Raw genomic sequence first — 144,179 nt, forward strand, 5'->3', positions numbered from 1 at the left:
GTGCTTACAGCAGTGATCGATGGTTCTTCATTCTGATTCTTTGTTAAAAACAGTTTGTTCAGAGTTTTTCTTATATGCTGCAATACAGATTTTCAGAATCATTAAAATGATGTGGCAGTTACACCTTTAGAAGAGCATGACACATATGTACAAAGACTTACTGCCCAGCTGCCATGCCTTCTGCAGGTGGGCCCTGTTCCCTGTGGCTAAGCTCAGTGCTGCAGGCAGGGGGCGAGCCCTCTGGCCTTACTCTTTCCCCTGTGGAGACAAACAGCTGACTCAGCCCTGACCACGGGGGAGAACCGTCCCCCCAAAACACGTCAAGAAGCCTCTTTAGTCAACCCCACACCTTCTCTTCCTGAGCACAGGAAACACAGTTCCATCTCTCCTGTCCCTTCTAGCTGGTGTTTCCTAACCTCTGATTGTGTAGACACACTGAATGCGCCCCGTCCCTCAGCCTGCAGCTCCAGTCCTTGGGTTGAAGCTTCCGATGTAACCAAAGGAGGCCAGAGCCACTGGGAAGGACAGAGGCCACAAGGTGTTTCAGACTCTTCAAACAGGTGGAGAATTGAGATGAAACAGGGACACTCATGGGTGCTGGATCTTCTTTTAGGATGGCCCTCACTGGAAAATAAGCATTGCCCTGAAAGGCACTGATGAAACAGAATGCTTTGGGAAAAAAGCAAATAAAATAAGCCAAGCTCTGTCTTTTCAAAGTTAGAATCTAAGACCACAGGGTCTGGGATGATCGTACTCACAAAATAAGAGGATGCGACCAGCCAGGGTGACCAGCCCACAGGATGGAGGGTCCCATGCTGTGCTCTCTGGGCACCCACTGCTCATGTTCCCTCCCTCCTTTCCACCCCCTTGGCCGCACAAACCAAGCACATTGCTCTCCTTCCTAAAAACTATCGTGTCTCCCTAATTTCCAAGTCTTCAGGCCTTCGTTGGTTGTGTTAGTTATCTACTGATGTTTGATAGACTACCACAAAACTTCATGGCTTCAGACAGCAAACAGATACCATCTCACAGATTCTGTGGGTCAGGGATTTGACAGCATCTTAGCTGGGTGTTTTTGAAAATGTGAGTTTTATTATCCAAGTATGGTGAAGCCAACAGGTCAGGAGACAACTGCCATTGAAAGACACTTTGTTACTCATAGTTCCCAAGAGCAGGGGGCACACCACATCTTGGGGGGCCCATGGGGACACCCCAGGTCAGATGGGGCAGAGGGCACAAGGCAGGAGGGACATAACTAGGTTTCCTGTGCTCAGGAAGAGAGGGTGTGGGGTTGACTAAACAGGCTTCATGGCGTGTTTGGGGGGGCGGTTCTCCCCCTGTGGGCAGGGCTGAGTCAGCTGTTTGTCCCCACAGGAGAAACAGTAAGGCTGGAGGGCTCGCCCCCTGCCTGCAGCACTGAGCTTAGCAGCACAGAACAACAATCCTGCCTTTCTTGTGGTTTCTGCGGGAAAGGCAAGGTGAGGCGTCTAGGCAGACTTCGGGTTGTCTGGTGTGAGTAATTTCAATGAGCTCTGGGGGAAGGGGCTGTTAAGGCAGGTGGATAGTGGCCCAGGGCGCCAGAGCCCTGAAGGAGGCGGTTGAGGTGTGGCTCTGGTTGGTTTGCTCATGCAACATGCCAGAAGGTGAGTTGTATGCTGTCTAGGAATTAGCTAGCCCTGGAAGGGGCAGTCCCTCCTGGGTCACCAGGGATCCACAGGTCAAAACATCACAAAGTAAAAAGGCAGGATTGACACAGGTATTTCTGACTCTTAGTGTCTCACTAGGTTGCAATTCAGATGTTGGCCAGGGCTGCCGTCATCTGAAGGCTCAACTGGAGCCAGAGGATCATTGTCCCTGTCAGTCCTGCAGCTGTTGGTGGGAGGCCTCCAGTCCCACACTGTCACCTCCACCTGATTCTACTCAGTCCTCCCCCAACCCACAGCCTTCTCCCATCTCTCACTTTTTAGCCAGGGCTCACATCAAAATCACAAAGGGAGACTTTTCAAATCCAGACACCTGGGACCCGCCCACCTACAGCACGCAGAGGAAGGGACCTGCCAGGTGCCCTTGGGGAAAGTACCTCAGGTGATGCTGATGAACTCTCTGATTGTGGACCCGGTCCAGGGCCACGATTCAGTTTGACCACTGTCCACGTTTGTTGTGCTCCTGGCATCTCCGTGGACATCTCAGGCAGCTTTGTCCAGAATGCCCTTCCTTGTCATCTATCTGGGTAACACTCTTCTCATCTGCATCAATGCCACCTGCTATGAGAATCCTACTCAGGGCCCTCACCTGGCACAGTGAACTGCTCCTTATCAGTGTTCTCAAATCTCTCCAGACACAGCCTCATGAAGCCCAGAGCAGGTGGTGATTAACTCAGAGTTCACAAGCCCCTCCTGGGAGGCACCACACCATATTTACACTCGCATCCCAGCATCTGTCACTCGGGAGGGGGAGGAATTGCACTGGGTAAATGAATGACCACAGGAGCAATACATGGTCAGTCTCTGAGAGCATCTTCAAGAGATGTTTGGGGAAAAGGCAGGTTTCCTCCCTAAATGTTAGTCTATCTGCCAAACAAGTTCAACTTCCTATAATTGTTGCTGATATAAAGATTATATGAACTCTCCTTGGATTGCTTGTTCCCATTCATGGTCCCTCCATCTGCCACTCTCATTTCCCACAGCTCGGCCCCTTCTCTCCAGCTCAACTCAGACCTTCCAGGCCTGGGCTGGGCTCCTCCTCTGCAGGTAGCTTTTCCTGATGTTCTCCCGTCTCTGAGGCCCTGCTGGACTTTCTACCTTTCCTTGGATGATTTATCCTCTTTAGGTGCCACCTTCTGTTGCTCTCAGGTTGTCGTATGTGCTTTGTCTGATCTCTCAACTCTTTCATAAATTCCCGAGAGCAGTACTGATTTCATCTTCCTACGGCAGTGTTTGTTTTATACTAAGCATTTGGCCATGGTGTGTGAATTGCTTGATGGTTTCAGCAGGTTCACCTCTTACAGTAACACATTCTACCTGCTGTGTAAAGAGGTGATTTCAACTTTATAATGTCCCTGCCATTTTTAAGGAAAACTCCAGATAGATGGCGTTCTAAGTGCAATGTTCAGGTTGTGAGAGAGAATAATCTCACTGAATTCTGGACTGGCTGGCCCACTTCCAGCATAATGAGTTAAGTGATGAGTGCTGTTAGGAAAAGCGAAAGACCTTGGGATAGTTCAGGCAATTAATTCTCTTTTAACAAGGACAACATATTTTCATGGCCATTGTCCTGTTCCATCCTGGCGGGTGAGGCAGGCAGGCAGTACTCCTCCTCTGTTAACAAGTAAGTCGAGGCCCAGCCAGGCTGCACCTGGACTGTTCTAGTTCCTGTACTCCGCCCTGGCCTTGATTTGACCTGAAGACGAATATTCAATGGAAGACACTGGACCTGTCTGAGGCACTGGAAGGAGACCGTGGGGGACAGCGAGGAGTGGTACGTTCTGTGTTCTGTGGGGCAGGACCAGAGCCCACAAGGTGCAGGAAGGGCCAAGGCTGCAGAAGGAAAGCATTCTAAAACCCTGACTCCACTAATGGCGAATTGGACTGCCACGTACGGAAGGGAAATACTTCATAGTTGGGCGATGCTAGCTGCAGACCACCCATTGAAGACTGATATGAGATGCAATATAAGAAAACCAACTGGATCTGATCAAAATTTTCAAATTTGTGCAGATGACAGGGCACCTGGAATTCCAACAAGTTTCACCTTCCTTTATAGAATACCATGAAGAATTGAAATATTTTCTCCTTTATGTGACTTTCTTATGTGATTTGTACTAGCACAAACATAGACATATTTGCTAGCATATAAATTGCATATATACTTGTGGTAAGTAAAGTTGACTTCTTGAGTTTCATGTTTGTTCTCTATTCAGTTTTTTATTTTGTGGTGTGTTAGACAGAACAGACACTGAAGAAATAGGAGAAAATATTGGTGATTTTTTTGTAGTGGAAAACTTCCATTTCATTGTGTGTTGTGGGTGTTTGTTTTTTTCTGCCATCATTTGATATTGTCCCAGCTGAAGACAATATCTTCCTGGGATGAGCTGGAGAGCGCCCGGGCCAGGCACACACAGGCCTGCGGCCGACCATGGATCGTGGGCGCCTCCTGGAGGCTGGGAAGGCAAAGACACGATTCCGTTCTGGAGCCTCCAGGAGGAACGCAGCCCCACCCTGCCTGGTTTTAGCCCAGTGAGACCCCTGTCAGACTTCTAGCTTACAAAACTATCAGATAATACATCTGTGTGGTTTTACGCCATGAAGTTTATGGTAATGTGTTACAGCAGGAGTAGGAAATACTAGCATTATCCATGGGGAGTGCTTCTTGCTAAGGCCCTTGGTAGACAAGGAAGAAAACACAAGGACAACAGAACATAAATTTAACAGGATTACCTAAATGTTCTAAATAAAGAAAAGTGGATACACAGTGAATTAATTTCTTTGCATCCTATTCCTCTATTTCTGCCCTGGCTATCGAAGGCTGTATGTGTGTATGTGCCTGTGTGTGTGTGAGGGTATGTTCATGCACTCGCTCAATGAGCAAACTTTTGTTTAGAGTATTCCATGTGCACCAAACCGTAGTCAAAGTAAATTAGATAAAAACATAAGATTGACCCCCTCCTCAAGAAGTTCCTAGCACAGGGCAACAGGAAAGAAATGTGCCATGTGGGGTGAGTAGTACATATGTGATTGGAGCCTTCACACTCACAACACTATTTCCAGCTGAGCTTTCAACACCCCCAGAGGTTCAATTTCCAAACATCCCGAGAGTTAATTTCATGTTATCTTGGGCCTTTGACCTTCTGTCACCCCAGCACAGTCTCCATCATTCCCTAGGCAGTTCTTCAAGGGAAGAATTCTAAGGTGTTTTTCGTTTAGGGGTGCTGGGAGTAGAAGAGTTGTGCAGGAAAAGGGAAAAATAAAGGAGAGAAAAAATGCTTTTTTTGTATGAATATGAGTAAATGGTGATTTTTTTTATGAGAATTATCTAAATTTTAAAACATATTGTGCTGAAAGGGACAACTCCACCTAGGGCCATTGCTAGGAAATTTGGGGACTCCAGGAAAATCACACTAGTATTGCCTGCCTCCAACCACAACATATGTTTATTGAAGAGTCTGGCTCAAATGAAACATGAAGAAAAACAGCCACAAAAAGCCCCTTGTCAGGCCATAGTGAGCTGTCCTGCTGTGTCGTCTCCCCTCGGAGAACAGGCAGGGAATTTCAAACACTTGTGATCTTGTCCCACCAGGCTGGCCGCATGGTTCCCTGAACATTAAAGAAAATCTAGAGGAGTAGAGCTTGGAAAAAACCAAACAATTCATCATACACTAGGCTCAACCTTTCCTGCACCATTAAAATCACACCTTTCTCACGGTGAGAGGTACAGGCCCAGTAGCCCTTTACCATGACACTGTTATTGGGGGAGGAATCTTGACACATGGTGAGCCTCGGCACCCGGCAGATCCAGGAGAGAGCCCAGCCCCACCACCGACTACCGGCCAATCCCACGCTTGTGAGGGCAGATGAAAGTGGTCCTCACAGGGTCACTGGTGGTCCATGGGGGCAGCAGTCCAGGGACTGGGGGCTTTCCCTTCAATGTTCCAGATAAGGCAACTAATGCTAAAGTGGTTAAGTAACATATTTGGTTAAAAATTCAAGCAGATTCAAGGGAGGTGTGCTCACAAATGCTTAACAACTGGCTCTCCAGAAAAAGAAAAGCCCTAATAATGGAGCATTTGCCAAGTTCACAGTGAAAGTACTCTACTATGGCCAATTCCAAACCAGTGCAAGCCAGCTCCAGCACACCACTGATTGTGGATTTAAATGTAACTAATGAAACCATAATCGTTTCCAATGAAAACATGGGGAATTTCCTCCATAATCTTGCGGTAGAGGAGAATTTGCAAACTATTAATAATGAGTCAATATACAGAGACCATAAAAAATAAAAAATGAAAATCTTGAGTTTACATGAAAAATTCTACATACCAAAATGAAATATTAAATAAAATAATTGAAAAACACCAAAAGCAACATCAAGGACAAAGTTAACTAAAAATATTGACATGTAAGATTTTTATCACAGATCTTTTCAAGATGACTTTTAAGAAAGACTAACAACCCAATACAAATTATGCAAATAACATGAACAATAATTTCCAGAAAAAGAAAAATCAAGGAATCTTTTAATATATTACAAGATGCTCCGTTTCACTCCTAATAAGTGACACAAAAGAAGGTATTTTTGACCCATAAACATTTCTGTAGGTTTAATAGTACACTCTGTTGCTGAGGCTGAGGAGGAACAGTCATCTTCGAGTATTGCTGGTGGGAATATAAATTGATACTCTTTAGAGGGAAAATTTCTAACATCTATCAAAATATAAAATTCTGGTGCTCTTTGACCCAGCAATTAATGGGAAGTTACCCTACATATGTACTTGGGCAGGGTTATGTATGGCAGGATTTTTGGTAACAGTAAAATGTTAGAAAAATGACCCAAGAGTCCATACACAGGGGACTAGGTAAATAGAGCACCACACATGCATACGATGGAACGAGTGCAGCTCTAGGAAGAATGGAGCCGATTCTCTGTGTAGTGGTGTTTAAAGATCTCCAAGTAGATTAAATTAATAATAAAGCAATGTGCAGAAGTGTGCATATTACACATTCTCTCTAAAAAATCAAGAGGGAAGAATAAAAATGCATTATTTTATTTTATATGCATTAATATATAATAGAAGCTGGTAAACAATGACAGTGCTTTTGAGGGGTGGTGGGGAGGGCACACAAGGTAGAGGTGGGTAAAGGGAACAGGAGAGCTATTTCTCGATGTTTTCCTTTTCATGTTTTATATTTTAAACCATGTCAATATGTTACCTATTCACAAATACGTAAACATACATTTTTAAAAAATAACAGGTTAAACAAGTTTCTCTAGATCACAGCTGGTAGACTCCAGACCCTGAGTGGACCTACCCTGTGCCATGAAACCTCTCTGAAGATAGAACACTTTGTAGCTAAACGCTGGTTTGTCCCTGTTCCTTCCCTCAGGATGATAAAATAGTACAGAGAAGTATTGATGATAAGAGCTGCTGTCTGCAGATGTAAGGTGGTGTCTGCAGCACACACAGTGTATTCTGGGGACTGGGCCCAGCAGTTTGTGTCACGTCATAAACTCCACGACAGTATTATAATGCCTGTTTCACAGAGAAATCTGCAGAGGCAGAGAGAGGTGGAGAGACCACCCCACGCTCACACAGGCGGTGGTCACAGAGCTGGGGCTCACACCCAACTCCGCCTCACTCCAAGGCCAAGGCCTCCTGCAGGCTGTCATGATGCTACAGCAGAGCTCCACCATCCTCCAGGGCATGTGGTTGGCCCCAGGGATGACAAGCCAAGTTACAGGGAAACAGTTAATCCCACGGGTTTGCTGTGCTGTGTTGACAGTTTATCTGCAGAGCAGCTGGCATCAGACAGATGCTGGGGTTTGGAGATCCAGAATCAGCCATCAGCAAAGCTGCAAATGGAACCCAGCCCTCACTGTAGACCATCACCGCATCCCCACACCACGCACACATCTCCAAGGGTTCAGGGCAGAACTTGCTGTCCCCCTGCCAGCCCCCGACCCGGTGACCACCATGAGCCAAGCCAGCATGGTCTCCTGTCCTGCTTGGGGGAATTGGCCATCTCCTCCCCTAAGAGACAGACAGAATGCCCAGAGAACCACCAGGCCATTGGTTAAAACAGGCCAGTGTGGCTCTCAGCGACTTCCTCCCCTGGAGGACAGGGCTGGCCACTCTTCTCCCTGCCTGCAGTGTTTTCTCCATTCTCAGGTTTTGCTAGTGACTGCATCTGCATTAAAATGCTTCCCTTCCATTGACTTAAAATACTTATCCTTCAAGTCCCTGCAAATGACAGCAATTCCACAAACCTATTTTATTCTCATTTAAACCAAACAATGATCCTTTCAACCCAATACATTTTATTTATATCCTTTTTATCTCCTTCATCTCTTGGTATCTCACATTTGCCTTAACTTGCTCCCTTGAAAACTCCCCCAGGCACCCATATTTTAAGTCATCACTTTGCCCTAAACCATGGGTGCTGGAAAGTGAGTATCTGTCATTGGAAAGTTAATATGTGGATTGATAACATGCGTGTCCGACTGTGTCTTCGTGGGACATTTTCCGGGTTTGCCCTCTATTCAGGCTGAGCCGTGGCACAACAGTACGTGGGAGGGGAATAATTTTGAGTCCAAAGTACCTTGAAATATCCCTCATTACACCTCCAGAGTAGCAGCCTTCTAGCAGGGAGTGGAGGGTGAGTATTTTAAAGCATTTTTAGTTCATTTAATGGTATAATATAATCAACAAATAAACCACTATATCTTAACTTCTGTTCTGGATACTAGTCTAGTTTTCCGACAAAGGAAACCAAGGCGTGTAAGACCCTGATGGGTTTGTCCGGAAATGTGGAATCTGCTTGAGTGCCGCACGCACAGGCAACAAGGAATGGAAACAAGCCTCGTTCAACTCCAGGATCATCGTCCTGGTGAACAGCCTGAGCCTGGCTCAGAGGCAGGAGCGAGGACTTTACCAGAGCCAAGATTCCCGCCAGCGCTCAAAGGATTTGGCGGGGTGAGTGAGGAAGGGAAAGGGCGCTTCAGACAAGGAGGGTGTCTTGAGTCCAGGTAGAAAATGGGATGGAGGAGCTGTGTCTGGAAGAACCTACAGCTACCAGAGTGTGTTTCCAGAGCAGAAAGCTGAGCACAGCTGATCTGAGATGTCCTCTGGGGTGATTCTGCACAGAGACTTGGATGCCCAGCCCAGGACTGGGAGCTCTTCAGAGAGTGTGGGCAAGACCTATCTTAGATGAAAAAGCCCAATGCAGAGGACTGTGTCCAATAAGTTCTGAATAAATAGTAATAAGTTAGACATTTTCTGGTTGGAGTATCCCTTTCCTTTGCAAAACACCAAGGGATGGAAAATAATGTTAATATATATTTAGTATTTGCTTATCCATGGATAAAGGAACTATGGAGGGACATGCAAGAAATCCGTGAAGTCTGAGAAGGCACAGTGAAGGAGTTGGGGATTCTGCGGGTGGAGGGGCGAGGTCGGGGAGTCTCCCCACAGCTTTCTTGGTGATGTGTGTTTTTTGAATCAGGTGAATACATATTTCAAAAATAAAATTTCATGCAGTGAGCATGAGGAGGCCACAATGGCACATTAGTGAGTTCTGTGGGCTTCCTGGAAGGGAGCCGGTCATGGGAGGCTGGCACCAGGGGGGCAGGGGGCAAGGGTGACTGACAGAAAGTGCAGTTTCCAAGGTCGCCTGGCTTCAGCCTTTGCTCTGGACCCCCATAGGAATCCCCGCTGGAATTTAGAGTTATCTTGGCTCACTGTCTGCAAGAGAGATTGCAGGTGGGTGCATTAGCCTGGCTTCTATCCCATATCGTAGGTGGTGTTTTGAGGTTGTATTTGAAGGAATGTTAGCAGAATCCCATCCCAGAAAGGACACTTCCTCCTGAGTGGTCCATCCAGTCTGTGACTCACCTTCTGGGTGCATCTCATACGTACTTCACCTCCTTCTATCCCACGGTCCCTGTTCATCTGGCTCTCCCCGGCCATCACCTCTCCTTCCTCCCACCCTCTCCCATCCTCCTCCTCCTCTGCCCCAGCAGCTGTGGCAGCTCCTCCGAGATGGGCCTGCTCTTCCTCCTTGTGCAAAATGCAGCAACAATGTGCAAATGTGCTTGATGAACTGAAACTCCAAGAAGCTCCCTAAATCCATGTTATTTTCTCACTGCAGCTTCTGTGGCATGCAAATTCTACAGGAAGGAGCTGACTTTCTGACATCAAGGAAATCAACTCTATATTTAAGTACAACAAATTCTATATTTAAGTACAATTCTATAGTTAAGTGCAAATTCTATATTTAAGCAATTTCTATATTTAAGAATTTAACACAAATTATCTAAGCAAAACAGTTCTGTATTTAAATACGAATTCTATATTTACATAAAACTGTATTTGTAAATGAAGTTTTCCCTTTGTCCCCTCAATGACTCTAATAGGAAAGTCTGGAGACATCTACAAAACACAACAGGGAAAACGGCTGCCCGAGTGGACCTGTTGTGTGTGTGGATGCAGTTCAGCAAGATACCAAGCCAAGTGTAGTCGTGTAACTTTGTCCCTGAGATTATGCTGTGCCTGGGCAGGGAGTGGGACCCTCACAGCACAGCACCAGCCAGGCCTCCATCTCCATGAGGTTCACAGATAGTTTTATAAACAGCTTCTCTGTTCCTTTATGAAGTTCAGCATACTTTTAATGCGTGACCCAACAATTCCACGCCTACGTATTTACCTAAGATAAATGAAACGATATCCACAAGGCCAGGTGATTATTTAATCATAACAGCCCCAAACTGGAAACAACCTAAATGTTCATCACTAGGTGAATGGACAAATTGCAGTGTATTCATATTGGGAAGTATTACTCAGCATTAAAATGAACAGATTCCTTAAATACTTGACAACCTGGATGGGTCTGAGACACATGCAGAATGGATGAGGGACCTCCTCCTCTATAAAGTTCAGGGACAGGCCAAGCTGACTGGTAGTGACAGAAATCAGAGCAGTGGTGGCCTGGGTGTGGGTTTGGCATTGACAGAGAATGGGAATGAGAGAACTCTCTGGGTGATGGAAAAGTGCCCTATTTGTACATGATTTGGGTTCTATGGATGTACGCACTTACCCAAACTCATTTTAGCACTTAATGTCTGTAAATTATACCTCAACGCTTTGTTTAATCATTTTTTCATCATTTCCATCACATATTTCACAAACCTAAGGAATGGTATCTTTTGACAATCAGAAAACAAAACAAAACCACACGGCCAAAACTGTAGCAAATAGGCCAGGTGCCTTGTGCAGGGATACAAGCTGGGTGACGCTGAATAGCCTGCTGACCTCTCTGAGGCCAGCGTCTTTCTATGTCCAATGGTGACAGACTCTACTAGTCAGGGGGAGTGTAATCAGTAAAGGCGGCATCAGCGTCCTAGGGCTGCAGTAACAAAGTAACACAGATCAGGTGGCTTAGAACTACAGAAATTTGTTCTCTCATGGATCTGGAGGCTAGAAGTGCAAAACTACGGTGTCAGTAGGGCCACGCTCTGAGACTTTGGGTAGAAACTTCCTTGCCTCTTCCAGGTTCTCATGGTGGCCAGGGACCCCTGGTTCCCCCTGGCTTGTTGACACATCTCTGCAGTCTGTGCCACCATCTTCACGTGGTGTCCCCTGTGTGTCTCTGTCTTCACATGGTGTTTTCTTCTCTCTATAAGCAGTTGTACTGGATTAGAGCCCACCCTACTCCAGTGTGACCTCATCCTATCTAATGACATCTGCAATGACCCTATTTCCAGATGAGGTCCTATTCACAGTATCAGATTCAGCACTTGAACATGTATTTTTGGGAGACACAGTTCAGCCCAAAGACAATATAATCAGGGGCCTGGAAATTCAGTGTCAGTGAGACTGAGTCATCAAGTTATTATTTTGCTAATGTTTGTGATGCTAATTTTAAAGAATATATAAAATGGGTAAAGTATCTGATGGGAAGCCTTCTGTCATGCAATTGCTAAGACAAAAATTCTAATTTTCCCCACAAAAGTTGACAAGAACACCTGTTACCAGCCACATCAAATTGCCAGTCTAAAGCAGTTTAAAGGCTGGTGGCAGTGGTACTCGTCTGTAATCCCAGCAGTTTGGGAAACTGAAGTGGGAGAATCACTTGAGCCCAGGCTGTGCAACATAGCGAGACCCCATCTCTACAACAAAATTGTAAATAAATAAATAATATAAAGCAAGTTAACCTAAGCAAGCCATGGGGTTTAGGTGTGTCTGGGCGTGCCCTGCTCACGGTGGGACGGACTGACACAGCATACCTCTCCAGGGCTGCTGTGACTCCTGTGAGGCCTCGTTTTCTAAGGGCATAAACAGCCAAATGCAAACTGAACTGGTAACAAACACTCTGCAGGGAGCTGGCTGCCCACACCACTGGCCCTGGCCTGTGGGCACACAGCTGGGTCTCAGGAAAAAGAAAGCATAAGTGGAAACTGCAAGAGCTGTTCCAGCAAAGAGTTTGTAAAACCCAGGGACACAAAGCGCACTGCTTTGGAGTCCCCCTACCAGAGCAGAGCATGAAATGAAGGAGCACCACACTCAGCCAAGGACTATTTCAGGGTGGCCCCTGGGGCCTGGGGCTGTGCTGGAGGGAGTTGGGAATGGCTTTCTGTGGCTCACAGCCCACGCTGGCAGCCTCAGATTCTCTGACAAAGGGCTGCGATCTAAGGTCCACAGCTTCTACAGCTTTACCAGACCCCGCTCAGCAAGAGGGTGCCCATGACTCCCATAAATATCCAATCCTGCTTCCAGGAGAGCCCCTGTCCAAACGGGCAGTGGGAGGTGGGCTTCCTGTTGCCCATGGAAACCCAGGATTTGGAATCTCTCTGCCCACCTACAACAGCTCCACACGAGCCCCACAGCGCCACTCAGCCCTGAACCGCCAGAGCTCGCGGACCCCTCTCTCAGCAGCTGCTGCTGGCCCTTCCATTCCTCCCCAAAATTCTACATACCTGAGGAATTTCAGGTTTCTCCAGAAAAAAATATATAGTTTTTACAGGACACTTCTTAAGGGCTCAATGTTATTCATTTCCTTCTATCCTGTACCTCACCTAGACCCTGGGGATTTATAAGTATACAGAGTGTGGATGCAGAGACGGATGAAGGGTGACAGGGATGATGAGTGGATGGAGGGAACAGACGGAAGGAAGTAGAGAATGAGTGAAACCATGGATGGGTGAGTGCGGCCAAGTAGGATTTTCCTCTTTCTGTAAATTCCTCCCAGTCTATGATTCTGATTTGGAAGAATTACAAGTAAAAATGGCCTAATTTATGTAGATCTCTGAGAGGTTTTATACTTTGCCTAAGGTCACAAGTTTATAAGTGGCAGACTCAGAATCTGAACTCAGATTTGTCTAGTTTCATGAGTACAACAGAGTGGCCCCTGGGATCAGATATATATTAAAATCGTGTGCACATGGGTTCTTCAACATTAGAATAAAGCTTTACAAGGACAAAATCCTATCTCATTTGTGGAGCACCTGTTTTGCTCAGAAGTGGACACAACACCACGTAGCATAAGGAGATCGTCTGAATTCCAAGCAGAGTGATTGACAAAAACTAGCAGGAGAGAGTTCGCCAGAAATTTCAGGATTTACTGTCTAACTCTCCTGTAGGCAAATTTGTGAGATGTGTAATCACAGGCGCTACCTCCCAGGAAACTTTGAAAGCCAGTTTTGCACCGCAATTTTGCGCTTAATGGACTTTGCCTCCCATAATTCAGGAAAATGCCTTTTGTGTGCTGACTGCTATTGAGAATGTTTGTCTGACAAAAGGCCTCACGATTCAGGCAGCGCGGCCTGTCTCCCATGCTTCCCCCTCAAGAAGTGGCCGTAAGTACAGATTCATGGCTGGGTATCAAGGAGCGGTGAGGTCCACCCGTCTTGTTCAGGACTGTGCTAATCTGCTTAAACTGGTTTTCAAAAGCTGGGTTAATCACCCAAATGATGCTGTCAATTTGCCTTTAAAACCCCGTTTCAAAGAGGGAGATCAAATGACCAGGTCATGTCACCCCTCCATGGTTTAGAGGCACCATCAGTGGCCCGTGCAGCACTTCCTGCTTCAGTGGGGGCCGCCCTCCGCCCTCCTACAGCTGGTGTCAGCATGGGGTGTGGGAACTTCATTTGTCTACAACCTTGATGTTTTGCACCCACAGGGACCTGGTGAGCCCTTCCTCGGAGGCAGGTCAGCTGGGCTCGGTTCAGTCTGTTCCATGCAACCAGTGGGCCACCTGAGACACGCTCTTCTCCTGCAAAGGTCAGGAGAGCAGGAGAGGCAAAGAGAGTCATTTGGTGTCCTTACACCCTCGTGGACTGGGCCCTTGGTCACTTCTGTCCAGTGACGATGAGACCAGTCCAAGGAGGGAATGAGGACTTGGGGCCAGCCATCCTGTCCACCCCCAAGCCCAAACGCTAAACCCTTTACAACAGAAGTGCCCCAGGAGGGGCAGACTTAGTGTGTCAGAATGAAAGGTAGTGACATCCCAAACCGCTGCCGCAGTGACGAACCCTTGGAAGACTCTTCACTGAGGCAAGCACCAGCTTGTGAAAGCTGAGATTGCTGACACTTGATTCTGCATTATCAAACCACTCATAGAACCACTTCTTTGGTCCTCAAAACTTCTACTTTGGTCCCATTACCCGACTATACTACAGCCTTGAGACCCTGGGCCTGGTGACCTCATTCAAGACGTGACACCTACTGGGCAGCACCTGGTGCATCTCAGGCACTGTGCTCCGATGTGCTCAGAGCCCAGCCCTGCCTGCAGCACTCCAGAGCCCACAGTGCTGAGCTCTCCTTAGCAGGCACCCTGCGGCCTGATCCACTGACCCTGGCCCCATCCGTGCCTGGACCCCCTGTGACTCTTTGACACAAGAAGAAATCTCTTCTCCATCAGAAATGGAAACACCAATACCCGAGCTCAGCTGGAATCCATGGACACATAATAAAATGCTGCTTTGGCTATTCTCCCCAGTAATTTTGACAATTAAGCATAGAAACCACCAGAAAAGTAAATAGGGAGGGTGCACCTTCTTTTTTCTTTTCTTTTTTTTCTTTCTCCACAGAAGCATCTACTTGTTCAGACCAGTGGGTCACCAGGACAGGCAGGGGATGAGTCACATCTGACTTCACAAGCTCGGCTACCCCTTTAGAAAGTCTCCAGTTAAAACCAGCCGAGCAGTTTAGAAAGCCTTCTCACAGGAAGGTTTGTAACAAGGCTGGCAAGGAAGCGTGTGCTTAGACCCATCTCCCCGCCCAGCTCCCGGGGGCAGCCTCTCAGGGGTGGTGGCAGCTGCCAGCCCCGCATGTGAGCCTCACATCTTCTTTTGCCTTCAACAGGTCACCCCTGGAGGAGGGCAGGAGGCCCAGATGTTTGAGAATGATGGGGGGTGCATGGCAGCCGCACATTCTCCTTCTAATGAGAACAGCTCGCCAACACCTCTCCCGGGGGAAACCCAACTTTTCTAACATTCCTCCGGGCCCAGGCGCCCACCAGCCTCTTCTTTTCCCCAGAGCATTCAATCGCTGTCAACAGAACCAGACAGGAATGGAAACAGTATAGAGACTCTCTTTTGTTTGGCTGGGACACTTGAGCATATTCTCATGGATCTTTCAAAGGAATCCAATTATCCAATCATTCGTGGGAGCAATTAAAATGTGGAAGGCACATCCTGCCTGAAGCCCCAAGTCTGTCTTTCCAAATCACATAGGCAATCAATTTAGACATAAGCAAATGCCACATAACCCCCTAAAGGTGGGATATGCAGTTTAAAACCAATAGCACCAGGCACTAAGGTTTGAGCTGGTGATCAGCTTTGCTGGGATTGTACTCTTCTAAAGGAAATTTTTAAAAATGTATTCCTACTTGCAAGTTCAGGAGCAAGGGGTGCAAGCCTGCCCAGGGTTATGGTAGACTCTTGGGAGTGGAGCACAGCAGAGATGCTAAAACAACAGCTGAAGACTCATGGACCCCTAGAAGTGAGTGTCAGTTCCTATGATGGTTGGTGTTCCTGAATACCAAAGGTGATCTCACTCTGAGCTGCTCCTGGGGTCATGCGGGTCTCTCCAGTGTAGACAATCCCCTTCCTAAAATGGGAAAGATGGTTGTTTGCACAGAGAGAGCTGTAGACCCAATACTGTAAGTTGTCTGTCCCTCCAGGAAGCCCAGGAATAGGGCAGATTCTCCGCCTGAGCTGGAATTACCTTGGGCCTAAGACACAGAGATGGAAGGTGGAAGCCCCAGCACGGCCGGTTATTCTGGTGACCTCAGAACAATCACTCACCTCTCTGTAAAGGTGACACAGAGGACGCCATCTACTTCATCCGAGTGCTGCAAGGGTTAAATGAGACGGGACATACACAGCATTTAATATGCACCAGGCACACAGTAGGCCCTTAATAAGTGATAGTCACCAAGTGTATTGCATAAAACCTCAGTTTTCTTTTTTTTATTTTGTTTTTAATTGACATATAATAATTATACATATTTATGGGATACAGTATGATGTTTTGATACCTGTATACACCATGTAATGATCAAATTAGGGGATTTGGCATGTCCATCATCCCATACATTTGTTAATTTTTGAGATGAAAACATTAAAAATTCTCTCTTCTACCTATATTAAAATATAAATACCAACTATTAGTGAAAGTCAACCTACTGTGCATAGAACACTCTATTGTGCACTAGAACATATTCCATCCATCAAACTGTAATTTCGTACCTATTGAGCAATCTCTCCCCATGCCCCTCCCCTACCCTCACTAACATCTAGTAACCGCTATTATACTCTCTATTTCTATGAGATCAGCTTTTTTAGATTCCATATATGAGTGAGAGCATACAATATTTATCTTTTGGCGCTTGGCTATTTTATTTAACGTCATGCTCTCCAGGTTCATTCATATTGCTGCAATTAGTCAATTTATGGCTGAATAGTATTCCTTTGTGTTTAAATACCACATTTTCTTTATCCATTCGTCCACTGATGGACACTTAGGTTGCTTCCATTTCTTAACGATTATGAATAGTGCTGCAGTAAATATATGAGTGGAGATTTTTTCAACTTTATTAATTTCATTTCCTTTGGATATATACCCAGCATTGGGATTGCTGGATAATATGATAGTTCTACTTTTAATTTTTAGGGGAGCTTTCATACTGTTTTTACTAATAGCTGTAAAAATGTACATTCCCACCAACAGTGTAAAAAATTTCCCATTTATCCATATTCACACCACTTTTTTGTCCTATAGATTATAGCTATTCTAATTGGGGTAAGGTGATATTTCATTATGATTTTGGTTTGCATTTCCTTGATATTTTGTGATGTGTCTTGCAAAACTACCTTTTCAATTTGTGTGCTTTATTTTTCATTTCCATGCCTAATTTATTTGGCTATGACTTCCAGTACTATGCTGCATAGAAGTGTTAAAATCAGGCATCCTTGTTTTGTTCTTGATTTGATAGGAAAGGATTTCATTTTTTACCACTTTGTATGATTCTAGTTGTGGATTTTTCCATACGTGTTCTTTCTTAAGTTGAAGTAGTTCTTGTCTATGTCTAGTTGCTGCATGATTTTAACATGAAAGCATGTTAAATTTTGTCAAAATCTTTTTTCTATATCAATTGAGATCATCATGTCTGTTTTTTTCTCTGTTCAGTTAATGTGGTATATTTCATTGATAGGTTTTCATATTTTCAACCAACTTTGCATTTCAGTAATAAACCCTACTTAGTCAGAGTGTGTAATCCTTTTGATATCCTGCAGATTTTGGCTTTATAGCATGCTATTCAGGGTTTATTTATCATTATTCATAAGGGACATTGGTCTGTGGTTTCTTTCCTTGTAGTGACTTTATCCGGCATTGGTATCAGAGCAATGCTGACCTTAAGAAAATAAGTTAGGATGTGTTCAGTTCTATTCAACTTTTTCAAAGAATTTAAGAAAGATTGTTGTTAATTCTTTAAATGTTGGTAAAATTCAGCAGTAAATCCATCTGGTCCTGTGCTTTCCTTTGTCGGAGAAATTGAGTAATGATTCAGTCTGCTTACTAGTTAGTTACAGCTCTATTCTAATGTTCTGTTTCTCCATGATTGACACTGGGCAGGCAGTGTGTTTCTAGAAATTTTCCATTTTATTGAGGTCATCAAGGTGATTACTGTTCAGTTGTTCATAGTACTCTCTTGCAATCCTTTTTATTATTGTAAAATCGGTATTAATATATCTGTTTTTATTTCTGGTTTTAGTTATGTGCATCCTCTCTCCTTTTTTTTTTTTAATTCTCCCACTTTTCATTTATTTTGACATTACTGATATTTCCATAAACTTGCAAGTGGAAGATAGCTGTTTTCTTCTTCCTCTTCCTCTTCTTCTTCTTCTTCTTCTTCTTCTTCTTCTTCTTCTTCTTCTTCTTCTTCTTCTTCTTCTTCCTTCTTCCTCCTCTTCTTCTTCTTCTTCTTCTTCTTCTTCTTCTTCTTCTTCTTCTTCCTTTTCTTCCTCTTCCTCCTTTTCTTCTTCTTCTTCTTCTTCTTCCTCTTCTTCTTCTGCTTTTTTTTATTTACACTGGGCAGACTTCAGATCAGTTTTTTTTTTAATAAATATAATTCTAAAGTAGCTATCCCAACATTTCCTTTAAGCACCTGTCTTAACCTTCTGCTCTTGTTTCCTAGTCCTTTCCACACATACACACATAATCCTTTGCCTTTTAAAAGATCATGAAGAGTGTCATGACATTAGAAATTCTTTTCCAAACACATATTCTGTCATTTGCTGCAATAATGAAATTCTCATTTTGACCATAAATGCCTATTAGTTCTTCTAATACATGAAGAAAATAGATTGAGTAGCAGCAGTACCATAGGTAGAAAATAGAGTTCAACAGCTTAATTTCTACACCTGATTTATAGCTTGCCAATTAAGTTGCTATTATTAGTTTCTTTGACATCATTAGACTTTAGACAACAACTAAATAAGGGTTTTTTTGCAAGACGAGAGAACTGTGTATAACTAGCAATATGATTATTTACAGAAAGAAGCCTGAACATTTTTAAATTTAAAAACCTTAAATAGACCCAGCTTTAAGAAAATACAATAATGTATACTATGACAAATGTACATTATTCTTCTAACATAGTATGAATTATTTGGTTTCTTTTCTGAAATAAAATGCAGGAACGTCTTGTGTATCTTGGTTTAGTGATGGCTTCATTTCTAGTCAATTATTTATGTCTCAATTTTTATCAGTACCAAAAGAATCCATTACATGAACAGGTTTGTAAAATAATTTCTGTATATCACACCTGTAATCCTAGCACTCTGGGAGGCCGAGGCGGGTGGATTGTTTGAGCTCAGGTGTTCAAGAACAGCCTGAGCAAGAGCCAGACCCCATCTCTACTAAAAATAGAAAGAAATTAGCTGAACAACTAAAGTATATAGAAAAAATTAGCCGGGCATGGTGACGCATGCCTGTAATCCCAGCTACTCAGGAGGCTGAGGCAGGAGGATCACTTGAGCCCAGGAGTTTGAGGTTGCTGTGAGCTAGGCTGATGCCACGGCACTCTAGCCTTGGTAACAGAGTGAGACTCTGTCTCAAAAAATAAAAATAAAATAAAATAATTTCTGTATATTATATATATGAAGAGTAATGCAGTTTTTGACTGATGACATCACACTGTATTTGTGGTGAAGCACTAGACACAAGAATGTATGTATCAACTAGGCATTTTCAGGCTACTCAGTCTGTAAGATTATCGTTTAACTCTTGTCACTATATAATAAGTGGTATGCATGTTGGGACTTAAGTCATGAATTGTGGAGAATAAGAAGCAGTGTATTATATTAACAACATTTGTATCTAACAAATAATTGCAGTATCAAACAAATCTTTTCTATGAACTTTGTGATTTGTTTTACTGTTGGTCACTTGTAGTGGATCCTTGATTTGACTCTCCTGTATTCATGCTTTCCCCATCTGCACTCTCTAACATTTCTTCATCTTCCTCATCACCATGTAGGTCTTTTTAATTTAATTGTCTAGCTAATTTAATATGCAGACTTTCATTGTAGTGAAGCTTTGTTTTCACTTTGAATTGTCGCTTTATTTCCTCCTCCAAGTGAGAGGTCGCTGTCATCCTCTCCCCTGCTTTCTTGTTCTGGAACCCGATGCTTTGGGTCCCAGCCTTCAGCAGCAGCGCAGTTCTCAGCTAAGACATCTGGAGTCCTGGCTTCAGCGGTTTCTGAATCACTACGTGCACCTTCGTCATCACCTCTCACACCATGGTAAGGAGCGCTTGGTTCATCTATCTTCATTAAACCACAGTGTGTCTGCTGGACAGTATGTCACCAGGATGTTCATTCCATCCCACTTCTGAAATCCGTTATTATAAAGTTACTCAATGTAATCTCTGCCTTCAATGCTGCCTCCCTAACTCAATGTATCAAGTGATTATTTGTCTAGATTAAAAACTTCTAATATCAATTCCCAAATCTACCATTTCAATTTATAAAACACACAAGTTTCCATGCCTCACAGATTTCATTTTCCATATTTGTCTAATGTTAATATTGTTCACAAGCCTCATCTCTTTGTAAATTGCTTTACTTACATATTAATTAAATGATGAGTATAAAAACTTAAATGGTAATAATTTAGTTTTTACTCTACACTATTTTATCATGTACTAGTGTTTTATGTCCCATTGTTTAAGACATGATATGAGATTGTGTAATAGTTCTTGTAGTAGTTGCTGTTGTATCTTTGTTCCTGGCATAAGACAAAATGAGTCTTTCTGTGGCCATCCTAAAACAAAACCAATCTTGTAGTCTTTAAATCCAACTTAATCATGGTGCAGGTTCTTGGGATATTATATTGCCATCAGTGTATCTACATTTTATCTAAAATTTTAAAGGTTTATTCATAATTAATATTTATCATGGGAATACTTTTTTACACATTCATAGAAACTTGTTCAACCCAGCAATATAAAATTAAATATCCCCAATGTGAGATATAATGACAAGGTGTAAAATCAAAACTAAATATGTATCTAGACAATTGAAAGAATTCAGGTAGCTAGCTTTGAGAGTAGAGCATGGTGGGTAAAACCACTCCTTGATATCAGCCCAGACAGGATCCAGTTTCCACTTTACTCCTGTCCAGTGTCTGAATTTAGACAAAGCACTTGCCCTCTCTGTGCTTAAATCCTTCCCATCATTATAATGGCAGCACATGCCTCATACATTAGTGAAAACTAACAAAGTTACCACATGCCTGCCCTTGACGGCAATGCAAGTATACATTGCAAGTACACTTTAAATGGTACACACGTGCATACTGGAAACCTGTTAATACTAGAGAAAATTTAAGTAATATTTCTGAGTAGGCACTAATGGTCAGTGGAGAATATTGCATGTTAGTTGATATTTTAAATGTAGCCCATGCCTCTTGTTCCCCTGCAGGTCCTCTGGCTCTGAAGGCAAATATCAGGCTGTGGGACCTGAAGAATGGCTGTCAGGGATTTGACCATGGCAATGACCATCCTAACACAGGCCATCCTTGGAACCCTGGAAAATTTTTGTCTTTTTTACCATGTTTTTTTACTTCACTCAGTAAAGATTTACTTCACTCATTAAGATCCACAGACCTGATTATTAAGCACCTCATTAATATAGCCAAATCCTTGTTCTCTCTCTCTGGAGGAATTCTACTGACAATGGCAGCTTTCGGGTGCAAACATTCCCTCAGTGATTTTAGATAAAAACTACTTTTCTATGTTCACAGAGTGGGCAGGGGTGTGTTCACTAGTACCACCTTCCTCTTGAGTGTCTTCCAAGGAGTCACAGTCAGTCTGAGGAATTCCAGGTGGGAAGAGCTTACAGTGAAAACTACCAAGTATATTGGCTCCTCCATACTCCTGGGATGGATCCTCCAAATTCTGGTAAATATTATTTTTTCCATGTCTGTGACTGACAAAGGAAGTAACAGAAAATCACAAAGACAGAAGGTTTGGGATACTGTTCTGTTGTTCATCCTGGCAAAGCTGGAGACACTCCATGCAGCATTGTTATCCTTCCCTGGTGCTTTATGTTTGGGGACCATGCCCTGGGTGAGTGGCTCCATGATTTTTATGCTGTACAGGCAAAAGTAACAGGTCAAATTCATACATATGACTAATTTCTCCCCTAGATCCTTCTCTGAGTCCAGAGCTACTAAAACTTCTTCTGGTGAGCACTTTTGTATCATTTTGCACTCTCTCCTTCATCGCTCAAGTTTGTTTGGCTCTCTGTAATAATCCTGGTCAGTTGATGGTGCACATCTGCCTGATAACCAGTGAAGGTTTCCCAACTGTCAGCCGTTTGTTCTCAGAAGCAGGGACTCCAATGTATCGAAGCTTTGCATTGCCTGGGTAAGTAATACAAACCCCTGATCCTCTCAGGATTATGTGAATTCTGTGTGGTTTTTCAACGTTCAGTTGTTTATTCATTCATCTTCATAGAATTGTAAACACAACTATGAAATATTCTCATTTCAAGAAACTGACTGTACACACAGATAAATGCATTTGTGTAAGTGTAAATGTGTGTGTATATGAGTGTATGTATTTGCATGTGTTGGGGACAATCAGGTTCAAGCAATAACATTGGAAATTACACATGAAGAATGTGAAAGTAATACCAATTATAATAATGGCAAATGCTTTGCCATAAAGTCTATTACATTTGATAGTCCTATCACTGTGGTAAGTGATTAATTTTTAATTTATTTTTAAATTATCCAACTGAATACAGCCAAAGTATGTTGTCTTTAATAGGAATTATTAGTTTGTTTTTTGTTAAATATAATAATGAGTTTGTTTGGAGTGTGTTCTTCATGATAACCTGCTCTATTTTCTTATGTTTTATTATCTTAGTTAGAAACCTAGAAATTAAAGCTTTCTTTGAAACACTAATCACAGTGTCAAGTGACAATACCTATGCCCTATAAACAATATTACATTAATCTATTTACCTTTCTTCAACTTTTAAAAAATTCTCGAGGGTTTAACATTTTTAAAGGTAAATACACAGGTCATAAGTAGAAAGCACAATGAAATACTAAAACATCTCTGGCATAATTACATAAGAGGCTTTTTTTTTAAAGGACATTTTAGCCCACAGATATATTCTTATGATCTCAACTAGTCACTGTACTCAACAGTGAGCACTAGAGTGACATCTAATGGCAGATGTCACTTTTACTCCTTTTATACTTTATATAAATATTATGAAGCAGAAACTCTTTAGTATGTGACTGTTTAAATTGCATATGTTGTTTTAAGTTCATTTGTATTTTTGCATGTTGTTGTGGGTCATTTTTTAGCATTGAATTCCGTTGTGTAAATATCAGACAACTAACATAATTACTCCACTGCTGATGCACATGTGAGTGTGCTTCAGTTGGGGCTGTTAGGAACAGTGCCAGTACATAAATTCTAGAAAATATATTGGTGACACACATACAAGTTTCTGTTCGGAACATATGTAAAGTAAAATTTTTGTGTCATATGTTTACATCTCTTCATCTATAAATAATATGCCCAACAGTTTTCCAAAATGCTTGTATCACTTTTCACACTCACCAACAGTATATAAGTTTCCTGGTGTATCTACATGCTTGCTAACATGGTATTTTCTGTTATTTGTACTTTGTCTCCTGGTTGCTGTGTGATTATATCAAGCTTTATTTACATTTCCCTGATTACGAAAAATGTTGAATATTTTTTTACACTTCTTAAGATATTAAATTACTTCTTTTTGAAGGACTATGCTGTTTTATTTTAACCATCCTCCATTGTTTTAGCCATATGTTTTGTATGAGTTTGTAGGAGTATCTATATATGTTGGATAGGAGTCCTTTCTTTGCCCTCTCCCTTCTCTCGCTCTCTCCCTCTCCCGTCTCTCTCTCTCTCTCTCTCTCTCTCACTCAATGAGAAGTTCTAAAATTTAATACAGTCTGATTTGTTATTTCCCCCAGTATTAAATGCCTTTTCTTTCATTTAATGATTTTTCTTCTATTTTAAGATCATAGAGATGTTCTTATTTTAAAAGACATTTTAAAAATTGGTTTCACAACCCATTCAGAATTGATGTTGTATGGCTAGTTATTTAAGTTTTTCCAGTAGGATAATAAAATTCAGTTTATTCTTCAACTATTGTCTCATCATTATTTTTATTTGCTGTCACCTGTCATTGCCTCATCCAATTTAACCTCACCTCTCTCTTGGAGCTGGCTTTTCTATAACACTGATAGTATAACTTGTTGGCTTGCAAATAGGAAAAAATCTAAGAGCTTCACATTTTTGACAATTTTGGTGATGAGAGTGGATTTCTAAGATTATAAAGTATGAAATGTCTGATTTCCTTAAGTACTGAGTTTGATAGTTGACATCTCTGACATTTCACTTTGACACTCCTGGTTTTATTTTTATTATGAAGGTACATCTTCATTATTTCAAAGGTATAGTTTGGCTTGTGATTTTCTTTTAAAATTTTTTTGGAAGAATTTTTTGTGAAACCATGGATAAGTCAAAAATTTGTGTTATTTTCACATATGGGTTCTGTTGTGGAGCCAATGCAGTGCAGACAGCTCAAAATACCAACGAAGTGTTTGAGAAGGATGTGGCTAATGAATGCACAGTATGTTTATGGTTTGAGAAGTTCCATTCTGGTGACTTTAATCTTGAAAATGAGCCAAGTGGGCGACCTGAGACCAAGGTGGATAGGGATGAGCTGAAAGCTGCATGGAAGCGAATTCATCTCAACCCATATGTGAATTAGCAGCAAGGTTTGACATTACTATTCCAACAATATTGGACCACTTGAAACAAATCAGCAAGGTAAACATGATGGATAGATGGGTACCACATGAATTAAATGAACATCAGAAGAGCAATCATCTAAAAGCTTGCCTTTCTTTGCTGTCACAAGATAAAGGCAAACCATTTCTACACCATAATATTATGTGTGATGAAAAATGGGTACTTTTTGACAATCACAAGCATTTGGCACAATGGTTGGATAAAGATGAAGTGCCAAAACACAGTCTAAAACCAAATATTCATTAAGAAAAAGCTAATAGTGTCTGTTTGGTGGTCCAGCACTGATATAATCCACTACAGCTTCATGAAACCTGGTCAATCGATTACAGTGGATGTCTGCTGCAACCAACTGGATGAAATGATGAGGATGCTTGCAATTAAGCAGCTGAGATTGGTCAATAGATACAAGCCAATCGCCTTGCAAGACAATGCTTGACCACATGTCACACAAACAATGCTGCTCAAACTCTCTGTCATCCACTGTATTCCCCAGACCTTGCACCAACTCACTACCACATCTTCCAGGCTTTGGACCACTTGTTGCAGGAAAAATATTCAATTCTCAACAAGCTGTGGAAAACATCTTTTGTAATTTCCACCTTTCGTGATTTCCAGGCTTCTTTGCTGCTGGCATAAACAACCAGTAAAACAGGATGGCAAAACTGTGTTGATAGTTTAGGTGCATACTTTGATTAACTGTACTGCTTCTTGCATGAGATATAGTAAACTAAACTTTTAAGTCAAAACTAGACATTTCCTATTTAATGTAATATAACGTTGTGTAAATCAAGTAGAAAGATTCTTCAGAGGCATGCTTAGGGGATATGAGAAAGCTCCCTGGAACAAGTAGCAAAGTCTCTCACCCAAGTGAAAGTGAAGTGACAGTAACCCATCCACTCTCTGACCTGATATGAAGGCTGTGTCAGGGGGACGATTGAAACGAGCCACCTGAGCATGCTTCAGTTGTTGCTTATTCTCCTCCTGTCTGGAGGAGGAAAGGACAAAGAGTCCCCACAGCTGATATAGCACTTTGTGGAAATCAAAACTATTTTAAGTGTTGTGGTTTTGCTGACAGCAGTAAACTCTAAGGAAATGTGGCATTTGGTGTTTTGCCTACTAGCAGGGAGTCACCCTCTCCCTGTACCCACTGATCCCTCCCTCCATGCATGCTCCATTTTAGAAGCTTTATGGAAAAAGTTGAATCTAATTGGGAGGTTTTTTGGAGGGAGCAACTCAAAATTTTATAGTTCTGTTTCATACAAGTGCCCAAGTCACTGTCTTCTATGGTGCCCTGGGCAGGAACAGTAGGTAATAAAGCTGGGTGAAAATGCCAAGGACAGTGGGGTGAAGCATGGCTGCAAACATAGAAGCTTCTTGTCCTGAATGCTCTCCAAATATAGGAAGGTACAAAGGTAAGAGGAAAGCTCAGACTTTAAGGTGACAATCTTAAAGAGAATAACGCCTTCCTGTGTCCTGACCCTATCCCTCACACACACCTTATTGTACCCTCCTCTGGTACCTTGCATTCCCCTGTCTTAGAAATTGTGTAAACTCCTTATTCTGTGTTTCCATAGAGAAGAAAATAAACAAAAGCAAGCTCATAAATAAAAAAATCCAAAAGTCAACAGATCGGGTTTGGGTAGGATTCACATTGAACCCAGAGAATTGAATGATGCCATCTAAATGGATATTGAAGTGACTGAGGATGGTGGATTCAAGAATAAAACTTTGAGATAAGTGTGAAAGTTTTCACAGGAGATCATCCAGGAGCTCTGAAGGTGGCAGTACCAGGGAAACGGTGGTGGGTAGCATGAGCTTCCAAGCAGCAAGATACATTTTAACAGGAAGAGAGGAAAATGATCTTCAAGAAATCAGAAGGAGCAAGGAAAGTCTATAAACCACATTTCCACCTTAGTGCTTTAGAGTTTGAGAGAATGAGTTCTCTTTACTTGAGATACAAGGCAGCAATGTCTTCAAGGGAAATCCAGTAGATGGAAGAAACTGTCAATAAAGAAGTCTAACAAAATAGAGAAGTTTCCTAATCATGTAGCTTGATTTCCAGAGAATACAACAGAAAGTTCTGTGTCATATGGGAGGAGAAGGATGTTAGGTTAAGGGAGAAAAATCAGAATATTATAGTAATAATACAGGAGAGAATTTGGTACAAAAGGGGCTTATGATTTGGGTTGTGATCAAGGAAACCAGGAATGTTAAGCAGAGAGGGCTGCTACATGACACAAAAGAAAGGAGGAGAATGCAGTAGCCTCCTTCATCTTCTGACATGAAGTTAGGCATCTCAGGTAGTGAGCAAGAAGTTCAAATCTAATCATTACACACTCATTCATGTTACCAGCTTTGGCCTTATGTTTTTTGTTCCAATTCAAAGTAAAGCATCAACCTAAGACAACAGGGACCAAGAAGTAAGCTACAAAAAGTAAAATTTTGCTCTGGAGAATCCCCTACAGGATCTTGCCTGGAGGGATAGGAGGAGGAAATGCTTCTGGTCAGCACTTGGTGTCATTTTGCTCTCCTTTCTACCTGCTCCCTCCTTTTGACCCAAGTTTTAATCCTACCTGCTTTGTAACCCACTGCCTTTGAAGAACAGAAATTGATAGTAGGAAAATGTGTGCTCTCTTTGATTCTAACTGATGCTATTCGCTTCTGTGACTATGCTTGCTTTTAGTTGTTTAATAAATATAGTTAATCAGAATGAAAAACAGAGATAAGAACAAAGGTAACTCCATGATAGGCTAGGCTTCCTGGATGTGAGAAGCCTAGTTCTGCTTCTGTATATATGGCTTGCTGGCTTGGTGCTTAGCGTATGGCAGGCTTCACTAAAGTAAAGGAAAACAAAGCCCTGGGGAGGTAACTGCAAGTTATTTCCTGATAAAGGGCTGGAGAGTCCAGGTGCCTTCCAACCAACTAAGTAGATAAGAAGAGCAAGACGTGATCAGCGCATGAACGGCTTGTGCAGGGCGTGTGTTCCCAGTATCGCTTGTAACCAAAAACTAGAAGGTATGCAACAACAGCCCCCCTCCCCCGCCCCTGTCGGAGACCCTCCTCTTCCCCTGGATGACGTTAACTACAACTGGCGCCAGCGCGAAAAGCCCGAAGCTTAGAGTCAACAAACCAGAAGCCAACGCGATCAGCCACTTCTAAACAAAAGGAACAAATAAACTGAAGGGGGATGAAGTGCAGACTAGTGTGTCGTGTGCAGACTAACGTGTCGTGTACAGACTAACGTGTCATGTGCAGACTAACGTGTCATGTGAAAACTAGCATACAGAAAAGTATAAAAGCTTAACCTTTACCTCAGGGCGGGGTCCTAGTTCCTGGAGAGGCCACTGCCTTGGTGCTCTGGAATTTGGACCCTGGCCCGGGCTAGTTAATAAGCTCCTTTGCCTTTTTGCAGCCTCAGTGACTCTGCCTCTCTGTTCCTGGAGCCAAGGGGAACCGGATCTAACACCTTGCCTATAATAGATCCTCCTTGGGTCTTCAGTGTTTTTGCTGGTAAAGTTGATACAACATCTCTTCTCTAATTGTGCATATTTACAAATGATAATATGATGTGAAGGGCTCTGAAAAATGTAGTAAGTTGAAGAACTGGGCCACCTGCTTTCACCCATTTTTCCAATTGCTGCTTCAGAACCATTCCCATAGGCACCAAGCCCCTAACTCTCTTCTAGCCCTTTGCTCAACCTTTGCCTCATGAGGGGAAAAGCTACATGGTAGTCAAGGAAGAGAGACTAACATTATAGCCCCATTTCTTCTCACTGCTATTTACCATACTGCATTCTCTACATTTGTAACTGGCTTCTTGACAGAACTTAAACCTAGAAACTGCAACCATTTTCCTGGCTGTTGGGTCCTACTGACCAGACCTGAGGGAGGGAAACGTACATGTCCTAATGGGTGTTCAGTCATGGGATGACATGAGGGCTGGGTGTGAGAGAAATGCTGAAGTAAGTGTGAGCATATCCCATTACTCATTTTGACTCCTTTGGACAAGTGAGTAACTAGAGCTCATATTGGAAAAAAATAGCAAGAAAGCTACATTCTGCATCTCTTTCTCAACATTAGCATCTGCCTTATTCTGTTCTTTATGTTTTTATTACCCACCCCTCCTTCCTACCCTTTTGTCTCAATCTTCTGGCCTTTGGTCTAGCCTCCATATTTGTCCAACTTCTTCTGTTTTCTACCCTACCTGTTTACCTTCTCTGTCCTTCCTTCCCACTACCTTGAAGATCCCCCTGCCCAGTTATTCCCCTCTTTCTTCCAGATTATTGTCCATGGGATGCTGCCATGCTTTTCAGCCACTGCCTACCTCTTGCTTCATTATTTATGCCATTCTTCTCCTCCCAGCCCTGCTTTCTAGTCCACTTATTCCAGTCCCCACCCCCAATGACACCTGATGATTCACAAATCGCATCCTGGAGAGATGGTTTCCCTATGACAGGGACGGTTCTGGTGCTGTTCATAACAGCCAGGACTGCGGACTCCCAGCAGCCTGATCTGGTGGACACAAGAAATGCAAGATGATGGCAAACTAACATTAAGCCGCAGTGAGCTAGAGAACCCCTTTTCCATGACCACATCCTGGTTACCTTTCTACTGTCTATATTTTGCCTTCACCCCATGTTGTTCATCCCCTTTGGATGCTGGAGAAACTTTTAACAATTTACTTTTTCTAGATGGTCTGATCCTATCCTCTCATGTCTGATCAGCCAGCCTGCATCCTCTACATTTGTAACTGGCTTCTTGACAGAACTTGATCTGTAACCACAGAGAAAGCTGCAGGACCAGTAACAGAGAAGGTACAAGAGAATGAGAAGTAGAAAGCATCTATTTTATTGTCAAAGAGGGTAAGTCCTTTTGATTTGCCCTACATTAAAGTGATTTCAAGAGAAGGTGACCCCTGAGAACTCAGACATGGGGCACAAGGTCCCTACTGTAGATTATTGCGGGCTCGAGTTTGTTTTTGTTTGTTGGTTTTTGATGTGGTTCTTTGCAGACTTCTTTTATAAATCCTAGGTTTCCAGAAGCATGCCAGGAATTTTCCACTCTTGAGAGAGGTTGCCCCAAAAAAGGGTGGGGTCCCCCTACTCTACTGTCATTAAAGCTTTTAGGGTTGAGCCTATGAGCTGTTTTTACCCTAGAATAAAAAAAGTTAGCAAAGTCTGCAAGGCAAGAACATGTCCACATGCTACCAAGAAGATAGCATTTGATAAATATGTTTTTAAATGCTCTTGTCAAACTGTTGTCTAGATTGAAGAAATATCCATATTCAGGAGAGGACTTGCAAATGCAATGAATGTGGTAAAACTTTTAATCAGTCCCAATACCTACTCAACATCAGAGAATTCATATTGGAGAAAATTCATACAGATGTAATAAATGAGGAAAAGTCTTTAATCAGTCATCACGTCTACATAGACATAAGAAAATCTATACTGGAGAGAACTCATTCAAATGTAGACAATGTGGCAAAGCCTTTAACTAGTACCAAACCCTTATACATGTCATAAAATCCATACTGGTGAGAAACCCTACTAATGTAAAGAATGAGTGAAAGCCTTTCACTGGCACTCAAACCTCACACAACATAAGAGAATTTGTTTTAAATTTCAAGACTATGGCAAAGGCTTTAGGCAGTGCACACACCTTACACAACATCAGATAATCCATACTGGAGAGAAACCCTACCAGTGTAAAAAATGTGACAGACCCTTAATTTTGGATCAGACCCTACTAAGCACAAGAGAATTCATACCACTTACAAACCCTGCAAGTATAAAGAAAATGTCAAGACCCTTAAATGGTGCTCATACCTTACTCAACATCAAAGAATTAATACCAGATAGGAGCCCTATACATGTAATAATTTTGTAAAAGTCTTTGTCCAAAATATATACCTTAGATAACACCACAGTATTTATACTGGAGAAAAAAAAATTACAAATGTAAAGCAGATAGGAAAATCTTTAACTCTTGCTCATACCTTACTTGACAGATATTCCTATAGAAGAGAACACTTGAAAATGTTATAAATATGGAACAACCTTTGTACAAAATATACACCTAGGAAAACAACAGAGAGTTTATACTAGGAAGCAATTTTATAGGTGCAATATATGTGGGAACTTATTTAATAAAAAATCATGTCTAAATAAAAATCAAAGGAATCACCCTAGAAAGGACTGACACACTAACACTCTTACAAATTACTCTAAATTGGAATGCTTATTATAAAGAATAATCCAAAGTCAAAACAATTAGATAATTTAATTGTATGTGTCAAAGGAACAAAGAGATTGATGTTTCAGTGGGTATAACTATATTTAATGTATATTTTTTGTAATGACAGTATTTGAGATTTGAACAAATACTATTGATGTAATTAAATTTAATGCCATCCTTTCATTTCTACTATTTATGTAAAGGCATGTGGTTGATTGTTGATACCTCTGAGCTATGAGAAGTTATTCTATATTAGGTGGGCATCATTCACATCAACTCTCTCATGGAAGATTAAGAGCACTGAAACATAGGGTGTAAGATGAAAATCTGAATAGAGAAGCTGCTCTTTTTCTTTGACTTATCACAGAGCTATAAGTCATGCATAAGTGAGGTGTTCAGGGTATCATTCTTCTTCACTGAAGTATCAGATAGGAACACTGAGTTTTAGAAATAAATGCTTGTACCAATTATTCATTTAAAGGAAGAGTCTAGTCATTGCTTTAATATGTAGATATTAATATATATTTGTAGTAGCAATAATTAGAGGTAATAAGTATTTGTTGATATGGTAGCATTAAAGAAATCTTTACAAATGTCAGAAATAGGTACAGAAAACTCCTCTGGTTGGACATGGCGTTATTGTGAATCCAATTTTCTAAAAACTTAGCCTTAGTTTAAAAAATAAAGGAAGCACACTTTTCACATATATCATGGTATCAGGAGAACAAAAATGCTTCTTGAGCGTTTGTAATCTCTATACTAGCCATTGAAGATAACAATGCATTTTAAAATGCTTTCTTCAGTCTATGTGTAAACTGGGTTGTTATAATAAATAAAACTGAATGGTTTTTGATGTTTTAACACTATTGTATGTCGAATAACATATTATCTTGCCACAAATATTAGCCTGTTCCACCTTGTTCAAAGTTGTAGGTAGTATTACTATATGGCAATAATGTACTATTGGGTAATACAGTCCAATGACATTTCTAGCAATCCTTATTCCCAGTGGTATTAAACTCCAAATAATTTGGAGAACATTTATCTCATAAGTGTTTTTAATTATTTTACCTCTTTTGTAACTTATGTGGCATAGCGAAGGTTATAACACAAATTTTATGAGTGCAATAATAATTGGTATCTTTATTAATCAGGTATGACTATTTACAACATTTTATCCCATAATTTCCTTTCTGCATGCCAACCCTCTGGGCCTACAAAACACACACAGACTCTTGGTTTTGATTTACACTAACAAAATACAAATATATCAATCTAAGGATAAATTTTAGGAGTACAAGAACTATGGAGGAAATTATTGGTATGTGTGAATGTGTGTGTGAGAGAGAAAAAGAGAAAGAAAGAGAGGGAGAGAGAAATGGAGAGGGAGAGGGAGAAAAAGGGAGGAAAACCAAAATATTGAAACAAAACATATGATTTTAAAAGAGTTGATGGTATACTAGCAAACTAGAAACTAGAAACCTCACAGATCCTGAAAGAAAATATATTTTCTCTACACAGAATTCATTTCTCAAAAACATCATGGCTCCTTGTCTAGAATCTCCTACTGCAAATACTGTGTGTGTGTTTTTTACCTGTTACTCATTGCAAGAACTGTCATGATTTACTTGTTCCAGCATTCAGAAAGTATTGTTTCTATAACCTGCTCATGGCTTTTAATAATGCTTTTATAAAATTTAATGATATTCAGATATTAATTTAAAGATGTAATTCCACAGTGAGTGTATTAAGTTACATTTAATTTAATGGGTCCATTTCATTTTTTCTTCTCAATTAAAGAACACTATTTAAGCCACTTAAACATTGTCCTTTTCCCTTTTTATAAGTACCATCATCTGTTTGGACTGTACTCAGTTCATTTGAATGAAAAATGGGGAGGCCTTGCAAGGCAAGGGGTTGTTTTGACATTAAATACACAGGATAGTGCAGGGTGTGTAATATATGCTGTAAAATTAGGAGTAAAATATTTTTATTTTAGTGAGTTTGTACTTCTGGATAAAATAATGAAACATCCAAGGTGAGGCAAAATTAATTCTGCATGCAGGGAGAGTACTTTGCAGGCTTCACAACTGACTCTCTGACTTTAGGAAAAGAAATTCTTGTTTTATATCCTAAGAATCTCCTGTTCCTCACTTGCTCTTAACTTTCATCCCCAGCTACACATGCATCCCAGCTCTCCCCCTCCTCTGCCCGTGCTCTGTATGGCTGCAGCTTCCTCACTGCTCTCCCACCCCATGCTGCCTCGCACAATTCTATCGGTTCTGAGGAGTAGTTTGGAATTTTTTTAATGCAATGAAAAATAGTTTTTAAATGGAGCATTTGAGTCTGTTTTCAAGTTTTAAATGCAAAAGTCTGACCACTTAATTCAGACAAGAGGAAAGTCGTCCCATAGTCCAGACCATTAAGCCAGGCAGTCAGCACGGTGGCAGATGTGGGGACAGATAAGACACGATGGTGGGATCTTTCTTAGGTTGATGGGACGTGCTGAAAGAGAATATGGGAAACAATTTTGAAATGTGGGGAGAATATTGGGAATATGCCCACTTTAATGATTCTGAGGTCTTGAGTAACTACAGGTGGTGTCACTTTATAGACCAATGTGATGGAGATGAGACGGGGACTTGGGGAATGCAGTCTGAGCATCAGGGAAGGGGATGCTGTTTCTATAATATAGAGGAATTACCGGGCCATGGTGCAGAGCAGCTACTGTGGGGAGACAGAGATTGTTGTACTTTTCCAGGCCTAGGTTAGCGGCAGTGGGAAGGAGATGATGTTAAATGTCAGGTTGTCAGTCTAGATGTTTGAGATGAAGATGCCTTTGGGAGAGTGTACTAGGCAGAATCAGGGTGTGTGCTGTGGTCACCCACAGCCCCAGTATCTCAGGGATCAAACAAAAGTATATCCCCAATTTAGGTTACATCAACTGTAGATGGGTGTCCTTCCATGGAAGCTGAATCACAGGTGGCCGGGACCACCTTCACTTCCGCTCGCCCATTGGTCAGTCTTGTCATGTGGTTCTGGCTCTGTGAGAGGCACTGGGAAAGGTGACCCAGCAGTTTGCCAGCCAGAGGCAGTGAGCATTTCAATCTCAAAAGTTACACCCAGCTGTTAGTCTAGAAGTCTCTAAGTTCTTTCACAGCCCATGTTTTCTTTCTACCCAACCTGTTCAGAGTGGAAACTTGAGTGTCATTTGTGAAAATAAATACAATGAAGTCGGGTATTAGATTATGCTCACACATTTAACATTGGTGCCATTGAAATATAATATTGCATCCCATTCTGCAGCTATTAGTTTGCATTCAGGTATACTAAGAAAAGACTGCTGTATAGTATCAAAAGATAACGTATGTATTTTGTGTCATGAACATGATGGATATGTAGAAGCACAAAAGTGATGAAATTGTGCAGTGACCTTATGAGGTACCAGTTTGTTTCTATTTACTCTCTCTGATATCGTCTCTACTTAGGCACTTTGCTCATCTTGACTCCTTGTGGGCCACAAGCTGGCTGCCCCACCTCCAGGCATCAATCCACAGTCCAAACAGCAACAAGGAGAAAATGTGAATCTGATAGGACACACGGAATTGGATTGGAAGCCATTGGTTTTTACTTCAAAGAAAGCCATTCTCCCAGGCACTTCTAAGTCACATTGATCAGAATTCTACCCTACGGACACCCTATGCAAAAACATATATCTGAAGCATAGAAGAACACATGAGAACATGATTGGTGATGGCTGCTGTTACCTGAATTATTTTATAACATCTGACGTTTGTAACACCTTGTGCACTTGCTATTACCTTGTGCACTTGAATGGGGATTTATTAAAAACACCCCAAAGCCAGTTGTGGTGGTACATGACTGTAATCCCAGCTGCTCAGAAGGCTGAGATGGGAGGATTATTTGAATGCAGGAATTAGAGGCTGATGTGCACTGTGACTGTGCCTGATTGTGAATAGCCACTGCGCTCCAGCCAGGGACACATAGTGAGGCCCCATTCCAAAAAAATAAATAGATACCCCTGAAATTTAGAATATACCCATCCCTGATGCACAAGAATGTAATTGTGTATCCAAATGGAGTGCTTATTCTTTGGACAGATGCCTAAAGGGCTGTTTAATCATTTTCTTGTTAATTATAATTCTATGGTGAAATTTATCAAACACATATGATAGTGAGAATGTTATATTATTTTGTAATAATATTCAGTAATTCTCCAACAGAGAAAAACTCATGAAATATTCAAACAAGTTGAAATAGAAACAAATATTGACTAAAACTAAAAATGTGAAACCCATTAATAATTTCAAAAGTGTGATCAGATACAGGTTTAAGGGTGTATTTAGCGAATTTTACCCAATCCATAGGCAGTAAAGATTTTCATAACATATTTGTGAGGGTGTCAATTGAAAGAATTTGAAAGCTAGAAAGAATGGCAAAAATCACCTGAATATGATTCTGCTGTTTACAGAAACTGCAATCTGAGAAAGTTCACTTGGTGTAAGCAGCAGAGTCAAGAGAAATGAGGACCGTCTTGCACATCTGGGTGTAACGCCATCCCCTAAGTCTCCAGTGCTATTACCACCACCTTCCCCGCAACTTCTCCCTGTACTCCAATGGCAGCAGGAGGAATTCTGATTAATACTCCCTCAAAGGACCTTATTATTAAATTCTCTTTCCTCTTGGACTCTCAATGGTTCATCCAGGTGTATTCACATGTACCAGACCTCCAGGCCCTGAGACTTCACAGTTTAGATCCCAGACCAGGCTTAGACCAAAGAGAGTACTCAGGCTTCCAAGGTAAAATGACAGGAGAAATCCAACCCATATCTGACCCTCCTTTGACATTGGGATGACCAATGCCAGAGTCCACATGAAACGATTCACAGTTATCTATATATCTGACTGCACCCCCGGGGAGCAATGTCCTTACTAGAGAAAGCAATCTGAAATATGCACCAAGCCATTAGTTCTCCAATGGTTCTCCTACACAAAAAGCATTAGAAGCACTAGAATAGGTGAACTGTTACCTGGCACATTCCCTCAAGCCTCAGGTAAATCCCTGTGCCCCACAGGCCCCGTCCCCACTCACCAGAGGTCATCAACGCCGCCATGGGTAGCCACGCCTGTCCCCAGGGGGTCTCATGCCAGCTCAGATCCCAGGAGGAGGGATCACAATGTTTGCCTCTCACCCTGAGGCCGGCCCTCCACTGGGAGCTGGGATCCCAACCAGAGCTCAGTGCAAAGGGGTCCTGAGAAGAGGACGGGGAGGCTGTGTCCCCTGCCCCCATCATGGTGCCCGTTTGCTCCATCCCCCCATCCACCACCGCCCCCGTCGATCCCAAGGCCAAAGCCGCCAAGGCCTGCTGACAGCCTTGGCCTGGGAACCAGGCAGCCTTACAACCGCGCATGCGCAAGTCGCTGTCATTATGACAGCGGCCGTTACCTAGGGGCGCGTCCCTATGGCGGGAGCCCACTTCGGCCAGGATCGACCCGTCCTTTTCAGGCTCTGGCCTGTCCTCTCCAGGATGCCTGCCAGGGGATCGTCCGCGGTTCCAAGGAAAAGGAGGAGGAGGAAGGCTCAGCGGGCTGCAGAAGGCTCCATCGTCGCAGGATGCAGGAAGCAGCAGCAGGATCCCTGGACCGGTGCACCATCGCCACCTCACAGCCACTTGCTGGCTGTGTATGTGACTCTCCCCGAGAGTCCAGAGACTTCACGATCATGACTTGCAAGGCTCGAATACCCGCATGCCCATGTGTCCCTCTGTACTCAGCGGTCGTCCATCGCCGGTCACAGAGCCTGGCCCGGTCGGGACCTGCCTGAGTACCTGTGGCATCTGAAAGAGAGAGAGAGAGAGAGATTATATGTATGTGTGTTCGCCAGTGGGAGTCACTGGTCTGTGGTGTTCGCCGTTTGCCTCGGGGCTCCTTTAGGTCACCTGGCCGTGAACCCCTTGGTGCAGTTCCGCTCCGGCTAGGGGCCCGGTGCCATTCCTTTACCATGGGGTTCCTGCATGGGGGTGGGATGGTGTGCTTCCGTCCTGGTGAAGGGCGGGGGTGCCACCTGAGACCGGCAGGAGGAGGAACTTCCTCCCCACCAGGAGGTGAGCCAGTATTCCGACACGAAGAGGATGACAGCCACACTGACGACTACCACCACCTCCTCACCAGGAAATCTGGAGGCCAGAGAGGTGTGCAGGGAAGGCCAGGAAAGAGATTCTGCCTCCCTTGGGCCTCATGCCCTACCTAGGCTCACGCCTGCCTTCTCTGACGGAGGCCGGAGGGCAGAGAAGCAGAGACTCTGGAGGGACAACATCTGCCCTCCGCAGGGGCCTTTCTGGCTAGCTCAGCCATCCAAGGTGGCATCCCCGTGGCAGTTGGCGGTGCTTTCTCCTGCCGGGGTGCCAGCTTGTACCCCGACACCATGCCCCCACATCTTATCACTTCCTCCATGGTTTCCGAGGGCCGGGACCCTTCTTCATCTGGATGAACCGTGTGCGCCAGAAAACATTCCCACTCCATCAAGGTCAGCATTGGGGGCATCCACTGCGTGAGGCTTTGCTTCTCCACTGTGCCTTCTTAATGACTGGGTAGGCCTGAGGCCCGTGCCCATCCTCCCAGACATTTGTTTTGCCAGCAGGTTAGTCAAGTCTTGGTGTCAGTGCCCCATGGGTCGTTGCCCATGATTCGCATGGGCTGAGCAGCAGCACACCTTGCCTGGCCTTTGCCTTCTGAGGAAGAGGCTGTTCTCTTGGCGTCCGCTCGGCGTTTGTTCCTTTCTTGCAGGGAGATCTATACTTGCCTTCTTCTTGGGGAGGTTTGCGCAGGGGTGGGCCATGGCTGGCAGGGGCCATTGCCCAGCCTTGTTTTCCCTCAGGGGGTGGGAGAGCAGGAGGAGGGACAGGGTTTTGTGTGGCTGCAGGCTGGTGTGGCCCTGGTCCCCTTGGCTGAGGTTCGGGGACTGAGTGCACTGGTGGATAAGCGTTTTCTCTTCGGTCAAGAATGCCTAGTCTTGCCCAGGCCTGCAAAAACGGGCCTGTGCTTGTGGTCCTAGGTAGGCTCTGCTTTCCCCGAGCTCTCCTGGGGGCCTCTGGGCCCCTGGAAAGGGTGCCTTCTCCCCAAGGTTGGTCTTGGAGTGGGCCGGTCCCACTGGCAAAACACCCCTCCCTCCTTGCACCCTGCTGGGCTGTCAGGTCTTAGCCAGGCAGCCCTCTCTGGTCATACTTGCTGTCCCCTGGACTTGCCTGGCTGCGCCTCACCTCCTGCTCTGAAGAGCAGAGGGGACAGTCCGCAGGCCCTGGCAATGAAGACTGGGCCTGGCAGGCTGAAGGTGGCTCCATGGCGGCATCCAGGAAGCAGCAGCAGCATCCACGGACCGGTCCACCATCGCCACCTCACACTCACCTGCTGGCTGTTTATGTGAGTCTCCCCGAGAGTCCAAAGTCATCATGCCCCTTACTCGGGAGGCTGGACTGCCCGATGGCCGTGTGCCCCTTGTACTCACGGGTTTTTCTTTGCCCACCGTGGAGCCTGGCCCTGTCAGGAACTGCCAGAGTTCCTTAGGCTTTGGGGAGAGAGAGAGAGAGAGAGAGAGAGAGGTGATATGTATGTGTGTTGGCAGGTGGGAGCCACTGGTTTGCCTCAGGGCTCCTTTAAGTCACCTTTCCTCGTGTTGAGCCCCTTGGTGCAGTTCTGCTCGGGCTAGAAAGTCCAGTGCCATTCGTTTTCCGGGGGGTTCCTGCTAGGGAGTGGGATGGTCTGGTTCCGTCGCGGAGGGGGGGGCTCCACCTGACACTGGGAAGAGTAGGAACATCCTCGCCGCCAGGAGGTGAGCCAGCCTTCCCATCCGAAGCGGACGACAGCCAAGCCGATGACGAAGACCAGCACTTCAACAGGAATTCTGGATACCAGGGAGAGCTGTGCAGGGAAGGCCCAGAAGGAGATTCTGCCTCCCTTTTGGCCTCATGCCTTACCTAGGCTCATACCTACCTTCTCCGATGGAGGCCAGAGGGCACAGAAGCAGAGACTCTGGACGGAGAACATCTGTCCCTCCCACAGGCGCCTTTCTGGCTAGCTCAGCCATCCAAGGCAGCATCCCCGTGGCGGTTGGCAGCGCTTTCTCCTGCCGGGGTGCTAGCTTGTACCCCGACACCATGCCCCCATATCTTTTTTCTTCCTCCATGGTTTCCGAGGGCCTGGAACCTTCTTCATCTGCATGAACCGTGTGCGCCAGAAAACATTCCCATTCCATCAAGGTCAGCATTGGGGGCATCCACTGCGTGAGGCTTTCCTTCTCCACAGTGCCTTCTTAGTGACTGGGTAGGCCTGACGTCCGTGCCCCTCCGCCCAGCCATTTATTCTGCCAGCAAGGGAGTCAAGTCTTGGTGTCAGTGCCCCATTGCTCGTTCCCCATGATTCCCATGGGCTGAGCGGCAACACATTTTTCCTGGCCTTTGCCATCTGAGGAAGAGGCGGTTTCGCTTGGCATCTGCTCTCCCTTCGTTCCTTTCTTGCAGGGAGATCTGTGCTTGGCTTGTTCCTGGGGAGATTTGCGCAGGGGTGGGCAATGACTGGCAGGGGCCATCGCCCACCCTTGTTTTTCCTCAGGGGGTGGGAGAGCAGGAGGACGGACAGGGTTTTGTGTGTCTGCAGGGTGGTGGTGGCCCTGTTCCCCTTGGCTGAGGTTCGGGGGCTGAGCGCACTGGTGGATAAGCATTTTCTCTTAGGTCAAGAATGCCTAGTCTTGCCCAGGCCTGCAGAAACGGGCCTGTTCTTGTGGTCCTAGGTAGGCTCTGCTTTCCCTGAGCTCTCCTGGGTCCCTCTGGGCCCCTGGAAAGGGTGCCTTCTCCCCAAGGTTGGTCTTGAAGTGGTCCGTTCGTGCTCTTTTAAGACCCCTTCTCTCCTTGCACACTGCTTGGCTATCAGGTCTTACCCAGTCACCACTCTCTGCTCATACTTGCTGTAACTGAGACTTGCCTGGCTGTGCCTTTCCTCCTACCCTGAAGAGCAGAGCAGACAGGCTGTAGTCCCAGGCAATGAAGGTTCGGCCTAGCAGGGTTAAGAAGGCTCCATCACATTGTCCAGGAAGCTACAGCAGAATCCATGGACTTCTCAGCCATTGACGCCTTAGCCCGCCTGCTGACTGTGTATGAATAGTATTTAAAAAGAGACACAATTAAAGATCGAGAAGATATTAAGAAAATAAATTAGATTATAAACAAATATTTGCCAATGTCATCAAAAATAAAAAAAAGTTAGCAAATTCCTGGAAAAATATAAACCACCTCAATGACTCAATAAAAAATTGACAAATCTAAATCATTATAGAACTATTAAACATTTTCAATTAGTTGTGAACGTATTTTTCCAAATAGAATAAACCATTTCATGTTGGCTTTGTGAATAGATTCTAACAAGTATTTAATAAATCAACAATTGCACAGCCAGGCATGGTGGCTCTCCCCTTTAATCCTGGCCCTATGGGAGGCCGAGGTTGTGGATTGCTTAAGACCAGGAGTTCAAGACCAGCCTGAGCAAGATTGAGATCCTGTCTCTAAAAAAATAGAAAAATTAGCTGGTCATGGTACCATACACCTCTAGTCCCAGCTACTCTGGAGGCTGAGGCAAGCGGATCACTTGAGCCCAGGAGTTGTAGGCTACAGTGAGCTATGATGACGCCACTGCATTCTAGCCTGGGAAACAGAGCAAGACCCTGTCTCAAAAAAAAAAAAAAAAAAAAAAAAAATCCACCCTTACAGAAACTGTTTCAGAAGACAAGAAAGAAGAATCTCTCTCAAATCATTTTATGTTAGCAATATACCCTTAATACAAAACTAGACAAAATAATTTTAAAGAACATTGATATTGATAAAAACAAATAAAAATAGAAATATATCATATAATCACCCACGGGATATAAGAAAAAGCAGTACTAAGACAGAAGTTGATACCAATAAACCTCTACATCAAAAGAAGTAGAAAGACATCAAATAAACAATCTAACAATGCACTTTAAAAGACAAGAAAGGGAAAATAAGTGAAACCCAAAATTAGTAGACAGAAAGAAATAATAAAGTTTAGAGCATAGGTGAAATTGAGATGAAAACACCATAAAAAGATTAGCAAAACAAAAGGTTAGTTTTATGAAGAGATAAACAAAGTTGACTAAACTTTAGTTAGACCTGGAAATAAAAGACGATCCAAATAAATGAAATCAGAGATAAAGCAGGAGACATTATAATTATTACCCAAGAAATTCAAAGGAACATCAGAGACTACTACATAGTCTCTTATGATGCCAATAAATTGGGAAATGTAGAAGAAATGGTCAAATTCCTAGACATATACAGCCTACCAAGATTGAACCATGAAGAAATAGAAAACCTGAACAGACCAATAATGAGTAACAAGATAAAAACACTAATAAAAAGTCTCCAAAGAAAAGCCCAGAACCCGATAGTGTCACTGCACAATTCTATAAAATATTTAAAGAAAAACTAACACCAATTCTACTCAAACTATTCCAAAAACTTGAAGAAGAGGAAATACTTCCAAACTCCGTTCTACAGTCCAGCAATACTCTGATACCAAAACTAGACCAGGACACAGCAAAATAGAATAGTACAGGCCAATATTACTGATGAACATAGATGCAAAAGTCCCCAACAAAATACTTTCAAGCCAAATTCAGCCACATATTATAAAGATTATTCTCTATGATCAAATAGGAGTCATCCTAAGGATGCAAGGATCGTTCAACACCTGCAAATCAATAAGCATGATACATCACATTAAGGACAAAAACCATATGATCATTTCAATAGATGACAAAAACGGTATTCAATAAAATTCAACATCCCCCTTCATGATAAAAACTCTTAACAAATTGGTTATACAATGGGAACATATTCTAACTCAAAACAGTAAAGATCCTATATGACAAAATCACAGCTAGCATCATACTGAATGGGGAAAAATTGAAAGCCTTTCCTGTAAGTTCTGGAACAAAGACAAGTTGGCCACTTTCACTGATTTTATACAACAGAGTACTGAAAGTCCTAACCAGAATAATTAGACAAAGAAAAAAATAGAGGGCATCCAAAGTGAAAAGATGTCAAATTGTCCTTGTTTACAGATGATACTATCTTATATTTAGAAAAACCTAAAGATTCTGCCAAAAAACTTTTAGAAGTAACAAATGAATTCTGTAAGTTTTCAGGATACAAAACCAACATACAAAAATTAGTAGCAATCCTATATGCCAATAGTGAATGATGTGAAAATGAAATCAAGAAAGCAATCCCCTTTATAATAGCTATAAAAAAGTTAAAATAAAATACCTAGGAATAAACTTAACTAAAGAAGTGAAAGATCTTTATAATGAAAACTATAGAATGCTGGTGAAAAAATTGAAGAGGACACAAAAAATGAAAAAATATCCCATGTTCATGGATTGGAAGAATTAATATTGTTAAAATGTCTATAGTACCCAAAGTGATCTACAGATTCAATGCAATCCCTATCAAAATACCAATGAGATTTTTCACAAAAATAGGAAAAGCAATTCTAAAATTAACAGGGAATGACAAAAGACCCTGAATAGTTGAAGTAGTCCCAAGCAAAAAGAACAAAGCTGTAGGCATTCCATTACCTGATTTCAAAATATACTACAAAGCTATACTTACCAAAACAGCATGGTACTAACATAAAAAGAGGAACAGATCAACGAAACAGAATGGAGAACCCTAAAATAAATCCATGCATTTACAGCCAACTCACATTTTACAAAGGCACAAAGAATATACATTGGAGAAAGGACAGTCTCTTCAACAAATGGTGCTGGGAGAATTCAATATCCATACACAGAATAATTAAACAAGACCCCTATCTCTCACTATATACAAAAATCAAGTCACAGTGGATTAAGACTTAAATGTAAGACCTGAAACTATGAAACTACTAGAAAACATTTAGGAAATGCTTCAGTACATTGGTCTGGGCAAAGATTTCTCGAATAAGACCTTAAAAGCACAGGTAACCAAAGCAAAAGTTGACAAATGGCATTATATCAAGCTAAAATCTTTTGCACAGTAAATGATCAACAAAGTGAAAACCTATAGAATTGGAGAAAATATTTGCAAACTACTCATCCAACAAGGGATTAATAACCAGAGTGTATAAGCAACACAAACAAACCAATAGCAAAAAAATCCAAATAATCTGATTTAAAAAGGGGCAAAAGATCTGAATAGACATTTCTCAAAAGAAGACATACAAAACGCCAAAAGGTATATGCAAAAGTTCTCAACATCCGTAATCATTAGAAAAATGAAGATAAAAACCACAATGAGAGATCATCTCACCTCAGTTAAAATGCCTATTATCAAAAAAACAGGGCTGGGCGCGGTGGCTCACACCTGTAATCCTAGCACTCTGGGAGGCCGAGGCGGGAGGCTCGCTTGAGGTCAGGAGTTCGAGACCCCATCTCTACTAAAAATAGAAAGAAATGATCTGGACAGCTAAATATATATATAGAAAAATTTAGCCAGGCATGCTGGCACATGCCTGTAGTCCCAGCTACATGGGAGGCTGAGGCAGAAGGATTGCTTAAGCCCAGGAGTTTGAGGTTGCTGTGAGCTAGGCTGATGCCACGGCACTCTAGCCCGGGCAACAGAGTGAGACTCTGTCTCAAATAGAAAAAAAAAAAATGAAAGAAAAAAAAACACGGAAAAAAAAAAAACAGAAAATGAATGCTGACAAGGACTGAGAGAAAGGGGAACATTCATACACCATTGATCAGAAAGTAAACTAGTACAGGCACTACGGAAAACAGTATGGAGGTTCTCAAAAAACTAAAAGTAGAACCACTACCTGATCCAGCAATCCCACACCGGGTATACATCCAAAAGAAAGGAAATCACTATATTGAAGCAACATCTGCCCTCCCATGTTTATTGCAGCACTAGTCACAATAGCCAAGATGTGGAATCAACTTCAGTGTTCATCAGTGGATGAATGGATAAAAAAGTAGTGATACATATATGCAATGGAGTAGTATTCATCCATAAAGAAGAATTAAATTCTACATTTGCAGCAACATGGGTGGAACTGGAAGATATTATGTTAAATGGAATAAGCCAGGCACAGAAAGACAAATATGGCATGTTCTCAGTCGTATGTGGGAGCTAAAAAAAATATTGATGTAATGAAGGTAGAGAGTAGAATGATGGCTGGGAAAAGTAATGGGGATGGGGAAGAAGAGGGGTTAGTTAAAGAGAACAAAACTACAGTGAGATAGAAGGAATACGATCTAGCACAAGAGAGCAACTATGGTTAACAATATGTATATTTTAAAATAGCTAGAAGAGAAGAATTGGAATGCTCCCATCACAAAGAACTGATAAATGTTTGAGGAGATGGATATCTTAATTACCAGATTTGATCATTATACATCATATGCTTGTATTGAAACATCACATGTACCCTAAAAATATGTGCAACTAGTATGTATCAATAAAAATTAAAAATTAAAAAGAGAACAAAGGATGAGTGGGGAAAAAACCTACTAAACCAAATGTTAGCAATCCAATTCCACAATGCATGAAAAGATAATACTCATGTCCAGGTGGGCTTACGCTAGAAAGGCAAGATGAATTTCATATTAGGAAATTCGCTTAGATACTTTACCACTTTAATGTATTTTTAAAAATCTGTGTTATGATCTCAGTAAACGTGGAAAAAATTTCAGGAATATTTCACCGATGTCTCCTTCTACCCCTTCTATCTGACATTGTATTCTGACAATCCAAATAAGACAAGAAAAAGAAATAAAGGATTTAAGCTTTGGAAGTGAAAAAATTTAAAAATATCTTGGCCGGGCGTGGTGGCTCACGCCTGTAATCCTAGCACTCTCGGAGGCCGAGGTGGGCGGATCGTTTGAGCTCAGGAGTTCGAGACCAGCCTGAGCAAGAGCGAGACCCCATCTCTACTAAAAATAGAAAGAAATTATATGGACAGCTAAAAAAAATATATACATAGAAAAAATTAGCCGGGCATGGTGGTGCATGCCTGTAGTCCCAGTTACTCGGGAGGCTGAGACAGGAGGATTGCCTGAGCCCAGGAGTTTGAGGTTGCTGTGAGCTAGGCTGACGCCACAGCACTCACTCTAGCCTGGGCAACAGAGTGAGACTCTGTCTCAAAAAAAAAAAAAAATAAGTAAAAAAAATAAAAATAAAAATATCTTTTTTCACAAATGATGCTTTTCCCTAAAAGATAGATTATATAAAGCAATTATTAAAAATTAATAAGAGAGCCTGGCAAAGTTACATTGATATGCGATCAATTCACAAAAGTCCATTGCATTTGTGTACACCAGGAGCAAACTGAAATTCAATTCTTAAAACATACTATCTACAAGTGCAACAAAAAATAATGTTTCTAAGGATAAATGCAGCAAACATGTGCAAGACCGTAGTGTAAGAAATCCTAAAACTATGTTAAAAAACATTTTTTAAAAAACCTAATTAATGGAAACACATGTCAGATGTATAGTTGGGAAGACTCAATATTGGAATCACATCAACTCTCCCACAAATTAATTCATAGAATTAGTTAAATCCTAATTAAAATGCAAATTAATGTTTCATGGAATTCGACCATATGATTGCAAAGTGTATATGGAAGTTCAGGTTGCCAGTAGTTAAGACGCTTTTGAACAAGGAAAGCAAGGTGTTGGTACCTGTGTGACCCAATATCAAAACATATTAACACAACCCTGTGTAGTATCGGAGCAGGAATAGACAAACCGAGCAATGGGCCAAAAAGAGAGCGAACAAACTGACCTATGAGTATAGTACGGAAACCTGATTTACTGCTGTTTCTATGGAAAAATCTGGACTGTTCACTAATTTAAGTACTTCACTAAAGTTCACTAAGTTCACTAACTTAAGTACACTTCACACTATACACATACAAAAAAATCATTCCAGATAGACCGAAATTTTTAATGTCAAAGGCAAACTCTAAGACTTTGAAGAAGGGGAAACAAAAACACATATAGGCAACGCAACCTACAAAAAAAAACTTGGTTTCAGAGAGGCAGCTCTGGTCGGGTTAGGGGCTGTGGCCCTGGAGTTTTGCTGCCTCAGTTCCAATCCCTGCTTCATCACTTCCTAGATGAGAGATCTTGGGAAAATTACTGAATTTCCCCAAGCAAGTGTCTTCATCTGTAATAACGGGGTAATATTAACACCCCCTGCAGAGGTTTTTGCAAAGGTTCAGTGAGATCCTTTCTGTAAAGTGCCTAGCACAGGATCAGCACGTGGTAGAAGCTCAGGAATGCCGCCAGGACAATGACCTGGCCATTTGGACAACTGTGGGAGAATCCAGGGAGCCAGAGCCACATTTCCTGGAGAAAAGCAGGAAATTCAAGATTTGATGCCCTGGGGAGGGAGGCCAAGGATTTTGTGGTGTTCCAGGGGGAAGAGCTAGTTCTGAGGGAGACGGATGCCAGAATACAGAAGAAATGTTTAACCATTTAAAATGGACCAATGGCTGTTTACTCCAGCAGATTTTGCTGTAAGATGGGGCAACTACACAGCCCATTTCTCTTTAACCTGTTTTCTTTTTAATTTCATATGTTGCAGACATCTCATCATGTCAATATATGCAGATCTGCCACATTCTGGATTTGCATAAGATCCTGTAGTGCGGATATAATATGTAATTGATCCACTCTTGATGAACATTTAGATAGCTTCTCTTTTATGTTTTTTTACTTTAAAACCACAGGAAATAAATGAATCAATAGAAATGTAAAAACAAGCACACATATGTATCTACGTGTGTGCGTGTGTGGAGATAGATAAAGCATTTCAAATTGGAGTGGGGATGAAGAGACCCCATTCTCTACCAATTTCTCTGTAAGTGAAATCATAGAATCATTGAATGACAGGGTAGATGGGGCCTTAGAAATATCCAGTGGGATGACTTTAAGTTTATAGCGTTGTTTGTTGCAACACCATTCAAAGTAGCCAAAATATGGGATCAGCCAAAATGCCCATCAAAGGATAAACAGATAAATAAAATGTGCAGAGCACTAAACACAAATGGAAACATGTAATTGCTGAATATTATAAACTCCTACTCTAGGCTTGGCTGGAGGTATGTGCTCTGCACATGTCACTTCTCCTTACAACTCTCTTCTGAAGAAAGTACCGCTGGAGTGACCATGTGACAATAAGGAAAGTGAGGTTGTATTGTTAGCAAGTGGCGCACTTGGCAGTCCAACAAGTAAAACCTAGAAGCCTGAATTATTCTGGTGAAGCACGTGTGGGACTGCACAGGCCTACCCGACACGCTCTGCTCTGTACACACACCTGGCTTTTCCACTACCCCCGGAAGATTCCCAGACCCAATTGCAAAATCGGTTCTTTAAACTGAAGATGAGGCCCAGAGTCATTCGGGGATCCAGCCAGCAGTAGGTAGTGGCCAAGGACAGGGACACCATGGACCTGTGGCTCCTCGGCAGACTGCTGCCTACGCAGGGAGTAGCCAGGCGGGCCCTCTCTTGGGAGAAGGGGAGCTTTACCCGGGAGAAGCCAGAGCAGATGCTGATGAAATCCCCGAGGTTCTGTGATTCTCTGACAAGGGAGGCGAGGTCTTCACTTCCCTGCCTTTTCTTAATCCTCTTCAAATTGTAGCAGAGTGCAGACACTAAGACACATAATTTATCACCACCATATTCTTCTTCCTAAAATGTTCTCATCATCTAATCACATCACGACTCAAGAATGCAGAGGTGTCACTCTCAGCCTGCAGAAAGGCTGCTCCAGTTGCCCTAGGAGCCCTCTGCTTCCTCGGAGACAACCTGGGCATCACGGAAGAGGAGTGAAGGTTAGGGCACAGGTGACCAGGGAGATCTGGGTTCCCCTGCCCTCTGTTAAATTTGTATTTATTAATTTTTAAATTCCCATACAGTAAAATTCACTTGTTGGGTGCATAGTTCTAGATTTGACCAATGCAGGGGATTGGGTAACCACTATCACAGTCAAACACAGAGCGGCTCCATCACCCCCAGTGACCTGCGTGCCACCCTTGGCCCTTCCCTGCTCAGTGGTCCTAGGTCTTTTGGCCTTTTCCAGAATGTCAGGTAACTGAAACCACACAGAATGAAGTCTGTGAGTCCAGCTGCTTTCAGCGGTCATAAGACATCTGAAATTCATACATTCTGTTGCGTTAATCAACAGTGTGGTCCTTTTTACTGCCGAGAGGTATTCCATCGATGGATGAGCCACAGTTTGTTTATCCGTCCACCCACCAAGGACTTCGGGTTAATCAGTTTGCAGTTTGAGGCAATTATGAATAAAGCCACCATAAATATTTACACACTTTACAAATGTAAGCACAGTTTTCCTTGTTTATTTTTTTTAACTTGGGTATATTCCTAGCTGGGATTACTGATTTGGTAAATGAATGTTTACCTTTCTAAGAAACTGTCAAACTTTTTGAAAGTGGCTGCACCACTCTGCATTGCTGGCTGCGATGTACAAGTTTCAGTTCTACACACTCACCAGGACGTGGTATTTCCGATTTTTAACTTTATCTACTTGTAGCTACATCACCTTGTAACAGAATTGGCATTTCCCAATTCCTTGTAATGCTCAGCATCTTTTCACGTTCCTTTTGCCATCAGTATATCTTCTTTGATGAAGTGTCATTCAAGTCTTTTGCTCATTTATTTTTAGAGAGGTTTTAGATTCACAGCAAAATTGAGTGGAAGGTATAGAATTTCTCATATACCCCTTCCTCATATATCTAAAAATTTCAAAATTTTACATGTTATGCTTACCTCTATGATATGGTTTGCATTTATTTTTATATCTTTGCATACAGTTTTCTGATTATTCTAGCATCATTTTTGAAAGGATTATCCATTCTCCATTGATTTGTTTTTGCACCTTCCCCCAACCCCACATGGGAGCCTGCAGCCCACACCTCCTTCGGTCTGTAGCTCTCTTCATCATCCCATGGGAACTGATAAATCTTTTTGGTATATTCTCTCCCATTTCTCAATGAACATTCAACTACCCCCACTTATGGAGTATTCATCCCATTCTCTATCCTCCCCCATCCTAAGTGAAGGAGCCAGGGAAGGGCCTCATTGTTCCTTCCTCCCACTCATTAAGGTAGCTGATAGTCTGGATAGTTCACACCCAAATATTTGAGGATTTCTTCTTTAAATTTAAAATAGAAGTTGCCATAGGAGACTCTATATGGTATTCTTAATACAGGTTTTCTGTTGCCTTGATGAAAGCTTTTTTTTTTTTTCCTTCCAACTATAATTCAAACACAAAGAAAGAAATTTGGGGGCTGCTTAAAATAACTGAAAAGTGTGAAATGTTATTGCCAGAGCGGCAGAATTTTTTTTAAATATGAAGTAGTTTACCCATGAATTTGTGATTTCTTTAAAATTCTAACTTTGACACAGATATATCTTCAGTGACTTAAGACTTCATTTTCCTGCTCTAAAGGAGAGGTGGTGCAAAGGTTTGGGAGTTAAAATGCCAGACCCTGCCTGTGAAAGACTGTTTCCATGGCTCCCCTCCTCCGGCCCCCAGTAGAATCCTGTTCAAAGATAAGAATGTTGAGGTAAAAGTTCTTAAGACTCTAAACCACTGGGAGGAGGGAGATGGGAGGGGGAAAAGGAAGAAATATTTGAAGTTTTTTTTACTTTTCTTTAATTTCAGCATATTATGGGGGTACAAAAGTTCAGGTTATGTATATTGCCCATGCCACCCCCACCCCGCTGAAACAGAGCTTCAAGCATGTCCATTCACCAGACAGTGCACATCACACTCATTATATAGGTATACACCCATCCCCTCCCCGCCCCCACATCTGCCCGACACCCAATTAGTGTTATTACCAAATGTGTACTTGAGATTTTACTTCTAGAATTTTGAAAAGAGATGAATCTAGGTAAAAATAATTTAGGATAACAAGTTGGTTTGTGAATAAAAACTAAGTGCTTTGAAATAGAAAACATTGTATCACAAAGATGTTTACATGTGGCTGGCTTATGTTTTCATTTAAATGCCAGTGGCTTCATTGCTATAGAGGAAAAGCCTTAGAACTCTTCTACTGAAACTTTGGTTAGACTCTTAATTCACTTAAAAGTTAGAATAATTGAGCCTCATGACATGAGGGATGTGCCTTTGCAATTGGGAAGTGCTGTACTCACTTTTCAGAATATTCAAAAACTGCAAAAGAAGGAACAAATATATTATGTGAATTAATTGATTGTACCTTTATACACAAAGCATGTAAGTACTTGTGAAAATTTTTGCTCTGCTTGGTGGTTTAAAATAAGCCTGTGAGTGATTTTACAAAACAGTTAGTAGATGGGTAGCATAGGATGAGAGTCCAAAATGGTCTCATTACATCATTCTTTAGGATGTATAACACATTTTCATGTACATCTTATTTGGCCCTTCCAAATACAAATAAAGCCTGTGTCTATTCTCTCTATATTTCTGATGAAGAAACAAGGACTTAAAGATCTGAAATGACTGTGTAAGACAGCTACTGAACCACACAAAAGTTCTAAGTCCTCAGACTGGCATGGAGGTGGCAGATATGCCAAATTTGGTTCTTAAAAAACTTTAAAAGCTGAGGAATGCATCATATTAATATTTTACCCAGCTACTTTTTAAAAAAAATTTTAGAGATAGATTTTGCTATCTTGCTCCACCTGGCCATGAACTCCTAGCCTCAAGCAATCCTCCCTCTACAGCCTCGAAAAGTGATGGGATTACAGGTATGAACCACCATGCCTGGCTTGCATTGTTAGAAAGTACTTAAGTGTATAGCAATGGACTTGTAAAATAAACTGGTACATCCACACAAAGGAGTTCTATGAGCTATAAAAAAAATAATATCTCTCTTTGCTGCTATGGAGTCATCACTAGGATGTTATATGAAAAACCCACGGGGAGAACATACATTAACTTACATGAAAGAAAGCAGGGGGAATGTGTGTGTGTTTATTTAAAAAAAACCACACACACTGAAAGGAATTTTTGTGTGTGTGTGTGACTGTTTTTCTCTCAACTTTAGTAGGTTGCCAAAGTGAATATTTGCCCAAGATATTGTTTTGGTATGGGTTTTCCAATGAATGTCAAATATTTACTTTTTCCTTTTGAGTTAGTGAAACCTTTGTTTTTTAGTTTATTGTGCATTATATAGTATATATATTGCTCTTGCATTTCATTCACTCCTCACAATGTTTTGATTTAGGGAGTGGAAAAATTATACCTGTTTTATATACGAGAAGACAGGCTTTGAGAAGTATAAATTGAGTTTCCAAGATTTTAAATAAGACTTGGTAGATCAAGAATGTAATTTCCTAATAGAATCACTTATATGGGCCTCTTTGGATATTACATTTTTTCTCACCCTTTTTAGTGCACTAAAGTAATTAAGCTTTAGGGTTAAAACAGTAACATTAGATAATAAATGAAACAGAGGTACCAGTAACACAGAAATGTTCTTAAAAGTCTAAGAAATGGAGTTAAGTGCTCTTAAGGAATATATGAACGAAGAAAGGCATACTACAGTATATGAATTGTCACAGCTCAGTCACAGTCACTAAAACAAATTGAGGATTAAAAAAGTTAAGGCAAGACTGAGAGTTGATGCAGAGACAGATAAAAAATTGAGAGACTTAAAATATTTGTGTTATGGGCCATAAAACTAATACAATGTGCAGTATAGGGATGACAGAGCAGGTCAGTGAATGCAATGAGCCTTTACATAAATGGGTGCCCAGCAGTTGGCCCAGAAACTGCTTCTATTTAATTGGGATATGCTGCAATCAATGTTGAACTCAATCTCTTTCTCTGAAATGTACTGGTTCTTTGATTAATTTCTTGGTCACTGCCCTCTCCCTTTAATATTTTGCAAGGAAAATTATTTCTTGATAGTTTACAATTGTATAATTTTAACACTGTTAGCCTTTAATAATGCATTTCATTTATTCTAAGTTACATATATTTCTACATTTTAACATCTGTGCAATTGAGATGGATCTTACAACTAGTAGAATCTTAGAGGAAAAGCAGTATTCAACGTTAGTGAGGTGTCTTATGGACTTTTTCCTCTGAGGGATGTTTACCTTAATTAATTAGTTTATTGTTTCCTTTCATGACAACTTTTATTATCCCATATGATGGTAAAGTTTGTCTTATGGAAATTCAATAATCTGTTTTGTAGTCTCACTTAAATAGGAGATTATCCCACTTTGGTGACCTGCAGGCATAGATAGGATCAAAATTTTTTAGAAGCCGTTCTATGACCTGCTCCAGAAGATAATTTTGATGAATCCCCAAATTAACTATGCTGTGGGAAGAAAAACATGTGAGTTTAGCTTTGGATATTGAGGGAAAAATTAAAAACCTCACTTTCTGTTATGACAGTGTTCCTGTAGATTAGAAAATTAAACTTTTTATGCGGCCCTCTTAAATCTGCCATGATGAATATCCCAGATACATCACAGCTAAATAAATGAGTTCATTTATTGAATGTAGTTAAAATTAGCTTTTGATTATCAAAAGAATGCTTGCCAAAAGCCCCCCTGTTTATTTTAGTATATTTGATATATTGAGCTGGTGCCTGACAGTAATTGGCCACAGCATCACTTGCTATTTGAGACTGATCCTGAAATGTGCTAGTCATATCAGCATAGAGGAGGGTGAGAGTGTTCCTATTTGATAAGTACAAGGAGGAGGTCATGTAGATGATTCATCTACTAGTTGCATCAGATTATTCAGGTACAAGTTAAAAAAAAAAGAAGTCGCATAGCCTAGTTTTAGTCTACATGTATGGAAAGATTCAACCACGGTACATTTCCCAGTAGAATTTTTATATTGTTGCCACCATATTTCTTCATATTTATTACTACACACTTCTTTCAAGACTGCTAAAAGTGATTAAAATTAATTTGTACCTATTTTTTTAGACAAAATCTCACTCTATCATCCAGGCTGGAGTGCAGTGTTGTAATCATAGCTCACTGCAGCCTTGAACTTATGGGCTCAGATGATCCTCTTGTATCAGCCTCCAAAAGTGCTGGATTACAGGCATGAGCCTGTATGCCTGTAATCACAATGTGTAGCTGTTTTTAAAAGCATCTTTTTCATTCTCCTAAATTCTCACGTCTTTTTCCTCTACAGATTTAACTTTGGAATCAAATCCAGCTGACCATCCAAGGGCAGGAGCAATTTTTCTGAGCAAATCTAAAATGGATGGTAAGATAATATTTTCTGCCTCCGAGAAAAGACTAAAAACTGTTTCTGTTTTATGGAATGCCTTATAGAAAGTATTTACAAGAACTCATAATTACTTTAAAATTTTCAACTTTTCATTTGTTCACCTGTCATTTTGACATTTGATACACTTGCCTCTAGTTGTCACTGTTTCACTGAGAACACCTAGACTTTCTGTTTATACAATTTGCCACCTCTTTATGAACACAATAGGCCCCATGATTTACAAGTGGTCATAGATTTATCCCCATCTCTCCATATTTCTTTACCCTTCTTGCCCTGCTCCAAAGAACACACTTTAAAGATGAACGATCGGATTTAGCCTACAGTTAGGTTTTTATTTCAGCAAATGAAAAAAAAAAAACTCAGTTGTTTACTTGTGGGGATTGAAACTATGATTTTGGCCCCTTTTAATACAGTGATCTAACCAGATGATCCTGTCACATCCACATCTGTCCCGCTCAGACATTTAAGCTATTCGAAACCTTTTCATCCTAATGTAATATAAACATGCGCTGAGGTATTTCCCAGAGGTTGGCCTCAGCAAGTGAAACTACTGCCAATTTTCCAAGTCCTGCTTGTTTTAGGATGAGAATCAGAACCCTAGGATTGTTCTGCACTCCTGCTTATTTACCTTAATGTTATGTTAAATCTTAGTTTATTTGCTAAAAAGCCATCTACAATCAGGTTTTTCAGTTGATCTCAACAGCAAGAATACAAGAATGAGGGTTGTATTACATAAGGATATTAGAAGTCAGCCTCTCCCGCGGGTCATATGAGCTGCAGAGGCTCTAACGCAGACCGACCTGGCTCCGGCCTCCGCCGCTTTGGCCCCAGGCCCGGCGCCCCTGGTCCCGGCTCCCACAGCGCCGCCCACTGGTGCCGCCCCGCCGCAGAGAACAAGACCAGCCCCGCAGGGCCAGCAGGGGGACCCGGGGCTGGAGCTGCGGCTGGGGGCAGGGGGCCCTTGGCTGCCCGGGCAGGACCAGCCCAGCGGGGCGGCTCAGGTGTGGGCGGGCAGTGTGGGTTTACCTACTGTGGAGCGCAGCTGGTGGGGACGGGGAGCCTGCGGTGTCCAGCCCGCCTCTGCTGGACTTCTTAAGGCAGCGGGAGGGTTACTCGCGCAGGGTCCCTGATGCAGTGACTGGTTACTACCTGGACCCTGCTGGCTTTGAGGCCTCAGACCCACACATAATTCGGCTCATCTCCCTAGCTGCCCAGAAATTCATCCCAGATATTGCCAGCGATGCCCTACAGCACTGCAAAATGAAGGGCACAGCCTCGGGCAGCTCCCAGAGCAAGAGCAAGGACCGTAAGTCCACTCGAACCACGGAGGACCTGGCCCTGCCCTCAGCGAGTATGGCATCCATGCGAAGAAGCCCCACTACTTCACCTGGGCCACCTGACCTAAATGTGCTTGTCTGTCCCATGTCCCCTTACCGGCCTGTTTTCATAATAAACTGCATTGTGACAAAGAAAAAAAAGAATGCAGCACAGTAATACCCAGTGTGATGGGTAACTTTTGGTAGATCTTGAGCAGGGGAGTGAAGTGCCTTAATTTAAGAGGTTATGCTGACTGCTCAGGGGAGAGAAGACCATGGTTGGGAGTCAGAATGTAGCAGAGAAAAGGATTAGGAAGAAATTCTGGTGATAAAACTGAGCAGTGACAAATGGTGGCTCAGAATGAAAAGCGGACAGACTCCTGATGGAGGAATTGTTCACAGGTTGGAGCAGGGTAACTCCTGTAGGTATTTGCCCCAGCAACTGGTCAATGACAATGCCCTTTCCATTATTAGGACAGACTTGGGGAGTTGTGTGTTGGAAAAAGAGCTCTGCCTTAGAAGTGTGAAGACATGAGGGACCTTGGCAAGAGGAGTCTCAGGAGAGTGACAGCGACCGGGGGCAGATGGAGTGGGTTAAGAAGAGAGGAGATGAGAAGCTGGCACCAGAGCACGATTCTGTGAGCAAATGAGCAGAAACATCTTGGGAGTTGTGGGGAATGGGTTGGGAACAAAGGGGACACATTCATCTTGGGGAAAATCTCTGGCAGAGAGGGGGAAAGTCTTCAAAGAGAGGTAATTGTTGGAACAGTGATCTGCAGAAGTTGGATGGGATTGACTGCACTGATAGGAGAGTTAGCTTCAGTGAAAATAAAATACATCTCTGGGCTGTTTTCAACATGATCGTGATGAATGACCTTTTTCGTATGTTGAATTCAGTTTACTAATATTCTGTTGGGAATAATGCACCTATGTTTATCAGAGACATTGGCCTGTCATTGTTGTTGTATCTTTGTCTAATTTTGGTATCAGGTAATACTGGCCTCATAGGATGAGTTTGAAAGTATTCCTCTTCCTTGATTTTTTGAAATAGTTACAATAGAATTGTATTAATTTTTAAAAATCTTTTGTAGAATTCAGCAGTCAAACCATCAGGTTCTGGGCTTTTCTTTGATGGAAGATTTTTTATTACTACTTCTACAAGTATATTAAATACTTGTTAAATAGAAATTAAAATATATTTAATATATTATCATAAATACATGTATATTTTAATATGTTAAATACATTTAATCAATATAAAACATAAATATATATTATATATATTTTTATTGCACCCTTGAACAATCCAATCTTTTTGAATGTACATGGAAATTTTACCAAAATTGAGCATATGATGAATGGCAGAGTAAGCCTTAAAAAATTCCAAATGATTTAAATTGATTAGAGTGTGCTTTCTTTACCTTAATATAATTTACCTAGAAAATCAGTAACAAAAATACTAGAAATGCCAAATTTCTTTGAACTTAAGCTAATTGTTTTAAGGCTGTTAATATATTACAGACAATATCATATTTTAAATAAGAAAATATGTACATCAAGTAGTTCAAGAAACTCCAAGAGAATAAACACATATTCATACCAACGCACATGATCATCAAATTGTTGAAAGTCAGAATTTTGAAAGCAGCTAGACAGAAGAGAATCGTTCTATACGAATTATTCTCAATGAGATTAACAGCATATTTCTCATCAGAAACAAGGTCTGAAGGGAGTGAATATCATTTGTAAAGTGCTGAAATAAAAAAAAAATCAATATAGAATTTTATATCCAATAAAGCTTTTGTTTTTCATAAATGAAAAAAAGCTATTGAGATATTCAAAGATGGATAAAACTTAGGTGGTTCTTTGCTAGTAGACCTGCCCTACAAGGAATGCTGAAGGGAGTCCTCTGGCCAGGAATGAAAGGACACTAGACAGAAACTCAAAGTAATATGATGAACAGAGAAATAAACTACAAAGGTAAATATAATAGCCTATACTATTGAATTTTGGCCTATAACTAGTCTTTTTTTATTTCCTATATTATTTAAAAGACAAACATGAATATTTATAAATTCATGTTAATAGGCACACCGTGAATGACTATGTCACTTGTGCAACAATAACCTAAGGTGGATCTGTAAGAAGCAGAGCTTTTGGATGCTACCAATGCTAAGTTGGTATCTAACCAACCTAGATTTTTTTTTTTTTTTTTGAGACAGAGTCTCGCTCTGTTGCCCGGGCTAGAGTGAGTGCCGTGGCATCAGCTTAGCTCACAGCAACCTCAAACTCCTGGGCTTAAGCAATCCTTCTGCCTCAGCCTCCCGAGTAGCTGGGACTACAGGCATGCGCCACCATGCCTGGCTAATTTTTTTCTATACATATTTTTAGTTGGTCAGATAATTTCTTTCTATTTTTAGTAGAGACGGGGTCTCGCTCTTGCTCAGGCTGGTCTCGAACCCCTGAGCTCCAGTGATCCGCCCGCCTCGGCCTCCCAGAGTGCTAGGATTACAGGCGTGAGCCACCGCGCCCGGCCCTAACCTAGATTTTTTAAATCACATTTTGTCTTTATGTAAATAATAAACATTTCTAAAATTGCCTAAATTTACCATTCTGAGCCATTTCATTCCACCAGGAAGATACAGGCATTTTTTCCCCTCTCTTTAAAAAAGTTAAATACCAAAATAACTACATTTAAATAAATAACATTATGATAATGACACTAAAAATTCAAAATAAAGCTAACATCCTATTTGCACTGCTGATCTGTCCTAACCCCTAGAACACTCTGGAAAGGTCTGGAAAGGAGAATGGTTTTTTCCTATGGAGTCTGGGCTGAGGCTGGGGGTGGGGGGAGGTTGGAACTTCTCATGCTCTCACTTGTTTCCTTTCCTCTCCTTTTCAATTTTGGTAGGAGATAAGTCAGCCTTAGTTTTGAATTCAGTTCTGAAAGGTCAGGGAAGTCTCTTACTGCAAATCAGAAAACAACCTAAATGTTTCCAGTGCTTAATCACAGGGTGCTTGCTTAGACCCTAGAATTAACATTCAGCTCCCGCTCCATTGGCATGGCTGCTCCTGCCTGGAGTGGGGACAAGTGCAATATAACTGAGAAGACAGCTGGTCAGATGATGCCTTGAGCTGGCCACTAAACCTGCAATAACACACTATGGAGAAATCTGTGATCTTTGTTCGAAAATACTTATGATAAGAGAATGAGTCTTTTCCCCCAAATGTAGTGGTAATGGCTCTGTTGTTTTAAATACACAATACTTAAGAGACTAGTTTTACTTAGAATGGAAAATTTTGCCAGGGACAAATTTAACACAAAGAAATAAACAACAAAAAAACAGCAAGAAAGAGAACAGTTAAGTGCAGCTCAGATGAGACCGGGCAGTTCTTTCCCAGCACCAGCTTGTCCCTGAGTTCTCACGGTCACATGCAGCCTCAGCATTGGTCTTCTGTCCTATGCACTGAAATGGAGGTGGATTAAATTCACCAAGCAACTGCTCTAACATGGAAAATCTGCAAGTGTCATAAAGTAGCTCCACCTGAACAAGATAAAGAAATCTTTCCATAGGCTAAAAACAACAAAAACACAAAACTACTTTGTTTCTTTTCCCCAGATGAAATCCACATGAAAGGTCCTGTATGATTCACAAAATTTCCAGAGTAAAAATGGAGTGATGTGAAATGTCACAGACCTCATTATTGTGTAAAGAAAGTGCACTTTGAAATATTCTAATTGCACATGTGAACAACAAAATACTGTCTTGCCTGCCAGTACCAGCGGTGAGTACTGCGAGGGACATGATGGGGGGCGGATGGGAGGGTGGTCCTGCCTGGGCTCTGCAGGCGGCCGAGTCCCTGGAGGTCCGCTGGCACCTGCCCCTGACCGCTGACCACGCTGCATCATCCTCACACGGAGATGCCTGGTCCTCCAGGAAGGGCCGTGGTTTTTCACTGGGAGTTAAAAGCTTCACTCGAAGGCAGCAGCCCAGGGAGCGCTCAGCAGGAGAGACACTGTCTCAAGTACCAGGTTTTGTTGTGTGTGGTTTTTGTTCAAATGTGACTTCTGCCTGTAAATTAAGGAGCTTTCAGGCCACCTGGGTTTTGTATTTTCAGTACTGAGAGGTGAAGTCCAAACGCAGGGCCCTTTACCCACTGAGAGAGAGCGCACTCCTAGTATTGGTGAGAGGCAATGTCCCCTTTTGGCAACACAACATTGATATTTTAAAGTAAGAAAAACTTTCCCAGTCGCTAGTATTAGACACCCTTTTCCTCACAGCTGCCCGTGACTTGTCCATACTCAGGGTGATGACGACGCTCTGGCCATCTTCTGTTTTGATTCGCTTCAGCCCTGGCTGCCCAGGCTGGTTGCTGTCCTGGCAGATGCTGATGCGGGGATCTCCAACACGTGTAAAGGACTCCTCGTGGCATTGTTCCCCTGGCAGTGGACTGCAGTGGAGATTGGTACCACAAGAGTCCCGTTTTGCGTTACAGTTTTTACTGGTAGCTGGTGTTGACCTAGAGGTGTCTGTTGTACTGATAACGAAGATCCTCATCAATCTAACACTAACCTATTACCTGGCTTCTGTAATCACGCTCACCTATTGCATCAGCCTCCTGAGACCCCAACCCTCGGACCACCCCAACCTAATAAAAGTGGAAAAAAACCAGTAGACGGACTCAGAACTTGGTGGTAACTCTGCTCTGAGTCCACCAGCAAATAAACCTTGATTCTCTGACTCCCTGTGTGCTGCTTGGTTTGTCCTTGGAACCACACACTGTAACACTTGTTATAACACTCCTACAGTGACCTCTGGACAGAGGTGCTCTGTGACATCTGAATGATCTGGCTGGCAGCACCTAATGTGCCATGGCTAATTGCAGCAACAGGTTCTACTTTTACTTCCCCGTGATTTCTATTCTCTTGCAGCTGGGCCCTAGGAGAGGCCACCACAGCTGCCTGAGTGACTATGGCTTGTCCTGAGACAGTGTAGGTGTTTGCTGGGGCCAGTCCAGCCATGCTGGTGACTGACACTGCTGGTATCTGGTGGAGGACGTGAACTGTCTGCATGAAGGGTGGCTGGGAGGTCACTAGGTCACCACCTTGCAGTGGTCACTAGGGTGGCAGCAGAGTAGGCAGCAGGCTTAGCCACCTGTAGTAGCTGCCACTGAATGGTGATTAAGACCTGCTGGCTCGACAGAGGTGACTCTGGTGAGCTTTGGACAACCCAGGCTTCTTGGATGATGGCAGGTCTGGGGTGTGAGCTGCCAGGCTAAGGCTCCCGATGGGCTGGCAAGGCTTCCCTCCACAGGCTCTCAGGGCTCTGGGGCCACTGCAGGGAGCAGGCACTACTCCAGCCTGACTGGGAGAGGCTCCTAGAAGAGAGTGGTCACAGAGAGGTTCTAAAGCAAGGTACACTCCTAGGCTGCCTTTCCCTAAAATCCTGCTCTGTTAATTTGCTTTCAGAGGCAGGATCTCTACCTTCCAGAATCAGCCTTTGCCTGGTTCTTCCTGGGAATGTGGTGCTTGGATGAAATAACAATTCAGACAGAGATTGTTGGGAACTGAATTCTGCCACTCCTTGTCAGTCTTGCAGTATGGATAATTTTTAGTGATGTGCATATAAATTCCATTTAGGATGAGTTGTTTACCAGGAGCCATTGTAATTGCTTGTGCTATTGTGTATAGGAATAAAGTGGCTTTGAATCATCCTTTGGGCTTCCTCCACCGGAAACTTCCTTTTCATTTTCTGGGTGCGAGTTTTCAGCCACTAAATTGAGGTCAGATGGCATCAGTGGGCCCATTTTGAAACCTGAAGACTCCACTTCCCAGGGGCTGGATGGGCAGGAGTTGGCAGCACTGATAGTTCCCGCTGGGGAGGGAAGGGGGATGATGAGATGGGCCATGGTGTTTGGAATGTTGATGGTCAGAGGCGAGAGGTGCAGCTGCACAGCCTTCGCTGGGGACTCAGGCGCGTCTTGCTTCTTCCTCTGCTGGCCCGATAGGGAAGTGAAAGTTAGTTTGAAGTTTGTGCTTGGAAACCTGGTGCATGAAGCTTGGTAGCTGCAGCAGCGGCACCCGGTACCTCTGGAACACCTGTCCACAAACATGCTGTTCTGGCTAAGGCGATGCAACTGGAAATCTCCACTTTAGGCCTGGGCTGTGCAGGCGGTGGGTCCCAGGCTGTCCAGTCATGGCCAGCGCTGCCGCTCGGGGTCATCAAGATCTCGAGGTGACACTGGGAGATGAAGCCCAAGTGGCCCATGCTCACGTCCACTGAGCCCTGCAACGAGATGCACGTGATGGTCACCGAGTGGGTGGTAATAAGGTACTCGAACTCCTAGCCCTCCAGCTGCGCCACTTCCCCGCAGCCTGGCTGGGACCACCACCCCTGGCCCCACCACCCATGATGGGGCGCTGCTGAAGCCACTGCCATTGGCCTGAGTGCGAGTCCACCGCCACTCACTGGGAGCTAGGAACCAGAGCAGAGGCCTCCAGTTTGCCAGGGAGCAAGCCAATTAGCAGCGGCTAGTGGCCGCAATCTCGATTTAATAAATTTATAATTTTGTTTTTGTTGCTTAAAATTGCTTTTGCTATACAGGGTCTTCTTTGATTCCATACAAAGTGTATAATTATTTTCTCTATGTCTGTAAAGAATGATGTTGGTAATTTAATAGGGATTGCATTGAATCTGTAGATCACTTTGGGTAGTATAGACATTTTAACAATGTTGATTCTTCCAATCCACGAGCATGGTATATTTTTCCATCTATTTGCAAGTTCTGCTATTTCTTTTCTCAGTGTTTCATAGTTTTCCTTATAGAGGTCCTTTACCTCTTTAGTTAGGTATATACATTTGACCCAGCAATCCCATTACTGGGCATATACCCAAAGGAAAAAAGGTCATTCTGTAACAAAGACACATGTACCCGAATGTTTATAGCAGCACAATTCACAATAGCAAAGATGTGGAAACAACCCAAATGCCCATCAATACATGATTGGATTAGTAAGCTGTGGTATCTGTATACCATGGAATATTACTCAGCTATAGGGAATGATGAAGATACGACATCTCTATGGTTCTCCTGGAGAGAGTTGGAACCCATTATATTAAGTGAAGTATCCCAAGAATGGAAAAACAAGCATCACATGTACTCACCAGAAAATTGGTTTCCCTGATCATCACCTAAATACAAATCTGGGAACGACACCAATTGGACATCAGACTGAGGTGGGGGGTGGGGGAGGGGATGAGGGTATGCCTACACAATGAGTGCATTGCGCACCGTTTGGGGAGTGGTAACACTTGAAGGTGCTGACTCGGGAAAGGGGGGTGGGGAAAAAATATGAAACTGTTGTTTTTAACTTGCATTGTTCACTTAATAATTTATCATGAATAAAAAAAAATAAAAAAAATAAAAAAATAAATTTATAATGTTAAATTCAAGCACACATAAACCACTAAGAAGTTTCAACAGAATACAAATAAAAGTCAATGAGAAGGAAATCAAAATAGTACCCTACAAAACTTTATTGAATGCAAAGAAGGAATTGATGGAGGGAATAAAGAAAAAAAAGGTAAGAGGTACACAGGAAACAAATAGTAAAATAGCATAGATAAGTTCCTCCTTATCAGTAATTAATTAGGTGTAAACGTATGAAACTCTACAATGAAAGGAAGAAACTGGAGGAATACATTTTAAACAACAAGCAACAAAATGAACCAAGTATGTGTTATCTACAAAAGCTATATTTTATATTCAAAGATATATATGTATATATGTTGAAAGTGAAAGGATTGAAAAACATATTCCATGCAACATTAGGTGTCTATGTTATTATCAGACAAAATAAACTCTAAGCCAAAACCTTTTATAAAAGATACAGGCCATTATTTATTGAAAAAACAATTGTTTCATCAAAAAGATATAATTACAAACTTCTATGCACCAACAGAACACCAAAATATATGAGACAAGTATTGACAAAATGGAGAGATGAAATCATTCTACAATACAGGTTGGAAACTTTAATACCCCGTTTTCTTTAATGGATAGATGATCTGGACAGAAGGTCAGTAAGGAAAGGAAGATTTGAAAAATGCTATAAACCAGCCAAATAGAGCAGACATAACGAAATTCCTCCACAGATCATAATGCACATTTCTATCAAGCGCAGTTGGAAAATTCTCCAGGTTAGACCACATGTTAGAGCAGAAAACAAGTGACAATAAATGTAAAAAGACCGAAGTTATAAAAAAGTATCTTCTCTGATCACAATAGAATGAAGCCAGACATCAAAAATAGAAGGAAAAATGCAAACTTCATAAATAGGAAATTAAACAGCACAGTCATAAGCAATCAATGAAACAAAGAAGATAATACAGAAAAATTGGAAAATACTGAGAGGGACATAAAAATGAAAACACAATATAACAGAACATAGATTCAGTGAATGCAGTGCTTAGAGGGATGGTTAAAGCAGTGAATGCCTATATGAAACAAGAAGAAATGTCTCGAATATCCCTATATTACAATAGAAGGACTTAGAAAAATAAAGGCAAATGAAACTCAAGCCTAATAGAACAAAGGACTAATAAATATTACAGTGAAGACAAATAAAATTGAGAGGAGAAAAACATTAGAGAAAATGAACAAAACTAAAAGTTAGTTCTCCAGTAGGATTAACAAAATTGATGCATATATAGATACACTGACCAAGGAAATAGAAGAGAAGATATGAATATTTACAATCATAAATGAAAGTGGGGACACTAATAAATACCTTACAGAAATAAAATGGATTATAGAAGAATATTATCAGCTGTTGCACAAAGACATAACCTGAATAAAATGAACAAACTTCTACAAACACATACATTACTGAAAGTGACTGATGAGGAAACAGAAAATAGGAACAAACCTATAAAATATAAAGAGGCTGAATCAGAAAAAAAAATCAATCAAACATATTAAAGCAACTCCCAACAAAGAAAAACTCAGTACCAGATGGCTTCCCTGGTTAAGTCTACCAAATATTTCAGAATTTTTAAAAATCCTCCTCAGACTCTTACAAAAAATAGAAGAGGTAAGGTCATTTCCAAATATATTCTGTGGAGCCAGAATTGCCCTGATCTGAAATACAGATAAAGACACCAAAAGAAAATTAGAGGTCAATATTCCTTAGGGTCATAGATGCAAAAGAGCCTGAACAAAATACTAGCTAATTGAATCAAACAGTATATTTAAAGGATAATACACAAAAAGCAAGTGGAATTATTTCAGGAATGCAAGATTAATTCAATATAAGAAAATCAATTAATTTAATAACACAATAATAGAATTGAGGAGGAAAACACACACAGCAAATCAGCAAATGCAGAAAAAGCATTTAAATAACAACAAAATCTCTTAGCCAGTATGGTTGCACATACCTGTAGTCCCTGCTACTCAGGTGGCTGAGGCAGGAGGATTACTTGGGTCTAGGGGAGTTGAAGGCTGCAGTGCTCTCTACGTTGTGCCTGTGAAGCCACTGCATTCCAGCTGGGGCAACATAGTGAGAACTTCTCTCTAAAAATTAAAAAAAAAAAACTTTTTATTTTTTTTTCTATTGGCACCTGGCAAATCTACTTTGAATCCATTCTGTTATATGAAGAGGTGTATGTATATGTGTGTGTATATATACACATTTATTATTATTATTTCAGCATATTGTGAGGGTAGAAAAGTTTAGGTTACGTATATTGCCCTTGCCTCCCCACTCCACCCCGAGTCAGACCTTCAAACGTGTCCATCCCCTAGACAGTGTGCATCGCACTCAGTATGTATGTATACACCCATCCCCTCCCCCACCCACCCACATCTGCTCGACACCCGATCAATGTTATTCCTGAATGTGCTCTTAGGTGATGATCAGTGAAACCAATTTGATGGCGAGTACATGTGGTGTTTATTTTTCCATTCTTGGGATACTTCACTTAGTAGAATGGGTTCCCACTCTATTCAGGAAAATACAAGAGGTGCTATATCACCATTGTTTCTTATCGCTGAGTAGTACTCCATGGTATACAAAAAAACCATTTTTGATGAAAGCAGTCAACAAACTAGAAATAAGAAAAAGAGCATTTATTAAAAAAAAATTATCAAGTCAATGGGTAAAGGCTAAACTTTCTCCAAACCACCTAAGATTGGGAACAAGAGAAGGATGCTCATTTTTCTCCACTTTATTCAACAGTGCACTAGAAGACATAATCAGGGAAAATAATAAAACCTATTCAAATTGAGAAATAAAAAGTAAAATTCTTGCTATTTACATATGGCATGATACTGCCTTTAGAAAAACTCAAATAATCCATAAAAATTTATCAGAGCTAATGAACAATTCAGTAGAATTGGAGGACACAAAATTAACACACAAAGATCCATGATGTTTCTATATACCAGCAATACTCAACCTGAAGCAAAAATTAAGAAAACAATTCCACAAAATAGAAAATACTCTTTAACTATGGAATAATTTTAATCAAAGAGGTGAAATAATTGAATGCTGAAAAGTACAAAATATTTCTAAGAGTTAAAGAACAGCCTAACAAATGAAAATGTACCCAGTGTTCATGGATTAAAAAATTCAATTTTTAAGATGGCCATACTCCACAAAGTGATCTATATAGTCAATGTATTCCCTATTTTAAAAAGTGCCTGTCTTTTCAGAAGTGGGACAGTATATTCTCAAATGCATATGGAATTGCCCACCTAGTAGCAAAAAAAAAAAAAAAAAAAAAAATACTGAAAAATAGAAGTAGGAGAACTTACACTTTCCAGTTTTAAAATATATTACAAAACTGCAGAATCAAAACTGTGGTAATGGCAAATGGGTAGAAAAATAAATATATGGAATACAACAGAGAGTCCATAAATAAACCCATATAATTATTGTCAATTGATTTTTTTTTTATAGTCACACTTGCATTTGATTAAAGAAAATACAAAAATACTCACACATAGTTCCTGTATGAATTCTAATTAAGAAACATTACTTTCAGAATATTAATACTCGGTGATAATTTTCAGAAGACTCTAAGAGCTTCTTTACCATTTAAGGGGTACATAGGGTGCAGGTGTTTACGTGAATGTATTCTTAAATAAGAGACTACACCACTCTAATTTGCCTGGCTGTAGCTCTGTTCCAGGTTACTGACTGCTAGTTCATGTTCCAGAGTTTCTTTGCCAACAGGTTACTTACAAAAGAGGCACCTCCAAAGTCTTAGAGTGAATTGGGAAAGGGCTGGTTAAATGAGGGTACAGGCTATCATTCCCCTGTAAAAGTTCATCGTTTCCTTTCCCAATGTATTTTTTTATTGAGAACTTCTATTTTTTATCCTGTGTTCCTCCTCTGCCATCTCACTCTCTGGCTCTACCTGCTGTATTTTGGCCACCTGCACCTCATTCATTTGTATCAGTTGTAAGATGGAAATTGGTTGATGGGGTTCTTCCTCACGCATCTTTTTCCTGAGAGATTTTGCTCCTGCAGTTTTTATTGGAAGTTACTCTGACAGCTGAATAACAGGTGGAGCAGTCCCCTCACATACTGGGAAGCAACAAACTCATTCTCTTCGTTGCACAGTTCTCTATAAGCAGCAGCAAATGATTGTGGGCTGCAGCGTGGGGTGGTATTCGGCCTCTTCCTCCCCCCATCCCTGACTCTGCAGGAAGTAGAGCTGCTCAAGGGCATCCTGTTGGCAATCTTCTCCTTCCCCAGGATGTGGGTACTCACAAGTGGGCTGACACTGGGCTTCACTTTCTCGTTGCTTCACAGCCTGTAATTGTTTTGGTGCCAGGCTTGAAGTTCTCCAGCACTTCAGCTGTGTGGAAAACCGCCATGGTACGCTCCTTGCATTCAGCTAAGAGTTGCATGCTTGGCAAGCGCTGGCCAGGTGCATTGCTTGAGGGCAATATATCCTATACTCCATCACTTTTCTTACCTTCCAGCACATATTCGGAATTTTCTACTACAGCAAGCAATTGGCTCTTTTCCAATTTGTAGAGGTATTGGCAGGTTTTATAATTTTGTCCTTTTGGATTTTTCACTATATTCCGACTAGCTATCTGAGTCCCACTGAGGTGCGAAGAGACAGCAGCAACATCCAGCCACCAGAGCAAGGGTCACAGCGGTCCACTAGGGAGCCCGAGCTAACAATTGATTGTGAACAAGGGTGTAGATGCATTTCAGTGGGAGGGGGGAAGAGTTGTCAACAAATAGTGCTAGAAAACTTGGATATCAACCATGCAGAACGAATGAAGCTGGACTCCTAGCACAAACCTGTACAAAATTGACTCAAAACGAATCATTTACGCTCATGCAAATGTAAATGTATTTCTGTGTGTTCAACCCCACTTGTGTTTTAATTGGGTCCCCTATCACCTGTACTCTGACAAACATTTTCTGTCTGAAATGATCGTTGGGCATATTCCTGTCACTGGATGTTCAAGGCTTTGTTCCCAGAGGCTTTGCAGATGGTGGCATGAACATGATACATTTTATATAAAACACAACATAATTGACCTTTTAAGACAACGTAAGAATGGTACATGTTTCATCTGAAGACATTCTTAAAAATGGCTACGTAGAAAATTTGTTTAAACCATTAATCAGACCTTGATTTGGAGAACCTGCAAAGAGAAACTTTGTTCTCTTCCCCAGGTTAAGAACATACATTACTCACCAGGAAATACTTTGTGGTTAGAGTCTCAATGCGATGTCACAGACTTGTTTTATTCTGTGAAACACTTAAAAAATTTCATTAAGGAAAACTATGAAATACTGAGAAAAGAAATAGCAGAACTTGCAAATAGATGGAAAAATATACCATGCTTGTGGATCGGAAGAATTAACATTGTTAAAATGTCTATACTACCCAAAGTGATCTACAGATTCAATTCAATCCCTATTAAATTACCAACATCATTCTTCACAGATGTAGAGAAAATAATTATACACTTTGTATGGAATCATAGAAGACCCCGTATAGCAAAAGCAATTTTAAGCAACAAAAACAAAATGGGAGGTATTAATTTGCCAGACCTCAAACTATACTACAAGGCCGTGGTTCTTAAAACAGCCTGGTACTGGCACAAGTACAGGGACACAGACCAGTGGAAAACAACAGAAAATTCAAATATAGAACCATCCTCATATAGTCACCTAATTTTTGACAAAGCGGGAAAGAATATACTCTGGGGACAAGAATCCCTATTCAATAAATGGTGCTGGGAAAATTGGTTAGCCACTTGTAGAAGACTGAAACAGGACCCACAGCTTTCACTTCTCACAAAAATCAAATCACGGTGGATAACAGACTTAAACCTTAGGCGTGATACAATCAGAATTCTAGAAGAAAATGTAGGAAAGACTCTTACAGACATTGGCCTAGGCAAAGAATTTATGAGGAAGACCACCAAGGCAATCACAGCAGCAACAAAAATAAATGAATGGGACATGATTAAATTAAAAAGCTTCTGCACAGCCAAAGAAACAGTCCAGAGAATAAACAGACCACCTACAGAATGGGAAAAAATTTTTGCATACTACACATCAGATAAAGGACTGATAACAAGAATCTATTTAGAACTCAGGAAAATCAGCAAGAAAAAATCAAGCAACCCTCTCAAAAAGTGGGCAAATGACATGAATAGAAACTTCTCAAAAGAAGATATAAGAATGGCTAACATATGAAAAAATGCTCAACATCCCTAATCATCAGAGAAATGCAAATCAAAATCACAATGAGATATCACTTAACCCCAGTGAGAATGGCCTTTATCAAAAAAACCCAAAACAACACATGTTGGCGTGGGTGTGGAGAGACAGGAACACTCATACACTGCTGGTGGGACTGCAAACTAGTGCAACCCCTGTGGAAAGCATTATGGAGGTATCTTAAGCAGATTCAAGTAGACCTGCCATTTGACCCAGCAATCCCATTACTGGGCATATACCCAAAGGAAAAAAGGTCATTCTGTAACAAAGACACATGTACCCGAATGTTTATAGCAGCACAATTCGCAATAGCAAATATGTGGAAACAACCCAAATGCCCATCAGTACATGATTGGATTAGTAAGCTGTGGTATATGTATACCATGGAATATTACTCAGCTATAAGGAATAATGAAGATACAACATCTCTATGGTTCTCCTGGAGAGAGTTGGAACCCATTATATTAAGTGAAGTATCCCAAGAATGGAGAAACAAGCATCACATGTACTCACCAGAAAATTGGTTTCCCTGATTATCACCTAAATACACATCTGGGAACGACACCAATCAGATATCAGACTGAGATGGGGGGTGGGGGAGGGGATGGGTGTATGCCTACACAATGAGTGCATTGCGGACCGTTGGGGGAATGGTAACGCTTGAAGGTGCTGACTCGGGAAGGGGGGGTGGGGAAGGGAGGGATATATACCTACATGATGGGTGCAACGCGCACTATCTGGGGAACAGACACGCCTGGAGCTCTGACTTGGGGGGAAAGGCGGTACATGGGCAACGTATGTAACCTGTAATTCTGTATCCCCCATAAAAATAAGATGAAATAAAAAAAAATTTCATTAAGGGAGTAGGTCAAACTAGTAAGGAAATAGTTAATTTTTTGAAGCAAATAGCAAGTAGGCAGAATTCTTATCATATTTTTACAGTTGTATAAAAATAAAGCATGGCTGACGATTGTTTGATGCTGCCTCTACTGATTAACAATTCTTATTTTTTAAAGAAAACTTTACTTAACATCAACTTGAAAAACACACAGAACTTTGTACATAGAAGTTCCAGAAAGACAAGAACACCAATATTAAGGAAAAAAAAAATTGAAAAACAGTTTGTAGGTAGATACAGATATAATAAATAAAAATATTTTTATATTTTATAAAAATTTATTGAAATGTAATGAATCAATTTCACTTTTTAGTTTTTATCACTACCCTTTTGTCTTTTCCAATCACTTTAATATTTTTATACTAAAAGTGTATTATGTGGATGTGTGGGCATGAAAGTGTGTACAATTTATAAATATTTGAGAATAATAGTGTACAACGTTTTGACACACATTTTGAATGTGATTATGTAATGAAGTGTACCTAAATATTTCTCAAAGGTTTATAGATAACACTAGTTAATATTTTTAACATGCCAAATCTAATTTAGAAAATTGCTACAATCTTCAATCTCACAACTAAAATAATCCTTTTTAATTTTTGTAAGGAATATTGAATATTTTCTTATTTACAAATACCAGTAACAACAACAGGAAAAGTGTAAACCCTCTACTCTTACCAATTACAGAGGAAAACATTTTTAAAAATCCCTTTGAATATTTGTGGCATTCAGAAATATGCTATCCTCTCCTTATTGCTATCTTTCTTTCATTTCTATTTAATCTTTGTTTTATTTGTAACTCCACCTTACTGCTTGTACTAGGAAATTTTCAATAAATATCTGTCATGCCTTACACCTAAGATGGTTTTAGTTCCATAAGTCTCTCTAAATATTATGGTCAAAATTTTCAAGTCAGTATATTTTTATTTAAGAATATGCATGTTTATAAAGTAGTTATATTTTTATTTGTCAAAATTATTGGAGGTCCTATGTAAGAATTGGATGGTAATTTGCAAACTGGTTTTTACATATGACTTCAGTGTGTTGCTTTGTAACCTAGAGTTTCCCTGTAAGAATGATAGATGGAAAACAAAATCAAATAAACAAAAAAAGCAATTCCAAGTAGTAACTTGCTCATATAAACAAAAAAAATACATCAATTATGTTTAATTAATTCAAACTAGCTAGTGGACAATTTACTAAGTTCTATTAGTGAAACAAAAAACTTGTAGGTAGTTCAGTGTAAAAAAAGAAAATGTCTCCATAGCTCTATGCTACCATCCAGGTTTTAAAGACATATCTGACCTTTCTAAGTAATATTTTTGATAGAGTGAAAAGGCTTGCAGGGTTTTAAAAATATTTGCTTTTCTTGACACCCATTACTAACCAAAATTTTCACATTTATTTGTGTTCTTATATATTGTAGTATTTTCCCCCTCACAGAAAACAAGCAATTAAGAATAGTAATAATTTCCTTCTTCCACTAAAACCTCACTGTCAGGACAGCTTTTAGATGGTTGTGTGTAATCAGTAAATATCTTTTGAAAAATTAAGACTTTAGCCTGTACTTCTCACAAGGGATATGAGGTTTATTATTTCAAACCTACATTCAATATATTGATTTATGGAGATTGGGAAAGAACATATCTTATTTTGCACCTAGTCATTTGTAAATAAGTAGGATAAGGAAGAATTTTAGTGGCCATTCAGTTAAATTAAAATGCATTTCTTTATTAACTGTCACATGCATAGACATGTACTTGGCACTAAAAGTTAAAAAAAATAATATACAGTCAAAAATTCAAAGAATTTACACAAATGTGTGGGTGATAAACACATACAAAATTCCTGTAATTCCATGCAAAATTCAAATTTTAAACAAAATGTAGGTAGAAGAATAAATCTGAATTTATTAGGAAGGTTCAAAGCAAAAGCGGTATTTGAGTTGGATTTAAAGACTAGATAGGTAGTAAGGGAAGAGCATGATATTATGGGCAAAGAAGGAAAGTGGCACAGTCAGAGACCAGTTTAGGTTTATTTTGAGAATGAGGAGTGTACTCAGGTGAGGACTTCAGGTTTGTATAGAGAAGAATGAGAATTAGGGACAGAAAAATATATTGCATATAGATTTTGCAAGACAAAAATATTCTACTTTCATGAAATGTAACTTACAAACAACTTAGGCTGTCTACTCACACATACAGCCTTGTGGAACACATGCACTTTCAGAGATGATCTAGAAAGCTAATAAGAAAAGTGACTTTCCTGAGGGAGATGGTGGTTAATGTGAGAAGATGCTGAAGAGGAGAAAGGTTGGATAAGGTGGGGGATATAGCCATTTATGTCACTCACATGATTTAACTGGTAAGAGCTCTTTCAAAAGTGGTATGATCAGTAGTGCCAAAAATCTATTTTATTAATATCATTTGATATATAGATGATACCTTTAGGAAAAAGAAAATGTAATGAAAAGAATGGTCAGGTCTAAGAAAAACCATTCTATAGTCAAAAGAATCTTAAACTTTATGCAGATAAAAGCATGAAGTAAGAAACATGACAAGCAGAGCTTTAGGAAAACAAAACAAAACAAAAAAATAGAATCGATCCATGCTGGAGGCTTTTAAGGATTTTGTAATAATCTGCTGGAAAAGGCAAATAAATAAGTAAATGGAGTCTGGGCACATGGCTCACATCTGTAATCCTAGCACACTGGGAGGCCAAGGTGGGAGGATTCCTTGAGGTCAGGAGTTCGAGGCCAGCCTGAGCAAGAGTGAGACCCTGTCTCTACTAAAAGTAGAAAAAATTAGCCAGGCAACTAAAAATAGAAACAAAAAATTAGCCCGTTGTGGTGGCTCTTGCCTGTAGTCCCCGCTACTGGGGAGGCTGAGGCAGGAGGAATGCTTGAGCCCAGGAGTTTGAGGTTTCTGTGAGCTAGGCTGATGCCACAGCACTGATTCTAGCCAAGGCAATAAAGCAAGACTCTGTCTCAAAAAAATTTTAAAAAATTAAAAAAAAGTACGTGGAGATGACCTGGGCAGTGATGGACAGGGCAAGGGTCATCAAATATTAGTATTGAGAAGGATTCCAGTGGAATCATGGGAGGCAAATGTGGAGTTATGGAAAATGTTTTAAGCTATAAATAAGTCCGATTCAAGTGGAGCCCAAACTCTTAAACTTATACGGTTTTAAAATAGAAAAGCTTATTTTTGAGACTGGTTCTTCATTAGTAAATCATTCATGTTTGTGGAGATACTTAACTATTATAATGGTACAAGTTATTTCCTGTATAACAAACATATTAAATAGATGATAATGTGGATGACTAGCATTGGATATAATGATGCAGTGATGGTGACAACTGTGGTAGTCAGGGTACAGGAGAGAGGTTATGAAAACGCAGGTCTTTAAAGAATAGATAGTAAGAAGATAATTTCTTAGGGAGAAGTGGAAGTGAAAAATATAGGAGTTTCATTTTGCATGTGAAATTTTCAGATTACTACGCTGTATGTAAAAGGTAAATCTACATGTGGGATCAGTGTCAAAATTAGTAGTACTTTCAGATGTCAAAGCAATCATATAGGAAAATGAATACAATTTAAAATAATAGATAACAAGTATGGGAAAATGTCCCCAGTCATTTTATTATAACCATATGAGATTCAACTATATTAACTCTTGGTTGCTTAGAAGTGTACACAAAATATGTACAAATGTTTCATAGTCAAATTCAGTATTCACTTCCCCTTATGATCACAAGGATAACTTCTCTACCTATATTACTCTTTGACCACTGACACTTAAATTACCTATAGTGAAGGCCAGTTTTAACTTTCCTCCAAACTTTTCCTGAGTCCTTATTTTCAAAGATAACAGATAACTATAAAATGGTATTTTAAAATGACATGCAGAATATATGTGCATAGAGCACCCTTGACATAAGTGACTCCATCTTATTAAAGGTTGGTGCAAAAGTAATTGTGGTTTTAGCATTGTTGAAATTTGCTGTTTGATATTAGAATACATTCTTAAGTAAATGTGGATACGTTATACATCAGTTTAATGTGCATTTCTCACTTTATGTGTTTTTGTTAATGACTTATTACTCGTTTATTTGATATTTATTTTATTTTTATTTATTTATTTTTTCATATTTATTTTACACTATGGAAATGATGTTAGACAGAAAGCAAATTCGAGTCCAATATGGGTCATAAAACAGCGGAGACAATTGGCAACATCAACAATGCATTTGGCCCAGGAACTAGTAATGAACCTACAGTGCAGTGGTGGTTCAAGAAATTTTGCAAAGGAGCTGAGAGCCCTGAAGATAAAGAGCGCAGTGTCTGGCCATTGGAAGTTGACAACAACCGATTGAGAGCAACCATCAAAGATCCTCTTACAACTACAGAAGAAGTTGCCAAAGACCTCATCGTGGACCATTCTATGGTTGTTTTTGGCATTTGAAGCAAATTGGAAATGTGAAAAAGCTCAATAGGTGAGTCCCTCATGAGCTGACTGAAAATAAAAAATTGTCATTGTGAAGTGTCGTCTTCTCTTGTTGTATGTAATAACAGCGAACCATTTCTCGATCGGATTGTGATGTGAGAGGAAAAGTGGATTTTATACAACTGGCTACAAACATCTCAGTGGTTGGATAAAGAAGCTCCAAAGCCCTTCCCAAAGCCAAAGGTGCACCAAAAATGGTCATGGTCACTGTTTGGTGGTCTGCTTCCAGTCTGATCCACTGTAGCTTTATAAATCCCAGTGAAACCATTACATCTGAGTAGTATGCTCAGCAAATTGGTGACAGGCACCAAAAACTGCAATGCCTGCAGCCAGCACTGGTTAACAGAAAGGGCCCAATTCTTCTCCATGACAACACCCGACCACACTTGCACAACTAACACTTCAAAAGTTGAATGAATTGGGCTACAAAGTTTTGTCTCATCTGCCATATTCACCTAACTTCTTGCCAATCGACTACCACCTCTTCAAGCATTGCAACAACTTTTTGCAGGGAAAATGCTTCCACAACCAGCAGGATGCAGAAAATACTTTCCAAGAATTTGTGGAATCTCAAAGCACAGATTTTTACACTACAGGGAAAAACAAACTTATTCCTCATTGGCAAAAATGTATTGATTATAATGGTTACTATTTCGATTAATAAAGATGTGTTGTAATGATTTAAAATTCATGGTCCAAAACCGCAATTATTTTTGCACCAATCTAAGAAAAAGACTCGGTCTAGTATATCAAAGGGCATGATGTTGACAGGGACCAGATGTTCAGAGACTATGCCCAACCAGATAAGGACGTAACCCTTTACTGCTAGTCCTCACCAGAGGACTGAAGGGCCATAAAAAGAGCAGGGCTTCATCAGCTAGGTGAGGCCATCTCTATAGACACCATCTTGCTGTCACTCGTGGTCAGCACCTGGCATTTTCTGCCAAAGGCATGCCTAAGTCAAGGACTCTGCCTTGAAAGATGATGATCATGCAGATCAGCCCAAGATACTCTTCTTGTCCATGTTGCTCTCCTTGGACTGGTTCATTAACTCCTTTTCATGTCCTCTTTCTCTTGATGTTAAATGTTACTTTGTTGGATATGAAAATTTTAATCTATAACATTTACATATTGATTAAGTATACTACTATGTATGGTTTGCAATATTGACAGACTTGTGAATTCGCTTGTATCTGTGTACCAATGGCTCTGACTGCTGAGAGAGCTAGTTGTACTAAAGAGAATTTTCTGTTTGGAAACTCCATGTAGCTCACGGCTTTTATGATTAAAATAGCATCAGTAAAAGTCTGGACTTGTGGAAAGACACAAACATACATAGAGCTGGTTATGTCTGAACTTGTGCCACTCAAGACAATATGCTTTACGGATCTCATGCTTGGATGGTATGACATTGTCAAGTGTTATAAAGGTGTAGAAACTATTAATCTCAATATCTGCACATATCCGAAGAAGAGAAATGTTAGGACATGACTGCTGCTGATAACAACAGACCACCTAACGAAGGCAACTGTTAGATCTCTGCTACATATCAATATCCAGGCTGCAGGTGTTTCCACCTCCTAATAAAATTTAACTGTTACTGAAATTTACTGCCTTACAGGGATTTTACACATATCAAGGAATTCAATCTTCATTAAAACAATAAATATCATAGGCTGAATATGATAGAAGTCAGTGAATTACACTTCTGTAGGTCTTGCTCAGATAACTAATTGAAATACTTTATCCTTAGTAGTTTGATGTATTATCAACTCAGGTGTGGTTATGCAAATCAAAAGACCAATAGTACACCTATACACAGAAACCAATTGTGTAAGACAGAAATAAAAACTTTCAAGAAAATATATGAAGTGGATTTTATTTTATGTTTCCTACTTTTTATCTCTCTGCCTTCCCAGTCAACCAGAATTTCTAGTAAATGGTCAATTCCACCATGATTTCTCAGTTCCTCTTCGTGAGCTTTGCTAAAGGCTGGGAACTTAGGTTCTTGCACTCCATGCTATTCCTATGATGTACTTGGCAACCTGTTTGGGAATCTTTTCATCATCATTGTCACCCCATCATCCAGAACCTTCACAGGCCCATGTATTCCTGAGAAATTTGTGCATTATGAATATGTGCTATATTTCTATCACTGCCTCCAATGCCTGTGTTAACTCTGTCACTGAAAACAGGGCCCTCTCAGTGGATGGGCGTACAACTCAGATCTTCTTGGACATTTGTTGTGTGTATGTAGTTTCTTTTCCTCACCATCATGGCCCACAACCACTATGTGGCCATCTGCCAGCCCCTCCATTCCCCAGTCCTCATATACCACCACTTTTGTGTCTGAATAACACTGGCTTCCATACTCAGTGGTCTCTTCTATGCAGGCATGCACACTGTCAGCACCTTCCAGTGGCCCTTCTGTGGTTCATCAGTTCTCCTGTGATGTGTCCCCTCTGTTGAGGCTCTCATGCTGTGACCCCTTCAGCAATGTGCTCTTACTTCTTCCCTCTGCCATAGGAGTTTGTGGTGTCTGCTTTATCTTAATGCCCATGTTATATATTTGCACATTTTCTAATGTGCTCAAATTTCCAACCAGAAAGTGAAGAAAGCCCCTTTTTCACCCATGCCTCTTATATACTCACAGTGTCTGTTTTCCTCAGTTCTCTCATGTGTATGTACCTACAGGCCTGGGTAACTTCCGAAACAATTCAGGATATAATTCTTTCTGTATTTTATACTGTATAGCTTCCATTCTTGAACCCTATCATAGTTGTGTGAGAAGAAGAATAGAAAGGCTGGCACCACATCTAAATTTTTCTGTACTCATCTTTTTAGTACTCACCTTTTCTGGTATTATAAGGATTAAGTCACACAATGTAAAAGCTTCTTCCCAGTGAGGCATACCATTCTTAGGAGCACATAGTACATGCTCAGTAGACATTGCATTATGCTGGTCTTCATTTTGGAAAATAATATCTGTGTTGTGATGAGTGTTGGGTGTAAGGCACTCTGTATGCTGTGCTTGCTGTCTCTAGCTGTGTGCTACTAATAATGGATCTAGGTTGAGCAACATCAGCACTAAAAGGGGACTTGACAAAGAAGCCAATTAATGTAACCCTTCCACACCAGTAGATCACATTTCTTAGAGTGAGGCCCACAATACCATATGATTTATATTCACACTGATGGTTCAGAGACTATTTTTAAGTAATTGCCTCTCAGCCCAGCCTTTCAATTAGGATCCCCTGGCTAGCTTGAAAGAAACTCCATCACCTGTCTCTTGGGCTGGGTGGGAACATCCATGTGGTTTTAATTGTGCCCCAAATAATTCTAATTTGATACCAGGGTCAAGCATTAGAACTCCCAAATATATTCATGAGATTGAGTTTAGACTTTGTTCCAGAGAGAAGTCACAGGGCCTGCTGTTTTGGTTTGGTAGGGGCAGATAAGTGTCGTCCAGGTTCCCACTGCTGTAGCAGAAAGTCCTGGCACGTGTGGCAGGGGGAGGTCACCAAGGAAAAGACAGGAGAACCTCACATTTTAGTCTCCATGAGGAGACATCACACCTGACTGTTTCCTGTGACTAAGAACAAGTCAGTGTACACCTTTCTGCATTTTGTGGTCCTCTGGCTTGTGGATGCTGAGTAAACCGATTAAGACATTGTGCTGATTCCTTTCAGGGCATAGTCTCAAGATGTAATTCTGATTGTTCTACACAATCTCACCTGAAAAGAAATTTCAGAATAGGAGAAGGAGAAGGAGAAATGGCTGATTTTCAGGTAAGTGTGTCCCTGGTTAGGGGCTATGTCCACTATTCTTCCTGGAATGTCATGCAGAACTTCAATTTTTAGAACTCGTAAATGTTTACTTCTTTACTTCTGATGTTTATGCCTAATGAGTTTTTTTCCACTACATTTTTTTTTCATTTCTTCTTATGATAGTCAAGGAGCACTGGAAAATCCTTCCTCCCTATATAACAAAACCTGCTCTACATTCTCTCCACCAAAGCTTCTTAATAAAATAAACAAGTTTCATAATAAATGTGTGATATGTAATATTGAAAATGTTCCCATTGTGACAGGTCAACCTACAATAGTGTGGATATCTGAGATTCCTATTGGGGATAGGATAGGGTCTTTGTATTTGAGTGAAGAAGGGGAACATGTACTCTCAAGGTTTGATCTGGATGTTTTCATCAGCTCTATGTGAAATAGTATTTGGAAAATTCAGAAAGAGGATAGCATTGATTGCCTAGGATAACAAGAAAATTATGGAAAAATAAAAAATAGAAGACTTGCTCTATAATAATACAAAAGTATTTACATACAGTATTAAAGATTAGAAATCATGGGAAATATCTATAACTTGAACTTTGCATAAAACTGATGATTCTTCATGGTTACATATTGTTGGGCACTACCATCCCAGCAGTGATTTTTTTATCCTCTGTGCAATGGTGCCTAATACCAATTTGTCCTACTACAGTTGATGTTAATTTCATTCACTTGGTTAAGGTGCTCTCTGACAGATTCATCCAAAGTAAAGTTAATTGTTTTTTTTTCTTTATGATTAAATGTCTTTTGGAAATTTACTGACTGATGTGCATGAACCATCACATTTACACTGGAAGCTCCCTTTCTTTTTATAGCTTGCTTTGAAAAATGAAGGCTCTTATCTTTGTCTTCTGGTCAGATGAAGTGAGATAAATTGAAAGTCTACTCGGTGGCTCATGCCTGTAATCCTAGCACTCTGGGAGGCCGAGGTGGGCGGATCGTTTGAGCTCAGGAGTTCGAGACCAGCCTGAGCAAGAGCGAGACCCCACCTCTACTAAAAATAGAAAGAAATTATATGGACAGCTAAAAATATATATAGAAAAAATTAGCCGGGCATGGTGGCGCATGCCTGTAGTCCCAGCTACTCAGGAGGCTGAGACAGGAGGATCGCTTGAGCTCAGGAGTTTGAGGTTGCTGTGAGCTAGGCTGATGCCACGGCACTCACTCTAGCCTGGGCAACAGAGTGAGACTCTGTCTCAAAAAAAAAAAAAAAAAAAAAAAGAAAGTCTACCACTGACTGGATGTTGACAAAATACTGTCCTTAGGCCAGAAGCACTGGCTTCACTGGTTATATTCTGTGAAATGCAGAGACTCAGACCCCACCTGAGATCTCCTGAATGAGAATCTGTATTTTAACAAGATCTCCAGTTCATTACTATACACGTGAAAATTGTGTGATACCTTCTAACTCACTGTTTCTCTGTGTGAGAAATATGCACAACTTATTTCATATGATGTAAATATAGCACAAATTTATATTGCAGTGTTGAGGTCCTTAATTTTATATTAAATACTTTATCATGCAAAACAGTATCATATGCACCCTAATTTCACACATGTTATACGATCTTCATTCCTGAGAATTAGAGAATATGTTCAACAATATCACTATGCTAAAAAATATCTTATTGGATAATTCCAGTCACCCATATGTCAGAAACAGTTCTCATAACTTTCATTTTCCTTGTAGTCAAATTAAGAATTCTCTCCTTGGCAACTTGGGAAATATGTGTCTTTTTTCAGGAACTGGTGACATTCAAGGATGTGGCTATAGAATTCTCTCCAGAGGAGTGGGCATGCCTTGACAATGCTCAGCGCAATTTGTATAGGGATGTGATGTTAGAGAACTACGGAAACCTGGTCTCCCTTGGTGAGGATCACTTCAATACACAATTCCTATTCCACACTAAGGGCATTATTTTATTTTTTTAGATTGTTTCTTGGAAGTTTCTACTTTACATGAATGAATTTTATATCCCTGCTTTTAAGGAAAATTTGAAGGATTTTGGTGTAGAAAATAAAATCACTAAGACGTCTCATCTTATCATGAACCTTTTCCTTTCTTGAGCTGATCTGTATACTTCACTCTAGATTAGTGGTTCCTCTAGAAATCAGGGTATATAATTGTGGCCTGCACCTTAGAACACAATTTCCACCACTTATTTTTTATTTGGTGCTCTGGAGCCATAAATTTGAAATAATTTCTTATCGTTCTATAGGGTCTGTGAGAAAACCATATTTTGGAAAACAATTTTCTAGAATTTTCTATAATATTCTGTCTATAAGTATAGTACTTAAAAGATTAGTAATTGGAGAGTCTTCAGCAAAAGTCATGTGTATTCTTTCTAATAAAACAGGTCTTGCTGTCTCAAGGCCAGAGCTGATCACATGTCTGGAGCAAGAAATAGAGCCCTGGATTATGAATAAAGAGGAAACAACAGCTAAATATACAGGTAGGTGAGATTCAGTAAAGCAGATTAAAAATGTTAAAAAGCCAAAGCTCAAGAAGAAAGGCAGATATTAAAAAGTGGTTTGCAATGCTCTGCTCTTTGGAAATGTTTTTTGAGAAGCCTGTGTATGTTTCTCTTTCTCTCACACAAGGACATCTTCTGTCCCATCCTCTTAAACTCTCTAAGAACTGTACATCTGTAGTGATCTTCCTTAGAATTCAGTGAGAGCCAAACTTCTTGTCATGGCTTATAAGGGACTACATTATCTGTAAACACTTCTATTGTTCGGGGAGATATGGGAATATCTGTACATATTTTGAAGACCTCTACATTAAAGCATCTTTTGACAGCGTTTTGCTCTGCTGCCCCATCTGGAGTACAGTGGTTGATCGTAGCTCTCTGCAACCTGAAACTTCTGGGCTCCAGGGATCCCACTACCTCAATTTTCCAAGTACCTAGGACTATGGGCATGAGCCAACAGGGCCAGCTGATTTACTCCCATTATTATTATTTGTTAAAATTAAGTTTCTTTATGGTTCTGGGGCTGGTTTCAAGATCCTGACCTGAACTGATCCTCCTTCCTTGGCTTCCCAAATTGCTGAGATTATAGTTGTGATCCACAATGCCCAGCTCCATTTTTGAAGTTCCTTTTGTTGCTTCGTTTTTGAAATGTGTAAAAAGGAAGAGTGGAGATATTGTGATTTGCTTCAGTAATGCTAGAAACCCTAGGGACAGATTTTTCATATTTTCTACATCATGATTTTCAATTCTAAGGTTTCAGAGGCAATCCTATAGAAATTCAGACTCATTAATTTTATACAAATGCATAGCCTCTTCCTAAACCTAAGAACATCTAACATTATTTCACTTTGATATATCCTTTTCTCTTTTTTATGTATATTCTTTTTTCTAGTATAAAATAAGAGTAAAATTTCAACTTTATTGTACCCAAATTCCCAAACTGTATTATAGTTTATTTTCCCTACTCACCTCATAAAATCCTTAAATATACTCTCCCTTTGAGTGCTTCAAATTACTGAATATATTTATACTCCCAATTGATACATTGTATTTTGATACTTATATTCCATAATTTTCCCCTATTTAGTACTATCAGGAAATTGTCATTCACATATATGTGTGTATGTGTGTATATATATTTGTGTGTGTGTGTTTAACTGGTGAATTTTTCCACAAATAAGAATTGCATAACTGTACATATTTATTGTATACATTGTAAGTATTGCTGCAGTATACAAGGGGGTGCAGAATTTTCTTGAGATACTCATTTTACATCTTTGGTTATACTCAGAAGTAGAATTGATGAATGATAAGGCAGTTCTATTATTTACATTTTTAAACAAATCTCTATGATGACACGACCTGTTTACAAATCAATAACAGTGTACAGGGATTGCTTTTCTGCACACTTTGCCCACACTTGTTATGTCTCTTCTTTTGGACATTAGCCATTTTAACAGTTGTGAGGTGATACTTTATGATATTTTTGATTTGTGTTTGCATGATGTTTTGGTGATGCTGAGTTATTCTTCATGTTACCTTCATAAAAGAATTTTATGTCTCCCATTTAAATCTTTATTACATCTGGAGTTAGTTTTTGAATATCATGTAAGAAAAAAATAGTCTACTTTCATTCATTTGTTTGTGGGTATCCAGTTTTCCAGCACCAAGCATTGAAGAGACCATACTTTCTGCATTGCACATTGCTAGTGTCTTAGGTAAAGGTTAGTTGACCTTATATACTTCGGTTTATTTCTGAGCTCTCCATTCTGTTCCATTGTTTTTTGTGTTGGTTTTATGTGCATATTGCATTTTTATTAGTATCATGTTGAAATATAGTTTGAAATCAGAAAGTGTGATGTCAGAACCTTTTTGCTTCTTTCTCAATATTGTTCTGGCTCATAAAAGGTGCATGAGATATCACACAAATGTTAGGATTTGTTTGTTAATACTGTGAGTAATGCCCCTGGAATTTTGATAGGGAGTGCATTGAATCTATACATGGTTTTGGATAATATCTTTCTATTTACTCATGTCATCTTCAACTTCTTTTATTAATATCTTATAGTACTCAGTGTAAAGGTTGTTTTTTTTTTTTTTTACCACTTTGGTTAAATTTATTTCTTAGCATACTATTCTCTTGATGTTATTGTAAATGAGAGTGTTTTCCTTTTTTATTGGATAGTTTGTTAGTGTATAGAAAAACAACTGATGTTTGAATGTAAATTTTATATCCTGTGACTTAACTGAGTGGTTTTATTACTTCATAAAGGTTTTTTTCCTATTTTCTTTGTGGTTTTTGACATATAAGATAATGCCATCTGCGAACAGTGTTATTTGTACTTTTTCCTGTCAAATTAGAGTGGATTCTTGTCATGTTCTTGCCTAGTTTTTCTACTTAGGTCTTGTAGTAATATCATAAAATAGAAGCATTAAGAGTGGTTGCACATTATCCTTATATTGGAATCTGTGCATGTGAAGGATTAAATACCTTTTCCAGTGTTTATAAAGTGGTTTTGGAAGGTAAAGATGTTTCCTTTTGGGTACTTGGGCTAAAGGTATGTCCACTGGGTTTTCAATGAAGAGTTGCTGTAGCTAGGTCACAAGGCTGCTCCTTGCTCTGCAGTGGAGTCTGCATTTGGTGGGCCAGTTCTGAAGAGCTTGGGTAGTTTTCAATCCTCTCGTGTTTCTGGGTAAGCTGGTTGCCTTCAGGATTTTGATCTCTATGACACATACTAGGGTATGTTTGTGCAGTTGAGTCTGCACATGGTGGGGCTGACACCAGAAGTGTGGATGGGTGTGGCTCCCAATGAGTACCTTGGAAGTTTCCCTTCAGGTCACTGTATGGATCTATGCACTGAAAGAACTGGCCATGGACTGTAGTTTAGACAGCTGCAGCAGAGTCACAGGTCTGCTTTTCAGATGACAGTAAGACCAAATTATTGAGGTGTGCCTCCATAGCTACAGATAGGTGTGTCTCTCCCAAAGTCTCTGGATGAACAGCACCACAGCAACTTTGTCACAGGGAATAGTTAGAGACTGTGTGTATCCAAGTTCGTTGACCCATGATGTAGTCTGTAGTCAGGACAACGGGTCCTTAATTTTGGCACCTGAATGAGAGCCTGAATATTCAAAATCACTCTCCAAAGATCTATGGTTCCACTAGGGTTTAATGACCTTCTATTTAAGTCCCCAAATTCAGATAAGGGTAATTTTCTGTGGATGGCTGGCAAAGTTTTGTTGTCGTTTGGAAAAATACAAGTGGATCCTTCCCCTCCCACCATATTGCTGAGTTTAGTCTCCTTATATATTTTTTATTTCTAATTTGTTCTATTTCATTTTTTTAAATTTTTATTTATTTTTTTTAATTTTATAATTCAGCTCATTATGGGGGTACAAAAGTTCAGGTTATTTATATTACCCATGCCTCCCCATCCCCCTCAAGTCTGAGCTTCAAGTGTGTCCATTCCCGGCCGGGCGCGGTGGCTCACGCCTGTAATCCTAGCACTCTGGGAGGCCGAGGTGGGCGGATCGTTTGAGCTCAGGAGTTCGAGACCAGCCTGAGCAAGAGCGAGACCCCACCTCTACTAAAAAAAAAAATAGAAAGAAATTATATGGACAGCTAAAAATATATATAGAAAAAATTAGCCGGGCATGGTGGCGCATGCCTGTAGTCCCAGCTACTCGGGAGGCTGAGACAGGAGGATCGCTTGAGCTCAGGAGTTTGAGGTTGCTGTGAGCTAGGCTGACACCACGGCACTCACTCTAGCCTGGGCAACAGAGTGAGACTCTGTCTCAAAAAAAAAAAAAAGTGTGTCCATTCCCTAGACAGTGCACATCACACTCATCATGTAGGTATGCACCCATCCCCTCCCCCCACCCCCATCCCCCACCCCGTCAGAACTTCAAGTGAGTTCATTCCCCAGGCGGTGTGCATCGCACTCTTCAAGTAGGTATACACCCATCCCTTCCCCCCAGCCCACACCTCTGTCCGATACCCAATTGGTGTTATTCCTAAATGTGCACTCATGGAAACCAGTTTGCTGGTGAGTACATGTGGTGCTTATTTTTCCATTCTTGGGATACTTCACTTGGTAGAATGGGTTCCAACTCTTTTATATATCTCAAGATCAAGTATAATTGGAATGTTATAGACATTGCATTAAATTGGTATATCACTGTGTATACTGTTGACATCTCAACAATTTTAAATCATCTGACCATTGAGGATGAATACATTTAAGAGTGTTTTTAATTTTGACATATTTTTGTATTAGCCAGTTTATCTTTTGCTTTTGATTTCTAGGTCCACTTAATTTTTGCCAAAAAAAAATATGTTGTATGTTTTTAGACTTCTTCCAATTGATAAAACTTGAGTGTCCTAACAGCATTTGCCATGTCTGATTGAAACTATTGTGTATTGTGGTACTTTTCACTGAAGACCTCTTTAAATGTCTTTCACATCTAACTGATCTATAATGTTTTTCCTGTTTCTGTTTCTTATTGATCTTCTATCAAATTTTTGTATTCATTATTGAAAGTGAGGTCTTGCAGTCTCCTATAATTAGTGTGTTGCTAGGTGTTTCTTGCAACACTTCTGTCCACACTTTTGTTCCTATTTGCTTAATATATTTAGAAGTCCTGATGTATATAATATATACTTAAAATATCTATGATAAAATATGTGCATTGCATGTATATCATCTATGTGTATCCTGTGCTATAGATTTCTGCTAAATGACCCATTTTATCAGTATAACAGTCTTTGTCTCTTCTGATGGTTTTTGACTTAAAGAGTATTTCCTTTAATTATGGCCACAATATCCTCCTCTAATTACTTACATAATTTTTTTTTTACAATTACTTTCAACCAATTTGACTTTTCAGAGCTAAAGGAAGGCTTTCATAGGTGACATATTGTAGGGTGCTGTTTGTTTTTTAATCCATAAAGTCATCGTATTTTTCATTAGAGAGTTTAAACCACTTATATTTAAAGTAACTTCTAAAGGATATGAACTTACCATTGAAAATTTTTAATTCTTTCCCATGTGCCCTGTAGATACATTGTTCCTCATTGCCTGTCTTATTCTCTTTATTTTTATTTCCTTGATTTTGAAGTGACATGCTTTGATTGCTTTCCCATTTGCTTTTGCATACCTTCTACAGGCATTCTGTTTGTGACCACATTAGGAAATGGAGACTACCTAAATAATCTCTGTGTTATAACAATATATCTTAATCTCGTAACAGCTTCACTTCAAGTGAATAAAAAACCTACACGTCTTAAAGTGCCACATGTTCTTATTGATGTCACAAATTATGCCTTTTATATTGTATATGTGAGAACAGATTTTTGCACATTTATGCTTTCAGGTTTTTTTAATTCTATAGATTTATTATGAGGGTTTATGAACCATCATGATCAAATAGAATTCTATATCTGTTTATACATTTATCTTTAACAGAGAGCTTTATGTTTTTAACTGTTTATAATGCTACCCAAAATAATTTTATTTTTCATCACAGTGGACCCCCTTTACATTTCTTCTGGCCTATTCCCATGGTGCTGAACAGCATTGACTTTTGCTTAGCTTGGAAAATCTTTAATTTTTCTCTTGTTTTTGAAAAAAAATATTTCCCAGAGGATGCCTTCTTAGTTGGTAGTATTTTTTTTTTAATCACACTGGCATTTAGAAAATTATCAGCTGCCTTATTCTCCAAATAATCTTCTGCCATTTTCCCACTATATTCTTCTTCTAGGAATCTTTCTTAGATATATTGGTCTACCTGATTGTGCCCAATACATCCCATACTCCACCTTCAATTGTCTCCCTTTTAAAATTTTGCTTCCATGACTCAATATTTATAAATGAAATGTCTTCAACTTTCTGATTCTTCTGCTTCATTAAGTGTGCTTCTGTGCTTCTCTAGTGAATTTTTTGTCTCAGTTATTGTATTCTTCAGCTCTACAATTTGTGTTGGGTTCTTGTTATAGCTTTTATGTCTGTTAATATCTCAGTTTCTTCAGGCATAATTTTGCAGATTTTGTTGTCTGTGTTTTGTTTTTGCTTGTAGGGGATGTTTCACATGATTATTTTTAAGGTTTTTCAGATACTCCAAATATCTCCATTTCTTAAACATTGGTTCCTGGAGATTTATGTTTTTTTGTTGCTGTGGGACAGGTTTTGTGAATCCTCTGCATTCCTTGAAATCTTGTGATAAGTTCAGTTTATTTTGTCTTTGTTTTTACTTATACATTGTAATTTTGTGTGACAATATTCAACTCTGATCACTTCAACATAGTTTTATTTAATATTTAAATATGAATTAGCAATTTATCCATTGCTAAAATTATTCTGTATGTGTTTGCTTGCCTGTATAAGTAAAAATTATGTCTAGTTTGTTTTAAACTTACTTATTTGTTTTCTTGGTTTGTGGTCTATAATTCTTTTATCTTTATTGGGTGAACAGTCATAAAAATTATAATTTCAGTAGTTCTTTATTGCCAAATGTGTATTATATTGGTGTGAGAGACATAATCGTGTAAGGAGACTTCAAGATGGCTGATGAGAATCAAGGCTTTGTCAGAGCATTCAAGTAGAACAGTTGAGAATTTAACAGAGGGGAGTGGAGGATGATTCCTGATCAGCAGTGGACCATACAGTCTGAAACAAACGGAGTCCGGGACACTAACAGCAGGTACTGAGCAGCTGAGAAGAGAGAAGGATAAAAGGTAGGAACTGGCACAAACAAAATCACAGGACTTCTGGAGCTCGGGGAAAAAGTAAGGGGTTTGACCTCCCCCAGCCAGGTGCCTCAGGCCTGCAATAGGGTGCATGTCTCTCATCCCATGGGAGTGTGCTATGAGCAACAGGAGAGCCAGCATCACTGCACCTGGACACCCCCTCCTCTGTTCTTATACACTCCAGGCATCCCAGGAAGTAATTTTGGCTTAAGGTTCTCATAGCTGTGTGACCACACTCCCCCCATAGCAACTGCCAAAGCACCTTGCACTGAGTGACTAAGCCTGCCTTGGGCAATGGGTAGCACACTTCCAGCAAAAGCTGCACTGAGTGACTGAGCACGGGTTCGGCAATGGGGTGCAAACTACCAGCCAAGCCTGCCTTGGAAAGTGTATCTGGTGCTGCAACTCAGAGAGGAAGAGGGTGGCCGAGCACTCACTCTTCCTGAGAGTGTTACAGGAAGACCATGGCCCCTTATCGTCACCATAGCTGATGCTGGAATTCTCTGTGCTGAGATGCCCAGCTCTCAGTGCTATGGGTGCATTTTCACCTGGCTCAGCTTGTGATCTTCCCATTGACAGGCACTTGGTGCATGTGCCTGCTGACAGCACAGTCAACAGGATGAGAAGCATTTGGGAAGGGTTCCAGTTTCAAAATCAGGCAGTGAATGAAAGTTCATGTCCATTGGGAGCGTGTGGAGGAGAAAAGGAAAACAGTGGTCTATCAATGTTCCCCCACCAAACCTCCCCTGGAGAACTGCCATATTGGATTTTGCTGAATCAGGGAGAATCAATTTGCATGAGTACTGGTTCCCATGGTAAATAAATACATCTGGGGCCACTGTCTCAATTAGAGAAGCTACCCACAGCACCACTCACTTTTTTTTTGAATTCTATAAATTTGTTTTATTTCATTTTGTTAATGTAAATTTATAATATAAAAATATAATAAATTGTTACTATGAGTTTGGGGAAATAATCATTTTTTTTTTATTTCAGCTTATTATGGCAGTACAAAAGTTCAGGTTATACATATTGCCCATGTCCCGCCCATACCCCTGAGTCAGAGCTTCAAGCATGTCCATTCCCCAGACAGTGTGCATTGCATTCATCATGTAGTTATACCCGCACCCCATCATTAAGCTTAATGTCGTCAAGGTTTATCTCTACTGTGTATGTTATTAGATTATTTGTTTTTTTAAAGCTGAGAAATAATCCATTATTTCTAAATTTCAAATTGTATTTATCCTTTCATTTGGTAAGGGCAGTTTGGGTTTCTTTCATCTACTGGCCTTTGTGAATAATGATGAAATAAATATGAGTGTGAAGATACCTTTTTATTTTATAATATATGCAAGAGTTTATATTTGTGTTTCTTTCTGATTCATTGGTCCAGTTTTCTGTCTTTCTGCCAGTAGAAAACTTCATTGACTATTGTAGCTTTTTCGATGTTTTAAAATGGGGAAGTATGGTACCAATAGCATTGTTTCTCTTTTTGATGATTGTTCATATCTTTGTGGTCTCTTGAGATTCCATATTATTTTTGGGTTTGCTGTTTCTCTTTTTGAAAAAATTAAATTGAGCATTTGAAAGGAATTGCATTGAATCTGTAGACCACTATCGCCATCTTCACAGCATTAAGTCTTCTTCCCTTGAACAAGAACGTGTTCAAAAGTGTGTTATTTTCATATATTTGTGAATTTTTCTGTGTTTCTTGTGTTATTTATTTACAGTTTTATTCCATTCTGGTCAGAAATTAAAGTGTGTAAAATTTTAGTTTTCAAAAATTGGTTAAGACTTGTTTTGTGGCCAAACAGGTAGTTCTTTAGGAAGAATGTTTTATGAGGCATAAAGAAGATTGTATGTTCTATTATTATTCTGTAGAGTGTTCTCTATATATCTGTTAGGTCTAATTGCTCTACGGTGTTTTCAAATCTTCTGTTTTCTTATTATTAATTTGACTGGTTTTATTACTATTGAAAGTGGAATATTAAAGTATTCTATTATTTTGCTGTCCATTTCTTGCTTCAATTCTGTCAATGTTTTCTTTATATATTTGCAAACCTTGATGTGAGATAAAGATAGATATTATATATATGTATTATTTTCATGGGTTCTTGGTGAATGACCTCTTTTCATATTAAATGTCCTTGTTTGTCTCTTGTGACAGTTTTGGCCTAAAGTGTATTTTATAAACTATAACATTTTTCACTTCAAATGTAATATGCCTAATATAATTTTGAACTCCACTGCTGTTATATGCTTAAGGTTTTCATCGTATATCTTGTTATATCCTGCCAGTTTTAGTCTATTGTTTTCACAAAATATGACGTAAAGCCTCTTTAGAGAGAATATAGTTGGATTTTTTAATCCCTTTATTTAATGGTGTCTTCTGACTGGAAATACTAGTACATAAATATTTACATAATTTTCTCAAAGGGAAGGAGTTATAATTTCCCTAATATTAATTGTTTCATATAACTTTTGTCACTATTTTTTCTTTCTTTCCTCTTTTTTTCTTCTGTATTATGTGCAACTAATATTTAGGGACATATTTTGTTTCTTTGTCCACCTTCCTTTGTGTATCTCTATAAACATTTTCCTGATGTTCACAGTGAGAATTCCCTAAAATCCTTTGAAGTTGCAAAATACATTGAACTGATAAGTACTCAACTTCAATTGCATACAAAAATTTTTAATCTTTGTGTCTGCCCCCAAACTTCTGCTATTGATATCAATAATTATGTCTTTTTACATTGTATATCAATTAACATATGGTAATGTTCTTTTTTAATTTTGTCTTTCAAATTTTATAGCATAAATAAATGTTTTTGTACCATCATTATAATACTGTAGAATTTTATTTTTGATATGTACACACCTTTCCCAGAGAGTTATGTAGTTATCATAGAAGACAGAAACTACCTTTTGGAAAGGCCATAAAAAATGAGATGTATGGACATATGTGCCAATACTTTCATTCTCTTTTGAAAGGGTGTCCAGGAGATGGGATTTTACTACTAATGTGATTCCTCTATATCAGCGGTGAGGAAGGGCTTTGCTAGGTAAATGTAACAAACTTTCCTTCCAGTTCCATTTGGTTCTTGGTGTCATTCTCATCTGGGGTGCTATGAACTATTAGCAGTTATGATTGCTCAAAAAGTCATGTTTGTAAGTATACTTTTAAGGTCATACATCTGTGATGGAAGTAAGACCATGGTATTCTATTGTGATTTCTTCCTAATGTGCTTGGTATAGTTTTATATATTCAAATTGTGAAGTATATTCACCCCAGTCTAGTTAGTGAGACACTTTGTCATTTTCATTTATTTCAGAATTGTCTTCCCATTGCACCCGAGACCTATTGCCAGAGCAGGGCATACAAGACTCATTCCAGAAATCAATAATGAGACTATATGGAAGCTGTGGCCTTGAAAATGTACACTTAAGAGAAGACTGGGAGTGTGTGGGTGAGAGTAAGAGGCAGAAAGTATATTATGATGGTCTTATTCAATGTTTGTCAACTACCCATAGGAAAATCTTCAAACATAATAAATGTATAAAAGTCTTTACCAAATCTTCAAACCTAAATACACATAAGAAAAGACATACAGGAGAGGGAAGTTTCAAGCATAATAAATGTGGCAAAACTTTTAACCACATCTCAAAACTTTATGCACACAGGAAAATTCATACAGGAGAGAAACCCTACAAGTGTGAAGAATGTGGAAAAGCCTTTACCCAGTCCTCAATCCTTACTCTACATCAAAGAATTCATACTGGAGAGAAACCATACAAATGTGAAGAATGTGGCAAAGCCTTTAGATGGTGCACAGACCTCAGTCTACATAAAAGAATTCATGGCCGGGCGCGGTGGCTCACGCCTGTAATCCTAGCACTCTGGGAGGCCGAGGCGGGTGGATTGCTCAAGGTCAGGAGTTCGAGACCAGCCTGAGTGAGACCCCGTCTCTACTAAAAATAGAAAGACATTATATGGACAACTAAAAATCTATATAGAAAAAATTAGCCGGGCATAGTGGCGCATGCCTGTAGTCCCAGCTACTCGGGAGGCTGAGGCAGTAGGATCGCTTAAGCCGAGGAGTCTGAGGTTGCTGTGAGCTAAGCTGACGCCACGGCACTCACTCTAGCCTGGGCAACAAAGTGAGACTCTGTCTCAACAAAAAAAAAAAAAAAAAAAAAAAAAAAAAAAGAATTCATACAGGAGAGAAACCCTACAAGTGTGAAGAATGTGGCAAAGCCTTTAGACGGTGCACAGACCTCACTCTACATAAAAGAATTCATACAGGAGAGAAACCCTACAAGTGTGAAGAATGTGGCAAAGCCTTTACCCAGTGCTCACACCTTACTCTACATAAAAGACTTCATACAGGAGAGAAACCATAGAAATGTGAAGAATGTGGGAAAGCCTTTAGCAGGTGCACAGACCTCAATCTACATAAAAGAATTCATAGTGGCGAGAAACCCTACAAATGTGAAGAATGTGGAAAAGCCTTTACCCAGTGCAGAGACCTCATTCTACATAAAAGAATTGATACAGGAGGGAAACCATGCAAATGTAAAGAATGTGGTAGAGCCTCTACCCAGTCCTCAATCCTTACTGTGTGTTAAGTCATAGTGAAGGGAAACCATACAAACGTGAAGAATGTGTCTAAGCCTTTACCCAGTGCTCACACCTTATGGTACATAAAGAAAAGTCATACTGGAGAGAGATCATACAGATATGAAGAATGTGGCAAAACCATTACCCGGAACACATACCTTACTCTACGTAAAAGAATTCATACTGTACAGAAACCCTACAAATGTGAAGAATGTGGTAAAGCCTTCAATAACTGCTCACATCTTACTCAACATCAAAGGCATCATACTAGATAAAAGTGAGATAAATGTAATGACGATGGAAGTGCTTTCCCAAAGCATTAGCCTTAAAATGCACAATGGTACTTATTCTGAAAGTAAACAATAATAATGTACAGCACTGAACAGACCTTTACTTCTATCACAGATCTTATTGGACATGAGAGAACTTACACCGAAAGAAACCCTCCAATATTTTCTCAAGCATTGCTGAACATCAGAAAATTTTTAATAGATAGAAACCTTACAAATTTAATGAATGTGAAAAAAGATTTATTGAAAAGTTTTACCTTAGCGAAAAACACAGAATTGATACTTAAAACTACTTTACATATATAATAAATTTTGGAACAGATTTAATCAAAAATCAAGTCTAAATAGATATCAGAGGATTCACAGTACAATGCACTAAGGCACTAACACATTCACCCATTTCTTTAAACCAGGTTGTTGATTATAGAGAATAATCCAGTTAAAATAGTTAGATAATTTATTTGTATGTCAGTTTGAAAAAAGAGAGAGATTTTTTGAGAGTTATAATTACCTGTACATTATACTTTCTGGTCAGGGTGGGGTGAAAATGTAACAAAGTATAATTTTTGCATTTTTTGACAAGAAAATATTGATGTGATTCAACTCTCAAAGCAGTAGATGTTATGTTTTCATTCCTAGTATGTATGTGAATGTATGTGGTTAATGGTAGCTACATCACAGTTATTAGACGTCTTTCTGTCTTAAGTAGGCATCATTCATGTACTTTTCCATGGAAAATTGAAATCACTGAAATGTAACATGTATGAAATGGAGAGGTGCTTTGTGGTTGACTTTTAACAAACAGTATTTCAAGTGATGTATAATGTAGGTATACAGACTAATATTCTTCTCATTATAATCAGAAAGAAACAATTACAATATTAGAAATAAATTGTTTTACTAATTGCAAATTATGATGATGAAATAGAGTGAATTTTGAAATATTTTTAGATTGCATGTAAACTTAATTTGTTTTATTAAGTTAAAAAAGGTTTCTATTGTGTCAAACATGTTGTAGATTGAATGAAGTGTTATTTTGCCACTAATATTAACCTGTCTGATGTTACTCAGAGTTGGAGGTAATGGATTGTAAAAATCTACAATTGGTTACACACTAAAATGACATCATTTGTGATCCTTATTTTCAGTGGCTTTAAATTTCTAATACTTTGAAGAATAATGTTGCCAAAAGTTTTATTATTTTTTATTATTTTTGCAATTACATTGTTACTGGAATGCTTATAATAAAGATTGTCCATTTAATGAAAAGCCATCCATTTCTGAACACTGAATGACTACTTGTTACATTTTATTCTACATTTTTCTTTCAACATGCAACCTCTTTAGCCAGTGAAGCACAAATAAACACATTTTTTTATTTACATGGAATCAAACATACAAATACATCATGGTTAAGATGAACTTTAGTTGTAATAGATTTACAGAGTAAGTAATTATGTTTGTGTGAATGTGGATGTATACCTATTTTGAAAAGAAAAGAAGAAATATTGGAAAAAATAGGTAATTTCAAAAGTGTTGAGAATTTACTAGCAAACTAGAAACTTCAAAGATGCTAAAAGCAAATTTTTTTTTGCTTTATGTTGAATTAATTTGTTTAAAACCCTAAAGCTTCTGGTTCAGAACCTGCCCATGCCAGTCCTCTGTTCTTACATGCTTATTACACATACTAGGCCTGATGTATAATTTTATTATTTCAAAGTTCATTAAGTATTCTTTATATGACATGCTCTTCAATTATAAGAATGATTTTTATAAAATTTAATAGTGCTCATAAAATAATCTGAAGGTATGAGTAATTCTACAGTGTATCAATTTCATTTTATTTACTTAGCACATTCTATATTTTCCTTCTAATTTGGGGAGTGTATTGAAAGTACTTTTGGTCACTGTTTCTTTTACTTTTGGTCATTGACCTAATTGATTTATTGACTGTGTCAGCTGATCTGTTCAGGTAAACACTAAGAAGGATTTATAAATTATAGGGTTGTTTTGATATTTAAATAGAAGGAACAAGTACAGGACAGTGTTATGTATGTAATAGATGCAGTAATATTAGCAGTAAATATTTCTGTGGGAATGAATTTGTGGCTCTAGGAAAGAGATTGAAAATGTCCAGGGTGAAAAAATGAAACTGATTTTGCATGTTGAGAGAAGAGACCTACAGAACAACCAATGCTTGGAATTTATAAGTGGAAACTCTGCTTCTTTGATTTCATAATTTTCTCCAGTTTTTTTGCTATCTTTTTATCTTCATTCCCTGCTACAAATATATCTAAGCCATTCTTCTTTCTGCCTGTACTTGGGCTACAACTTTCTCACTGCTTACACACCCCCTGCCAGTTCACACAGTACTTTAAAAGTTCTGATGAGAAGTGCAGAATTTTTTAATTTGGTGAAAAAATAATTTAACTAGAGAGTTTGAGGCCATTTATAGGTTATACACGCAGCATTCTGATTACTTAAGATTAGAGAGATTCAGTGTCCTAAGCTACAAGTAAGAGCCTTAAAGTACAAAGAAAGATAAACAATTCTGAATGCCAGAGGATTAAATCAAGAACTCAGTATTGTTTGCTTTGTAAAAGCAAAATGTTATTAGATCTTAACATATAATGTCATAAATATGAAAATAATTAAAATAAGGAAAGCATTAATAAGTTTGTGATGCATATGGTAAGCACTATATAAAGAAACATCAGAACTTGGCCATTTTTAATAGAGAGTTTAGGTAAAGGAAGAAGTTTGAATTTAATTTTCTATCAATTACTTATACTACAACATATGTATCCATCTAGAATCTACTTATGAGTGTGTGTTTTCAGTGTATTTTTAGACTTTAATAGAATGATTTCTGTGGATTTAAAATTTGGAGTAATCTTTCTTTACCTGATATTTCAATCTTAGAGAATTTATTTTACATGACTTTATTTCAGTTGGTGCAGTGCACAGTACACAGTTTTCATTTTCAGTCATCTAACTGTGGCCAACAATTTGGTCATTCTCTCTAGAGGAATCTCGGATCATGGCAGCTTTTTGATTGAAAATTTCATCAGTGATTAGGCATGCAATCTTCTTTTCTGCGCTGACAGTGGCCAGAGGTGGGACAGTGAGCACCATATACCTCTTTAGTGTCTTCCATACCATAATCATCAACGCCAAGAAGTCCAGTTGTCGTTGGCTTAAAATAAAAGCATTAAAGCCCTTTTCATGTTCTGTGCTGGATTCTGAATCTGCTGGTAAATATCAGAGTTCCCTTGCTTATGATTGACAAATAGAATGACAAAAACAGCACTAAAGCTATATATTTTTGATACTGTTCAGTTAAGCTCATGACAAAGATCCAGGCTCAGCATTTAGAACAATGCTATACTTCAAAGATTTTTATTGATTTTTTTAATTGACTGATAACCTTATATGTATTTATCATGTAAAATGTCATGTTTTGAAATATATATACACACCCATTGTCTAATGCTTATTCTAGCTAATTAACAGATGCTTTAATTCTCATAGTTATCACCTTTGTGGTGAAGAACACTTATCATTGATTGTCTCAGCATATATATTTTTTTTAATTTTTATTTTTTTTATTCTTATTTCAGCATATTGTGGGGGTACAAAAGTTTAGGCTATGTATATTGCCCTTACCCCCCCCGAGTCAGAGCCTCAAACGTATCCATCCCCCAGACAGTGAGTGTCACACTCATTATGTATGTATACACCCATCCACTCCCCCACCCACGTCTGCCTGACACCCGATTAATGTTATTCCTCAGTGTGCTCTTAGGTGACGATCATTGAAACCAATTTGATGGTGAGTACATGTGGTGCTTTTTTTCCCATTCTTGTCATACTTCACTTAGTAGAATGGGTTCCAACTCTTTCTAAGAAAATACAAGAGGTGCTATATCCCCATTGTTTCTTATAGCTGAGTAGTACTTCATGGTATACATATACAAAATTTTATTAATCCACTCATGTATTGATGGATGGGCGCTTGGGTTGTTTCCACATCTCTGCAATTGTGAATTGTGCTGCTATAAACATTCGGGTGCAGATATCTTTGTTATAGAATATCTTTTGTTCTTTTGGATAGAGGCCCAGTAATGGGATTAATGGATCAAATGGTAGGTCTACTTGTATCTGTTTAAGGTATCTCCATATTGCTTTCCACATAGGTTGCACTAGTTTGCAGTCCCACCAGCAGTGTATGAGTGTTCCTGTCTCTCAGCATCCTTGCCAACATTTGTTGTTATGGGACTTTTTGATAAAGGCCATTTTCACTGGACTTAAGTGATATCTCAGTGTTGTTTTGATTTGCATTTCCCTGATGATTAGAGATGTTACGGATTTGTTTCATGTGTTTCTTGGCCATTCTTCTGTCTTTTTTTGAAAAATTTCTGTTCATGTCCTTTGTCCACTTTTTAATAGGTTGTTTGATTTTTTTCTTGCTGATTTTCCTGAGTTCTAAATAGATTCTAGTAATCAGTCCTTTGTCAGATGTGTAGCATGCAAAAACTTTTTTCCATTCTGTAGTTTGTCTATTTATGCTCGTGACAGTTTCTTTGGCTGTGCAGAAGCATTTTAATTTAATCAGGTCCCATTTATTTATTTTTATTGTTGCTATGATTGCCTTTGGGGTCTTCTTCATAAATTCTTTTCCTAGGCCAATGTCTATAAGAGTCTTTCCCACATTTTCTTCTAGAATTCTAATCGTTTCACACCTAAGGTTTAAGTCTGTTATCCACCGTGATTTGATTTTTGTGAGAGGTAAAATGGTGGGTCCTGTTTCAGTCTTCTACATGTGGCTATCCAGTTTTCCCAGAAGCATTTATTGAATAAGGATTCTTTTCCCCATCGTATGTTATTGTCTGCTTTGTCAAAGATTAGATGGCTACATGAGGATGGTTTTATATCTGGATTCTCGATTCTGTTCCACTGGTCAGTGTCCCTGTACTTGTGCCAGTACCAAGCTGTTTTAATAACCACAGCTTTGTAGTATAGTTTGAAGTCTGGTAAATTAATACCTCCCATTTTGTTCTTATTGCTTAAAATTGCTTTTGCTAAATGGGATCTTCTCTGGTTCCATACAAACCATAAAATTATTTTTTCTATATCTGTGAAAAATGATGTTGGTAATTTATAGGGATTGCATTGAATCTGTAGATCACTTTGGGTAGTATAGACATTTTAACAGTGTTGATTCTTCCGATCCATGAGGATGGTATGGTTTTGCACCTATTTACATGTTCTGCAATTTCCTTCCTCAGTGTTTGATAGTTCTCCCTGTAGAGGTCTTTTACCTCCTTAGTTAAATGTATTCCTATGTTTTTTACTTGCTTTGTTACTATTGTAAGGGGTATTGAGTCTTTGATTTGGTTCTCTGTTGACTGTTATTGGCATTTATGAATGCCTCTGATTTGTGTGTATTGATTTTGTATCCTGACACTCTGCTGAATTCATTTATCAGTTCCACGAGTCTCTTGGTTGAATCCTTGGGGTTTTCTAGATATAATATCATATAATGTGCAAAGAGTTAGAGTTTGATCTCTTCTGTCCCCATTTGAACACCCTTCATTCTGCTCTCTTGCCTGATTGCTCTCACAGGGACTTCCAGCACTATGCTGAATAGCAGTGGGGACAGTGGGCAACCTTGTCTGGTTCCAGTGCTGAGTTGGGAGGCTTTCAATTTTTCCCCATTCAGCATGATGTTGGCTGTGGGTTTTTCATATATGGCTTGTATTATTTTTAGGTAGGCTCTGTCTATGCCTATTTTGTTAAGCATTCTGATCATAAAAGGGTGTTGAATTTTTTTCAAATGCTTTTTCTGCGTCTATGGAGAGGATCATATGGTCTTTGTTTTTGCTTCTATTTATGTGGTGTATTACATGTATAGATTTGTGTATGTTGAACCATCCCTGCATCTCTGGGATGAAACCCACTTGGTCATGATGGATTATTTTGTTGATAATCACCTGGATTGGATTTGCTAGGATTTTATTGAGAATTTTTGCATCTATATTAATGAGGGATATTGGTCGGTGGTTTTGTATTTTTGTTGCATCCTTTCCTGATTTTGGTATTAGAGTTATGCTGGCTTCAGTTATACTGTGCATATTCTCAGATCACAATGCAAATGTAGTAACCAACCCTAACAGAAATTCTTGTTTCTACTCAAAGTCATGGAAGCTAAACAACCTTCTCCTGAATGATCATTTCATAAATGAGTAAATCAAGATGGAACTCAAAAGATTCTTTGAACTAAATGACAAAGGAGACACAAGTGATCAAAATCTGTGGGACACAGCTAAAGCAGTCCTGAGAGGAAAGTTTATTTCCATAAATGCCTCTATCAACAAGAGAGAAAATTTACAAATAGACAACCTAATGAATAGACTCAAAGAGATGGAGAAAGAAGAACAGACCGACCCCAAACTCAGCAGAAGGAGTGAAATTAATAAGATCAAATCAGAACTAAATGAAGTGAACAACAGGCAATTTTAAATTGATCAAAATAAAGTGATAAAAGATAAATGAAAATATCAAAATAACAAAATGGAACATAACCACAGAATGTGCAGTCATTTATAAGGTAATACTCCAATGTTACAATCACATTTTTGTCCTACATTTGAAAATTTACCTGAAATGGAAAAGTTGATGGAATAACCACCAAGAGAAAATATTTCAAACATAGTATCTTTAAACACAGACTAGTGAAATATATTCTAATGACACGATAATGGCAAAGATATATCAAACTACATTAAGTAGTTTTGTTTTGTACTACTGCTGGTATTATTTGGAGACACATAAGACAAATTGGTAAGTAATTATACTGATATTATCAAAAACAAGATTTTCAGGAAAAGATAAAATATTTTAAATAGATAGAAACAACTAATTTAGGTAAAAATTCTATAATTTTAATTTGAATTAGAAATATAAAATTATAGTTTATTTTTCTCTTTCTAGAAAAAGCATAGTTATTAACTCTCTGTTGCAAAAAACATAAAAGCCATGCTAACTAGTAGCAGTGAGAACCAGAGTTTCCCAAAAGTTGTCTTTAGATATAATTCTCAGGTAAATTAACTATGATTTCTAAAGAAATGCTAACAATAGTCCTAAAACATATTCTTCTTCAGAAAGCAAGAGAGATATCAAAGAGTAATGAGGTCAAGTGAAAAGGAAGCAAGAGTAGCTGAAGTAGTTCCACTGGGTAAAATTTGGACACTTTGAGCATCAAAAAATATAATAATTGAAGCAGATTGAAACATCCAGATTTGAAGAAACTTCTCATTTCCTAACAATCTCTCTTCCCATAAATAACATTATTCACCACTGGAGGAATACATATACTGCCTCTGTAATATGAACTTCATTAGTGTAACCAAAATTGTTACAAAAAGTTTTCGTTATAAAATGCAGAAGTAATAACAGAAATCACAATCACCATTTTTCCTTCCTTGAAGAAATCATGGATCCGGCCAAGGATCATCAGTGCCTCATAAATATTGGAGGTCGCCCTCGCCCCTGCTGGGGGCACTGGGATTGGGGAGATGACATAGGCAGACAGCAGACAGGACGGAGCACTTGAACTCGAACTCTGTGCTGGGAGCGGTCCCACACCTTGTTTTTCTATTTGTACTTGTTTTGTTTTGTTATTTATTATTATTATTATTATGAAGTTTCATACTTCAGCAAAAAGGAAAGCCAATAAACTTTTTGTGTTTATGAACAAAATATTCACAACAGGGCAGTTAAGATGTGATTAGAACAAAAAACCAAGCACTTTAACTTTTTTAGGTGTCAGGTGAGTTTGTCAAATGATTTTCCATATCTATAAAAATTATATAATTTTTATTCCTTCTGTTGATGTGTTCTGTCACATTTATTGATTTGCATTTGTGAAATCATCTTTGCATCTCTGGGATAGATCCCGCTTTGTTATAGTGTATGGATTTTTTAATGTGATTTTGAATTTGGTTTGCTAGTCTTTTATTGAGGATTTTTGCATCTGTGTTCAATAAAGATACTGGCTGTGGTAATGCTGGCCTCATAAAGTGAGTTTGGAAGTGGTCCCTCCTATTCAATTTTCAGAAGATTGAGGTTTGGCATTGATTCTTCTTTAAATATTTGGTGCAATTCACTAGTGAATCCATTTGGTCCTGGGTTCTTGCTGGGAGATTTTTTATTACTGATTTAATCTCTTCATGGAAGACAATTTTTCCACAGAAAGCCAGGGGCTGTGGAGCTCAGGCTATGATGCGTGGCACGGTTCTTAACAGGCCACACACTGGTTCTGGGCTGCCGCCTGGGGGTCAGGGACCGTAGCGCTGCAATATAATCGTTTTCATGTCTGTAAAATTAGTAATAATATCTCCTCTTTCATTTGTTATAGTACTAATTTGAATCTTTGAGTTCTCTCTCTCTCTCATCAATCTAGGGAAAAGTTAGTAAATTTTGTTGATCTTTTCAAAGAAACAACTTTTATGATATCAGATATCACAATTAAGTCTTTAATCCATTTGAGTTAATTTTTGTATATGGTGAGGGATAGTAGTTCAGTTTCATTTTTCTACATATGGTTCTCCAAGTTTCCCAGCACCATTTATTGAATAGGGCATCGTTTCTCAGTGTTTTTGTCTGCTTTATTGAAAATCAGTTGGTTGTAGCTATATGGCTTTTCTTCTGTATCTAAACATATCTAAACATAAAAAGATACAGCAAAAATGCAATAAAAAAGATTAAAAATGGTACACATATATAGGACACTTACTATGAATGGAGCTTGCAGGACTGGAAGTTGCTCTGGGTGAGTCAGTGAATGAGTGGTGAGTGAATGTGAAGGCCTAGGACGTTACTGTAAACTATTGTAGACTTCATCAAACTTAGAATATACCACTTAAGTACACTTAGGCTACACCCCTTAATTTATTTTTAAAAGTTGTTTTTTCCTTCAATAATGTTAGCCTTACCTTACTGTAGCTTTACTTTATAAACTTTTAATTTTTTTTTAACTTTTTGACTTTGTTTTAATAGCACTTAGCTTAAAATACAGACTGTATATCTGTATAATAATAGTTTCTTTCTTTATATCCTTCTTCCATAATCTTTGTTTTGTTTTATATCTTTTTTATTATTTTTTAAACTTTTTTTGTCAAAGACTAAGATAAAACACACACATTAGCCTAGGCCTACACAGGGTCAGGATTATCACTATTACTATCTTCCACCTCCACTTCTGTTCTACTGGAAAGCCTTCCTGGGCACTAACATGCCTAGAACTGCCCTCTTCTGTGATAGCAATGCCTTCTCTTGTAACACCTTCTGAAGGACCTGCCAGGTGTAGTTTTACAGTTGAATTTTATAAGTATTACATAGAAAGAGTAACTCTAAAGTAACAATAAAATGATAGTATAATAAATATATAAACCATTATGTATTTCCAAATATTATGTACTGTACATATGTGGGATACTTTTATATGACTGGCAGCACCTTAGGTGTATACACAAGCATCAACATAACCACACGAATAATGGATTGCACTACCATGTCTCTACGTGAGAAGAATTTTTCTGCTCTGTTTTAATCATATTTTTGGTCCATCGTTGACCAAAATGTCATTCTCCAGCACATGACTGTATTTGTACAATACATTTTTCTTTCTACACTGCTTTAGCCATGTCTCACAGATTTCAAAATCTTGTGCTTTCCTTTATATTCAATTTTATTTATTTTTAAATTTCACTTGAGTCATTGTCTTTGATTCAGTGATTATCTAGTCATATGTTGTTGAGTTTGGAGATTTTTCGAAATGTTTGAAGATTTTTCATGTCATCTTTTTGTCATTAATTTATAGATTGATTTTACTGTGATCTCAGAATACACTCTATGTGATTTGACTTCTTTTAAATGTGTTCAATTTTTAATGGATTTATCATATTTGGTATTTGTTAGACACTTGAAAAGAAAGTACATTCTATTGGTAGGTCGAGTTATCTATAAATTTCAATTAAATCAATGTCTTGGATGCTTGTATTTGTTTTCTAGGGCTGCCATAACAAAGTACTACAAACTGGGTGGCTCACCCTACAGCAATGCATTGTTTTGCAGTTCTAGAGGCTACACGTCTGAGATCAAGGTGTAGGACAGGGTTGATTCTTTTTCAAGTCTTTGAGGGAAAAATCTCTCCCATGTCTCTATTCCTCCTTCTGGTGGTTTGCTGAAAATATTTAGTTTTCCTTGACTTAAAATGTATCACTTCTCTATATATGGGATTCTCCCTGTGTCTGTCTCTATGTCTAGATTTTTCTTTTTTATAAGGACACCATCATATTAAATTAGGGCCCACCCGAATGACTTTATTTTAATTTATCATCTACAAAGAACCTATTTCCTATTAAGGTCACATTCACAGGTACTGTAGGACTTCAACATATTTTAAGGGGTATATTATTCAACCCAAAATAATCCTGTTGTTTAGCACTTCTTGTCCTTGCTGATTTTCTCTGTGTGGTTGTCTTATCCATGTTGGGAGATGGTTTTTGATACCCCAACTATGATTGTTGATTTATCTATTTCTCCAATAGTTCTAGAAGTTTTTGCTTCACATATTTTGCAGCTCTGTTTTTGATACATATACATGAAAGACTATGATGTTGGCTTAGTAAATTGATCATATGGATGTGACATCTCTCTCGGACTCTAGTTATTTGCTTTGCTCTAAAGTCTGGTTTATCTGATATTAATCTATCCCCTCTTATTTTCTTTTGATTAATGTTTGCATGTGTGTCTTTTTTTATCATTGACTTTTAGCCTGTGCATGTTTTTATGTTTGAACTGAGTTTATTGTAGACACATCTAGTTGTATCACTTTTTAAGTCCATTCTGCCAATCTTTATCATTTGATTAATGCATTTAAACTTAAATTTAATGTAATTAGCAATAATTTAGGGCATATGTCTGTCACTTTTGTTAGTTTTATGTTTGTTGCCCGTTTTCTTTTCCTGCCTTTCCTGCCTACTTGTTTAACTTGTTTTTGTATTGTAATTCCAATTTGAATCATCTATAATGTGTTGGACTATATCTCTTTGTATAGACTTTTTTAGTGATGTGTCCAGGTATTACACTATACATACATAACTTATCATAGTCCACCAGTGTTGATATTTACAAGTTTGAGCAAAGTAAAGAAACTTTATCTCCCTTTAAATCTTTTACCCTTTTTTATTTATAATAAAATAATGTTAAGCATTTCTTCTATATACATTGAGTACCACATTGAATAATGTTATAATTTATTTTTAAATGTTAAACGTAATTTAGAAAATTCAAGGGAAGAAGGAAAGTCTATTATTTTACACGTTTTATTCCCTCCTAATATTTCATGATTGCCTCTTTTTTATTTATTTTCTGTTCCAAGAACTTTTTAAAGTTATTTGTTTAGTTAGACCAGCTCATGGTAACTTCTCTGTTTTTCTTTATTCAAGATGTCTTTATTTTTTCTTCATTCTTGAAGAATATGTTCTCTGGATACAAAATTCTGGGTTGACAGTTCTGTTCTTTGAACACTTGAAAATGCTTTGCCAATTCCCTTTTGTTTTCATGATTTCCATAGTTTTCATGGTTTCCGTGAAAGCTGTCATTTGATTTTTCTCCTTATGTAAGGTGACTTTTTTTGTTGTTGTTGCCGCTTTCAAGATTTTATTTTGTCTTTAGTTTATCAGAAGTTGAATTGTGATGTGTTGTGGTATGGATAAGTCTGGGTTTTTCCTCTAGTTTTGTGGGTAGCTTATGGAATCTATTGGTGTGTGTATATATATATGTGTGTGTGTGTGTGTGTGTGTGTGTATTTTTTTTACTAAACTTGAGAAGTCCATAGTCACTTTCTTTGATCACTTTTTACTTTTTCAGCCTTCCCTATTTTTAACTCTCTTTTGGGAATTCTGATAATATGGATATTAGATCTTTTGTTTTAGTTCTATAGACCTCTGAGTCTCTGCTCATTTTTAAAAGTCCATTTTCTGTTTCTCTCTCTCTCTTTTTAGGTGGGTTAATGTCTATTGTTCTATCTTCATGTTCACTGATTCTTTCCTTTATACTATTTAGTTGTTTAGCCCATACAATGCTTATATATATATATATATATATATATATATATATAAATGTGTGTGTGTATATATATATATATATTAAGTTTTGTTAAAATTTTGGGTGTTGCATTTTACAGTTCTGATTTTTTTTGAGTCTTGCTCTGTCACCATGGCTAGAGTGCAGTGGCATCATCTTAGCTCACTGCAACCTCAAACTCCTGGGCTCAAGAAATCCTCTTGCCTCAGCCTCCCAAGTGAGTAGCTGTGAGTAGACTACAGGTGTGAACTACCATACCAGACCAATTCTGAAATTTTCATTTAACCCTTTCTATCTTCTATTTTGTTCTTGAGATTTTTAAAATTTCTTTGTTGAGGATTTCTTATTCTCATTTATTTCCACTGTGTTTGTAATTGATCATTGAATCAATTTTGTGATAGCTGCTTTAAGATTCTTGTCACATAAATCAAACGCTTGTGTTATGTCAGCATACACATCTGTTGCTCATGATTTTCAGGTTGTGATTTTCTTGTTTCCTTGTACTACATGTGATGTATAATTGTATCCTAAGTGTTTAGTTATTGTGTTTTGAAACATTGTATCCTATTAAAATCCTCTGTTTTACCAGATTTTCTCTGGTATCGCACCACTGGAGGAAGAACAGACTGTCCACAAAACAAGAGAAAATATTTGTGGCACATTATGTTTGACAAAATAATTTTGTCTAGCATACAAAGAAAATTTTTACAAATTTTGATATAGATACAAACAAAAACATTTTGGCCAAAGATATTGTGAAATAAAATAAAATCTTAAGCTCCTCTCCCAACTGAACAGACCCACTCTTGGCCAAAGGGATCACAGAAATATCTTAGAACTGATTTCTTGGCCATGAAGGGAAGGGAGGTAAAACACTCCTCAGATAATAAGACACTAAATTATTAAAAGAACCTAAGACCATGCAGGGCAAAGATTAAAATTGCCTGTAAGCCATAAATTTCTTTAACAGATCACTTGAATCAGTATAGCATGGCTGGTCTCCGATTAAGGAACTTCCTTATCTTAAATTAAAACATTTCAAACCTTCAGACAAAGCTTTATTTCTTTAACCAATTACAAATCAAAGAATCTTTGAACCCACCTGTAACCTGTAAGCTGCACCCCCTACCAAAGCAATACACACCTTCTATGTATTGAATTAGGATTTTACCTGCAGTATCTGTCTCGTATAAAGCCAAGCTGTAACCCGGCTGCCTGGCCACCTCAGACACATTTTCTCAGGACCTCTTGAGGCTCAGTCACACAGAGTTGTCTTGGAATAAACCTCTTTAAATTATTTTATGGAGTTTGTTTTTTTTCTATTAGCAATATAAAGATACCCCTCATAAAAGAACATATACCAATCATCAATAAACACCTAAGAATGTGTTGAAATTCATCATTCTCTAGTGAGTTTCAGATTTTGAAATGGTAATAGAGCTAGCTACATGCCACTAGAAGGGTTAAAATTAAAAATATTTGCAACACAAAATACAGGTGGTGATGAGGAATAATGAGAGCTCCCATACATTGCTGGTGGAGGGTACAATGTACAACTACCATGCTGGAAAACTATCTAGCAGTTTGACCTCCAATATAAGCTAGTTATAGGCTCACATAAAGTCAAAACATATTTCCAAAAGACTTGTATGGTAATGTATGTGGAGACTTTGTTCATATTGGTCATGATAAAAATAAATTAATTAATTGGAGGCCATTAGTCTGCGGTGGTTCCAGTGCCCTAGGTTCTTGTATAAGCAAACTGAAATGCAATTAGGTGTAAATGGTCATATTCTAGGCCATCAGAAACTATAAACTAAATCCTAACTAGGAACTTTCCACTAAGCTTAACAAACCAAAAACTACCAGCTAAACTCTAACTAGGAAATTTCACACAAGCAATTGCCCTAATTAACTAATGAAATATTTTCTTGCCTTGCTTCCACATTCACCTTATAAAATCCTCCCTCCCCCCATGTTCCTTTTTTGGAACTCCCAAACTTCTTGTAGTTTGGAGCTGCCCAATCATGAATCACTGAATGCTCAAGTAAACCCTTTAATATTATAATGTGTCTCATTGTACCTTTGAGCAGTTTGGATGTCAGAGAGAGACTCAAAAGAAAACCCTGATAATGACCCCTGGGAGCAATGTGGGACCTCAAAGGGTACCCATTGAGGCCCTTGTGTTCACTGCTTTCTCACTGCACATCTGAAAGTCTCTGCCAGTAGGATGCTCTTGGACCCAAGCTCCACAACTTTTTGCCAGAACTCTTTGCTTCTATTTGAGCATTTAAAAAATCTGGATTAGTTTCAGAGCTGGACTAGTTCAACAGAAACTGGACTGTGTCCATGAAGAGGCCTCAGGTAGGTAAAGTTTTGGGGAGACAGGGAATAATGGCTTCATCTGAATCCAAGGAGTCTAGGATTCTAATTGCGAATAACCAGACCCTGTGTTTTTTAGAAAAATGCGTGAACTTTACCAAAGACAACAGAATTACAGTGACTACCACGGGGAGATTTTAACCTAAACAAATTTATACACCAATAGGGCCCACTGGAAATCAAGAAATCCTGAACATGTCAGACACAATCTTCTTTTGTAAGGGTCCACTCTCTGCACCAGGAAAAGAGAAGGACTAAATAACTAAAAAATGGAGGCAGTATTGACTTACATCTACATGACAAAACTTAACCTTTGTTTAAGGTATTTTTTTAGTCTTCTTATACTAACAGGGCCCTTCCCTATACCTTTTGTTTTCTTTTGACAAATGACTATATTTAAGCTTGAAGTTTATGCTCTGTGAGTTTGAGATGTAAATTTTCCATCCTGTCCCCTCTAGAACCTGAGAGATATCTCTTTGATATGCAAATTTGAGAGAAGATGTCTCATCAGAAAAATAGAACAATTTGGAAATTGGGCAAATAAAAAATTGTAAAAGTCTTTTCCACAAATACTATTGAAAAGCTTTTGCCATCTGGGCAGGTAATTTCATCTTGATCCATCTGCCAGAAACACGATTCAGTTGCAAATATTCTTTTATAAATTGCTGCGTTCTTTATTACTCCACCTCAAATGTGGCTAAAAATTTAGAATGAAAACTCTAAGACCTGTTTCTGTTAGTGTGTTCATGTATGTCTATGTATGTATGTACGTATGAGGGCTGTCCGGAAAGTATCCAGCCAGTGTTAATATAATAAGAACATATTACATGGCTCTGGACAGCCCTTGTATGCACAACATTTTTTTAACCTATGGATAATATTGCCAAGATTAATTTTAATAGAGCTTTATTTAATTAGTTTAAAGAAAAGTAAGTGTTTATATAAATTAAATATTTATAAAACTCTTAGAAAAACAGAAACTAACTCTAATATTTTTCAAGTTTGCCTGATCTGAGTAATCTTTGGTCAATAAAAGCTGGTTTAAGTCTGGTAGTTTAATTAAAACAGGCATTCTTCAGAGTTTTCAGCATTAAATATAATGCAGATACACAGCATTTATTCTACCTGGGTTTACTAGTAAAATATGTTTATGTTATCTCAACTGGATGCTTAAGATTTATTATAAAACTATGATTTCATCCTAAGAACAAATGAGAGGCTATCCTAAAGGGGAGAATTTTTCTTTAAAGAAATAATAATTGGGAGGTCATTAGGCTGAGGTGGCTACAGTGCCTTTGTAACTGCAGGACCAACTCAAACTGGCCCTGCTCTTTTGATAATGGAATGTCAACTTATGGTGTAGGTATACCAGAGCCAAAACTGCAAGTCATGTTACCTGGGCATGTGCAACAGAGAAATCTTTGGCCTCTAATGATACCCAGAACCAAGGTTTCATCCCCACAGAGCAAAGAAGACCAGAATATGACTGGAACTTGAACTCTGGAACCCCTTCAGAAGTGAGGAGTCTGTTTGCCAGGAACATCTTATACTAAAATGTCTGCCTCAACATTCCTTACTGTAAATGGTCAAGTTTGAAGCTGTGCAATCAGAGCCTGCCAAGCCAAAATTCCTAGTACTATCCCTTGTTAAAACTTGTCCCAGACCCCAACTTGAGGAGACAGATTTGAGCTGTGCCTCCTATTTTCTCGATGGTCATCCTTACAATAAAGCTTGCCTTTTCTCAAAAGCAGGTGTCATAGTTATTGGCTTCTAAGCAAGGTGGGCTGTGACCTCATCACTGTATAACACCATGAGTTCCTATGTAAGCAAACTAGAACCCAGCTCAGTATAAATGGTCACATTCTAGGATTATACAAAATCACGAGCAAACCTCTAACTTGGGGCTTTCCCAAATAATGCAACTGAACCACTTTAACCAATCAAATATTTTCTTTGCTTTGATTTTATGTTCACCTTATAAAGCATTCCTCAGGCCTCTTTGTTTGAGCCCATTACCACTTGAAGTCTGGGGCTACCTGATTGATAAATTGTGAATGCTCAAGTAAACTCTTTAATATTTTAATGTGCCACAGTTTCTCTTTTAACAGTCAAACTTGTAAACCATTCAAGTGTACTTTAATAAGAGAAGAGATAAATACTATGGAACAGTCATACAATGGAGTACTACTCTGCAAAAAAGAATAATCAAAAGACACACTATATGCACATATCTTCTAAGATTGCATTTTGCAAAAGGAACTGGATGCTAAAAAGCACATATTGTGTGTATACATTTCATGTGTTCATGTGCTTCAAAGACAGATACATAGATAGCATCAAAAGACAAGATTATAACAAACTTAAAGATGCTTGGCTTTTGTTAGTGATTATAGAATTGAGCAATATCTCATGCTGTAATATAATGTAGAATGGGTGCTCCAATGAGCTAAGAAGTGGAGGTTGGGTTTTAGGCAGAAATTGGCTTTAAAAAGAGAAGAAACAAAGAAAACACAGATTGGTCATTTCAAAGTTTCTTTCCTTATAAGAGTAAAACAGAGGATACTTCTTCATCATGCTCTCTAAGGTAAACTGGGCCCCTTCTGCTTGGTTGCTATGAATTTCTGTTTGTTTGTTTGTTTGTTTGTTTAAACTGGACCATTTCAATGTGATGAGTGACTTCATTCTGATTTAGTCTGGTCTGTTGGGGCCTAGTGTAGGAATCTAGTCCATAGTGATGGTCCATCATAAATTTCATTTAACGGTATATACACATACGCATATATATACATGTTTCAAGAACAAGCAAATTAATTTATGATTGAAATAAGAATGATATTTTGGCCAGGTGCGGTGGCTCATGCCTGTAATCCTAGCACTCTTGGAGGCCGAGGCCGGTGGATCACTCAAGGTCAGGAGTTCGATACCAGCCTAAGCAACAGTGAGACCCTGTCTCTAATAAAAATAGAAAGAAATTAGCGGACCAACTAAAAATATATAGAAAAAATTAGCCAGACATGGTGGCACATGCCTGTATTCCCAGCTACTCAGGAGGCTGAGGCAGTAGGATTGCTTGAGCCCAGGAGTTTGAGGTTGCTGTGAGCGAGGCTGATGCCATGGCACTCTACCCAGGCAACAGAGTGAGACTCTGTCTCCAAAAAAAAAAAAAAAAAAAAAAAAAAAAGAATGATATTTCAATATTTTTTTAGTAGGGGTGAAGGTTTATCTGGAATGAGACAAAAGAAAATTTTCTGGGGTGATGGATAGATTCTATACCTTTATTAGATTGATAGCTACATGAGTATATAAATTTCTCAAAAGTTACTGAATTACATACTTTTGACTTGTAGATTTTATTATGTAAAATTGTTATATAAAAAATTACAGTGCTAAGAACTTACTTGCATTATCGATGTAATATAACCCAATGATAAATGTCTCTTTTTTTCTGAAAGTATACAATAAGACATTCAAATCATGTGAGTTATATGGAAAATATATGAAAAAACTTATAGGGTAGAAAAATACAATAACCCCATTAAAATTGAGCAAAATACATGAACAGAAGTTTTTCAAAAGAAGGTAGACAAATGGCCAACAAACATATGAAAAAAATGCTCAACATCACTAATCAGGGAATTGCAAATTAAAACCGCAATGAGATATCACCCTTGTTAAAAACGGTTTTTATTAAAAAGTCCCACCACAAAAAATAGATGCTGGCATGGATGCAGAGAGAAAGGAATGCTTATATGCTGTTGGTGGAACTGCAAATTAGTACAACCTCTATGGAAAACAATGTGGAGATTTCTCAAATAATTACAGGTAGACCTATCATTCTATCTAGTAATGCCACTACTGGGTAACTATCCAAAGGAACATAAGTCATTTTATCAAAAAATAAAAAAAAATAAAAAAAAAAACACCTGCACTCAAATTTTTATTGCAGCACAATTTGCAATTGCAAAGATGTGGAATCAACCCAAGTGCCCTTCGATGCATGAGTGGATTAACAAAATGTGCTGTATGTATACCATGGAGTACCATTCAGCCATAAAAAGGGTGAATTAATGCCTTCTGTAGCAATTTAGATGGAACTGGAGACCATTATCCTAAGTGAAGTATCTAAAGAATGGAAAAACAAATACCACATTAACTCTCACATAAATTGGAACTAATGGATGGGCACACATGTGCACAGAGAGAGGTAAAAGTCATTGGAACTCAAGCAGGGGAAGGGGCAAAAACCTACTTAATGGGTACAATGAACACTATTTGAGTGATAGGTACACTTATAGCCCCGACACAAGCAGTACCAAAGCTATCAATATAACAAAAATTTTGTATCTCCTTAATATTTCAAAATGAATGAATGAATGAATGAATGTAAAGAGGCTTGGCCCTGGGGGCAAGGTAATTTACTTTTCTATGGATTAGTTCACTCTCAAAAAAGAAAGAAACATTGCTGATCTTGGTTTGCCTAATTTGATCTTCAGAGTCTTGAAGAGACAATTAGAGGCTACTAAAAAAATATTATGTATTAAAATCACTTGGAAAAAATAGAGAAGTTTATGAAATTTATAAATATTACATAAGGAGATATATAGCCACAGTTTAAATGTATAAACATGCACTATTTATCAAATGAAATAACACATGATCATGAAGGTCTGATAAAACAATCCACGTTTTTCACTAAACAAATAGTAAAAGCCCTTTACAAAATATGTTTAAGGAAATGTTTTCTGTTTTTCTCTGTTATGGGTTCTAACTCTTCTGTTAGTTTTGATTGATCAAGTTCTGCATATGTAAGCCCATCTACTACATCATATGAATAAGGCTGTTCATTTCCATTATATTTGGACCTATTTGAAAACAATGTTATTTTCCTTGGTTGGCAAGTGGTTATTTTTTACTCTAAAGTGACATGATTTTATTACAGTATTGTTTATAAAAGTTATACTCTGGAATTCTTTGAAATGTGCTGGCTGTCTTTGTGCTTAATCACGGACAATGGCTCTTTTTTGATAAGTTTTATAACTCTGATGCAAATGCATGTTGCTCTCTTAGACTACATTCCTCTACAATTAGGGTAGAGGAAAGGGAACTTTGAAATAGGTCTTGCACTTAATGATAAAAGAAAGTAAGCACCACAAAACCAGTGCCTACCTCCAAAGTGAGGTATCACAAGAATGGAAGAATAGGCACCACATGTACTCGCCATCAAACTGACACTGATCAACACTAAGGTGCTCACACAGTAGTAATAGTCTTTGGGGGTAGGGGGTTTGGGGGTGGATAAACGCACAACTAATGGATGTAGTGAGCATTGTAGCAGGGAAGAGCACATCTCAAATCATGGTTGGGATGTGGCAAAGTCACAACATGTAACCAAGATATTTGTACCCCCATAATATCCTGAAATAAAAAAAACAGTGCCTAATGCAAAGACTGACAGAAAACCTAGAGAATCTAATGTATTCATGGATTTGTTAATATAATTCATACGCAGGAAATCTTCATATTAATGTAATGGGTGACATTTATACTCTTTAAAAGTAAAATTTACCATTGAAACAATATAGTCCATTGCATATCAATATTACATATGCTTATTTAATGCCAAATTGTAGTTTGTTTATGTTACATCTAAATTTGTTATTTAGTATCTTGATGCTTCCGTTATGAGGCCTTTGAAATGCTATGCATACTTTTCATATGATTGTCCTATTTTACATGTGATTTTTGGATATTAATTCACCTCAAACCTTATTTGGCAAAATAAGGGAGTAAAATAAGGTTATAAAGATGACATCGGAATGATATATTTTGGTAACTATATGAAGTCAACAGTCAAATGGCAATGGTAGCATACCATAAATGATTCAAGAAAAATTCAGAAGAAACTGTTTTCTACTATGGAAAAAAATATGAACTGCTGAAAATATATATTTTGAAGGCATAACTGACATAATTTACTAATAGGAAATGAAAGGAGACAAAAAGGTCTTCAATTTTTTGTGTTGCTATTCTTTGAGGTGGACAACACTAGGAAAAGAGTAGTTTCTGTTGTTGAATCTAGAGTTCTGTTTAAGCAAAATAGTGATTAAATAGTCTTTAAGTTAATAGAACTAAAGTGTCATAACATGAAAATGCAATGCATAAAACTTGTTGAGCTCTGAATACAAAAAAAAATACACAGACACAAAATAATATTTCTTTAGGAAAAGTAATAGGAATTAGGATATGTCCTGAGTTTTAGATTTTAACATAGTGATTATATTTCATAGCTATGATAATGTTATTGTGATTATATATATTATTGTATTTGTTTTTAGGAGACATCTACTGAGGAATTTAGAAATAAAGTGCTGTGATTTCTGCTAATTACTGTCAAATGCTTCAATGCAGTGAAAAAATGAATAAAACACAGTAAAATACTAAATTTAAGGGTTACAGGGAGGATATATTAGTGATTATTGAACTGTTTCTAACTCTGTATTAGTATTTTCATAATAAAGTACTGGAAAAAATTTACAAAGGCAAAAAATTGTTCAGATTGAGAATTATGAAGACATCCAATTGGAATGATCAAAGAAGTAGTTGGGCATAACTCTTAAAATAAGGAGAGAATTGGAGGACTCACACCTGTGACTTGGAAGTCATGAGGTATGGATGGTAGCTGAAGTTGTGGGGCTGCAGGAGATCACCACGGGAGTCGAGCACTGACCTAGGGTGTTGCAAACTTTAGAGTACACTTATTTGAAGAGAATTCATTAAGAAGATTACAAAGGAGAAATCAGTGACATAGGAGGGAGAGGAAGAAAAGTAGATAAGTGACCTAAAGGACAAATGAACAAATGTTTAAGGAAGACCAGGAGCCACCAACTGCATCAAATCCCAACAAAAAGGCTGTATATTGAAGGCTGAGAATTTGATCATTTGCTTAATGATATTTGGCCTATCAGTGACTTTACCAAGTGTAGTTTTCATAAAATTGACTTAAAGATATACTTGATTCACTTCGATTTATAAGAAATGTCTGAGTTGTGTGTACTTTTTCAACCCTGTCTTGAAGATTGGAGAAGCACATTTGATCAGGTTCTGACCAAGTGACTTGTAAGTGGTGCTGGTGTTGGGGGGATTTGGTGGTGGCTTTGAGGATAGTTTCTTTAAAGGGAGAAGATAGCACTAGGGCACTTTTGCCCATCTACTTTCTAGCTTACACTGGTCTGGAATGTGGAAGTGATGACAGAAGTTGCAATGGCCATTTTATAACCATGAAACAACTCTGCGATGAAAGCTGTGCGACAGAGATAGTAGAGAGAAAGTGTTTGTGAAATTGATGATGTTGCACATGTACCACTGCATCACAGGGCTGTTCACTCTGGACATCTCTTGTCTGAGACATTAACAAACCCTTGTCAAATTTAGATGATGTTGCTTCAAGTCTTTAGTATGGGGTGCTGAATACAATCTCTAACACATACACACACACTCACTCACTTTTGACATTGGGATATATACTTTACCATATGATGAAGAATGAGTTTGTCATGTTTGGAAACCTCTTGTATTTTTGTAGCAAAAATGATTTCTAAATTTTTTATATTATATGTATGTAAGTATATATTCATATATGTGAATTTACAGTCATTTTATATCATATTTGATGTAAAGTAGCCAGTATATCCTATGGATTTGTCAATAAATGTTTAGCTTTAGTCTCCCTCCTCTGAATATATGATATTTTTATTTACTCTAAATAGTTGACTGTCATTATTTAAAGTGATGTCAGAAAGTCTGTTGTTTGTAATTATTAATTATGGTTCTTTATCAAGGTAAGTATGCAAACATTCTGGATGTTTGGGAGGAAAGATAAAGATATAAAAATGTTTAGGAAATGTCAGAGAAAAAATAAACATGCTCTCCTCATGATTCTGGTTCAAATATACAAATAAAGTGGGTTTTTCAAAACATTTGATGAATTTTGTTCCTGGTTATTTAATAGTTTGGCTCTTAATTTTGGTGTAGTGATAGCTTCAGTGCAAGAAATAATAGCAGAATATACATAAATAAATACATGTTATATTGCTTTATTTAATTTTGTAACATTTGCTCTACAGCAAAGCTGAAGGGAAAGGAATGTGAATCAATTAGTGGCCATGTTTTGTTGCTTGAAGTCTAATTACCCTTTGCTAGCACTGATGTAGTGGCCAGGCTGTGTGATGTTCTGCAATTCTATTGTCCTTTCCCTTATGGCCCAACATGGCTGCTGCAGTCCCAGACATCATACCTTTGTTTCACATGAGAAAAATAGAACAAATAAATAGGCATAAAAATAAATACCACTTAACTGTTGCCTTTTCAAAGTTGCCCAAGAGTCTCAGCTGATGATCTTTTTCTATCTGAAGGAAGGAATGAAATATAAGGCTTTTTTTTCCACCAACATGAGTATATTTCTGTTGTATAAACATAGAAATTTTCTTAGGCAATTAGATGTGGAGAATGCATATGGAATGGACAAATAATCTTTGCCCCAATGTGCCTGAAAATATATGAAAATGGGATGCATGCTAAATAGTAAATATTTGGAGTTGGATATTTTTTGTACATTGAACAAATACCTGAAAAAGAGTCATTCAGCTCTCCATTACCAGTTTTCTTATTTGTAATATGAGAGTGAAACAGTTAATTTCCTGAAAGTTTTGTGCTGATATCTAAAATAAGAATATTAAAGTAAAGCAAAACAAAGCAAACCACCCAATAGATACTAGAAAATAGACTAAACAAATGTCACATGTGGTGGTGGTGATGATGATGATAATATGAGTGTTAGCATGATATTTAATGATCATTACAATGAGATGTTCATACTCTATGTTAGTAAATACACAACTGATCGATGTGCATGCTTGCTTGGAGATTCAGAAAACAAATACAGTTTTCGTGTCTTCCAATAAAGCTGCCTAAGAAAATAAATGATTACTTTAGAATTAACGTGCTAATTGTTAGGGTGGAAAGCTTAGTAGGTTCTCATGGCACAGGGAAGAAAGGATTCTCACACAGAGATCAGGATATAAAAGTATAAAATTTATTTTTAGAAGGAGAGAGAAAGAGTGAGAGTGAGAGAGTGGGAGAGAAAAAAGGGAAATAAAGGGAAAAAGAGAGAGGGGAGTTGCTTGGTGAGGCACTCAAAAGAGAAGGGAGGCACCTGGGTAGAGGCCAAGAGGCTGGTTGGTTTTTATAGGAGCAAGGAGAATGAAAAAAAAAATAGTGATTGCTGTGAGAAACTGCTTCATCCGCTCCTGTCTTTCTTCTCTGCAGCGAGATAACAGAAGCTGTGACAGGATGTCAAAGTCTAAGAGTTGGCTCTCCTGCCTTCCTTGCAGAAGACATTATTGCAGGAGATGTGACTCTGCCCTGGAGATGTGGCTGAAGCCTGGAGCCCCTATCCTGTCATTCCTTCAGGAACTCCAAGGCCGTAAAACAAATTCTAAAAAAGCGGTTTCTGGCAAATGTAAAGAGAAAGATTTACGTTTTCTTTCTGCCTGTTAGGGGGTTTTCAGATGTGAAAATGGAACTCCAGCAGGTTGGCTGTTAGAGAATTTAGAGGATTGATCTTCAGTTGTTACTAGGAAATTTTGGGATTAGATATTTTCCTGTTAATTTTGCAAGGCCTTTCACTAATGCTTTTCTATATAAATGTACGTACCAAGATTAAAGACAGTAATAGTTTCAGTTATTTCAACAATAAGAGACATATTCCTCTATCCCATTGATAATCACCATAGAGACCATTTAGATATTTTCTAACTAATTTAGAGGTTTATAGAGCTCAAGTTAAGGGGAGGGATAAGACCAAGGACTTTACAAAAACAGAAACTGAAATTAAAACTAAGATAAATGTCAAAAGATGATCAGGCCTGTAGAGTTTGGCCAGGGGAGGCAGGGCAGTGTCCACCATGGCCCGCAGCTGGGCAAGTCCTGGTGGGGGACAGAGCAGGGCTGAAGGGCAGTGGCTGCGTGGGGCAAGGTCACTGCTCATCCAGGTCCAAGACACCTTAGAGAGGCCTCAGCCGGGCATGGCTCCCTGGGAGAAGCCCTGGCTTCTGCACACCCACGTGGGACCCAGCGGGGTCACTGCATGTTGGCACCTGCAATGGGCCTCACCCCTCACCGTTGAAGGGGCATTTAGCCCCTGGACTGGCAACAGCCCCCGGTGAATCAGCACATTGTCCTTCTACAGCATCTGTTGAGCACCTGTTGTGTGCCCTTCTAGGCTTTGGAGATTGGCTGAGGAGCAGTCAAATAAGTGAAGTTTGTAGTGTGTCCGTCAGTGATTGTGTATATAAATAGAGCAGGGATGGTGACCGAGGGCTGGGGCAGGAGAGTGAGGCTGCCCATGGGGCCTTTTGTCTGAGGATGGGATGGCCCAAGAGGCCTGGGCTTCTCATGTGACAGAGAAAAGTGTGATGTAATTAGTCAGGATGGTCTATCAGAACAGGAGGGCAGGGCTTGGCTGTACTGGTTACAGAGGTGGACATCTGGCCAGGAGCTCATAGGGTTCCATCATCTTCGTTCCTGTACAGAGAGCAGTCGTTTGCGGCAGGGGCCAAGCACCCCCCGACCTCCCCCATCTGCTGGAGTGCATACACAGTGCCAGACCCTGAACGCAGCACTTCTCATTAATCATGCCGTATCATACTCATACCATCCATTTTACTGATGAGCAAACTGAGTCAAGAAAGATGAGATAACTTGTCTAAGATCAGGCAGGAGGTGGGAAAGCTGAGAAGGATACGGAGCCACCTGCCCAGTAACAGGAAGCCTTACCAGCTTCCTGGAGAGTCATGTTTATCTTCATCCTTATGGAGCATGCTGGCTCTCCAGCTGGGACTGCTGCCAGAGGCTCTCTGGAGGCAGCGACATTCTTCTCAGGCGCCATTCCCCCGCCCATGATGACTGCGGAGAGTTCGGGACAGATCATGTGAAGGTGGGCTCCCAACCCAGTTCGGGCAGCACCAAGTGTCTCAAGGCCTCCCTGCCCAGTGGGGGCCTCTCAGAGCCCCAGCCCCCAACAAACTTCTCCATGAGCGGCTGCCCCAACTGTGCTGGGTGGAGTACTCAGAGGGGCTGCTGCAGCGCTACAAGGATGGCCACGAACTGGCCCTGCCTTCCCTGGAGAAGCATGTGGTGGGCGAGAACATCAAGGCCATCCTCAGGATGGAGATCCTGCTCTGGATGAGGCGGAGAGCCTGAGCCAGCTGGCAGGCACACCCTCAGCCCGGACACAGAGTTCAACCCGGCAGCTTCTCAGGCCTGCTTCATTCATACCCGATATGGGCTCACTGTGTACAATGGGAAGAGGAGGAATTAGTTATTGACTTTACCTGAAAAAAAATAAATTCTCTGTGGTGCTTTAAAAAATAAATAAAATGATGATCAGAAGTGATACTATAAAATTTTAGAAGGAGAAATAGAAGAAAATATTTATGACTTGGGATTAGGCAAAGAATTATTAGACACAATAGCAAAGACATGAAAAAAAAATCCAAGAAAAAAATTAGAAGAAAAAAATTAAGAAAAAAAATCCAAGTTGTGCTTAATGAAAATTAAAAACTTCTTTTGTGACAGATTGGGAGAAAGTATTTGTAAATCACCTATCTGCCAAAGGACTTATGTAGAGAATCCATACATAACTCTCTAAATTCAGCAGTAAGTAAAAATAAAATCCAACCAAAATATGAGCAAAAGAGTTGAAAAATTTATGAAGAAAATATATGGATGTCAACATACTCAAATCACAAATCTGACAAAGATAAAATACAACTTCATACCTATTAGAATAAAAATATTGATAATACCAAGTCCTGTAGAGAATGCAAAGCAAATGGATCTCTCAAAAATTGTTGATGGGAATGAAAAATGGTACACCTATTCTGAAAAACAGTGAGTAGTGTTTTACACAGTTAAATTTATTATACAATCCTATGATTACACTGATTCATCTTACAATCCAGTGATCCTGGATATCTAATCTAGAAGAAAGACAACTTGCAGTCACACAAAAACCTGTACACAAATATTCATAGCAGCATTATTTGTAATAGCAAAACCTTTAAACAACACAAATGCCCTTCAGTGTAAATGTATAAACAAACTTCGGTACATTCATATATTAGAATACTACTCAGGAATAAAAAAAGAAGAAATATCCAAATGGCGACTTGATAATGTACTATGATTATTTAATATAGTATCATTGGGAGAAGCTGTGTGGAGGGTACACAAGAATTCTCTGTACTATACTTTGGCACGTCCTGTGACTCAAACACAAACAACAACAAAAAATTTAAATGCAAAAAGGTGGTATCAAAAAAACATAACAAAACCCAGTAAAATTTAAGATGTGATTTCCTCCTAAATTAAGCTAAATTCTTACTGAAATATCGCTCTCTCTATATATATTTATATATATTTAAAAAAACAGCAGTTTTTGTCTGTGAAATTACAAGCAGATTCTAAAGTTTCATCTGGAATGTAAAACAGGAAAACTTCAAACAGAAATAAAAAAAGAACAATACTGGATGCTTATCTTATATAAAAAATTTTTATAACATTACAGAAATTGACCCAATGGTATTTGTTCAAGCGCAGAAATTTAAACAAAGATAAAAATATAGGCAATCTGTTAATTGCCCCACATGGATACCTAATTAATAACAAGTCCTAATCTAGCTACCACTGAAGTCTTTTCAATATATAATGCTTGGACAATTTGGAATGGTCCTATAATATATAAGCAAAAAATAATTTGGAAGGAATTGTAGCACCAGGTAAGAATATTTTTAAGACTTGGGTCAGCAAAAATTTCCTAAACCAGACCAAAAGAAAAAACATGCAATAACAGATTGATGAATTGACCTTCATAAAACTAAAACTTTCTGCTCATGGAAAGGACTCCATTAAGAATGAAAATGCAGGCTTAGTGTCCAAAGTACCACAGCTATTAGGAGACAGAGCCAGTAGAGGCCAGAATGAGGAGCCTTCCAAGGGGCCCTTGACCCTAGAGCCAAGTGGAGATTTTCATTTTGCCTTTATGTGTTTACCTACGGAGTCCGATTCCTGAAAAAGACCCCCTGGTTGTGGAGTACAAGGCACTGCTGGTACAACTATCCCTATCAGCCACTCACAACTGGCCTTCACTATTATTACATCTTGGAGCTGTCATTTTATTGGTCTTTAATACTTTCCCAGTTCACTGATATCAAAAGAAAGGACTGTGGCATTACATTCCTGCACCACCTTGTTAACTGTTTTCTTGATTACCTTTTCATATGTCAACAATATGACCCAAGTAGGGACCCTGGTCCTTTGCCTTCATGATTTAGCTGATGTAGCTCTAGAGTTTCACCACCTTTGAAGCATTTACTGTTATTGTGAATATAGAATAGACATGCTCTCAAATAATGATCTGTTATTGCAATATAAGCAGAAATCTTATGCCATAAAATTGAATCTACTGTAAAGGCAATTAGTTAAGGTTTGAAGTGTATACAGTACTTTATTAAAAACTCTAGTCCTTTAATATTATAAAACAAAAATAGCTCTAGTGATCTAGATAAGTCAAATAACAATTTAACACTATGATCTTTAAGTGATTGAAGCAAAACTCTATTCAACATTTTTAAGGGGAAATATAATTAGTATAAGGGAACTCCCCTGGAAATCAGTTACCATTTGGTTTAACTATGCTTCGAAGTAAAAATCTCCACAGCAACTTACAGTTTGGAAATCAACCCTGTACAATCATGCAATTGTAATGCCTATGGAAAAAACTGGCTGGCATGGTGGTTGGTCATGACATGATTCAGAAAATTTTACTGAATTGTTGTCTACTATTTTTATCCTGAAAAGAAAAATAACCCAGAAATCCCAGTCATCCCAGTCATGTGGCTTAAAAACAAATGTTCTTCATCACCTGGATTCTATTTAACATTATAAAATAAATAATCCTTCAGAAATTCAATTAATGAGATATATCAACTGGCTACTCCTCAAAATGAGATCTATGGCCTAAACATTTCTGATAAATTGTTCTTTAATGTTTATGTACTGAATACTAGTGAATGAATGTAAAAGAAAAACTACATGGTTTACCCAGCCAGAAGAGGGAAGAAGGTGCTTTTTCTTTTAACATGATTCACAATGTTACACACAAAGTATTCACAAAACTAAAAGCTCATAATCCCTTTCCGTACGTCAGCCTTCTGCGTTATTCCAGAATGCTTCTTACTGGTTATAATTCTTTACCTGTGCTGTTTGTAAATGTTAGTGTGAAAATATCATTAGCATTTCTATGGACTTTAATATCAGATATCAAAAGTGACCCCAGGTGATTTTGTATGATAAAACAACTGGCACTTGGGAGCAAAAACATGGCAGAGGGGAGGTAACCTCCTGGATTCCTGCTCCCAGAGAGGGAGGCGTAGATCTTGGTCTGCTAAACATGAGTGGATCACTCCCCAACAAGAACAGCATTGTGAATTGGTAGACACAAAAAGCAGAAAAAAAGAAAAGATGAACAGGAGATAAGATCACAAAATCTGGAGAGTGCGAGACAAACAACAGAGAGTAGAGCATGGGATGGGTGCGCCTGCCTTGCCAGAAAGTGAAGTGGGATCAGTTCTACAAGAGAAGGGACAGGTCTGGGCTACCACTGGAGACAGTTAGGAGATAGATAAATTGGCTCTACCACTCAGTGGATCCAGATTGCTGGAGGTGAACACTAAATAAGGGAATCTAACCTGGAAACTGCCACATGCTAACAGGCCTGCTCAGAGTGGATCAGAAAGAGCGAGAGCTCCTGCTGGACAGGTGTGAGATTGTGGGAGGGTGACATAAAGGAGACAAGGGGGCATCCTGATGACTCAGCCCCCCGACCCGGCACCTGCCAACCCCTGAACAGTCATCCCCAGTGCTACTGCTCTGAGGGCTGGTTTTTGCCATTTTTGGGGTCCACAACCCAGCCTCTGTGGTGTGATATGGTGTCAAGTGGCTCCCTTTCCCCAGCCCAGGGACTCTCATGACAAGTTCTACCCTTACACGACCTACGGTAACCTAGCCAGACCCATTTTGATGTGTGAACTCTGAGTGCTTCCCTAGTCATGGGAGGCTAATGCCTGCATGACCTACAGGTGCTACAGCATAGGAGGCTAATGCCTGTGGGACTTACAGGCACTGGGTAAACTGTGGCACCACCCCCTCCCCCTAGTCAGCATCTTTCATGTAGAAAGTGGTAGGTGCCACCTCTGGAGGTAGGAAGAGACAAGAAAAGCCACTATCCCTCTGCAATTAGCTTGAATCCACAGGAACATGACAAAAATCAAAAGTTGACACCCTGATGACTTCACTAATCAGACTGGTTTTGGTCATCCGTTTGGATCAAAACTCTGGGGCTGGAGTCCTGCCTCTGGTTGGCTGCCAACAGTGGGATTTAAAACATGGATTGTAAGAAAACTCAATGAAATGCAAGAAAAAATGCATTATCAACACAAAGAAACTGCAAAAAGAAAATGCAGGACTTGGAAGAAAAATTCACTAAAGAAATCGAAATATTAAAGACAAATCAAACGGAACTCCTGGAAATGAAGAATTTATTCAGGTAACTACAGAACACACTGGAAAGCCTCAAGAATAGGGTAGATCAAACAGAGGAAAGAATCTCAGAGATTGAAGATAACAGCTTCCAATTAAATAAGTCAGTCACAGAGATAGAGCAAAGAAATAAGAGAAAAGAGCAAAGCCTGCAAGAAATGTGGGATTATGTGAAGAAGCCTAATGTGAGAGTTATGGGCATTCCTGAGGATGAAGAAGATAATATACAAGGGTTGGAAAAGCTATTTGAAGATATAATTGAGGAAAATTTCCCAGGCCTAGCTAAAACTCTAGATATACAGGTTCAAGAAGCTCAAAGAACCCCTGGGAGATTCATTGCAAATAGGAAGACACCATGTCACGCAGTCATCAGACTGACCAAAACATCCACTACACAGACACTTCGAGTTGTAAGGAGAAAGAAACAAGTAACATACAAAGGAAAGCCCATCCGAATTACACCAGGTTTCTCAACTGCAACCTTACAAGCAAGAAGAGACTGGGCCTCCTGTCTCACTCTTTTGAAACAGAATAGTTCCCAGCCTAGAATCCTGTATCCAGCTAAGCTAAGTTTTGTATATGAAGGAGAAATTAAGACATTCTCAGATAAACAAAGACTCAGGGAATTCACCAAGGCAAGACCAGCTCTCCAAGAAGTACTCAAAACAGAGTTACAAGCAGGACAGCACAAGAAGGACCCACAAATGTAAAACTACTCAACAGCTAAAGATCAAAAGCCAGTTACCAAAATGACTCAAGAGAGAAAACATAACAATGAAGTTCTACCCAAAAAGATGAACAGACATCTGTCTCACTTATCAGTTCTCTCAATAAATGTGAATGGCTTGAATTCTCCACTCAAGAGACATAGGCTGGCCCAGTGGATAAAAAACTACAAGCCAAGTATCTGCTCTCGCCAGGAAACTCATCTAACCTGCAAAGATGCATTTAGACTGAAAATACAGGGATGGAAATCAATATTTCAAGCAAACAGAAGTCAAAAGAAGGCTGGTTTGGCTGTTTTAATTTCAGATAACTTAGTTTTTAAATCAACAAAAGTGATGAAAGACAAAGATGGTCACTATATAATGCTGAAGGGTATAGTTCAACAAGAAGACATAACTATACTTAATATGTATGCACCCAACTTAGGTGCGCCCAGATTCATAAAGCAAACCCTACTTGATCTAAACCAAATGATAAACAGCAACACGATAATAGCTGGAGACTTCAAAACCCAGCTGACATAACAGGACAGATCCTCCAAACAGAAAATAAACAAAGAAATAATGGACTGAAACAGAACTCTAGAAAAAAATGGGCCTGACTGATATTTACAGGACATTTTACCCAAAAACCACTGAATATACGTTCTTCTCATCAGCTCATGGGACATTCTCTAAGATTGACCATATCGTAGGACACAAAGTATGTCTTAATAATTTTTTACAAGTAGAAATTATACCATGCATCTTCTCAGATCACAGCAAAATAAAATTAGAAATCAACCCTCACAGAAATTCTCATTTCTACTGAAAGTCATGAAAGCTAAATAACATTCTACAGAATGATCATTTCATAAATGAGGGAATCAAAAGATTCTTTGTACTAAATGACAAAGGAGACACAAGTTATCCAAATGTGTGGGATAAAGCTAAAGGAGTCCTGACAGGAAAGTTTATTTCCATAAATGTCAATATCCAAAAGACAGAAAATTTACAAATAGAAGACCTAATGCATAGACACAAAGAGCTGGAGAAAGAAGAACAGACTGACTCCAAACCCAGCAGAAGGAGTGAAATTAATAAGATCAAATCAGAGCTAAATGAAATGGGCAACAGGAAAACTATATGGAAGATTAATAAAACAAAAAGTTGGTTCTTTGAAAAGACAAACAAAATCAACACGCCTTTGGCTAGACTAACTAAGACCAGGAAAGAAAAATTTCTAATAACTTTCATCAGGAACATGAAAGGAGAAATAACAACTAATGCCACAGAGATACGACATATCATCTATGAATTCTACAAAAACCTTTATGCACACAAACTGAAAAATGTGGAGGAAATGGACACATTTTTAGAAACACACAACTTCCCTAGGCTCAACCAGGAAGAAATAGAATTCATGAGCAGACCAATATCAAGAACTGAAATCGAAACAGCAATAAAAACCCACCCCCAAAAGAAAAGCCCAGAATCAGATGGTTTCACACCTGAATTTTACCACACCTACAAAGGAGAACTGGCGCCTATCCTACAAAAGTTATTTCACAATATTGAGAAATATGGACTCCCCCCCAACACATTCTACGAACCAAACATATGTCTGATACCAAAACTAGGAAAGCAAGCAACAAAATTAGAAAACTACAGAACAATATCCCTTATGAAATATACGAGCAAAAATTCTCAATAAAATAGTAAGCAAATTGAATCCAGATGCTTATAAATAAAATAATCCATCACGACCAAGTGGGCTTCATCCCAGAGATGCAGGGATGGTTCAACATATGCAAATCTATAAATGTAATTCACCACATAAATAGAAGCAAAAACAAAGACCATAGTATCTTCTCAGTAGACATGGAAAAAGCATTTGACAATATGCAACGCCCTTTTTTGATAAGAATGCTTAACAAAATAGGCAAAGATGGGGCTTACCTAAAAATGATACAAGCCATATATGACAAACCCACAGCCAACATCATATTGAATGGGGATAAATTGAAAGCATTCCCACTCAGAACTGGAACCAGACAAGGCTGCCCACTGTCCCCACTCCTATTCAATATAGTATTGGCAGTCCTTGCGAGAGCAATCAGGCAAGAGAGCAGAATCAAGAGTGTCCAAATGGGGACAGAAGAGATCAAACTCTCACTCTTTGCTGATGATATGATATTATATCTCAAAAACCCAAGGATTGAATCAAGAGACTACTGGAAGTGACAAATGAATTCAGTAGAGTCTCAGGATACAAAATCAATACACACAAAGCAGAGTCATTCGTATAGGCCAATAACAGTCAAACTGAGAACCAAATCAAAGACTCATTACACTTCACAATAGCAACAAAGAAAATAAAGTACCTAGGAATATATTTAACTAAAAAGGTAAAAGACCTCTACAGGGAGAACTATGAAACCCTGAAGAAGGAAATTGCAGAGCACATAAACAGGTGGAAAACCATACCATGCTCGTGAATCACAAGAATCAACATTGTTAAAATGTCTATGCTACCGAAAGTGATCTACAGATTCAATGCAATCCCTATTAAATTACCAACATCATTTTTCACGGGTAGAGAAAAAATAATTTTACACTTTGTATGGAACCAGAGAAGATCACATTTAGCAAAAGCAATTTTAGGCAATAAGAACAAATTGGGAGCTATTAATTTACCAGACTTCAAACCATACTACAAAGCTATGGTTATTAAAACAGTGTGGTATTGGCACAAGAACAGGGATATAGACGAGTGGAACAGAATGTAGAATCCAGATATAAAACCATCCACATATAGCCATCTAATCTTTGACAAAGTAGACAAAAACATATTCTGGGGGAAAGAATCCTTATTCAGTAAATGGTGCTGGTAAAACTTGATAGTCACATGTAGAAGACTAAAACAGGACACACAGCTTTCACCTCTCACAAAAATCAAATCACGGTGGATAACAGACTTAAACCTTAGGTGTGAAATGATTAAAATTCTAGAAGAAAATGTGGGAAAGACTCTTATAGACATTGGCCTAGGGAAAGAATTTATGAAGAAGACCCCAAAGGCAATCACAGCAACAACAAAAATAAATGAATGGGACTTGATTAAATTAAAAAGCTTCTGCATGGCCAAAAAACTGTCATGAGCATAAATAGGCAAACCACAGAATGGAAAAAAGTTTTTTGCATGCTACACATCTGACAAAGAACTGATAACTAGAATCTATTTAGAACTCAGGAAAATTAGCAAGAAAAAATGAAACAACCCTATGAAACAGTGGACAAAGGACATGAACAGAAAATTTTCAAAAGAAGACAGAAGAGTGGCCAGCAAACATATGAAAAAATGCTCAACATCTCTAATCATCAGAGAAATGCAAATCAAAACCACAATGAGATATCACATAACTACAGTGAGAATGGCCTTTATCAAGAAGTCCAATAACAATAAATGTTGACATGTATGTAGAGATACAGGAACACTCACACACTGCTGGTTGGACTGCAAACTAGTGCAAGCTCTGTGGAAAGCAATATGGAGATACCTTAAACAGATACAAGTAGACCTATCATTTGATCCAGCAATCACATTATTGGGCATCTACCCAGAAAAACAAAAGACATTGTATAAAAAAGACATCTTCACCCAAATGTTTATAGCAGCACAATTCACAATTGCAAATATGTGTAAACAAACCTAGTGCCCATCATACATGTGGATTAATAAAATGTGGTATAGGTATACCAAGGAGTATTACTCAGCTATAAGAAATAACAGGCTATAGAATCTCTTATGTTCTCCTGGATAGAGTTGGAATCCATTCTGCTAAGTGAAGTATCCCAAGAGTGGAAAAATATGTACCATGTGTACCCACAATCTAATTGGTTTCACTGATCATCACCTAAGAGCACATTCAGGAATAACATTAATCGGGTATCGGGCAGATGTGGGCATTGGAGGGGATGGGTGTATACATACATAAACAGGGTGATGCGCACTGTCTAGGGGATGGACACGTTTGAAGCCACTTGGGTGATGGGAGAGTAAGGGCAATACACGTAACCTAGACTCTTGTACCCCCACAATATGCTGAAATAATAATAAAAAATAAAATACAAACAAATAAACAAAACAAACTTCCAAATCCTCCAAGCACTGAGGAAGGAGAGAAATAGGAGTCAGTGATCAGAGAGGGGTAGAATAGATCATCATAGCCATTCCAGGGCCAGAACACAGAAAAGAATCTGAACAAAGTCATGGAAACTAAACAACCTTCTGCTGAATGATTACTGTTTAACGGAAGAAATTAAGATGGAAATCAATAGATTCTTTGAATTAAATGATAAAGAGGACTCAAGTTATCAAAATCTGGGACACAGCTAAAGCAGTCCTGAGAGGAAAATTTATAGCTATAAATGCCTACATACAAAAGACAGAAAGATTACAAATCAACAATCTAATGAATCATCTCAAAGAACTGGAAAAGGATGAGCAAGCCAATGTCAAAACCAGCAATAGAAAAGAAATAACCAAGATCAGAGCAGAATTAAATTAAATCAATAATAATAAAACTATATGGAAGATTAATAAACTCAAAAGTCAGTTCCTTAAAAAAATAAACAAAATTGACACACTTCTCACTAGATTAACCAGAACCAGAAAAGAAAGGATTCTAATTGCCTCAAGCAGGAATGAAAATGGAAAAATTACAACTGATACTATGGAAATACAAAATATCATCCACGAATACTATAAACATCTCTATGCACATAAACTTGAAAACATGAAGGAAATGGAGAAATTCTTAGAAACACACAACCTCCCTAGGCTTAATCAGGAAGAAATAGAATTCCTGAACAGACTGATATCAAATACTGAAATTGAAGCAGCAATAAAAAGCCTTACAAAAAAAAAAAAAAAGGCCCAGACCAGACGGTTTCACACCCCAATTTTACCAGACCTATAAATGAGAACTGAAATTTATTCTAAATGGAGCAGATACCGCACAGAAAAAAATACTTTTAAAGTACTAACTTCCACCACATCCACTTGGCTAGTCAATTGGAGTGAAGTCTGGGTAAATTTATCAAAGTGTGCCAAAATGGAAACCTATATCACAGCCACTATCTTCAAAGAATCACATGGTGAGCCCCTAAAAACAGCCATTTATTTTCCTTTAAATTTCAGTTTTAATTCTTGTAGAGATATTGAACTCGAAGTGTCTCTAAGGAACCATAATTATTTGCATCTGTAATCATTCTTCTGGCATATTGTTCTGAATCATAGTAGGAGAAGTAAACAATAACAAGACATTGCTTTTATTTTATTTTTAATTGACAGATAATAATTATATATATTTATGATATAATATGATGTTTGATATGTTTGAGATGTAGAATGATTAAATCAGGCTAATTAACAAATGCATCACCTCATATGTTTTGTGGTGAAAATGTTTAAAATCTACCTTTAGTATTTTAATAGGTATTGTATTGAATCTATAGATAACTTTAGGTAGTATAGATATTTTAACAATGTTGATTCTGCCAATTCATGAGCATGATATGGTTTTCCATCTGTTTACATCCTCTGTTATTTCCTCCCTCATTGTTTCATAGTTCTCTTTATATTGGTCATTCACCTCTTAAGTTAAATATATTTCTAGGTATTTTATGTTCTTTGTTGCTATTGTGAATGGTATTGAAACTTTGATTTGGGTCTCAGTTTGACTGTTGTTGGTGTATATGAATGCTACTGATTTGTGTACATTGATTTTGTAACCTGAGACTTTGCTGAACTTGTTTATCAATTACAATGGCCTCATGGCAGAATCTTCAGATTTTTCTAGATGTAAGATCATATTGTCAGCAAAGAGCGATAGTTTGACCTCTTCTGTCCCCATTTGACATGCCCTTTGCTCTTATCTGATTGCTCTGGCTCGGGCTTCCAGTACTATGTTGAATAGAACTAGTGATAGAGGGCAGCCTTGTCTGGTTCCAGTTCTAAGCAGGAATGCTTTCAATTTTTCCCCCTTCAGTATGATGTTGGCTGTGTGTTTGTTGTATATGGCTTTTATCATTTTGAGATAAGTCCCATCTATGCCTAATTTTTTTAAATGTCCTTATAAAAGGGTGCTGAATTTTGTCAACTGCTTTTTCTGTGTCTATTCAGAGGATCATATGGTCTGTTTTTGCTACTATTTATGGGATGAATTACATTTGTAGATTTGTGTATGTCGAACCATCCCTGCATCTCTGGGGTGAAGCCCACTTGGTCGTGATGGATTACTTTTTTGATGAGCACTTGAATTTGGTTTACCAGGATTTTTATTGAGACTTTTTGCATCTAATTCATAACGGATATTGGTCTGTAGTTTTCTTTTTTTGTTACCGCTGAGTCCTTTCCTGGTTTTGTATCAGGATGATGTTGGCTTCATAAAACATGCTGGGGAGGATTTCTTCCTTCCTGATGTTGTTGAATCATTTCTGAAGGATAGACACCACTTCTTCTTCGTAAGTCTGGTAAAATTCAGGTGCGAAACCATCTGGTCTGGGCCCTTTTTTTTTTTTTTTTTCTTTTTTTGTTCTTTTGGAAGGATTTTTGTTGCTGCTTCAAATTCAATACTTAATATCAGTCTGTTCAGGAATTCTATTTCTTCCTGACTGAGCCTAGGGAGGTTGTGTGTTTCTAAGAATTTGTCCATTTCCTCCACATTTTCAAGTTTATGTACATAGAGATTTTTATAGTATTCATAGATGATATTGTGTATTTCTGTGGTATCAGTTGTAATTTTTCCATTTTCATTCCTGATTGAACTTATTAGAATCCTTCCTTTTCTGGTTCTGGTTAATCTAGTGAGAAGTGTATCAATTTTGTTTATTTTTTCAAGGAACTGACTTTTTATTTTATTAATCTTCCATACAGTTTTATTTTTATTGATTTCATTTAGTTGTGCTCTGATCTTGGTTATTGACAGGGGACACCCACCAGGGCAGGCTCATCCAAACAGGCCTCAACTGTAATTCCATCTGGGCAGCCTCACATTCCTACCCATTATCATGTGTTAGGAAAGGAAGAGATATGGGGGCCATTCCTGGACAAGAGCAAGTGGCCAGGTGTTGGAAGACATGGGGGTCTGACAGGTTTATACCCCAGAAAGGGAGATGAGTGTTAGGCACCAAGTGTGTCTGCTCAGATTTGAATTACAAGATTTCAAGCTGTCATCTGGTTTCCTTCCTGGCTGGATGTCTATGTAGATCTCCTATGTTTCTGATTGGGGGAACAGAATTTCCAATGGTAGTGTTCCCCTCTGGGGCTAGCCACATAGGCCATCAATGCCTCTTGGCCCAGCTGCCATGCACTCTCTTTGCAGAGCTCCACTCCAAAGATCAGTGAGAATCTGTTTGATAGGTCCAAATCCTTCATCTCCTCAGATGAAGAGCAAGTGTACCAGGCCACCAACCATAGCCAGTGCTAAACAGGCTGTGAGCCAGCACAGAGAGGTCTCCACAGCTAGGGACCCAAGAAGACCAGGATGGGTTAAGGACCTGAACCTGAAAAGGAAGACTCCCTTGGCTCCATCCTACAGTTTTCTGACTTGAGTGACTGAAAGTCCCCTCCCAAGGGAATCTGGCCTCCATTAGTCCCCAGTGGAAACTTGGTTAAGTGTACAGTTCCTTTCCACATACTGATAGCAATATCAGGGGAAAAAAACAACACTTCTGTGTTGTTTTCAGTTTAGACTAGACTATGAGTATGTTTGCATGTTGCTACTGCTTTCGTGTTTAGCTACCCACCCCAGGTATCCCCAGTAGTAGGCAGCACCACTGCCCTGCCAGACCTACTTTAAGATTTATATATCAACACTCTTACTAGGGAACTTTTTACACAAAAGGGGTATTAAACTGTTCTATACATTTGTCTGCAATGTATCATCTCACAGTACTCATCCCTGTAGCCTCACCAGGGCAGGAGCTGTTCCCTCACATCTCTGCATTGTATTCCATGAGGGAGGTCAATTCCCACCAAATTTCAGCCATTCAAATCTGGTAGAGCCTGACATAAAATTCTATTTCCATGTGAGCTGTGCTGCAGGGAACATCCTGTGTGTGTCCTAATAGGCTGTGACAGTTTGTGATGGCTGCCATAACACAGCACCAGAGAATGAAGGGCTTTAACAACAGAAATTTAGTTTCACACAACTCAGTAGTCTAGATATCTCACATCAAGCTGTTGTTCTGAGGTGTTTTCTGAGGCCTCACTCCTTGGCTTTTAGACGTCCTGCTCCTGTCTTGATGTTCCCAGGGTCATCGTTTGTGCTTCTGTGTCCTTACTGCCACTACTCATAAAATGTCCAGTCCTTTTAGATGAGTGAGTGCCCAACTCAATGAACTCACTTAACCTTAATTACCTCTTTCAGGAACATATGTCCAAATACAATCACATTCTGAGGCACTTGGTGTTTGAACATTATTATATGAATTTGGGGAGGGTACAAAATTTATCACATAAAGTATACTAATCCCCTACAGAAGACAGACTCCCAGGAAAGGGACTACTAAGAGAAATGATATGAATATGTACAATTTTAATGGGTACAGCCAAATTACTTTCAAAAAGTGCTGTGACCAGTACATTGTCACCTGCAATTTCTGAATGTAGCTGCTTCTCCACATCCAGACTCCCCTGGATGTTAACACTCTGTTAATTTTTTGCCAATCTGATGTCCCTGTGTCATCATGTCCCTCCTTAAACCCAAGATGGCTGCCACAGACAAAACTATGCTGAGAACTACCTCAATTTGTGTCACCAATTCTTGGTACTGGAGCCTGGCAAGAAGCCAGTCTTTTAAGTATAATTCCACCCTAATTCTCCATTATTTTAAAAGGCAGAGCCCCTTTTGCCAGTTAGCATAAGAATGAATAGCTGGAGGGGGTGTTTTTGTGTGGGGTGGTGGGACGGCAGGGGCAGGCCCTCTGTCAATCCGGTGGTTTGTTTTTATTATCCCCGTAGAGGAGCAGTGGGCATATGTTTGGCAGGTGAAAAGTGTGTATCCTGTTTCAGTCTTAGACTCAAACAGGATCCGCACTTTTCAACCCCTTTCTTTAGGAATCATTTAATTCTTCAGCTGGGCATCCACCATGATTCCATAGACCACTGTATGCGTGGGCCCAGGTAACTAGCTAGTTCCAAGAAGTATGCTGTAGAGTTTTTTAAATAATCATTACCTTAAGAATTATTTGCCAGTTGTTGCAGCACCTTTCACCATATTTGTGATAAGGTTCGTCTCTGCCACCTTAAACCCAAGATGGCTGCCACGGAGAAAACTGTTGAGGCCTAGCTAAATTGGTGTTGCTGATACTTGATACTGGAGCCTGACATGCAGCTATTCTTTTAAGGATCATTCCACATTTCTCCATTATTTTAAAAGGCAGAAGACCTTTCGCCAGTTAGCATGAGAATGACTTGCTGGAGGGGATGTTATTGTGTGGGGTCGGGGGGCTGGGGGTGCAGGCTCTCTGTCAGTCCGGTGGTTTGTTTTACTATACCCAGAGAAGAGAACTGGGCATGTGTGTGGCAGATGAAAAGTGCGGATCCTGTTTCAGTCTAAGACTTTTCAGCCTGTTCCTGTAAGAATCCTTTGATTCATCAGCTGTGAATCCACCAAGGTTCTCTAGGCACCTCTAAGCATGGGCTCAGCTAACTGGCTAGTTCCAAGAAGTATGGCGCACAGTTTTGAAATACCTACTACGTTGAGAATTATTTGCCAGTTTTTGCAGGACGTTTCACCAAAACTGTGATAAGGTTTGCCTGTGCCTACTTAAGCCCATGATGGCTGTCACAGACAAAACTATGGTGAGGCCTACCTCACTTGGTGTTGCTGATACTTGTTACTGGAGCCTGACAAGAAGCCATTCTTTTAAGTATCATTACACCATTCTTTCTCCATTATTTGAAAACGCAGTTCACCTTTTGGCAGTTAGCATAAGAATGCGTCATTGGAGGGGACTTTTATTGGAGTCGGGGGGGAGGGGGGGCAGGACCTCTCTCAGTGTGGTGGTTTGTTTTTATGATCCCCAGAGAGGAGAAGTGGGCATGTGTGGGCAGGTGAAAAGTCTGGATCCTGTTTCAGATTTAGACTGAAACGAGAACCTCAGTTTTCAGCCCGTTCCTTTAAGAATCCTTTGATTTATCAGCTGGAAATCCACCATGGTTCTCTAGACCCCTCTATGCGTGGGCCCAGGTAACTGGCTAGTTCCAAGAAGTATGCCACCAGGATTTTGAAATAACCACTAAGTTGAGAATTATTTGCCAGTTTTTTTTAGCACCTTTCACCATAATTGTGATAAGGTTCATCTGTGCCTCCTTAAACCCAAGATGGCTGCTGCGGACAAAACTATGCTGAGGCCTAGCTCAATTGGTGTTGCTGATCCTTGGTACTGGAGCCTTGTAAGAAGCCATTCTTTTAAGTATCATTCCACCATCCTTTCTCCATTATTTTAAAAGGCAGAGCACCTTTCGCCAGTTAGCATAAGGATGAGTCACTGGAGAGGACGTTTTTGTGTGGGGTGTCGGTTGGGGTCGGGGTACAGGCCCTCTGTCAATCCGCTGGTTTGTTTTTATTACCCCATGGTTGGAAATGGGCATGTGTGTGGCAGGTGAAAAGTGCAGATCCTGTTTCAGTCTTAGACTGTAAGAGGATCCGAACTCTTCAGCCCGTTCCCTTAAGAATCATTTGATCCAGCAACTGGGAATCCACCATGGTTCACTAGACCCCTCTATGCGTGGGCCCAGGTAACTGGCTAATTCCAAGTAGTATGCCGCAGAGCTTTTGAAATAACCACTACGTTGAGAATTATTTGCCAGTTTTTGCAGCACCTTTCACCATAATTGTGATAAGGTTCGTCTGTGCCTCCTTAAACCCAAGATGGCTGCCACGGCAAAATTATGCAAAGGCCTACCTCGCTTGATTTTGACGATACTTGTTACTGGATCCTGGTAAGAAGCCATTCTTTTACGTATCAATCCACCATCCTTTCTCCATTATTTTAAAAGGCTGAGCAACTTTCGTCCTTTAGCTTAAGGATGAGTCAATGGAGGGGACGTTTTTGTGTGGCGTGTTGGGGGTTAGGGGGCAGGCCCTCTGTCAATATGGTGGTTTGTTTTTATTATTCCCAGAGAGGAGAAGTGGGCACGTGTGTGGCAGGTGAAAAGTGCGGATCCTGTTTCAGTCTTAGACTGAAACAGGATCCGCACTTTTCAGCCCATTCCTTTAAGAATACTTTGATTCATCAGGTGGGAATCGACCATGGTTCTCTAGACTTCTCTATGCGTGGGACCAGGTAACTGGCTAGTTCCAAGAGGTATGCCACAGAGCTTTTGAAATAAACACTAACTTGAGAATTATTTGCCAGTTTTTGCAGCACGTTTCACCAAAATTGTGATAAGGTTCGTCTCTGCTTCCTTACACCCAAGATGGATGCCACAGACAAAACTATGCTAAGGCCTAGCTCACTTGGTGCTGCCGATACTTGATACTGGAGCCTGGCAAGAAGCCATTCTTTTAAGTATCATTCCACCATCCTTTCTCCATTATTTTCAAAGGCAGAGCACCTTTCGCCAGTTAGCATAGGAATAAGTCACTGGAGGGGACGTTTTTGTGTGTGGTCAGAGGGGGTGGAAGGGCAGGCCCTCTGTCAGGCCAGTGGTTTGTTTTTATTATCCCCAGAGAGGAGAAGTGGGCATGTGTGTGGCAGGTGAAAAGTGCGGATCCTGTTTCAGTCAAGGACTGAAACAGGATCCGCACTTTTCAGGCTGTTCCTTTAGGAATCCTTTGCTTCATCAGCTGGGAATCCACCATGGTTCTCTAGACCCCTTTATGCATGGGCCTAGGTAACTGTGTAGTTCCAAGAAGTATGCCGCAGAGCTTTTGAAATAACCACTACTTTGAGAATTATCTGCCAGTTTTTGCAGCACCTTTCACCATAATTGTGATAACGTTCGCCTCTGCCTCCTTAAACCAAAGATGACTACCACGGACAAAACTATACTGAGGCCTAGCTCACTTGGTTTTCCAATACTTGGTTCTGGAACCTGGCTATAAGCCAGGCTTTTAAGTATCCTTCCACCATCCTTTCTCCATTATTTTGACAGGAAGAGCACTTTGGCAAGTTAGCATAAGAATGAGTTGCTGGAGGGAACGTTTTTGTGTGGGAGGGTGGGTGGGGCCGGGGGCAGACCCTCTGTCAATCTGTTGGTTTGTTTTTATTATCCACAGAGAGGAGAAGTGGGCATGTGTGTGGCAGGTACAAAGTGCAGATCCTGTTTCAGTCTTAGACTGAAACAGGATCCGCACTTTTCAGCCCGTTCCTTTAAGAATCCTTTGATTCATCAGCTGGGAATGAACCATGGTTCTCTAGACTCCTCTATGCGTGCACCCAGGTAACTGGCTAGTTCAAACATGTATGCCGTGAAGCTTTTGAAATAATCACTACATTGAGAATTATTTACCACTTTTTGCAGCAACTTTCATCATAATTTCATAAGGTTCGTCTCTGCCTCCTTCAACCCAAGATGGCTGCTGCAGACAAAACTATGCTGATGCCTAGCTCACTTGGTGTTTCCAATACTTGGTACTGGAGCCAGGAAGAAGCCATTCTTTTAAGTATCATTCCACCATCCTTTTTCCATTATGGTAAAAGGCAGAGCACCTTTCGCCATTTAGCATAAGGATGAGTCGCTTAAGGTGACGTTATTGTTTGGGGTGGTGGGGAAGCGGGGGCAGGCCTTCTGTCAATCTGGTGGTTTGTTTTCACTGTCCCCAGAGAGGAGAAGTGGGCATGTGTGTGTTATGTGAAAAGTACGGATCAAGTTTCAGTCTTCGACTGAAACGGGATCCGCACTTCTCAGCCTGTTCCTTTAAGAATCCTTTGATTCATCAGCTGGGAATCCACTATGGTTCTCTAGACCTCCATGTGCATGGGTCCAGGTAACTGATTAGTTCCAAGAAGAATGCCGCAGTGCTTTTGAAATAACCACTATGTTGAGAATAATTTGCCAGTTTTTGTAGCCCTTTTCACAATTATTGTGATAAAGTTCATCTGTGCCTCCTGAAACCCATGCTGACTTCCACAGAAAAAACTATGCTGAGGTCTAGCTCCCTTGGTGTTGCCGATAATTGGTACTGGAGCCTGGCAAGAAACCAGAATTCTATGTATCATTCCACCCTCCTTTCTCAATTATTTTAAAACGCAGAGCACCTTTCACCAGTAAGCATAAGAATGAGTCACTGGAGGGGAGGTTTTGTGTGGCTTATTGGTTGTTGGGTGGGCAGGCCCTCTGTCAGTCCAGTGGTTTGTTTTTATTATCCCCAGAAAGTAGAAGTGGACATGTGTGGCAGGTGATAAGTTCGGATCCTGTTTCAGTCTTAGACTGAAAGAGGAACCGCACTTTTCAGCCCGTTCCTTAAGAATCCTTTGATTCATCAGCTGGGAATCCACCATGGTTCTCTAGACCCCTCTATGCGTGGGCTCAGGTAACTGGCTAGGTCCATGAAGTATGCTGCAGAGCTGTTGAAATAACCACTATGTTGTGAATTATTTGCCAGTTTTTCCAACACCTTTCTCGATAATTGTGATAAGGTTCCTCTGTGACTCCTTAAACGCAAGATGGCTGCCACGGAAAAAAAACTATGTTGAGGCCTAGCTCACTTGATGTTGCTGATACTTGTTAGTGGATCCTGGCAAGAAGCCATTCTTTTAAGTATCATTCCACCATTCTTTAGCCATTACTTTAAAAGGCAGAGCACCTTTCAGCAGTTAGCATAACAAGGAGTGGCTGGAGGGCATGTTTTTGTGTGGGGTCGGGTGGGCTGGGGGGGCAGTCCCTCGGTCAGTTCGGTGGTTTGTTTTTATTATCCTCAGAGAGTAGAAGTGGGCCTGTGCGTGGCAGGTGAAAAGTGCGGACCCTGGTTCAGTCTTAGACTGAAACAAGATCCGCACTTTTCAGCCTGCTCCTTTAAGAATCATTTCATTCATCAGGTGGAATCCACAATGGTTCTCTAGACACTTCTATGCGTGGGGCCAGGTAACAGGCTAGTTCCAAGAAGTATGCCACAGAGCTTTTGAAATAACCACTACATTAGGAATTTTTTGCCAGTTTTTGCATCACCATTCACCATAACCATGACAAGGTTCATCTCTGCCTCCTTAAACTCAAGATGGCTGCCATGGACAAAACTACGCTTAGGCCTACCTCACTTGGTGTTGCCGATACTTGGTACTGGAGCCTGGAAAGAAGCCATTTTTTAAGTATCATTGCACCATCCTTTCTCCATTATTTTAAAAGGCAGAGCATCTTTCGGCATTTAGCATAAGAATGAGTCACTGGAGGGGACGTTTTTGTGTGTATTGGGGGGCCTGGGGATACATGCCCTCTGTCAGTTTAGTGGTTTGCATTTATTGTCCCCAGAGAAGAGGAAGGGCATGTGTGTGGCAGTTGAAAAGTGCGGACCTTGTTTCAGTCTTAGACTGCAACAGGATCCGCACATTTCAGCCCGTTCCTTTAAGAATCTTTTGATTCGTCAGCTGGGAATCCACCATGGTTCTCTAAACCCCTCTATGCGTGGGACCAGGTACCTGCATAGTTCCAAGAAGTATGCCGCAGAGCTTTTTAAATAACCACTACGTTCAGAATTATTTGCATGTTTTTGCAGCACCTTACACAATAATAATGATAAGGTTCGTTTATGCCTCCTTAAACCCAAGATGGCTGCCATGGACAAAACTATGCTGAGGCGTAAATCACTTGGTGTTGCTGATACTTTGTACTGGAGCCTTGCAAGAAGCCAATCTTCTAAGCATAATTCCACCATCCTTTCTCCATTATTTTACAATGCAGAGCACCCTTCACCAGTTAGCATAAAAATGAGTTGCTTGAGGGGACGATTTTGTGTGGGGTTGGGGGGGTTGGGGGGGGAGGCCATCTGTCAGTCCGGTGGTTTGTTTTTATTATCCCAAGAAAGGAGAAGTGGGCATGTGTGTGGCAGGTGAAAACTGCGGATCCTGTTTCAGTCTTAGACTTAAACAGGATCAGTAATTTTCAGCCCGTTCCTTTAAAAATCCCTTGATTCAGCAGTTGGGATTCCACAATGGTTCTCTAGACACTTCTATGCATGGGCCCAGGTAACTGGTTAGTTCCAAGAAGTATGCCCCAGAGCTTTTGAATAACCAATACGTTGAGGATTATTTGCTAGTTTTTGCAACAACTTTCACCGTAATTGTGATAAGGTTCGTCTAGACCCCTCTATGTGTGGGACCAGGTAACTGGCTAGTTGCAAGTAGTATGTCACAGAGATTTCGAAATAACCACTACGATGTGAATCATTTGCCAGTTTTTGCAGCACCTTTCACCATAATTGTGATAAGGCTTGTCTGTGCCTCCTTAAACGCAAGATGGCTGCTGTGGACAAAACTGTTCTGAAGCCGAGCTCAATTGGTGTTGCCGATTCTTGGTACTGGAGCCTGGAAGGATGCCATTCTTTTAAGTACCATTCCACCATCCTTTCTCCATTGTTTTAAAAGTCAGAGCACCCTTTGCCAGTTAGGATAATAATGAGTCGCTTGAGGGGACGTTTTTGTGTGGGTTCAGGGTGGGGGTAGCCAGGCAGGGCATTTGTCAGTCTGGTGGCTTGTTTTTATTATCCCCAGAGAGGACAAGTGGGATGTGTGTGGCAGTGGAAAAGTGCAGATCCTGTTTGAGTCTTAGATTGAAACCAGATCTGCACTTTTCAGCCCATTCCTTTAAGAATCCTTTGATTCATCAGCTGGAAATCCACCATGGTTCTCTAGACCCCTCTAGGCATGGGCCCAGGTAACTGGCTAGTTCCAAGAAGTATGCCGCCGAGCTTTTGAAATAAGCACTAAGTTGAGAATCCTTTGCCAGTTTTTGCAGCAACTTTCACCATAATTGTGATAAGGTTCATCTCTGCCTCATTAAACCCAAGATGGCTGCCACAGTGAAAAGTATGCTGACGCCTAGCTTATGCTGTTGCCGATACTTGGCAATGGATCCTGGCAAGAAGTCTGTCTTTTAAGTGTCATTCCACCTTCCTTTCTCCATCATTTTAAAATTCAGAGCACCTTTTGCCATTTAGCATAACAATGAGTCGCTGGAGGGGACGTGTTTGTGTGAGGTAGGGTGTGGTGTGAGGGGGAAGGCCCTGTGTTATTCCAGTGGTTTGTTTTGTTATGCCCAGAGAGAAGATGTGGGCATGTGTGTGGCATGTGAAAAGTGTGGATCCTGTTTCAGTCTTAGACTGAAACAGGATTCACACTTTTTAGCCCGTTCCTTTAAGAATACTTTGGTTCATCAGCTAGGAATCCACCAAGGTTCTCGAGACCTCTCTATGCGTGGGCCCTGGTAACTGGCTACTTCCAAGAAGTATGCCCCAGAGCTTTTGAAAAAACCACTACCTTGATAATTATTCGCCAGTGTTTGCAGCATCTTTCAACATAATTGTGATAAGGTCCGTCATTGCCTCCTTAAATCCAAGATGGCAGCCACTGAGAAAATTATGCTGAGCCCTAGCTGAATTGGTGTTGCTGATACTTGGTACTGGAGCCTGGCAAGAATCCATTCTTTTAAGTATCATTCGACAATTCTCTCTTAATTATTTTCAAAGGCAGAGCACCTTTCACAGTTAGCACAGGAATGAGTCACTGGAGGGGACTTTTTTTGTGGGGTCAGGGAGGGTGGAGGGGCAGGCCCTCTCTCAGTCTGCTGGTTTGTTTTTATTATCCCCAGAGAGGAGAAGTGGGCATGTGTTTGGCAGGTGAAAAGTCCAGATACTGTTTCAGTCTTAGCTTGAAAGAGTGTCTGCACTTTTCAGTCCATTCCATTAAGTATTCTGTGATTCATCAGCTGGGAATCCACCATGGTTCTCTAGATCCCTCTATGCGTGGGCTCAGGTAACTGCCTAGTTCCAAGAAGTATGCTGCAGAGCTTTTGAAATAAAGACTACGTAGAAAATTATTTGCCAGTTTTTCCAGCACCTTTCATCATAATTGTGATAAGGTTCATCTGTGCCTCCTTAAACCAAGCTGGCGGCCACGGACAAAACTATGCTTAGGCCCAGCTCACTGGTGTTGACAATACTTGATACTGGAGCCTGGCAAGAAGCCATTCTTTTAAGTATCATTCCACAATCCTTTCTCCATTATTTTAAAAGGCAGAGCACCTTTCGGCAGCTAGCATAAGAATGAGTCGCTAGAAGGGACGTTTTTGTGTGGGGTCTGCGGGGTGAGGAGGCAGGGCCTCTGTCAAACTGGTGGTTTGTTTTTATTATCCCCAGAGAGGGGAAGTGGGCATGTGTGTGGCAGGTGAAAATAGTGGATCTTATTTCAGTCTTAGACTGAAACAGTATCCGCACTTTTCCGCCCATTCCTTTAAGAATACTTTGGTTCATCACCTCACAATCCACCATGGTTCTCTACACCCCTCTATGCGTGGGCCCAGGTAACTGGCTAGCTCCAAGAAGTATGCTGCAGAGCTGTTGAAATAACCACTACGTTGAGAATTATTTGCCAGTTTTTGCAGCACCTTTCACCATAAATTTGATAAGGGTTGCCTGGTCCTACTTATACCCAAGATGGCTGCCATGGACAAAACTGTACTGAGTCCTAGCTCACTTGGTGTTGCCAATACTTGGTATTGGAGCATGGCAAGAAGCCATTCTTTTAAGTATCATTCCACCACCCTTTCTCCATTATTTTTAAAGGCAGAGCACCTTTCGGCAGTTAGCATAAGAATGAGTCGCTCGAGGGAACTTTTTTGTGGGGGGTCAGGGGTGGGGTGGGGGGGAAGGCCCTCTGTTACTCCGGTGGTTTGTTTTTATTATCCTCAGAGAGGAGAAGTGGGAATGTGTGTGGCAGGTGAAAAGTGCTGATCCTCTTTCAATCTTAGACTGAAACAGGATCCGCACTTTTTAGCCCATTAAGTTAAGAATCCTGGGATTCATCAGCTGGGAATCCACCATGGTTCTCTAGACCCCTCGATGTGAGGGCTCCTTTAACTGGCTAGTTCCAAAAAGTATGTCGCAGAGCTTTGAAATAACCACAAGTTTGAGAATTATTTGTCAGTTTTTGTAGCACCTTTCACTATAATTGTGATAAGGTTCTTCTGTGCCTCCTTAAACCCAAGAAGGCTGCCATGGACAAAACTATGCTGAGGCCTGGGTCACTTGGTGTTGCCGATACTTGATACGGGAGCTTGGAAAGAAGCCATTGTTTTAACTGTCATTCCACCATCCTTTCTGCCTTATGTTAATAGGCAGAGCACTTTTCGCCAATTAGCGTAAGGATGAGTAGCTGGAGGAGCCCTTTTTGTCCTATGTGGTCAGGCACAAGGGCAGGCCCTATGTCAATCTGGGGGTTTGTTTTTATTATCCCCAGAGAGGAGAAGTGGGCATATGTGTGGTAGGTGAAAAGTGCGGAGCCTGTTTCAGTCTTAGACTGAAACAGGATCCGCACTTTTCTGCCCGTTCCTTTAAGAATCCTTTGATTCACTAGTTGGAAATTCACCATGGTTCTCTAGACCCCTGTATGCATGTGCCAAGTTAACTGGCTAGTTCCAAGAATTATGCCGCAGTGCTTTTGAAATAATGACTACGTTGAGAATTTTTTGCCAGTTTTTGCAGCACCTTTCACCGTATTTGTGATAAGGTTCATCTGTGCTGCCTTAAACCCAAGGTGGCTGCCATGGACAAAACTATGCTGAGGTCTAGCTCACTTCGTGTTGCTGATGCTTGTTACTGGAGACTGGTAAGAAGCCGTTCTTTTAAGTATCATTCCACCATCCTTTGTCCATTACTTTAAACGGCAGAGCACCTTTCGCCAGTTAGCATGAGAATGAGTCACTGGAGAGGACGTTTTTGTGTGGGGTCAATGGGGTGGGGGGCGTGCAGGCCCTCTGTCAGTCCAGTGCTTTGTTTTTATTATTCCCAGAGACGAGAAGTGGGCATATGTTTGCCAGGTGAAAAGTGCGGATACTGTTTCAGTCTTAGGCTGAAACATGATCAGAAATTTTCAGCCCCATTCCTTTAAGGATCCTTTGATTCATCAGCTGAGAATGAAGCAAGGTTCTCTAGACCCCTCCATGAGTGGGTTAAGGTAACTGGCTAATTCCAAGAAGTATGCCACAGAGCCTTTGAAATAACCACTACGTTGAAAATTATTTGCCAGTTTTTGGAGCACCTTTCACCATAATTGTGATAAAGTTTGTCTCTGCCTCCTTAAACCAAAGATAGCTGCCACGGAAAAAACTATGTTGAGGCCTAGCTCACTTGGTGTAGCCAATACATTTTACCGGAGCCTGGCAAGAAGCCATTCATTTAAGTATCATTCCACCATCCTTTCTCCATTATTTTAAAATGCAGAGGACCTTTCGACAGTTAGCATAAGAATGAGTCGCTGGAGGGGATGTTTTTGTTTGGGGTGGGGGGGGGGCTCGTGGGGCAGGCCCTCTGTCAGTTCGGTGCATTGTTTTTATTATCCCCAGAGAGGAGAAGAGGGCATGTGTGTGGCTGTTGAAAAGTGCGGATCCTGTTTCAGGCTTAGACTGAAACAGGATGCGCACTTTTCAGCCCGTTCCTTTAAGAATCATTTGATTCATCAGCTGGGAATCCACCATGGTTCTCTAGGCCCCTCTGAGCGTGGGCCCAGGTAACTCGCTAGTTGGAAGGAGTATGCCGCAGGGCTTTTAAAATAATCACTACGTTGAGAATTGTTTGCCAGTTTTTGCAGCACTTTTCACGCTAATTTTGATAAGGTTCGTCTGTGCTGCCTTAAACCCAAGGTGGCTGCCACGGACAAAACTATGCTGAGCCCTAGCTCACTTGGTGTTGCCAATACTTCGTATTAAAGCCTGCCAAGAAGCCATTCTTTTAAATATCATTCCACCATCCATCCTCCATTATATTAAAAGTCAGAGCACCTTTAGCCATTAGCTTAAGGATGAGTCGCTGGAGGGGATGTTTTTGTGTGACGTGGTGGTGCGGCAGGAGCAGGCTCACTGTCAATCCGGTGCTTTGTTTTTATTATCCCCAGAGAGGAGAGGAGGGCATGTGTGTGGCAGGTGAAAAGTGCGGATCGTGTTTCATTCTTAGACTGAAACATGATCCACACTTTTCCACTCGTTCCTTTAAGGATCCGTTGATTCATCAGCTGGGAATCCACCAAGGTTCTCTAGACCCCTCTATGCATGGCCTCAGGTAACTGGCTAGTTCCAAGAAGTATGCCACAGAGCTTTTGAAATAACCACTAAGTTGAGAATTATTTGCCAGTTTTCGCTGCACGTTTAACCATAATTGTGATAAGTTTCGTCTTTGCCTCCTTAAAGTCAATGTGGCTGCAACAGACATAAGCATGCTGAGGCCTAGCTCACTTGGTGTTGCCGATACTTGTTACTGGAGCCTGGCAAGAAGCCATTCTTTTAAGTATCATTCCACCATTCATTCTCCATTAATTCAAAAGACAGAGCACCTTTTTTCAGTTAGCATAAGAATGAGTCGCTGGAGGGAATGTTTTGTGTGAGGACGGGTGGGGTGAGGGGGGGCAGACCCTCTGTCAGTCCGCTGGTTTATTTTTATTATGCCCTGAGAGGAGAAGTGGACATGTGTGTCGCAGGGGAATAGTGCAGATCCTGTTTCAGTCTTAGACTGAAACAGCATCTGCACTTTTCAGCCCATTTCTTTAAGAATCATTTGATTCATGAACTGGGAATCCACCATGGTTCTCTAGAACCCTCTATGCATGGGCCCAGGTAACTGGCGACTTCCAAGAAGTATACCGCAGCGCTTTTGATATAACCACTACGTTTAGAATTATTGCCAATTTTTGCAGCAGCTTTCACCATAATTGTGATAAGGTTCGTCTCTGCCTCCTTAAACCAAAGATGGCTTTCATGGACAAAACTATGCTGAGGCCTATCTCACTTGTTGTTGCGGATCCTTGTTACTGGAGCCTGGCAAGAAGCCATTCTTTGAAGTATCATTGCACCATCCTTTCTCCATTATTTAAAAGGCAGAGCACCTTTTGCCAGTTAGCATAAGAATGAGTCACTGGTGGGGAAGTTTTTGTGTGGGGTCCGGGTGGGGTGGGGTCAGGTGTTCTGTCAGTACAGTGGTTTGTTTTTATTATGTTCAGAGAGGAGAAGTGGGCATGTGTTTGGCAGGTGAAAAGTGCGTATCCTGTTTTAGTCTTAGACTCAAATAGGATCCACACTTTTCAGCACGTTCCTTTAAGAATGCTTTGATTCATCAGGTGGGAATCCACCATGGTTCTCTAGACCCCTCTATGCATGGCCTAAGGTAACTGGCTTGTTCGAAGTAGTATGCCACAGAGCTTTTGAAATAACCACTACGTTGAGAATTATTTGCCAGTATTTGCAGAACCTTTCACCATAATTGTGATAAGGCTCGTCTCTTCCTCTTAAACCCAAGATGGCTGCCACGGACAAAATTATGCTGAGGCCTAGCTCACTTGGTGTTGCCGATACTTGTTACTATAGCCTGGGAAGAACCCATTAGTTTAATTATCATTCCACCATTCTTTCTACATTATTTTAAAAGGCAGAGCACCTT

The sequence above is a fragment of the Eulemur rufifrons genome, chromosome 30 (genome assembly GCF_041146395.1).
Source record: "Eulemur rufifrons isolate Redbay chromosome 30, OSU_ERuf_1, whole genome shotgun sequence".
Lineage (NCBI taxonomy): Eukaryota > Metazoa > Chordata > Mammalia > Primates > Lemuridae > Eulemur > Eulemur rufifrons.